This window comes from Hibiscus syriacus, unplaced genomic scaffold, assembly GCF_006381635.1.
Source record: "Hibiscus syriacus cultivar Baekdansim isolate YM2019G1 unplaced genomic scaffold, ASM638163v2 tig00116951_pilon, whole genome shotgun sequence".
Classification (NCBI taxonomy): domain Eukaryota; kingdom Viridiplantae; phylum Streptophyta; class Magnoliopsida; order Malvales; family Malvaceae; genus Hibiscus; species Hibiscus syriacus.
The window spans coordinates 4,290,121-4,411,584 of record NW_024063482.1 but is presented as its reverse complement, the minus strand read 5'-3'; the positions used below and the strand labels follow the sequence as shown (position 1 = coordinate 4,411,584).

At 33.4% G+C, this 121,464-nt stretch overlaps 14 protein-coding genes and 4 pseudogenes across 20 annotated transcripts; 8 read left to right on the top strand and 10 right to left on the bottom strand.

Moving 5' to 3' along the window:
- Positions 1-11,550: 11,550 nt before the first annotated feature.
- LOC120189029 lies at positions 11,551-12,486 on the top strand. Its single transcript, XM_039192371.1, has one exon. The coding sequence runs from the start codon at positions 11,551-11,553 to the stop codon at positions 12,484-12,486; it is 936 nt and encodes a 311-aa protein (XP_039048302.1).
- Positions 12,487-22,464: 9,978 nt separating this feature from the next.
- Positions 22,465-24,253, top strand: LOC120188741 (acyl carrier protein 1, mitochondrial-like). Its single transcript, XM_039192140.1, has 2 exons — positions 22,465-22,708; positions 23,851-24,253. The coding sequence occupies exons 1-2, from the start codon at positions 22,514-22,516 to the stop codon at positions 24,025-24,027; spliced, it is 372 nt and encodes a 123-aa protein (XP_039048071.1). The 5' UTR covers positions 22,465-22,513; the 3' UTR covers positions 24,028-24,253.
- Positions 24,254-28,127: 3,874 nt separating this feature from the next.
- On the bottom strand, positions 28,128-29,453 carry LOC120188736 (annotated as a pseudogene).
- Positions 29,454-34,700: 5,247 nt separating this feature from the next.
- On the bottom strand, positions 34,701-37,636 carry LOC120188739 (annotated as a pseudogene).
- Positions 35,412-37,401, bottom strand: LOC120188738. The gene is made up of 2 exons (XM_039192137.1): positions 37,314-37,401; positions 35,412-36,345 (listed from the first exon to the last, which is right to left on the bottom strand). Exon 2 carries the CDS (start codon positions 36,262-36,264, stop codon positions 35,428-35,430), a length of 837 nt encoding a protein of 278 aa, XP_039048068.1. The 5' UTR covers positions 36,265-36,345; positions 37,314-37,401; the 3' UTR covers positions 35,412-35,427.
- Positions 37,637-37,880: 244 nt separating the features above from the next.
- Positions 37,881-40,783, top strand: LOC120188740 (ATP synthase subunit delta', mitochondrial-like). Its single transcript, XM_039192138.1, has 2 exons — positions 37,881-38,239; positions 40,354-40,783. Exons 1-2 carry the CDS (start codon positions 37,982-37,984, stop codon positions 40,696-40,698), a joined length of 603 nt encoding a protein of 200 aa, XP_039048069.1. The 5' UTR covers positions 37,881-37,981; the 3' UTR covers positions 40,699-40,783.
- Positions 40,784-44,564: 3,781 nt separating this feature from the next.
- LOC120188742 (FCS-Like Zinc finger 3-like) lies at positions 44,565-45,321 on the top strand. Its single transcript, XM_039192141.1, has 2 exons — positions 44,565-44,771; positions 44,891-45,321. The coding sequence occupies exons 1-2, from the start codon at positions 44,662-44,664 to the stop codon at positions 45,051-45,053; spliced, it is 273 nt and encodes a 90-aa protein (XP_039048072.1). The 5' UTR covers positions 44,565-44,661; the 3' UTR covers positions 45,054-45,321.
- A 6,489-nt stretch (positions 45,322-51,810) lies between these two features.
- Positions 51,811-52,871, top strand: LOC120188638. 2 transcript variants are annotated; one of them, XM_039192049.1, is made up of 3 exons: positions 51,811-51,910; positions 52,055-52,341; positions 52,705-52,871. In XM_039192049.1, the coding sequence occupies exons 2-3, from the start codon at positions 52,065-52,067 to the stop codon at positions 52,794-52,796; spliced, it is 369 nt and encodes a 122-aa protein (XP_039047980.1). In that variant the 5' UTR covers positions 51,811-51,910; positions 52,055-52,064; the 3' UTR covers positions 52,797-52,871. The 2 variants fall into 2 exon arrangements, with proteins under 2 accessions (XP_039047980.1, XP_039047979.1); XM_039192048.1 differs by lacking the exon at positions 51,811-51,910 and having other exon boundaries at positions 51,945-52,341.
- A 152-nt stretch (positions 52,872-53,023) lies between these two features.
- Positions 53,024-56,808, top strand: LOC120188637 (RNA-binding motif protein, X chromosome-like). 2 transcript variants are annotated; one of them, XM_039192046.1, is made up of 11 exons: positions 53,024-53,178; positions 53,279-53,368; positions 53,653-53,892; positions 54,412-54,633; positions 54,717-55,011; positions 55,099-55,412; positions 55,504-55,613; positions 55,746-55,852; positions 55,974-56,053; positions 56,138-56,231; positions 56,422-56,808. In XM_039192046.1, the coding sequence occupies exons 3-10, from the start codon at positions 53,779-53,781 to the stop codon at positions 56,228-56,230; spliced, it is 1,335 nt and encodes a 444-aa protein (XP_039047977.1). In that variant the 5' UTR covers positions 53,024-53,178; positions 53,279-53,368; positions 53,653-53,778; the 3' UTR covers position 56,231; positions 56,422-56,808. The 2 variants fall into 2 exon arrangements, with proteins under 2 accessions (XP_039047977.1, XP_039047978.1); XM_039192047.1 differs by having other exon boundaries at positions 56,138-56,808.
- A 2,669-nt stretch (positions 56,809-59,477) lies between these two features.
- Positions 59,478-60,721, top strand: LOC120189027 (ankyrin repeat-containing protein BDA1-like). Its single transcript, XM_039192370.1, has 2 exons — positions 59,478-60,167; positions 60,611-60,721. Exons 1-2 carry the CDS (start codon positions 59,478-59,480, stop codon positions 60,719-60,721), a joined length of 801 nt encoding a protein of 266 aa, XP_039048301.1.
- Positions 60,722-62,951: 2,230 nt separating this feature from the next.
- On the bottom strand, positions 62,952-64,150 carry LOC120188754 (annotated as a pseudogene).
- A 447-nt stretch (positions 64,151-64,597) lies between these two features.
- LOC120188752 (pentatricopeptide repeat-containing protein At1g02150-like) lies at positions 64,598-66,839 on the bottom strand. The gene is made up of 2 exons (XM_039192147.1): positions 66,420-66,839; positions 64,598-66,027 (listed from the first exon to the last, which is right to left on the bottom strand). Exons 1-2 carry the CDS (start codon positions 66,783-66,785, stop codon positions 64,792-64,794), a joined length of 1,602 nt encoding a protein of 533 aa, XP_039048078.1. The 5' UTR covers positions 66,786-66,839; the 3' UTR covers positions 64,598-64,791.
- A 953-nt stretch (positions 66,840-67,792) lies between these two features.
- On the bottom strand, positions 67,793-68,915 carry LOC120189026 (annotated as a pseudogene).
- Positions 68,916-71,041: 2,126 nt separating this feature from the next.
- LOC120188755 (probable WRKY transcription factor 12) lies at positions 71,042-72,820 on the bottom strand. The gene is made up of 4 exons (XM_039192150.1): positions 72,567-72,820; positions 72,420-72,496; positions 72,018-72,179; positions 71,042-71,274 (listed from the first exon to the last, which is right to left on the bottom strand). Exons 1-4 carry the CDS (start codon positions 72,729-72,731, stop codon positions 71,112-71,114), a joined length of 567 nt encoding a protein of 188 aa, XP_039048081.1. The 5' UTR covers positions 72,732-72,820; the 3' UTR covers positions 71,042-71,111.
- A 1,452-nt stretch (positions 72,821-74,272) lies between these two features.
- LOC120188756 (protein mago nashi homolog 2-like) lies at positions 74,273-92,151 on the bottom strand. Of its 4 annotated transcripts, XM_039192153.1 has the most exons (5): positions 91,864-92,151; positions 91,307-91,527; positions 90,658-90,752; positions 89,455-89,461; positions 74,273-74,282 (listed from the first exon to the last, which is right to left on the bottom strand). In XM_039192153.1, exons 1-3 carry the CDS (start codon positions 92,080-92,082, stop codon positions 90,662-90,664), a joined length of 531 nt encoding a protein of 176 aa, XP_039048084.1. In that variant the 5' UTR covers positions 92,083-92,151; the 3' UTR covers positions 74,273-74,282; positions 89,455-89,461; positions 90,658-90,661. The 4 variants fall into 4 exon arrangements, with proteins under 4 accessions (XP_039048084.1, XP_039048083.1, XP_039048082.1 ...); XM_039192152.1 differs by lacking the exons at positions 74,273-74,282; positions 89,455-89,461 and adding an exon at positions 90,390-90,564 and having other exon boundaries at positions 90,621-90,752; XM_039192151.1 differs by lacking the exons at positions 74,273-74,282; positions 89,455-89,461 and having other exon boundaries at positions 90,487-90,752.
- On the top strand, positions 86,679-90,398 carry LOC120188753 (ELMO domain-containing protein A-like). Of its 2 annotated transcripts, none has more exons than XM_039192148.1 (9): positions 86,679-86,869; positions 87,936-88,045; positions 88,572-88,640; positions 88,755-88,867; positions 88,976-89,030; positions 89,369-89,489; positions 89,731-89,778; positions 89,882-89,976; positions 90,097-90,398. In XM_039192148.1, the coding sequence occupies exons 1-9, from the start codon at positions 86,785-86,787 to the stop codon at positions 90,196-90,198; spliced, it is 798 nt and encodes a 265-aa protein (XP_039048079.1). In that variant the 5' UTR covers positions 86,679-86,784; the 3' UTR covers positions 90,199-90,398. The 2 variants fall into 2 exon arrangements, with proteins under 2 accessions (XP_039048079.1, XP_039048080.1); XM_039192149.1 differs by having other exon boundaries at positions 86,683-86,869; positions 87,951-88,045.
- Positions 92,152-92,272: 121 nt separating the features above from the next.
- Positions 92,273-102,060, bottom strand: LOC120189025 (uclacyanin-3-like). The gene is made up of 3 exons (XM_039192369.1): positions 101,833-102,060; positions 101,273-101,506; positions 92,273-92,283 (listed from the first exon to the last, which is right to left on the bottom strand). The coding sequence occupies exons 1-3, from the start codon at positions 101,984-101,986 to the stop codon at positions 92,273-92,275; spliced, it is 399 nt and encodes a 132-aa protein (XP_039048300.1). The 5' UTR covers positions 101,987-102,060.
- A 2,152-nt stretch (positions 102,061-104,212) lies between these two features.
- LOC120188697 (ras-related protein RABD2a-like) lies at positions 104,213-107,275 on the bottom strand. The gene is made up of 8 exons (XM_039192109.1): positions 107,067-107,275; positions 106,270-106,342; positions 105,996-106,043; positions 105,866-105,913; positions 105,520-105,591; positions 105,232-105,387; positions 104,971-105,074; positions 104,213-104,529 (listed from the first exon to the last, which is right to left on the bottom strand). The coding sequence occupies exons 1-8, from the start codon at positions 107,078-107,080 to the stop codon at positions 104,433-104,435; spliced, it is 612 nt and encodes a 203-aa protein (XP_039048040.1). The 5' UTR covers positions 107,081-107,275; the 3' UTR covers positions 104,213-104,432.
- Positions 107,276-121,464: the final 14,189 nt, after the last annotated feature.

The following is a 121,464-nucleotide window of genomic DNA, read 5'->3' as shown; positions in this document are numbered from 1 at the left end:
TGCATATCATAGCAAACATTAAACTTCTCACTACCGATGCATACGACACTTGAGACATCTTCATCCTCTCTTCATCATTGTTAGGACTCATACTGGAGGATAATTTGAAGTTAATAGGAAGAGGGGTAGAAATTGGCTTATAATCTTGCATGTTGAATCGTGATAAGGTTTTCTTCAAGTAATTCTTTTGTGAAAGCCAAATCTTACTATTACTTCTGTCTTAGTGAATTTGCATCCTTAGAATCTTGTTTGTTGATCCCAAGTCCTTTATTTCAAATTCCCTAGCCAGTTGTACCTTTAATTCTTCAATATGATCGTTGTTGGGTCTTGCAACCAACATGTCATCCACATATAACAATAATATAACAAAATCGTTATCACCAAATCTCTTGAAATAAGCACAAGGGTCTACATTAAGTTTGTTGTATCCAACACACATAATGAAGGAAACAAATCTCTTATACCAACACCTCGGCGTCAGTTTTAGATCGTACAGAGATTTGTTCAACCTGCAAACCAAGTTATTCTTTTCTTTTTCTTCAAAACCTTCAGGCTGGAGCATGTAAATATCTTCTTCAAGATTTTTATGAAGAAAAACTGTTTTAACATCTAGCTGTTCTAGATATAAGTTCAATGTAGCACGCATTGCCAAAACTACACGAACTATTGTTAGTCGAACCACATGAGAAAAGATTTTATTGAAATCAATACATTCTTTTTGAGCATATCCTTTAAACACCAGTCTTGCACGATACCTCTCAATTTGAACATAACCATTTCACTTGATTTTAAAGACTCATTTGTTACCAATTGGATTCATTCCTTGTGGTAGTGGCATAAGGTCCCATGTATTATTTTTATGAAGGGCTTCAATTTATTCTTGCATCGCCATCATCCACAGTGAAGCATCTGAGTTGTTTATTGTCTCCTGGTATTGTGATGGCTCACCGTCCTCTGTTAAAAGACAATATGCAATATTTCCTTATATAACAAAATTTGAGTGCCAATGGGGACATCCTATCACACGATCTGATTGATGAGTTATTAGAGCTTCAGAACTCTTCGGTTCTTGTTCATCATGTGCTGGTTCTGCTTCAGAAGAATCTCCTTGTTCAAACTCCTTTTCCACATGTATCTGTGTAATCTCTGACTTTTCAACACTATCATCATCTTCTTTTCTTTATAGTGTATCTTCTATAAAGATAGCATCCCTGTTGATGATCACTTTGCGGGCAGTGGGATCCCACAAGCGATACCCCTTTATACCATCAGTATACCCCAAGAATTTGCATTTCTTGGATTTTTTCATCACATATCATTCTAGTTGTCTTCTTCTCGTTGATGCTTGACAATACTTCATCTGCTAATGCTAGATGAAAGTTTTCCATAACATTCCCGTCCATTTCGATCCATTTGTTGTCATCTTTGAAATCTGTTAGCCTTTCACTGATAGTTGTTAGGCAACCGTCTTTTCTCAGGATGACCTTCATCTTCAATTTCCACAATGAGAAATTTCTCTCATTGAACTTTTCAATATCAAATTTTGTTGCCATAGCTTCTATTACGGATAGCTCCCACTATTTCACTATCGTGAATAGTTCTCTGGAACCTTCAAAGAATGGGTAATACCTTCTTACTTTCTTATGTTGGAGGATCCACCTTTTGGTGGCAACCACAAAGACAATAAGTAGATATTACATACTCTAATCTGACTCTGATACCAACTGTTGCGGAATACGACTATCGGATAGAGCAAAATCGCAACTGATAATTTGAGAAAATAAAAATGAAGATAAAGAAGACACAAAATTTACGTGAAAAACCCCTAAATAATATAGGGTAAAAACCACGGGCAAAGGAAGAAGAATTTCAGTATAAGAAAATAAGAATTACAACTTCTCTCGATATAACAAGGAGACAACAATTATAATTTTCTCTGGATAAAAAAGAGAAAACAACTCTAAAAAAACTCTCTAAATTCTCTAGTATTGGGAGAAAGCTAGAATGTTTTGAAGCTAAATGGGTTAGGTATTTATAGTTGAAGCTTAAGGCTAATCTTGTAAATATCTTAAAGTACAGGGACTAAATTATAATTATCCCTTTAGTAAATTGTAACAAAAGCTGCCGTGAATGACCATGCACCATTCTTTTCTAAACTTTCGGTGCATCCATTTAATTCCACAATTTTGGTGGAATTATATATATATTTTCAACTTTTCACCGAAAGTTTGAAGCTTGACTTTTCAACAATCTCACACTTTAATATTTGATTGAAACAATCATATCTTCACACCATTCTTTCTACCTTGTACCTTCATGTTGCGTACATCTCGAAAAGACCACAAGAGAATCGACACTAGGTAAATTTATCAGAATTGATTGCCTTCATCATGAAATCTACGATGTTGTCTTTAGTATGGATTTTTTTTACATATCTACCGTCTTTTCTTCCACATTTTCACGAATGAAATAGTACTGAACTTGTATGTGTTTTGTTCTTGAATGAAATGACGAATTCCTTGCTAGATGCAAGGCGCTTTTACTATCACAAAACAGAGAGACATACTCTTGATTATGCCCAAGCTCCTCCAATAGCATCTTCAACCATATTGATTCTTTACTGGATTGTGTAGCTGCTACATATTCTACCTCTGTTGTGGACGTAGCTACAACTGACTGCAATTTTAAAACCCAGCTTACAGGTCCACCAACAATTTTGAACACATATCTTGTAGTAGATTTGTTTTTATCCAAATCCGCTGCATAGTCAGAATCAAAATATACATTTATAAGTAAGTTTGATCATTCGTAACATAATGCAATATTTGAGGTCCCTTTGATGTATCTCAGGATCCTCTTTAATGTATTCCAATGCTCTTTATCTGGATTCTCCATGTACCGACTAACCACTCCCACTGCTTGTGCAATATCTGGTCTTGTGCATATCATAGCGAACATTAAACTTCCCACTGCCGATGCATACGGCACTTGAGACATCTTCATCCTCTCTTCTTCATTGCTAGAACTCATACTAGAGGATAATTTGAAGTTAATAGGAAGAGGGGTATAAATTTGCTTATAAACTTGCAAGTTGAATCGTGACAAGATTTTCTTCAAGTAATTCTTTTGTGAAAGCCAAATCTTCCTATTACTTCTATCTCAGTGAATTTGCATCCTAAGAATCTTGTTTGTTGATCCTAAGTCCTTCATTTCAAATTCCCTAGCCAGTTGTGCCTTTAATTCTTCAATATGATCGTTGTTGGGTCCTGCAACCAACATATCATCCACATACAACAATAATATAACAAAATCGTTATCACCAAACCTCTTGAAATAAGCACAAGGGTCTACGTTAAGTCTGTTGTATCCAAGACACATAATGAAGGAATTAAATCTCTTATACCAACACCTCGGCGTCTGCTTTAGATCGTACAAAGATTTGTTCAACCTGCAAACCAAGTTCTTCTTTTCTTTTTCTTCAAAACCTTCAGGCTGGAGCATGTAAATCTTTTCTTCAAGATTTCCATGAAGAAAAACTGTTTTAACATCTAGTTCTGCTTCAGAAGAATCTGATTGATGAGTTGTTGGAGCTTCATAACTCTTCGGTTCTTGTTCATCATGTGCTAGTTCTGCTTCAGAAGAATCTCCTTGTTCAAACTCCTTTTCCACATATATCTGTGTAGTCTCTGACTTTTCAGCACCATCATCATCTTCTTTTCTTTGTAGTTTATTTTCTATAAATATAGCATCCCTGTTGATGATCACTTTGCGGGTAATGGGATCCCACAAGCGATACCCCTTTATACCATCAGCATACCCCAAGAATTTGCATTTCTTGGATTTTTTTTTGATCACATATCATTCTAGTTGTCTTATTCTCCTCGATGCTTGACAATACTTCATATGCTAATGCTAGATGAAAGTTTTCCATAGTATTCCCGTCCATTTCGATCCATTTGTTGTCATCTTTGAAATATGTCAGTTTTTCGCTGATAGCAGCTAGACAACCATCTTTCCTCATGATGACCTTCATCTTTAATTTTCACAATGAGAAATTTCTCTCATTGAACTTTTCAATATCAAATTCCGTTGTTATAGCTTTTATTACGAATAGCTCTCACTATTTCACTATCGTGAATATTTCTCTGGAACCTTCAAAGAATGGGTAATACCTTCTTACTTTCTTATGTTGGAGGATCCACCTTTTTGTGGCAACCACAAAGACAATAAGTGTAACACCCCAACCCGAATCCGACCTGGATACGAGTCTGAGGTGTCACATTGACTTTTTAAAACATTTACTTGTATAAAATAGTGAGTAATTTAAAAACTTTTATAACATATAACATATTCAAAACGTTTACAGAACTATTCAGAGCTTATACAATTCAAATCTTTTAAATACATGTCAACTAGACTTTTATACCATAAAATACATTTAAATCATCTATTTTCTGATCTGAAACTTTGTAAGGAAAAATGCTGACCTTACTTGTACCTCAACAATCCATAAGCTTGTAAGAACCTGCGTGTGAAACACTGACACGCTAAGTCTATGACTTAGTGAGGCGAATAAATATATAATGTAAACTCTAACTTGTAATCATGCAGGAAAAACTTTTATTATCACATCATACACATCATATCAAATCATCTCACTCATATGCTTTTCATATAACAATTACATACATATCATCATTTATGTTTTTATCCTACTCATATACTATTATACTTCATATCTCTTATTTCTTATTTATATGATCTCTTACATTCATATTCTGTAACTTATAACATATTCTTATATCATCATATATAAGTCATTTATACACTCACATATACATCAACATATATTCATGTAACAGATACAATAACCCATATCACACATATATCATATCATGCAATTCATATACATATATCACATACATTGATTTCACAATTATCTCTTTATTAACCCATGTACACATGTGAGAACTATAGATATGTGAGTCTATAGAGGTTGTGCACTAATACTGTCACCACAGCTCATATAAATCCCTCTAGGGGCGCATAGAATTTGTCCCGAATGACCACGTGGATGTCCCGAAGGACCACATATAACACATATATCTCGAAGGACCACTATGTCCCGAAGGACCGCGTAGACCCTCGACTCTTGGCATGCCAACTATACCCTAGCTCTCATGACACATAACATGGGCATCATCATTTATGTCATTTCACATTTTCATATAAACACGTAGTTCACTTTCACATAGCACGTAGATTATGTCACATAAGTTGAATCACATGTACGTATAAACACGTAGATCACTTTCACATATCACGTAGCACATACCCACTTTTCATACTATTTCACATTTCTTGTCACATTACTTATATCTTATTTTTATGTCTTATCATATATATATATATATATATCATCTTTCCTATACTTGTATTCACATCATTTATATTCTCATAGATCATATCATCTCTGTCATACTCATAAATATATAACCCAAACACTCATAACAAACACATGTTCATGTTCATACTTCATGCACAATACTACAGAAAATAGACTTGTCGCAAGTCTTATTTCCCATTAAACATCATATATAAAATAATGTGCACTCACCTTGTCCTCACTAAGTTCCAATCCAATTTTATAATTTCCTGTCTTGCGATCGAATCATAACTTGATAATCGTTCTGGGACTTGTTAGTGCTCGATATCTATATAATCATTCATTGATACATATTATTATCCAATTGATATACACTAATCTATCATTTCTTAGACCAAAAGAAATGTTTATTTTAATTTCCCCTTGAAGTGCATCGATGCATTCTACAGTGTATCGATGCATTCTTTGACATGTGCATCGATGACCATGTATCGATACACAAATTACCTTTGATGTTTTCATTTTAAAGGGATGCATCGATGCACCAATTGTATTCGTTGCTTCTTCTTTAAAGAGTGCATCATTGCACATTGAATGTGCATCGATACACCTTGCCTAGAATTTGCATTTTAAGCTCGAAAACCCATTTAATTCAACTCAAATGCTTCATATTTCACCCCCTTTCAAATTCCTCACTTATATATACATGTTTAAACTCATTATATTCATTTACCTCTTCTTGAACCTTAATATCCTCTCCTCGAACCTTAATATCCTCTCCTCGAACCTCAACTTCAAGAATCATACCAGATTTTCAACATGTTTTAAAACTCATTTTATCACTTCATATCTCTTAATTTAACCCTTGACAAGTCAAATTCAACTTCAAAATCTATTAACTCCTTCTATTTCACTAATTCACTTAAAAACTCTTCATATTTGATCCTCCATAACTCATCAATTTTGAAGTTTCAACATAATTTAATCTCTAAATAATCTTTCTTAGCACCCCAAGAATCAAAACTAAGCTTGAAACTTAAGAATTAACCAACTGAAATTAAGTTTACCTTTGCTTGAGCTCTCACGTGGAGGAGGAAGAAGAAGGGAGAAGAGTTTTCCAGATAACTCTCCCCACAAGCTTATCTCTTAATAAAGAGATAAAATAATTATCTTTAGATAACAAAGACCATTTTGCTCTTAATCTCCTTTAATAATTACTAATAACTTTCAAGAAATATCTCCACATAAGTCATTAAACTATTCAACTTTTCTACTTTTATCCCCAAATTCCTAAAATTTTCAATTTAGTCACTAACCCGATATTGAAGATGTTACAATAAGTAGCTATTACATACTCTAATCTGGCTCTGATACTAATTGTTTCGGAATACGACTATCGGATAAAGCAAAATCGCAACGGATAATTTGAGAAAATAAAAATGAAGATAAATAAGACACAAAATTTACGTGGAAAACCCTTAAATAATATAGGGTAAAAACCACGGGCAAAGGTAGAAGAATTTCAGTATGAGAAAATATGAATTACAACTTCTCTCGATCTAACAAGGAGAAAACAATGATAATTTTCTCTTGATAAAAAAAAAAAGAAAACAACTCTAAAGAAACTCTCTAAATTCTCTAGTATTGGGAGAAAGCTAGAATGTTTTGAAGCTAAATGGGTTAGGTATTTATAGTTGAAGCTTAAGGACTAATCTTGTAAATATCCTAGAGTGTAGGGACTAAATTACAATTATCCCTTTAGTAAATTTCAACAAAAACTGTCGTGAATGACCATGCACCATTCTTTTTTAAACTTTCGGTGCATCCATTTAATTCCACAATTTTGGTGGAATTATATATATATATATATATATATATATATATATATTCAACTTTCCACCGAAAGTTTGAAGCTTGACTTTTCAACAATCTCTCACTTTAAGATTTGATTGGAACAATCATATCTTCAAACCATTCTTTCTACATTGTACCTTCATGTTGCTTACATCTCTAACAGACCACAAGAGTATCGACACCAGGTAAATTTATCAGCATTGATTGCATTCGTCATAAAATCTGCTATGTTATCTTTGGTATGGATTTTATGCATATCTACCGTATCTTCTTCCACCTTTTCACGAATGAAATGGTACTGAACTTGTATGTGTTTTGTTTTTGAATGAAATGATGAATTCCTTGCTAGATGCAAGGTGTTTTTACTGTCACAAAACATAGAGACATGCTCTTGATTGTGCCCAAGCTCCTCCAATAGCATCTTCAACCATATTGCTTCTTTACTGGCTTGTGTAGCTACTACATATTCTGCTCTGTTGTGGACGTAGCCACAATTGACTGCAATTTTGAAACCCAACTTACAAGTCTACCAGCAAATTTGAACACATATCTTGTAGTAGATTTGCTTTTATCCAAATCCTCTGCATAGTCAGAATCAAAATATCTATTTATAAGTAAGTTTGATCCTCCGTAACATAATGCAATATTTGAGGTCCCTTTGATATATCTCAGGATCCTCTTTACTGTATTTTAATGCTCTTTGCCTGGATTCGCTATGTACCGACTAACCACTGCCACCGCTTGTGCAATATCTGGTCTTGTGCATATCATAGCGAACATTAAACTTCCCACTGTCGATGCATACGGCACTCGAGAAATCTTCATCCTCTCTTCTTCATTGCTAGGACTCATATTGGAGGATAATTTGAAGTTAATAGGATCCACCTTTTGGTGGCAACCACAAAGACAATAAGTAGATATTACATACTCTAATTTGGCTCTGATACCAATTGTTGTGGAATACGACTATCAGATAGAGCAAAATCGCAACTGATAATTTGAGAAAATAAAAATGAAGATAAAAAAGACACAAAATTTACTTGGAAAACCCCTAAATAATATAGGATAAAAACCACGAGCAAAGGTAGAAGAATTTCACTATGAGAAAATATGAAATAAAACTTCTCTCGATCTAACAAGGAAAAAACAATGATAATTCTCTCTTGATAAAAAGGAGAAAACAACTCTAAAGAAAATCTCTAAATTCTCTAGTATTGAGAGAAAACTAGAATGCTTTGGGATGATTTTGAAGCTAAATGGGTTAGGGTATTTATAGTTGAAGCTTAAGGACTAATCTTGTAAATACCCTAAAGTGCAGAGACTAAATTGTAATTATCCCTTTAGCAAATTTCAACAAAAGCTTCCGTGAATGACCATGCATCATTCTTTTCTAAACTTTCGGAGCATGCATTTAATTCCACAATTTCGGTGGAATTATATATATATTTTCAACTTTCCACCGAAAGTTTGAAGCTTGACTTTTCAACAATTACGATCTTCATCTCATCTCCTTTTTAAACAAAAAGAATAACTTAACAGTGGATGAACAAAATCGAATCAAAATGTAACATTAAACATGATTTTTTTAAAAATAATTGAATGATCAAAAAGAAATTGATAAAATAGGTAGGTTACTAAATACATAGTTTATCCTTTAATAAAAATACAATCATGGAGTGTCACTTGTAGTGGTGACAGAGCGAAAACACCATTAATAAATATAGGATATGAGCATATATATCTATTTATATATGTACTTATAATTTTTGCAATCTGTAATATGAAGATTCTACGATTATAATAAAAAAATAATTCTTTATTAGTGAATTTTTCTTTCTATCTAAAATTATACTCGAATCTGTATATATGTGATTTTTCTTTCTATATAAAATTATACTCAAATCTGTATATATGTGAATATGTAATATGAAGATCTACATTAGTAAAGGATGTAAATTCTTTTAGTTTTGTATCTATTTAAAACTTTTGAATGAGTAAAATAAATAAATGAGATTATTTCATTACCATTTTTTATGTTGAATATTTTTCACTTCATATTGTTAATCTTAGCTATCCAATTATAACATGTATATAAAATTTTGAATTAGCTAATGATTAAGTTATATTATTATTATTATTTGACTAATCTGGAGGTAAGTACAAGACAATATATGTTTAAAGATAAATCTTAATCTCTAGACATTGAACGCTCATACCCTTGGCATCTATGACGCTCGAACCCGACTTTTCAAGGAATAACAACAATTATTTTACCACGGAAGTCACTTAATTTGTGCTATTATTATATGTGCATTATTTTTATTAAAATTTAATAAAAACTAATGTATTAATTTTATTAAAAAAATCCCTCCTTCAGATTTCAACTGTGTTTATACAGTGGTATGTGGCCTCTTTTTGAATATTGGGTCGTCTTTCACTCTCCCTTTGTTTCCTTTCCTACTAAATCTAAACAAGAAAACAAATTAAGGGGTTGTTTGTTTGCCTCTTAATGGAACCGTTCAGCGCTGAATGTTGAACGTACCTCTGAATGATTCAGTGCTGATTGATTCAACAAAACAATGTTGAATGATTCAGCACAGAAGTACATTCTGGATGATTCAGAATCATTATCAAACAACATGTCACATTTAGAGCTAATTCATATAGAGCCTCTGAATCATTCTATATTTGAATCATTCAGCGCTTAATCATTCTGAAGTAAACAAACAGCCTCTAAGTTTTGTTTGTTAGCAAACAAATTATTTTCATTTTTTTATTATTTAACAGATAATTGATTGATTAATATAAAATATTTCTTATTATTCACCCAGTTTTCCGTATTATTCATACAACTAATCGGTGCATGAAAACAAATTAACTATTATGAAAATATATTATCTATGAGTATTATCATAAAAAAATCATTTATACATTTTCTAAAAATACACAATTGACATATAATAAAACGAATCAAATTAGACATCGACGGAACACGTATATAAAAAATTATAGAAATGATAAGAAAATTAAAAAAATAAAATAAAAGCAAACTCAATAAATTAATTAGGAATATAAATCATTTTTGAACAATGATTGCTAAATTTGTCACAAATGTTTACGATTTTGATAAAATCGTTCTTTGTTAGGTAAAATTATTTTACACCCCGAAATCGTCCGTAGGTAATGATGATTGTGCTAAAGTTGTGGGCAGAAATCGACGAGTTAGGTATTGATAACCAAAATAAAAAAGAATAATAATAAATAGTGTTAATGATCAAAATAAAAGGAAAATAAAATTACACGCACTTATTTACGTTGTGCATTATGTGTTAACATAAATAGGGCGAACGATGATACATACGTAGGAAAAAGGAGATGAAATATACGCCGGTTAGATATTAACTTTTACACATATAAATATGTGTTTTTTCAATATTTTTTAAATTCTCTTTCGTTTTGATCTTTGTCGTTGTTAATTTCTGTTTTTCTTTAATTCTTGATATTAAGATCATCCATAATTATCCTCAATTATAATATTATCGTTTTTATATGGTAATGATTTTAAGATATCAAATCTATCATTAAAAATGATTTTAATTATATTCAAGCACAAATCAAATGATTTTAACTGTAAAATAATTATTTTTATTATTTGAGATATCAAATTCGAACACTATAAATGTTAAGAGTTTAAACGTTTAATAAAAAATAGTTTAGTTTTATTTTTAAAAAGATATTATCTCTTAAATAAAAAAATAACTATTACTATTCAAAAATCAAAACGACATGATTTTCTAATTAATTTCTTTATATTTTTTTAACTTTTATTTTATTATTCTAAATAAACCCGAAGCTTACGAGCATTGGGTCAAAAATAAATAAATAAAAAGATTATATGTAAAACATTAGCTGAAGCACGCAACAACAACAAAAAAAACCCCTCCAAGTCTTTCTCTCTCTCTTGTGTTTTTATTACATGAAAATCAAACCCAACAGACATCAAGATCAAGTATTGTTGTCTTTCTCTCTCATTTCCTTTTTTTTTCCCTTAACCTCAAGAAACAAGACAAACCTTCCCCTTTGATTTCTTCATCAGATCTCCCTTTGTTTTACAGCAACACAACACCCACTCATCTCTTTTTCGTAAAACAAATATTCTCTTTAATCTTTATTCAACATTCAAATTTCAAACCATTTAACCACAATACTTTTTCTAATTATATATATATATATATACACACACACGCAGCTTCACCCAGAATTTTCAGAAGCAAAACCCTGAGTTTTTTTGTCTATTGGTTTTTAAGTAAATGAGGTGTAAGAAACATCTTGCCGACCTGAGTAGCAGCGTCGGCGTCTGCTCCACTTGTCTCCGGGAGCGTCTTCTGGAGCTCATCGCCGCCCAGGCACAGGCACAGGCGCAAGCCCAAAAGGCTCTATTGGCCAGCGCCGTCGCTGACGATTGCCGGAAGCCCGACCCCCCGCCGCTTATTTTCCCTCGGTCCGTTTCTCCTTACGTCAGTCGGAGGAAATCCGACGATAAAAGTGCCACGTGGATCCAACATCAACGGGTCTACAGCACCCCTCAAGTGGGGCCCACTTACAGCGCCACCACCACCACCTATTTTGAATCCACTAGATCGTTCAAGAAGAAGAACCGGTTCTCGCTTTTTTCGAATCTGTTCAGGTCAAGATCCGAAAAGTTCAATTCGGATCCCCATAGGATTAATTACCATCGGGAATCGTGTGACGAGTCGTCCTCGTCATCGGCATCGCCATCTTGGTTCGCAACAATCTTCGCCGTTCGTCGGAAAAAGCAGCAATCATTGAAGGCGTCCCGCGTGGCAGAATTTGACCAATTCGGCGCCGGCGATCGTAGATCATGCAGAGTCCTAGATCGCGGAATGTCCCCGGCCATCGAAGTGGATTCGGGAGACGAGTGCGATCGACCGGCAACGGGTGGATCGCCGGAGGTATCTCCGCGATGGAAACGAACGCCAACGGCTGCAAGGAAATCGAGGTCCGGGACGAGGAGCATGTCGGGATTAGCGTTTTGCATGAGCCCACTCGTATGGGCGAGTCCTAACAGGCACTGGAATCAGAAGGGCGGATTGCCACCGGACATGTCGTTCACCGGAGAAATTCAACCATCGACGATGAAGCCCCACCTGGCGACCGCCGCAGGGTTCCGCGCGAACAGGTCCAGGAAGCTCGCTGATTTTGGCAGAGTCAATCATAACCGTTGAGCGGCGTTACATCGTTGACATTTGACTACAGTGATTGTGAGTGAAAACTTAAGATTTATTGATTAAAACTACGGTTTTGCCATTGCTTTTCTTCAGCTTTTATGATTCGTAAACTAATATTATTATTTTCTAAAAAAGAAAATTATATATTATCGTATATATCTTTGTTACTGTACACTTATATTACCTTATAGATCAACGAGTGAGCTGTTTCTAGTATCCTTCTCCTTTTGTCTTTTTTCTTTACATAAAAAAATAATTTTATTAAAAAAATCCAAAATTATAATGCAAGCTTATAATTATAATAATAAACTAAATATATAATTCGGATATTATTTTATAATCATTAATACAAAAAAAAATTAGTCACTTAATACCATATAGGCACCATACAATGAAAATATGAAAAAATCATTCAAAAAACCTCGAACAATAGGTAGATACGAACAGATTTGACTAATACGACAAACAAACCACAATAGGAGATTAAATTTTAAAAGGATCACCTACAAACGTAAATCAAAGCCAAACATCATACGAAAATCATCTACGAATGCATGTTACGTATTTAAATATAATTCGAGGGTCTAAAACAAGAAAAATCAACGGGATAACAAATGAGCATCATCTTGATCAGTTACAATGATGTCAAATTCAACTTTGAGAAAAATAAACGACACAATCAAACGACTAAAAATAAAATTAAAAAACGTATTATAAAGATAAAAAAATGTGTCATAAAGATAAAATTATTAAAAAAAATATGAGATAAAACTAAAGAACAAAGAAAGTACAACAACCAACACCAAAACTCATCTCGTTGTCTACTATCCAAAATTTCTTTAAAAAAACGAACAAGTGGCTTAGAGAAAGAAATTATCCTTTTGTTTTTCTATTTTAATAATTTATGCTTTCTAATATCGATCCAATTATATGTTTTAATAATTTATTCTAATTGCAATTATTCAAGCTGAATTTTATTTCACATTTAAAAGTTTTTGTTATGCAATGTACCCGGTCCAACGGGGAAATGAAAAATAATATATAGTATAAAATAAATTATTTAATTCATTTTCAAAGTAAGCATTGTTTAATAGTTTAGAAATGGAAAATATTTGTAAAGTTAGATAAATGGAAGTAGCTATCATTACAAATGAGTGAAAGATATGGATATAGTTGGGTTCAAATGTTCATCATTATAGAGTAAACAGGGGGATTGACTTTGGAAAATTTTGGTCTAAAGTTCCTTACCGTTGGATGAAAACAAAGATAATGATGATGAACCGATGATCTTTTTCTTTCTTTTCCTTTTGTTTCAAAGTTAAATCTTGAGGTACCAACGTTTAATACATCAAGGGATATAGAATTTTTAAATTATATCTTGTAAATATGTATGTGAATCATCATTAAAATATTATATACATAGGCAGATGTTAAATTTTAAATTAAATAGTGAATTTCTAAAATTTTAAGGGAAGACAAACTCATAAAATTATAGGAGATAAAAATATATCATAAATAGAAAATATAAAAAATATATAATAATTTTAAAATTTTAGAGAGAAGGATTGCACCTATCTCCTTAATCTATCCCTAATCATATGACATTCATATTTTCGATTTATATCGTAAGTTTTTATTATAACTTAATATATAAGTATGTAACAGTACATTGTGGACGGTCCCTAATAAAATGGGGGCCAAATGAGAAGGTGATGGAGTGGAGAAAACATGGTGAGGGGCTGTGATATTAATGGAGGAGAGTGGAGGAGTGAAATGGAAAAATAGAAACGGGTGTGAGCATTGTCCACAGACTGGAAGTAAGCAGAGAGAGAGAAAGAGGAAATGCGGGTGTGAGTGGAGCATCATTTAGGCTTTGGCATTGCCATACTTCGGCTGTTGGTGCTAATGGTGGGTGCACTAACCCAACAACACCGAGCCCCGAACAGGGAGTTAGGTCTTAGTTTTGGGACAATTTGATGACACCTTTTATATCTATATAATGAATGTGGTAAAATACAATATAAAAATGAAATTTTATTTTAATTAATATAAAAAAAACACAATCCCATTATTTTAATGAGTAAATGGTATTGGCATTAATCCCCTTAATCCAATGTTAAAATTATGCCCTCACCCCCCCAATTACAAGAGTGTATATATAGAAAAGTTCGATTAAATTAATCAGTAGATTGAATTTTTAAGTTATTTTAATAAGTAATATTGTTTAAATTTGAATTCAATTCAATAATTTCCTAATTAAATATCTTGAATTACTCTTATTTGTTTTATTTGATTTTAAATTTAAAATCCACGCATCATGCAGGCTCTTTCATATATATTATTTAGTTTGAATTCAAAACATATAAGATTGAATAAAAAAATAAAATAAAATGAGAATAGATTAGAAGAGGCTCGTGGCATCGCATGTGACGGTTAGTTAGTTGTAGTCGGGCAAAATTATCAGACTTTCTTATTTTAAAGTTATTTATTTTATTTAAATTTTAAATTTTAGAATTTAAAATTAAAATAAACTAATTATATAAAATAATTGTTACAAGACTATCAAGCAATATCTCTAACTAACCGGGATTAGTTCAAAGTGGTAAGCAAGTTAAGATCACTTAAGTAATGTCTCAAATCCGAGTCTTTGTGTATGTAAAACATCTTTGATGAGAGACTCACTCACCAAAGCTAACTGTACGACACAGGCCGATCCGAATTAATCAAGACAAAATCTTAGAATCATGAGGGGAAAAAATACTATCTCTGTATATAATTATTTTATTAAAATTTATTTTTCTCTGCGATATAAATGCGGCCAAATTGTGTTCACATAAGATAGCGAATCAAGCTTCACCTCCTAATTGTCAAGTTATGTGCGTGGTGATTGATATTTGAAGCACATTAATTAATTCCAATTATAAAAGTCTGTTTTCCCGTAATCACGATAAAAATCCAACCATATTCATACTTTTAATATGATTAAAATATGTTTTAAATATTTATATTCTTTATACATTTAAAATTTATTTTTCTATTTTTACTTTTAAAAATACAGTCCCACTATTATCGTATTTAAAAATTTAAATCTAATTATTAACATCATTTAAAATTTTATGTTTAATTAATTAACATGATAGTTTAATATAAAAAAATATTAACTTAGAAATCAAATAAAAATATTGCGTTATAATAAATATAAATTTAACAATATATTTTTAACAGTGTTAGTTACTTCAACTTTTACATAATGATTCGTATTATATAAAATTTATCTATTAAAAAATCCATATTATAAAATTTAAAGATTAAAAATTACTTCATTCCATTTTAAAAAAGTGCAATGTGATAGCCTGCAGAAGGTATACGGACAAAATTACAAATGTGTCTCCATTTCTTCAGAAGGTTCCAAGAAGTCTCCTTGAAGAAAACCTAGAATTCGTCAATCTAAGAGAAGATTCATTGTAAAAAATTAGATTTAGAGCATATGGAAAATTTATTGTAAAAAGTTCACCCTACAACTTCTCTTATAGATAATAAACACAACGTATATTAATACACAGTGTGTTTTAGTTTCATCTTTTTACCAAAAAAAAAAAGATTCATTGACATGTAACTTTACATGTCTTTTTAATCCTTGAATAAACGAAAATCAATAATTGCGATTAATAGTAAAAAATAAAGATTATTTTACAGGAAAAAATAAATTGTACTCAAATCCAAATATATATGTGTAATTAAAAAAGTGTAATTAAGGGGGAGAGATTTGAGCCATCAACATCAAAGTTGGGTTGAATAGAATAGGGTGAAGGTGGGACATGAAAAATCTTAACATTGATACCAAGAATTTGTTTAGATTTGAAGCAAACTTTTTGGGACAAATTATTCAACAAGAAACTATTACTAAAATAAAATAATGACATTTTATGATAATTGTGTTAGTCAGTGTTGAAGGTTAGGTCTATATCGTTGGTGCAATGATCGACAATGATGCATCACAATTAACTAGAAGTTCACGGTCCATGATTCTTTTTGAAATTATGAAGATTTTTTCATCCTTACATTTATTTATTTTTTAAAAAAATTAAAATTGATTGAATTTTACTTCCATTGATATTGTAATATATAAGAGTTTGCCGATCTGAACTTTTTTTTTTTGTTGCTCTTCCGTTTCTAAGGCCTCACATTGACTAATCCAGATCGACTCGCGTTGGTAGGTGGGTCTCCCAGTAGGGATTTTCTACATACACAATAACTCGAACTAGATACCATACTGAAATAACATCAAGCTGCTAAGCACTTGAACTAATCATTGTTGATGAATTTGAACGTGTTTAAGTGTATATTATATTTTAATTTATAGGTAGGAGTGAATCTTGATAATTTAGGCATTAAGTTTTAAAAAAAAGACGTATTTGGACATCATACTAAAATTGTATGAAAAATATAATTATGACTCTAATAATCAGTTGCAGATCCATGTTATGAATATAGTGGGCAACGGTCCACCTTCAAATTCAAATTTCTTTAATAGTATTCAATTTCTTTTGTGTTAATTATTCATTTTATTGTTTGTACACACTAAAATTTTATTTGTGTCCATTTACATACATAAAATTTATATTATTAATATATATGTGTACATTCTCAAAAAAAAAATTATAGATTCGCCATGCTAATAATTACACTCAAGTTTAATTACAAGAAATTCCAATTCTCTATGCATGCTTTATTAACAAAGTGTAAGTATATCTTAATTTCCTGTCACATTTGATTGTTCAACTTATAATGAAACAATTATATAAATTTTAATTTTCAAATGATATTAATTATAAAATTGAAGAGTGTAATTACGTACATAATTATATTAATTTTCACATATCCTATAAGAATCGAATTGAGTAGGTCTGTAAATGAACTGAACGTTCAGCGAACCGTTCATGAACCGTGCGGCGGGAAGTTCGTTTTTGTTCGTTTATTTATTAAATGAATTAACATAAACAAGATTTTGCGTTCGTTTAATTAAATGAACGAACAGGAACAAATGACTCGTTCGTTCATTTATGTTTGTGAACGTTCGATTATATGTTCGTTCGTTTATGTTCGAACAAAGGACAAGTTGAATATGTTACGAAGATTATTGAAGTTGTTTGGATTTCAAGAAGATTGTTATGTTGAACAAATTAATTTTATGTATGTTTTTGTTGTATTCGAACAAATTAACTCTAAAGTTACATGTTATATTAATGAATTTTAAGTTGTTATTATTGTTGTTTATTTTTTTTACATTCATTTTTTGTGTTCGAATAAGTTTTTTTGTGTTTGTGTTGTTCGTTTATGTTCATTTATTATGTTCGTTTATTTTCGTTCGTTTACATTTGTTTATTTTCGCTTATCATTTAAATAAACGAACATGAACAAACTATATTCCTTAATGAACGAACATGAACAAAAAAATTATTCGTTTATGTTTGTGTTCGTTTATTTATTAAATGAACGAACATGAACATACCTCCGTTCATGTGCGTTCGGCTCGTTTACAAGCCTAGAATTGAGTAATTGAAGGCCCCCTGTTACACAAAAGTCAATTAAACCTAAATCATAATAGATATGACTTTTCAAACACGTCCTTAAAATTTATATTTTTTTATTCAAAACTAATGTTACAATTTATGGTTTAGTGTTTAAGTATATAATGTTTAGGAATTATTTTATAAAAATATTAAATAAAAATTTAAATCCATATTAGGAATGAACTATATAAAATCTAAATAATAAGTTTCTTACACCATTTTAGAGTTCATAATTCAACAAATGAAAGCTTTTGTGACAAATTTAAAAGCGGTTATTGTCACGAATTGCCAATATACCCATTATTCACGGAGTCAAGTCATTGATTCTATAATAAGATTTAGACGCCTAACATGTTGATCCATGGGTTGAACAAAAGGAATTATTAAGATATGAGGTTCCAACCTTTCAAAACAATCAAACAAAGGTATAACATTTTAAAATTTACTCATAAAGGTCCATCATCATGAAAATATTTTCCAATAAGAGTTCTCATTTAAACATATTTGATAATGTTAATTTTTTATTAGATCTTGTTATATCGTCGGAGATAGCTTCCAAAAACATCATATTTGTTCACGAATAGACCTATGATAATTTCATATGATTTATAAGATTCAAACTCGCTCTAATTATTGTAAACATATTATTTAATTTAGCTTATAGATAGTAATCGTTATCATCGGTCTGATATCATTCGTCCTATGACCATAGTGTTTACACTCGAAGAAAGGTTGAAAAAAAGAGAGATTCAACCTTCTCTCCCCTAGCTTGAATCGAAATTATTCGTCTTCTCTTCCACGCTACATTTCTCCTCTCAATTCTTATAGAAAACTATTGATTAACAACTATCCCTAAATTAATCTGACTCTCCATCCAAATTAAAATGAGTGAATCGTCAACTATAGATAAATTGTTCTCATAATAACTCGTCCTTTGAAGATATAAATGATATGATGTGAGTGGAAACAAGTGTGGTCGACATCGTGTTTGATTTGCAATATTTGAGTGGACGTGTACAATGAGTTTTCCCTATCGATTTCCCTTCTCACATCATACATGTGAATACATTTAATGCACCTTCACAATTTCTAACCATGAATGACAAGTCAAATTTGCAGACCTATCATTACCATCTTAAATTACAAAAAGCTTCCAGAAGATTGCAGATTCTCTTTGTTGAATGGCCTATCTAATGAAATATATATTAAATCATGACATGCAATATGATGGTACTTCATTTTAACTTGATTAAGATTTAATTTTTAAACCCTAAACCCTAAACACAAACAGTAAGCATTGCATTTAGATACAATCTCAAAGGAAGATGGAGGCGAAAGCCTCGGATTTTCAATCCAACTCATAGCAAAAAAATTGTCTGATTCAACAAGCAATTTATGAGAATTAGATCACGTTAATGAAGAAAGAACCTGGCAAGATTCCCAAATTGCAGTCAGTTCAGCCCTTAAAGGATCCGATATTCCAATGGATTTTGAAAAACGAATGACACATAGACCATTGTGATCACGGAGAATTCCTTTGATATCTGCATGACAAAATTTTTCTCGCACAACAGCATCGACATTAAATTTAAGGATTCTGATCGGTGGAGCAACCCAAGAATCGATGTTGGACCTATGCCGATGTTAAATATGTTTTTTTGTCATTAATTAACCTCTTCAAAAAATTTCCAGTAATGAAAAGAGTTAATTTCTGCTATCAGTGATGATTTATAAAGATGTTCAAACGTTTGGTTTGACCATCGAACCGATCAAATTTCCCAAACTCAAATTGATTGAATTTTTCTTTCTTTAATCGTTAACCGGACTAATTTTTTTAAAATCATTAATCGAATCAAATAAAATTTCATTAATTCGATCGGTAGTTGAATTAACCAAAATTTTTATAATTTTTTAGTTAAGTTAGTTTGAGTTTAATAAATATATTTATTATTTTGATTAAAATTTAATTAGGTCTTGACAATTGAATAGATCTAGTGTGGTTAAAAGTTAATTGAATAAATTTCAGCCATATATTTTCATTCATCCAACGGTCCTAAATCCGTGTAAAACTAAATAGTTTTACATTATGTAAGTTGATCATAATCCTATATATAATATATAATATTTTTTTGTTATTTCGATGAATTAATCAATTTTAAACCAAATTAACCTTTAACAAAATATGTAGTGAATATTTCTCTGAACAAGATTCTTCAAAAATATAATTATTGATTGATTGGAATTAAACAAATAAATTTTCTTTTCTTTATATTTATTCTTTATTTTTTTAATATTTCTCTCTAATTGCAATGGACTCATAGCACTGCTTCGATATAACGACACTAATATTTTCAAATTATGGCCCAAGGAGCCCACAAACGCATAATTGTTCATAAGCATAATTAAACGCATAATTTTCTTTTAGAGATACATATAGGACAGATTAGGGCTACCCTAACTACCATAACAGATCTCTGCGAATAAATGTGGCAAGGCTGAGCTTAGATCAGGATGAACAGCCACATCCTCCACACTGTTGCTGCCACTGTGATGCTTTTGTTTTGCTTGACTTGAGATTGACATCCACTATGTCCTCTTGCTTTGTTCAAGAAAGTGTTTCCATTTTTATTAACTCAATTTTTACTCGATTTGATCGAATACTTATCCTAAACCTTGGCACTAGTTTCAATAAACATAACATTGAGTCCGCCAGCCTTGGCTTCTGTTTCCTCTACAGAGACGTGCCTGTAAAATTGGGAAAACTTTGTATCACTATGTTCCTTCTTCAAACAATGCCCATCTGTTAATGCCAGTGCGGATTGTAGTCCACAAGTTCTGTTTTGTTCCTGACAAGCACAATGATCAGGGATTGATTTAGAGGAGAAGTCAAGACAGTCGTCCCTAAGTTCTTTGATCTATCCTGTCCAACAGTATTCCTAAAATCAGGGATGGACTTAGAGAGAGAGAGATCGTCTTCCTCTAAAAATTACAAATTTTTATATATTTTAGATATTTTATTTGTATTTTTAATTAAAATTATGTTTTCACTACCTCTCAAATTTTACAAGTTCTTACCTATTTAAAATTTTATAAATTCACTCCTCTTAACACAAAATCATGAGTCCGTCCCTACCTAAAATAACGATCAAGCCTAAAAGGATCGAAGACGCGGATCTTGTCAAAACATTTACGAAAAAGTTATCGCATGATTATCACTGAATAGGAACAAGAAGCGTGCAAGAGAAGCTGTTCGATGATTACAGCTTACATTCACCATAGGAAATGGTATTACATTTGTGTTACACCTGTTCTAGATTTACTCCGTAAATTAAGTTGTATCTCATTGTCATTTTTTCGATCATCGAAGTTTTTAGAGCTTATAAAAGGTTTTAGAATTCAATATAATCTACTATACATTAGTCATATTTATATGTCATACCAACATACAAATAATTATCATGATCTTAGGTTTGACAAAAATACTAAAAATCGATATATAAATTATCATATAAGGTTGAAAAAAATATTTATGATCTTTTTTCATGTTATTTATTATCTTCTTCAGTTTATTAGAATTACCGACAATTATTCTCTATCTAAATAAGAAATAGTGAATCATTAAAATTTGTGACTTTCTCCCGTTAACAAGCTCCAAAAGAAATCAAAGCATACACGGTTAGTCACCCTATCACCAATCATTTATCCTTTTTTCATTTCTAATTCTATCTCATATTCCCCCTTTCTACTTCCACTCGTTTTTCTTACCCACCCAGCATCAAGTTATCCTTCATTTTTCAACCATTTATTTTTGTTCTCAAGCTAATCTTGAAGTGAATGGAAGAAGTGATAATTTAGGGACTGAAATAGAATCTTCTAAAATTTAGAGATTAATTTAAAATAAGTCAATTGAGGACCTCTTACCCAAATAACTAAATATATATATATATAAAAGATGATTTCTGAGTGATCAGTTTACTAGTGTCCGTTACTATTGAACTGGTCTCTCGCGGGTTAACTTAGCACATTAGTTTGATATCAAATTATGGTTTGATCCTTTTACTATGTCCAAATTAAAGATTTAGTCTTTATATTTAAATGTTACATAATTTAAATCTTTATTTTTATAATCTCATTAATTAATTTAAATATATAACAGAGTTAACCATTTTGATTATCATGTTGTTGTAAATACTTTTTAAAACACCACTTTCATCATAAAAAATCCATATCAACATGATGAATATTATGTTAATATTTTAACCAAATTAGTTATTGAATATTTAGACTGAAATTATATAATTGAAGGACTAAATCGTGAATTTGACATATATGATGGATAGAAGAAGCACGTGCACACCGCATGATCACCAGGTTGCCTTATTTTAACTAGCCTAAAAATCGATAAGGCTAATTCACTGTTAGTTGCTAACAACAATCGCAGCAAATAGAAAATGGCATTAAGAGCCGCCGTACTTCGCCAACTTCGGCTCCCCGTCCAAACCCTACCGGCGATCGGATCAAGGCCTCAGTCCCAATGGAGTTTCCTCCGGTTGTTCTCATCGCACGACGATCACCTTACTAAAGAAGAAGTAATCGACAGAGTCCTCGACGTTGTCAAAACCTTCCCCAAAGTCGACCCTTCCAAGGTCATCCCTTCTTTACTCACTTTCATTTTTCATAACACTTTTTTTTTCTGACCCAATCTTTGAATTTTATGTTTCGTTAGTTGAATGCTTAGAAAGAAATGATTTTGCACTTACTTGATATTTGACCCGATTTATAATTGGTGTATCAGATTTGGTTTTATTTCCCTCCGTTGTATATTTGAGATCGATTAGGTACCCTTTTCATTGGTTGATCTGATGTCTTTGTTTGGTTTTCTTGGAAAAAAAGTGGGTAATGAAAATCGGTTTAAAATTCGAAGATTGCTTTATATAATACATTGATTGCATTTGTTTTGTGGATTGTTTAAGTGAAACTTCAGATTCATTGTCTCAATAGGATGCAATTTCAGTAATAGTATTAACTTGAAGCTTGCATTTGGAGCTGATTCTGCATTCTAGATTCGGTCAAAATTGTAGGGTTGTACAAGTGTTAACTGCTAAATTCGAGTGGGGTCTTGATGGATCATTTTCATTTTATGATTGTCATAACTTGGAGATAAACTACTCAATGGAGGTAACAACATTTTACTTGTTTTCTGGTTTTATAGATGAATGTACTTATTTTAGGGTAGATGGTAACGATTTCTGTGAAAGATGTTAGCTTTTGTTGAACCAAGTTCTCTTACAGCCATGTGCATAACATCGAATATGTGGGCATAATTCGTTACTAAGAGTAGGAAGCGAGTGCATTCTTGGTGACATTGAGTTTATCAATTCTTGTCTTGTCTATATAAAGATGGGTTTTAAATCTTTATTCTTCTTTTATTGATTATGTGATATCTTGACATTGTAATGCTATAATTATATTCTAGGAGTAAAGGGTGCAAAACACCATTGACTATCTTGTCACTTCTATTTTTCATTTTCCTTTTGAATATCACGAGTAACGTAAAAGGTATTGATCTAGGGGGTTATCTTATGCCTCTATATATGTTCCACTGTTATCCTTTGTCTTTTGTTTCCCATCGTTATGCTAGTTTCTTGTATTTATTTCCACACAAAAAAAAAACTTAACTGTTGTGGTCCAAATGCATGGAAAATGTCATTCCTTATGCTAGGAGTTAAAACGAATACTTGAAAAAAGACTTACTGGGAACTGAATCATCTTTATCGATCACTTGCAGGTGACACCTGATGTTCATTTCCAGAAAGATTTGGGGTTAGATAGCTTGGACAATGTGGAGATTGTCATGGCTTTAGAGGAAGAGTTCAAGCTGGAAATTCCAGATAAGGAGGCCGACAAAATTGACTCTTGCAACCTTGCTATCGAGTACATATATAATCATCCAATGGCTGGTTAATAGTAATGATGTTTGTTTCTTGTTTGAATTTTATTTCGGACGAAGGATGACATCTCCTGCTCTGTTTTTGTTCAACATTTAGGCGTTTGTACGAGTTTACCGTCATAACGAGGTTAAGACCAATGATCTGAATCTGTGTTTGGTGCAGTACTACCTAAACTTGTTTATACACCAAACAACAACAGATTTCAGTTTGCAATAAACATCTTGCATTGCATGGATGTTATCTTACCTTTCAAAATTACTCCTATATTTTCTTTTTCTATTGTCATGATATATTGTTTGCACTTGTCTTAAACTTCTTCCCTTTGCCAATGCATTATTCGTCAATATTTATGAAATTATGGAAGTTACTCCTTCCACAGAGGGATTGACGAAGTGATTGTCCTAGCTTGCATCCTTTTTTTTTCTATTGAAATAAGAAATGTCCATTCCAGTAGCATAAATGGAGTAATACTTCTTTCAAGCATTGGATTTCTAGATTCAACAAGTGATTGGTTCAGATATTACTGTTAAACATTGGATTCCAAGCATTGTCTGTGATCAGAGAGAGTATCTATTATGTTGTATGTGCCATCATTGCTTTCCCACACTATTGGAAGGGAAGGGGAAAATTTATGGGTTTTCAGCCTGATTTTGAAGCTTAATATTAAAATCAACAGGTTTGGACTCTAGGGTGGATCTAGAATTTTATGTTAAGGATGAACATATAGAAATTTAAGTTAAGGATGAACATATAAAATTTTAGGAGGAGAAAATATATTATCGATAGAAAATCAACTTTTTGAAGATGATTTGATCCATCTTGAATTAGGGCACTTGATCCATCTCGAATTAGGGCACTTGATCCATCTCGAATTAGGGCACTAGGTTATGAGTATATACTATAAAATGTTAAATTATTCACACATATATGTAGTAATATATCTATTTTTCAATATTATCGCCCTTTTAAAAACCATTCTCATATAATGAGCGCAATACATAAAATGAGATAACATTAAATATATTAAAATGTTTAATATTTTTAAGTTAATAAGAAGAGAAAAGTTTAGAGTATAAATTAAGTATATTTAGATATTCAATATTTCTTCAAATTAACTAATAAAATAAAATTTAAATAATCCAGACATTACATAAAAAATTCACTTTCATATATGTTCAACCTTTGTCCCATCCAAATATTCGTTAAAAACCCTAAAAATCTTAATATATCATATTTAAAAAAAAGTAATTATGAAAATTTTCCTGTGTGGATAATTTAGAATAACACGTACACAACCTTAAAAGTCATCATGTCTCATGCAATTTGCTAGTATAAATTCTGTGTGGGTTTAATAAAAAGAAACTATTTGATATGATGTTAATATTTTAAAATTTTATAATATAATTTAAGAATATCGATTTTTAAAAACCAACTTCAATTTGAAAATTACATTTTTAAAAAATATTGATGCCTGGATGAAAGATTCAAATTAAAACCAATAAAACATGTAAGAAGCATATTTAATATATTTTTAAAAGTAGAAGATGGATACTAAAAACAGATAAATAAATAAAATAATGTAAATCACAGTCATTTACGTTGAACAAACAGGAGCAGAAGAACTTGAGATATAAACAACAGAAGGAACTGAACAATAATTAAAAGCTGAAAGCAAAAGGTCACCTATGCAATAATAATCCTCATCAATCATGTGTCTTCCCTTTGGTTTTATTACACTTTTGTGTTCAAACTTTATTTCCTTGGGTTGTCACATTCCTTGTCTAAACTCAATTGAAAATGAATCCATAGATGGTCCATCTCTTCTTTTAATTATTCTATTAGGTAAACTGTGGGTTAACTTATATAGTATTTCTATCATTTTAATCTTGGTATAATTTTAAAATCTAAATATTTATATAAAATCAATTCCAGTTATAAGTAATTGTTCAATATTTTGAACTACAATAGATCATATAAACATTCCATATCATCTTTAAATTAGTGACAAATCGTTTAATTAAATTCATTAAAATTAACATATGTTTTCAATTGTTTACTTTATAAGGCAAAAAAAAAAAAAATATAATCTAATACTCTGCTAAATTTGAAACAAACTCCCAACCTAATACTTAGCTAAGCTAACTACTAATTTATTGCTTCAAGTATGTCTTGCCTTTCCCAATGACATCTAAATGGGGAGAGTGACCGGATTAAATTATCCATCTACCCGTCCCGTACCCAATAAGCAAATAAATAAAATAAAGGGTAAATTACAAATTTGATAACTAAATTTTACTATATCTCTTATTTCACTCATTGTATTTTAAATCTTTTTAATTTTCTCACTTAACTTAATACATTAGATTCTTTTGTCACTCAGCCGCTTTCTCACTGACAACGTTATAAATCTTTCTATTTTTTCAATTATGTCTCTATTTTACCTAATAAAATCACATATGTGTGTGTGTGTCAGATTAGATTAAATCCAGATTACCCTAGAAAATTAGACTAAATTTTAAGTCAGGTAAAACCTTTATAAATTCAAATTGAAAAAGGTTACGAGTGAAATGAAATAATGCTCAAATTAAATTCATGATAATTGAAAATTCGACCCGACCATGCACATCCCTAATACTACATGTATCATTATTAAATAAAATCACTATCAAAAAATATAAATCAAATAATTGATTAATAAATCAAATATAAATAATTATATTACAAATGTGTAAATCAAATAAGCAAAAGAATATCAAATCCATTCAAATGTTTTACATCCAATCAAATGCTTATTATTGTAATTTTCTCCCTCTCTTAACCATATAATCAATAAGATATTTATATAGTTTGATGTGAACTATATATGTCACTTATCTATCCGTTTCAATGATGTAAATAAAAATTATTCTCGTCAAATTATATATAACCACAAAAATAAAGAATTTTTTATCAAATATTTAACGTTATTATGTTCTTAAAATCTCAAACTAATATGAAATAATTTTATACCAATCGGTTCAAGCGATTAATGACATCGACCCCGAATTCACAAATATTTTATAGATACTCTATATTTGGAGTGTAACCATTTAGTATAAAAAAAATGTTATATTCCATTACTTAGTAGCGTTAGATTTTTAGGGGTGTTTGGTTCAAGGATTGTGAGATTCCACATTCTCATGTTTGGTTGGCTGAGAATCTCATTCCCGGTAATGTTTTATTACCAATAGTAGATTTTTTTTGGTATATTACCGAGAATGTCATTGCCTCCCTTCCCTTAGGTATTGTAACATTACCGGCGTTTTAGACTAAATAAAGTTCAGGGGTTAAAATTTTTTTACCCTTTCATTAAATCTTTTTTATATTTTTAATTTTGTAAAAAAATTATATAAATATTATGAATTTAATTTTTTTAAAGAAAATATATAAATATTTTACAATTTGTAATATTATACAAATATATAATAAGGACAATTTGGTCAAATATACATTCCAATAATATTTTATTCCTTTAACCAAACACGATAATATTACATTCCTGCTAAACCAACCAAACACAAAATACAACATTCTCAGTAATCCTATTCCCTGGTAATCTTTTATTCCCACTGGTAATCTTACATTCCGTGAACTAAACGCACCTTTAAGGTCTAATGTGAGCCATTGATGGTTAAATTTTATGATCATAGATCCGCTCCGCCTCTCTCTACCCTATTAACAAATAAAAATAATAAATACACCCTTATTCTTTCTAGTGCTATCAAATTGACCAAATTACATATCAAAATCAAAGTTAAGGAAAAATACATTAATTCAACATCGAGATTATGTGTTTTAAGTTAAAATTAAGATTAAAATTTATAAATACTATCAAAATATAAAATGATAAAACAACTTTTAACACTCTCGCTATATAAAAAATTAACGTGAGATATCCAAGGTTAAATGTGGGCCATTTAAACCAATTTTAACTCGCTACATAAAAAATTTATGGGGAATGGGTTGTAAATACTATCTCTTCCCTGAATTCTACGTGCTTTATCTACAGAGGGTAAAAGCAAAATCACCTGCACTGAGGAATTTTGCTATGTCCACTCCATTTCTTTTAACTTTCTGAGCACTATCTCACGTACGAATTACGATATTCCCGATCCGGAAAAGAGTGGAATGAGCAAAAGGTAGAGTAAGGTAAACTAATCAATACGAAAACCAGAAAACGGCGGACATGTCCCTACGTCAAAGTTCAAATTCGATTTTTACCATTATACCCCTGAGAACCACCGGAACATTTCGCTGATTTCCTCGCCGATGCGATTGGCTTCCACGTCATACTCTCCGACGGTGCCTGCGATATCGCTTCGGCGACTGCTCCCGGTAAAGAACCTGCCAGAACTACGAAAAGATAACGCACGAGACGATAACGAAGAAGAGAGCCTATCGACGTATTCCTTAAGCCAACTCCTTCCGGTAGCTACCTCGGCGGCCAGGCTTGCTTCCGAAGCTGCCTCAGCTCCGGCGAGCTCTTCTTTATCGGACACGTTTCTTTGATGCGTTTCATTCCTGGTCACCTCTGTTTCTTCCTCTATTATGTAATCAAATGAGCCGATGGAGTAAGACCTTCTTTGCTCACCCGATTCAGAGCCTGGTTGTCGTCGGAGACTTACCGAGCCGATCTCGAGATGGAAACTATCGGTGCGGCCACTTGCGATCGGTTCAGCCGCATTAGAGGATTGAAGCAAGGACTTGATGAGATCCGACTCGGAAGCAAACAGAGGCGAGCGGCATAGAGGACAAGTCTGATTCCAACTAAGCCACGTATCAATGCAATGAGCATGGAACGCGTGGCAACAGAAAGGGAGCAGCCTCAGTTGATCCTCCGGTTCAAACTTCGACAAACAAACAGCACAATCTCCGGTCTTCGAATCATTATTGGAGCGGCGAGTAATGGAAGAGAGAGTGAAAAGAGGAAGAGAGAGTGAAAAGAGGAAGAGAATCAAGAAACAAAGCCGTCCGCGATTGCTCCGGACTGACACGGTGGTTGTGGTGGCTGGAAGCAGAGGTAATGATAGTAGAAGTCGACGAACGAGATAAGTGACGCAAGCAACGCTGATTCAGATGCCACAAAAAAAGACAAAGAGAAACCGAAACAAGCAGCGTAACGGAAAGGATCAAAATTATTATTATTATTATACTCGGCTTCGCACCTTCAAATGAAGAAGACGAGGCATGCGACCGTTCACTTCCACTATTTTCTCCGGCGGTTCCAGGTACTCCGATTACGCCGTATAACAGAGGCGGCGGCGACGACGACATTGACGCCATAGAACTGTATGGGCTATGGAATGAGAGATATTTGAGAAGGAGAAGGTGGTTTTGTTGGGTTAATTTTGAGACAGCATTTAATTAAAATAAAGTACAAAGGAGAGGGGCAGTAAATGGGGTGTCGCAGAATTTAAAGACGCCGCACAGAGCGAGTTAACTCAACTGAAGCTCCACCAAACTAAACTTGCTTCATCGAACCAACAGCTGGCCAATTCAATATCGAATGCGGTATAGGTAAGGTATAGATTTATTTTGAGTTACTTGCACATGATGTACCCTATGATTTCATCCTAAATTGTTTTCTCAATTTTAAAATGTTCTATATTAGTGCTTAAATTATGATATCATTTTAAATTAGTCTCTAAACTTTAAGAAATTCTTTATCAACTTTCAAATTATCATCGTCATAGTATTATGATCATTCTGTTAACATGCTATTAACTCTTCTTGCTTTTTAAGGTCTTGAGAATTTTTTAGAAAGTAACAGGTTCCATTCTCTAGACCTTCAAAAAATAAATTAATGTAACACATGATAACAAAATGATTGAAATAAAATGATACTAATGGTTTGAGGGTTGAAAATTATTTTAAATTTGAAGGACTAGTTAAAAATAAGGTCATAACTTAGGGATTGATATAAAATATTTTAAAACTTAAAGATTATTTTAAAATAGATCCATAATTTGGAGACCGTACATGCAATTATCTCATTTAAATTTTTGTATTCTAATAATATCGTTTAAAAAAAAATTGCTAACTCAAAAGATTACCATTTTCCTTTTGTTTTGTTAAAGTATAATATAATTTTCTATGAGAAAATTTAACTTAAAATATCAATGTAACAAATAATAATACGTGTTTAGTTTTCCAAACATCTTACCTTATATATTATATATTCTAATATTTTAGTATCAACCATGTGACTTTAGTGGTAAATGAATTGTTATTATTCTTTGAAGTTCTGGGTTTGAGCACCGACAATGCAAGTGATACGAGCAATGAATGTCAAATGGTTGAGTGTTATCTTTAAACATATACTATCTTGTACTTATCCTAGATTAATAAAAAAAAAATAGAGTAACTACTTATACGTTAACAACATAATTTTTTTTAAAGGGATAATCACGAATAAAATTTCAGAGTAAACACTGTTAATTATATAAATAACCAACCGGATAAAAAATCAAATTTCAAGATAAGCATATTCTCACACTTAAAAATCTGTAAATCCATCATTGTGTAACAATCCTGTTGATTGAAAATGGAATGTCAATTGTTACAATTATATCTTTGTTTAGGAATGAATTAAATGGAGGTTGAAAACTATTGCCCTCCTGAAAATGTTAAATTTTCATTTAATTCAAGTATTATTTTTTATATTTTTATTAATAATTTAATTTTATATCTATAAAAAATTATACCTTTAAATTTATAATAAATTTTCTTGAAAGTTTACCCCTAAAAATAAAATTTTGAGTATGCGTTATGGTACTAATAAATTCAAAGGAAAGAAGTTGTAAGCATAAGATATGGGATGGGTAGAGGATTTGATTTTGGCATGTGATCATTCTCATGAGCCGTTTGTTTAGTTGAATTATCATTCTTTTTATCATGTGCTTATTCAATTAGTTGACGTTGGATGATACCCAAATGAATTATTATTGAATATTATGCACAAAAGTTGCATACTAAAGCAGGGTATAGCATCAGATTGAAGGAATAATAGATACCTATGTGGCTACACATACAATACAGGCTACACATTAAAAAAATTTAGTGAATGAACCATTATTCCAAAACTATTATAAACACAACGTGCTTTTTTTTCCCTTCCGGTTCTCAAAGTTTCGTTTTGACTAATTCGGAACGATCCAGGTCGCACACTTGACTGTGATGGGTGAGTCTCCCAACAGAGAATTTCTGCACACACAAGGACTCAAACTCAAACTGCTTAACACTTAAATCAACCCCTGTTAGTAACACAACGTGCTTTCGGGCATGTGATATGGGGATTTTTTAATAGTATAAATTGATTATAAGATAGTATTTATTTAAAAAAATTTGTTAGTTATTGATAGCATATGTTATGTAGACGCAGTTGTTCAAACTCATAACCTTAAAATTAAATAACACTCCCTTTAATTACCACTAACACCACTCAATAAGTAATGTATTATTAGGATTTGAATTTTCATCTTTGATAATATAAATTTATTTTAGAATAAAATATATTTCAAATTATTTGATTATATATTTAATTAAAAATAATTACTTTTTAAAAATATAATCTAATTACTCAATTAAAATATTATTATAGATATATCTTTGGACATTAAAATTAAAATTAAAATTTAATATCACTTAATATAATTATAATTATAATTTTTAAAATTTATATATTTTTATTAATTTTATCTTAATTTAAAATAATTTAATAAATTTAATTTTTTATTTTAAAATTGTATTAACGATACCATAAACCAAACGAGTCCATATCAAAGCAATAGTTACATAAATATTTTTTTTGTATAAAACAACAATCAATTATTGTTAAATTGTTATTATATAAAATAATAATATAAAATAATATAAAATTTTATGAAAGAAGAACAAACAATTCATGATAAGAACAAAAACTAAATTATCAGAATTTTTAAATATGGAGGGTTAAATTTTTTGAATTGTTAAGATTTAGAATCAAATAATCAATTTGATTTAATGTACAAATTTTTTAGACTAAAATTATTATTATATCAGGACACACTATTATTTCGTCTAATATTTAATTTATATGTAATAATATTTTAATTAAGTTACTATATTATTATTTTTTTGATTAATTTGGGATAAGTACAATGTAGTATCTGTTCAAAGATAACTCTCAACCATTCAACATTGATCACTCATACTCTTGGCATTTCCAGTGCTCAAACCCGAGACTTCAAGGAATATCAACAATTCATTTACCACAAAGGTCACAGGGTCCGTGCAAGTTACTATATTATAATGTTTTAAAAAAAGTACTCATTTATTATAGAACATATAATTAAGTGACATGAAATGTATTTTTTTGAATAGTCTGGGGTAATTATTAGTATATGTTAAAAAAATTAACCAAATGATAATGTATACGCACCCTGCAGACGGAGTTGTTTGAGTTCAATACCTCTAAAGATAACAACATTCCGACTATAATTGTGCCGACGGTTTTATAACTAAGGTTGAGATGTAACTAAATATATTATTTCCCCGTTTCTTGCCTAATAAACAGGGTGAGTTGATTTTAGTTCACCTACACCGGCGGGACTGTCCTGCCGGATCTAACAAGTAACAACCATCTCTTTCGACTAATGATATTTAACCAAATAGGCTGTTTTTTTTATTCTTGTAAAAGAGGTAAATATAAAACACGACAAGGAGATGGTGGATTCATGGAAGAACATGTACAAATGGTGTTGTGTACGAGCAGCATGTTTTGCATCAGAAAACATTAAACCTTTGGATCCACAAACCCTGAATGGCACCCATCTCATTTAAAGCTCTCAGAGTTTTTATTGCTTGACCACCCAATGTTGAAAATTAAGCCCCCAACAAAAGAAAGGGGAAAAAGGGAAGATTTTAGCCTTCTCATTCTCTTCTTACTTTGCTTGCACTCGTGGAATGTCCTCTTGGGATCCTTAATGTTTGCTCCCTTTGTGTTTTGATTTACACTTCTAACTCTCTTTGGATTTCTTTTAGGTTAATTCTTATATGTCCCCTTGGGGGAATGACACTAACAAGATGTCGGTTCTACAGTTGAAAGTAGATTTTTGTAACTAACGCATGTTATGTCGAATAATAAATAATTTGATGTTTTTTTTAAATAAGATCTCCGATTCAAATATTATAAATGAAAAAAAAATCATCATAGAAAGTTTTGTTCCTCGTTTAAAAATTTGAGCCAACTCAATTCATTGTGCATGTAATAATAATATATCACCCTATGCTTATGGTTACTGCTCTAAAGATAAAACTAATTTTTCATCTTTCACTATAATAAAAGGTGGGGGTTTTTTCTTCATTCTCCAAGACCACACATCAAAGGATCCATTTGTTCTAAAAACTCTGGTCATGGTTATCAAATTTGATATAAATGTGGATTATTTGCGACTCTCTATTTAAATTAAAAAGGATAAATCGTATTAGAAGATTAATATTCACGTTATCTATTAACACGGTTTTAAATAAACATAAAGTGTAGGTAAGCATGAGACAAAAGAAGAATTGTATGGATTTGGATTATTGTGAGGAATGGTAGATACTTTTGTGGGTTGATTGGGACTTTGGACCAAACAATCAAGTTGATAAGGCAATGTGGGGGATATGTTGTAATTTGGTTGGGCGTGAAAGAAATGTCAAGAAAGGAAATGAATTTGAATCACTCACGCTTTGTTCAGAGCAAGTAATATATATTTGTAATTACTTTGGCAATCCTTGGAACCAATAAATTTTTGGTTGTGGAATCATTTCTCTGAGGACGAGACTCCATTTATGAAGACTTTGTCATTTTATAATGCACATATCCCTTCCTTCTTGTCTTTGCATCTCCCTTTCTCATTTTATTATTTTTTCCATTTCACTATTCTTCTTCATTGATTTATTTAAATCTAATCGTCTGTGGGAGTTTTAAATGAAAATATTTACTTATACTTTCAAGAGGTGGTTGTTGGATATAAGAAGCTTATACTCTAATCCCACGTTGACTGAAAATTATAGTCAACGAGTTAAGGAATTTTTACAAAAATACTATAGACTTAATTGCATAAGAGGTTTTCAATTTATGACTACACTCTAAATCGATACAATTTTCAATCATTTTTATATAACTTCCTAAACTATGGTCTTATTCTAAGCTAATCTCTAATTTTTAAACCGTTTCGTACCAAACCTCAAACAATGAATATCATTCTATTTTAATCATTTTTATTAATGGAATAAAAAATTATATATTTTTAAAGGTACTGAAAATTAAGCTAATAAAAAATTAATATATCTTTAGAACTAATAAAATACTTAGGTCACATATACAATTCCTAGGACCTTGAATGATGAAAATGAAATAATATTGAGAGTTTGAAGATTAACATAGAATATTTTAAAATTTAAAGAACAATTTAGAATGGTATTATAGTTTGTGGGTTAATATATAATGTTTTAAAATTTAGAGACTAATTTAGAATAAGGATCATAGTTTAAAGACCACGTATACAATTATCTCAAAAATAGACCGCAAAATTAAACACATGCGTATACGCGTGGTTTCTGACTTGTGGATTAGTTCCTCTAAATTGTAACAATGGGATTTCCATAAAAATACATAAATTAAAAACCAAAACCAACAGAAACTTCATATAGGGAATACACCCTCAACACTGTGACACTACAATTTCTCCATTCCAAAAGCTATCCTCTCACATGGCGGAAAAAGCCTTCTTCCCACCACCAGATGACCCGGCTGGAATGACCTTTGAGACATTGAACCTCACCGTCTTCGACAACGGCCTGCAAAGTTTATTGATAAATTAATATAGCGGTTAGTAACGATCCCTTTGTGTGGGTGGAAGCAGTGGTGGTGGGGAGGTCAGGGGAACAACGGATACGATAAATATGCAAAGGATAAGATGAAATCAAACAATGAACCTGCATTGTCCAATTATAACGTGGTCTCCTTCTTTAACACAAAAGCATGGGTATATATGAGCTGGGATATTAGAGTGGCGCTTTTCGTATCTGGAAAAAGTTTGTGAAACCACATTTGATGACATGCATGAGAGTTTTTCATACAAGTGCATCACAGTCTTCTGCAAAATATATACCAATATATCTAGCAAGTTAATGAAGACGTTGAAATAAAAAGGATATCTTGCCTTTGGGTATTTCTTGATGAAGTGAAGGCAGTTCCTTCGGACGATAATGGTCCTCACCATTTTCGCACTATGGCAAGTGCCAGCGAGGATACGACCTCTGATAGAAACAGTTCCGGTAAATGGGCATTTCTTGTCAATATATGATCCTTTTTTTTTAATATCAGAATACGTTGCAAATGGAAAATTTCATTCATCCTTATCAGAGTCCACATCAAAGAGATACAAGTATGGAACTACTTGTTGTAGAGGGTTACTGCCTGTGGTTCCTCCTGAGCTAATAGAACTTGAACTCGAACTCGAAGTGTTCCAACCTAAGCGCTGCATGTACACCGCATCATAGGCTTCAATGTTCAAGCCTGAAGCAAGAAATAACTCAAGCTCAGTCACAAACCGATCGGTTCTTGCAAGTAGAAATGGCTTTGCTGCATCAGAAAGAGCAATCCTGAAGTCGTCTTGCCTAGCTTCAGCATTTTTCTTTAATGCACGTGTCTCCTCAATTCTTCTCCAGAATGATTCAATCACACCATATATGTGATGCAAGACAATGTCGACATCTTCCTCCTGCATTAAGGCCTGAAGTTCCCTTTTCAACCAATTCTGAAGCCGCATATTTGATTGAAGATACTTTCGAGATTTCCAGAACCGCAATACATCAAATATGTCATTTAAGATGCCTGGTTCACTGTAATAGCATTGTAATCTATACTTGTGTGATTTTGAGAAGGTGAATCTGTTCTCAAAATCTTGACCTACAAAATGTCGTTGAGAACAGGCTCCATCAAATCCACTGATTATTGAAAAGTTCTCTCTCATGCATAGAGGACATTTTACAGAGGCTGATTGGTCAGAGCTCTTGCCAGTAACCACCCTACTCCAACGTACAATACAGCTGTAACAAAATTTATGGAAACATGCATCGAGATAGGACTCCTCAACCAAGGGCGCAAGGCAGATTGGACATGGATTTGAGTGTTGGTGTGAAGGATCAGACCCGGTTTTCTCAGCTTCTTTCCAGTTGTTCATTGAGATCCTCGGCCGTGATCTCCTCCCCTCAGGCTTCGTGTTTTAGAGCAGAAGGTAATGGATTGAACCCAATATATGTTCCTGACCAACAGTGAAACCTACAACGTAAGTGTCCACAAATCCAAAAAAGTTACGGATACCGCATGGTTCTACAATGAATGAGAGAAATGGACGTGATAGTTAGTAATTAGAGCAGTGTTATATTTCCAGACAAAGACACTGTTTATGCAAAAGCCAAATAAACAGAAACATGTTAACCAAAGACATGGTAACCAAATTGTATCATACGAATGCTAGCCAAATCGAATAAAGGCCAAATGCTCAATTTGGGCCTAAATGTTCTAAGCCCTGAGTGAACAAACCTTTCAAAGTTCTCTATCAAGGACCAAACTTTTTCAAAGCTGCAGAAACAAAGACTTTTATGAATCAAAATGGCCCACTAAGGACCAAACCTTAGTTAATTAAGGACAACTTTTGCAGCCCAAGAAGTCCTTAAATTGAGGATATCTGAAAAGGTTTGGTAACCTGATTCATTTAGGAACTTAAAGTTTGTCTCAAAATGAGAATTTGGCCTAAATTGACAAAATCATTATATCAACAGGGACAAATTATCAGTTTAAATTACTCTTTTAAGCCCCTATTAGTTTTGAAATCAATAATATGAAGCCAGGTCGCCAACTTCTCTGGTTTAATTACTTTTTAAGTCCCTATCAAATTTGATATTAGACAAATTAAACCCTATTCCCCATTCTTTATTTAAATACTTCGCAATTTTGAAGTTAAGCAATATGCCCCCATGGTTTAATCCCAGTTTCATCTCTATATATCAATAAAAGCAACATACCCTAAAACAAATTCCATCTAAAAACTAGTAAAATGGTAATGCCATTCCGAAATTTCAAAAACAAATTAAAAAACCTAATGATAACATACTATTTCGTTTAGTATTCAAAGTCGTAGCAGAGAACAGATAACTCTCATTTCACATTATTCAGTGATGAATACAAGGAGCATACAAGAGGGAAGAAAGAGGAACAAAGCAAGCAAACCTTCGATTGCCTCTCTGGGCGTCTTAAACCCTAACCCAATGCTTTTCCAGAACCGATTCCCGCCCTTCCCCGGCCTCTTTCCTTTCCCAGATTTCTTAGAACTGATAGAAGAATGGTATAATACGGGAATGGTCTCAAAATGATAATTAGCAGTAAGGAATAAACTTCAAAAGAGGCTAGTTTTACCTTAAAAAGACCTTTGGCTGTGGAAAGCCTTCTCCGTCTAATGTACTAAATGGAAAAGAAAGATATAAAATTTGTATCAACATATGAATATCTTAGAGAGGAAAAGGGGAGAGGGAAATGTACACCTGTTCCGCCATGACTGAGGAATGAGGGATTACTCGTTACTGCAAAGACAGCAAAAACCCTAAAAGCAAGCGGCAAGGCTAAGCAGGGAAATGTTACCGCCCTTTATATATATATATATAGCCGTTCATTTGTAAATTCTGTTTTCTGTTTACGGGCTATTAATGGACCGAGTTACAATGAGTCATCGGTGAGTTGCCCATTTTCAGCCCATTTTGGCAATTTCCTCTCCATTTTTCACTTCACAAACACTATTTATCCAGATAAAACGAGTGAGGGAAAAGTGAGTCAAAGAACCCCACATTCCCCGTCTCCGACCTTGCGAGAGCCGAGCGAACCACCCCGAAATCGTTTCGAGAATGTTGCGTCGAGCAATGGGGCTATTGGCCCGACCCATAGCAGCCTCAGGGGCTCGATCTTTCTCCACTGATCTGCCGGCGGCTCAGACCGCCGATGCCATGTTCGTGGAGGCGTGGAACAAAGTGATACCCAACATGGATCCTCCCAAAACTCCTCTCTCTTTCATGCAGCCTCGACCCGCTACCCCTTCCTCCATTCCCTCCAAGCTCACCGTCAATTTCGTTCTCCCTTATGCTTCTGAGTTAGCTACCAGAGAGGTAACATTTGGTTTTCTTTTTCTTTTTGTTTTCATTGCTGATGGTTAAGTAAGGTTGGAGACAGAAAATGGTGGCAAAGGTCAACCCCTTTTTTATGTGAAATTATATTAGTAAGTTCAGTTTGTATTTTGTAATGGTGATTACTTGAATAGGTCTCTAATTGTTCCACAATAATTCCAATTTTGAATATTTGACTTATAAAACTCATATTGGTAAATATTATTGAGATACCGTGCAATGTATCTCTATACTTTACATCGGGTTAGTATTACCAGGACTGCGGATCAGTATGGTAGGCAGGGGCAGGGATGGATAGAGGGGGATGGTGGGGCGGTCACCCCTGAAAATTTCAAATTCTCGTTTATTTTATTTGGATTTTTTATTGATAATCTGAATTGGTAGGAGAAAGAAAAATTGTAGTGTTGCTCTGCAATTTAGAAAACGTTTGAGAAATATCAATTTCTGCTAACAGAGAATTGGGTTACAGATTCTGAACCAAAAGTTGTAGTGGTGCTCTGCAATTTAGAGTTTCTTCTCTAACTTTGTAACTTCAGGGGCTTCTTCACATTGCCTTAGCTGATGACGTGCTTATTTGGTTGTGACTTCTTTCCAAATGGTCATTAAAAATGCAGTGACATTGATAATGGTCACTGCAAAGAGAGTGGGGTTTTGTATTTTGATTAACATTTGCTTCATACTTTACCATCTGCATTTCTCGTTGTTAAGTACTTTCTTGGCATTCTCTGGTTTAAACTTTAAACAGCGTATGTTGTTGGAAAGCTGAATTTACTTTAGCTGGATACTTGTAACTAATTTCATCTCAAGTGACTTTCTAGTATTTGTTGTTTCTTGCTTGTCCATCTTAATCTGGGTACTCGTTTTAGAGCTAGGAGTTAAAGTCATATGACATGCTTGGTTGGTTGTGACTTCTTTACAAATGGTCACTAGAATTGCGGTGACATTGATAAGGGTCATTACAAAGAGAGTGAAGAGTTGTATTTAGTATGAAGAAGCCTATCTGTTCGCATATTAGCTCCTTAATATTCCTGATTATGTTAAGAACTTTTTGTTTTTAGTTTATTTTGTTTTCAAAATTATTGAATGGAACCCCACATAAGTATCACAAAGACTATTATTTTCAGATTTTATGATTATAAATTGCTTTTGTGATATGGAGGTGTGCAACTCAAAATAATTGCGCCCTAACTATCAAACCAGTTGTGAATCTATCACTTATTTATGTCCATAAAAAATGGTGACAATGCTGATATTTGATCAAGTTTGCTAATCTTTTCTGTGACTGAAGTTACTGTTTTTCAAACATTCTTTTTCCATTTCAATCTCTATTTTTCTCTAAAGGTTCCTACATAAAGGCCATTAAGGAATCTCCTGGATTTTCATCTAAATCTGACCTTACATCATTCTTTCTCGATTCGCCACGCACCCAACCATTCCGTGAAGAGTGAGGTGATTAGTTTTTCATGCTCTTTAGCTAAGTTTGAGCAATGTTCAAAATAATGAAGTAAAGCTACAGTCAGGGACGGAGCCACTTGGAGGGTGGGAGGGGCCTTCCCTTGTAGTTTTGAAGCTAAATAAATTAAACCTTGACCCCAATTTTTCAGTTTAAATATTTGTTAGGTCCCTGTCAATCTCAAATATAAGACAAATTAAGTCTTGGTCTCCCATTTTTTTGGTTTAAATAGTTAGGTCCTCATCACTATCAAATTAGGCAAATTAGACCCTTAACCCTAGTTTTTAAATTTTAAATTGGTGGCTTAACAATTAGACCATGACACCCCATTTTATTACTATTTATACCCTTCCCCCCCCCCCCAAACAAAAAAAAGGTTTCATCCTGGTTTTGTCCCTGGCTAAAATATTGTACTATCCCTGCCCTAGAGACCCTTTTGATGGAAACAATGAGGGAGATGTATGAGTTGTCCCACGAATGTCGAGCCTGTGTAACTTGAAACAGGAATGCAACTTTTCACGGTGTTGCTGCGATTATGTTCCAATAAAGGAAGTGAATAAAGAGAAAATAATGATGTCTAAAATCATATACTATATGTTATGATTTATATGGATCACTTGAATCCTGAACTCTCTGTTTCCAGGTTGACATGGTTATTGTACCAGCCACAACCGGACAGATGGGTGTTCTTCCAGGACATGTAGCAACAATTGCGGAACTGAAGCCTGGTGTGCTGTCGGTGCATGAAGGAAACGAAACTACAAAGTATTTCGTCAGCAGCGGTTTTGTTTTCATCCATGCCAACTCATTCGCAGATATAATTGCTGTCGAGGCTGCCCCACTCAATCAAATCGATGCTAATCTTGTTCAGAAAGGACTTTCGGAGTTCACCCAGAAGCTGAGCTCAGCCACAACTGATTTGGAGAAAGCTGAAGCACAGATCGGAATCGATGTTCATAGTGCACTCAACTCAGCTCTCACAGGCTAAAAGTGCCTGTTGCAATTATTTTCATTGGTTAGTGCTCTTCCTTTACATCTATCTCATGGATGCTGATGCTATTCTGAAGAGATATTGTTCTATTTATTTCTATATTGAAAGCTGAACCAATATCTAAATAGATTCTCCTTGGTTAATAAAGAGGAAACTGGATAACTTTATTTGATATATAAATCAAAATACACTAGGACTAGTCGACCAAGTTAGCAGTGTAGTGGTGAAGAGTTGCATTATTTTCGAATCTCGATTGATATCGGGTCGAAGATTCGAATCTCGATAACCCATGGTAGCATAAAAGCAGCAAAGGGAATTAGATATCAGCACTGATATATATATACTTATATAAAATTTAGGTGGTGGAGTATTTGACATGCTGGTTATTGTAGTCCACAGATCACAGGTAAGTTAACATAAAATATGTAAGCTTGGGACTTGAAAATGTACTTACCTTGTCAAACTTTTATATTTCATAATATATAAGAATCATCGTCACTTCAACAACCAAAGGAGAAAGGTATTTTTATTTATTTATTTCTAATATATGATTAAACAAATTCCTCTGCTTGCTTTGCATCTACTCAGACTGCTTATTCCTTTTATATTTTTTTCTTTATAAAAAGACTACTTGGTGAGAAAATTACTAATTCTTTAGGTTTAGTATAAGCCACCATGTTAGGTCTAAACTTTCTCCATGCAACTTTGATTCATTTGTTTTAAATATGTTCATGAATATTTTTTTAAATTATTAAATTAGAATGTTTTAAAGTTAGAGGATATCTGTTACAATTCAACCTACTATTTCATAGTGAAAAAGGTAAAAAAAAAAAAATTACGCTAATTTGGTAAATGGGACTTGTATATGTAAAAGCATAGATAATTGATAGTCGATCAATACATGGACTTTTGTTCTAAAAAATTTGGAGACAATGTCTAATGTTTTTAGACCAAATCAATTATTGTTGGTCAACTGCTATATATATTATTAAAGTGGTTTTTTCATAGTTATCCACAACATTAAAGTTTATATGATAGGAAAAGGATACCTATTTGAGATTAATTCAGGGGTCATCCGCCCACAGAAAAAAATTGGATTGATTTGATTTGATTTCATGTTAAATTGATTTTAAATATATACTTTTATAAGGATAATTGTTCTTTACAAATGGTAAAATTTGAATTTTATTAAAAGAAAGCTGTGTCCTTGTTAAAATTAGTGATAAAAAAACTAGTTTTTTTTATATTTATAATTATTTTATTTTAAAAAAAATAATAAATTTGAATATTCTAATGATAACTTACACGGCCGAGTTCCAACAATAGGGGGGAATAAGCACGTGCTAGCGGTCCACACCTCAATAATTGATTCCCCCTATAGCGGACGAATCCGACCCACACCCATCCAACTCAGTGATTTGAACAAAATTCGTGTACCCTCCAATAACTCGGTATCGTTTTCCCGTTTAGCTGCCACGTGGAATAATAATTCCATCGTGATGCGCTGGCGATCCCATCGGGCCGCACGTACCCGGGGACAAGTGAAAAAGGTAAATACCTTCGGGAATTTGGATGTTGCTGCTGCCCGTACTACCCGGGTTTTACGGGCAGCATCAACGGACAAGGACCCTATGGCCAGCGCAGTGATGAGTCAGGTGGGCCCTGATTCTTCGATGGTTTTTTGTTGGGTTGTGTTCCACTGAGTGGGGCCTACGTCTAGTCAGCTCCAAGTGTTTTTTGTTTCCCTTGATCTCAATCTCAGTTGGGAAAATTTGTATTAAAAATATAAATAAAACAACAAGCGGTCCTTAACTTCCGGAAAATCCAGGGGCCGCACACAAAAAATTCCCTTTGTTCATTATTTTATATGCCGTTATTTTTCCATAAAAAAAATCATTTAAAATTGAATTCGAATTCTAATGAAAGATTTAATAGGTTTTTAATATATTATTTTAAAAAGGAAAATGGAAGAAAAAATATTGTTTTGTTCGGTCATTATCCCATGTATCCTCTGTAATTATTAAATAAACACTCAATCGTTTATATAATTAAACATGCTTTTCTATTTTTCTAATACTAATATTTATATTAAAATATAATATAAGATATATAAAACTTTAAAAGCCAAATTAAATTCAAATCTCGAAAATCAAATGTCAACATAATGAAATACAATATTTTTCTACATTCTCGTTGATCGTAACACGTGTTTTCTCTATACACATTGAGATCTCAAAGAGCAAAAACAAGTGTAAGTGTGTAACTCAACTCGAAGATCCAACGCAGAGCTGAGTTCATTGAACCACAAGAAATAATTAATTACACGAAGAATCTCTCGGTGACGTAGAAACGCTAAAATAATATTAATCGGAAACGTAATCACCAATTAATTAAACTCTAAACTCCATAATTAATCAATAAACAATTCGGCTAAAGGAACACTTGTTAAATTTAAAACCGACAATTGAAAAATATTTCATCGATGTACAATAAAAACCCAACAGTATAGGACTGACCTTATAAAATATAAAAAAGGGAATTATTCGATTACTTTGAATTAAAAAATAAATATGATTTTAAATTTGGGAGAAAGTAGAAGATATGGCGAATCGATTATCAGCCAATGGATTTAAACAGCTTTTGATCTCGAATCCGCCCTTGGATTTGCAAGCGTTGCTCGTATCGGAAAACCACTTACTTTCGCAGCAGAACCAATCAGAGTCCGAAACCTGTTGTTGTCAGATTTGACTGGTACAAGTACAGCACATGTCCCTATATTATACCAAAATTTTCATTTTGATGTTTGTATTTGTTAAAACGAATTTGCAGCAGTTAAGAGAATAATCGTTAATTTTATGAGGTAGAATTGATTAAAAGATATGAAATTAGTTTGAAACAGTGTGTGTGTATATATGTTATTGTATTTACCTTTGGCTTTGAAATTTAATTTAGTGCTTCAACTTTCTTTTGGTTCTAAGATTAAACTTTGGGGTCAAGTTTAGTATCTAATTGGATATGAAAAATAGTTTGGGTATTAAATTAAATTTTAGAGTCAAATTAAGATTTTAAAATACAATGTGATATTTATTGGATCTAATGTAAATTTAGGATATGGAGATATTGTATGTAATAAGTGAATATGATAAGAGATTATGTATGTTTTTCGTAACACATTATTTGTTTAGTATTGTAGCATCGTTATTCTTTTCTTATGATTAAATTTGATGTCGTATTTATAATTAATATTTATTTGATTATATTTTTTATCTATAATTGGTTTGGATCTTTGGATTGAACCTCTTTTATTGATACAATCACTAATAATAGGTCGCACTTAGTTGTGATAAAGACGACTTATCAATGTGATATCATTGTTATATGCATTTTTATGTTATTGTTGGTGATGTTTATCTTTCATTGTCAATATCAATATTTATTTGTATTTATTATTTTCTCCAAGTTATTTGGTTGGCTTTTTAACCCCTTATTTACATGATGTTATTTTATTTTTTTAGTGATTAATTTATGCACTTTGATGATTTTAGGAAGAGTGGTCTATTAATATGATTTAATATAAATTATTTTTATAATTTTGTTATATTTCTTATCTATTCAATAAAACTAATGGTTATACTTACTTAAAGAAATTATTTAGGGATCATAATATAAGTTGTGATATAGTAGGAGGGCTTGTATAATACTTTTACCTAATAGTCTTAAGTCTTTACAATAGGCCGTGCTTCACTTGATTGCACAAAGTGAAAGCTTTTTCCTTTTTCTTTTCTTTCTAAAAGCGCTAAGCTTTAAGCTCTAATTTGTAAGCACCATTTGCTTTATAAATACCTTCCAAGCTTTAACCTTTTCGCTCCCCCCCCCCCTTTCAGCAAGAACAAAACTCACCCTTTTGGCCATCCTCCTGCTCAATTCTCTTTTACTTTTATACTTTTCCAGTAGCAAATCATGTCGGGTTATTATTACTCCGGTTGCCTAGATAACTACGAGGCCCATTACCTCGATTCCTGCTCCGTTTGCGGCAAATCGCTTCGCAATTCCGATATCTTCATGTACAGGTCAGTTGTTTGTTCATGTTGCAGTTTCGATCTCAACTTTTTTGATTTCTCGTGTACAAATCACGAAAGGTTTTGATTCTTTTTTCTGATGGGTATCGTTGTTTTTCTTCTTTCTGCAGAGGGAACACACCGTTTTGCAGCAAAGAATGCAGGCAAGAGCAGATGGAGCTCGATGAAGCGAGGGAAAAGAAGTTGAAATCAGGTAGATCTATAAGGAAATCGGATTCCAAGAGCTCCACACCCAACAAAACTGTACGGACGGGAATTGTTACGGTGTCGTAATGTTTACTTTGTAGAGTGAGTGATATGGTATAAAAAAACAATTTTGGGTGGATCAAGAGAGCAAAAGATGATCGTAAAGAAGAAGAAACTTCGATGGGATTCTGGGTTTTCGTTTTTTCTGTTAATTATCCTTATCCTTCTTTTTTCTGGGGTTTGATGGTTGATAGGCGTGGATGTTTATAAGGAGAGTGGAGGAATTGGGTTGTGCAGTTCTTCGTTAATGAGAAATGTTCAAACGATTTCTATAATTTTCGTATCTTTCTGGGGATTTTGAGGATTCATGTTTAATTTATTGTTCGATTAATTCAAATTCGAATACGATGATTATATAGAGGAGATCCATCTTTTAATCACCTTGGTTTTCTGTTTTCGTCGACCAAATGAATGAGCTAAAGATCCATCTTTTAATCACCTCTCGGTATTCTGTTCCTGCCAATCAAATGATTCAAACTATATACAAAAAGGTATAATACCGGTTTTAGTCCTTTTAACTATACTGAAATTATGATTTAATCATTTTAAATTAATTTGTTTTTTTTATGTTTTTTTTACATAAAAGTTTAAGTCAGGTGACTCTTAATCCAATATCATAACATATTTAAGATTCAATTAGGATTTACATAAGAATTTACAGATTACACACCAAGAGTATCGGTAATAAGATTAGTTGGTAGAATTCGAACTTAACCTTATAAGTTTAAATTCTTAAATTTTAACTATTTGTAGTAACACTCGTTGACTACTTATGTTTATGTTATTGATGAATGGTTAATGGTGTTAAAAGATATACATTTGGACTGATCATATCAAATATTGAAATTTTTGCATGTTATAAATTACTAAAAAGTGCAATTATACCATGGGAAAAAGGTAGATGGAAACAAGTAATTAGAGCAAGGAAAAAAGCACCGATTTATCTGTGTTTGGTAAATGAAATGAACGTGGACATGAATGAAACAGCATATTGATTGTTGAAAACAATGTCACCATTTTGCCCTAAATTCGGGACCAGGGTTAAAACTTTGAAAGCACTTATTATTTGTCGGTTGGGATGGACTCCCCTCGTACGTTGTGTTTTGTCCGATTGAAACATTTATTTTCACGGATTGTTTTGTTATGCAGTAATCTAATTTAAAATGAATCTAAGATGAATTTTAATTTAAACTATTATCATTTTCAATTTAAAACTAGGTTTACAATTGAAAATGTTACTAATAACGTAATATCTTCGGTTGTATTAATTGAAAATATTACTTTTAATAATAATTACTGTTGTAACTGATTCCTGCCACTTTTTAACTTTATATTAACTGATTTATGGTTATGGCTTATAGACATTACTTGGGACTTTTCATTGTTTTTGAAGTTTCAATGTTAAAACATTTATATCTGATTTATTGATAATATAGATATGATCGTTTAGATTCATTAAATACTTCCATTCATCTCGAATGAAATCTTACCCTAATCAAAGAGTAATAGAAATACAAGGTAAGTTTTCATTTTTTTTTGAATTAATCACTGGTATCCGATCTATTGACCGACTAATCCAGATCGGGTACTATAGAGGCGAGGGCGCAAACGTCAGGATTCGAATCTCTAACATTGCTTAAGAGACCTAGTGTTTTATCTCACTAGACCAACTGGTTGTTGGTACTTTCATTTATTAGTAGCTGTAGAGGAGAGAGATCTAGCGACATACTTGGTGCTTGCCATGGATGAATAGAGAGAAAACGATCGGGCAATCATCTTCCTTGGAAGTTTGAAGTTATCATATTTTTTAGATATTTTTTTATATTTTATATTGATAATATATTTTCGTCATTTAAATTTTAAAAGTTTATAATTTCTAAAAAACTATAAAATTTCACTTTTTAACAAAATTTTGCACCCGTTCCTGGATTGTTGTTGTATGAAACACCCATGCATGCGTTCAAGCTGAGAACAATATTCCCTTTGTTTCTTGGATTTCAGTTTTGTAAACTACGTTTCTGTGATTCCTTGCGTGCTCCGAGGCACAGCCTCATTAATGTACTTCATGGCATTGTCCCATAGAAATTGGAATCCGAACACAGGAAACAAGGGCACCAGGAGGAATCATCTCCTTGATAGAGGCATTGGTTCAAATTTTGATACATGTAGGTATTATCAGGCTTGGCATGACCCTTTATGAGACCGCAAATAGTGTTGAACTGTTCACGAACTAAGGTTGACAATATTATATGGATTAAACTAGTTTTAATTTGACCCGATCTTATAAAGATATTTTTTTTAAATTTGAGTTCAGAAAAGATAGAATTTGAAAAGAATAGAATAAAGGACGAAAGGAGTTTAAGTTTAGAATAAAAAAAATTGACCCATCCACCCGGATAATTACAATCTTACCGTTATATATATTAGGTTTTAGATTTTTTCCCCATTTTTTGGTATTTATTTTCAAGATGCTCACTCATATTTCCATATTGCAAATCCCGTTTCTTCTCTCTGACTTTCTCCTTTTGCTTCTTTGCAGGGCGTCGTCGTTGTCCTTAGGGCTTGAGTGGCCGCCACCCATCGTCGTATTTTCCTGTAAAACTCATTATGAATTTTGTGTTTAAAATTTTAAAGTTGATTGTAGTGAGTTTAAAGAGATATTTTTCTGTAACTTTTTTACTTGCATTTCTGGATTAACAAAAAATGGAAGTAAAGTTCATCAGATTTAATTCCCTTTTCTGCTGGATTAACCAAAGATGGAAGATTTTTCTTCTTTAATTTCATCCAAGAAGCTTCAAATTCACAATCAGCCTCTCTAAGTGATGGAAGCTTCAAATTCCCTGTAAAAGACGAGCTGGATTTGGCATTAGAGGAAGCTTCCATGCCGAACAAGACGGTGATCATCGCTGTTGTCAACGGAGCTTACGTCGAGCAAAGTGTCGATGCCTAGACGACAATGCTGGACCTCTTCTTGGAGAGCTTTTGGCTCGGAGAAGGTACGATGCCATCGGTCGACCATCTGCTCCTCGTCACCGTGGATCAGACGGCTCACGAGCGGTGTGTGTTCAAGCGGTTGCACTGTTACCGGCTTGTGACGGACGGTGTCGATTTTCGGGAGGAGAAGGTTTTCTTGTCGCCGGATTTTATCAAGGTGATGTGGAGAAGAACGTTTTTCCTCCTGGATGTCTTGAAGCGTAGATACAATTTTGTTTTCACGGTATGCACATATCTTCTATGCTCGTACTTGGGACTTAAGTCTTATAGTTTTGTTTATTTTTTAGGGTAAAGTACAAAAATGGTCCCCTAACTATAGGGTGTTACTTTGTTAAGTTCATTGACTATTAAAAATTACAAAATGATTTCTCGACTATAGGACATTGCTTTTGAGTATTCCGACTATTAAAAGTTATAAAATGTCCCCTGACTATTTATTTGTTACAAACTCGTCATTTTCCGTTAAAAAAATTAGTGTTTGTCTGAGGTGGTCGTTAACTCGTTGACTGAGATATGATAAAATATGATCATTTAATCGTTTTAGTTGTATTTTATGGATCAAATCTCAATTAGAAAATTAACGTCCACCTCATACAAGCGTCCATTTTTTAATGGATAAGGTTGATTTTGAAACTTATGAATAGTTAGGTGACTCAACAAAATAGCATCTTATATTTGAGGGACAAATTTGTAACTTTTAATCATTAGACTCAATAAAACAACAATCTATAGTCGATGGATCATTTGTGTATTTTGTCTCTTTTTCAAATATTTAATTTATTGATTAATTAATTCAGATTAAATACTATCGAAATTTATTATGGAGCAATTCATCAAGCTTAGTTTGCTCTATTCATAATATCATGATTCAGACACTTTACCTTACTTGAAAGATATAATATATTGTCCTGCTAGACCAACGAATTGTTGGTAGTCTTAAAGTTCTTTTGATATAATACCCAGACAATTCATACCATTCACAATCTTTAAATCAATGATATTGACGTTTATCGGTCACAATCCGGATCAAACTAAACTTCATTAACATTATACTTTAGTTTAACACTGAATGATCTCTTTATATTTATAATTATTAATATCTAACGTTTGATTAAATAATTATTTTGGCCTCTACTATTATTTTAGAGTATTTTGGCTCATAACATTTTATTTTAAGATAAAAAATATTCAATATTTGATTAAGTAGTCACTTTAGCTCTATTTGTTTAGTATTTTGGTCCCTAATATTTTATTTTAGGATAGAAATACTCCAAAAAAATAATATAAATTAAATTAATATTATTAATCGTAAAAGTTTTTTAAAATTATTGTTTATCATTAGAACACCAACTATGTCTTATTTTAATTACATAAATGTTTATAATTTTATTTTTATTTTTATCAAGACACATGTGTAATGTGGTTGCGGAATCCATTTACGAAGCTAGGCCAAAAGAAAACTGATCTCCAAATTAGTATTGACATGTTCAACGGCGATCAACGACCCAATCATAATTTGATCAACACCGGCTTCTGCCACATAAGATCAAACAACAATACGATCACTCTCTCAAGGACAATTCCACGGGAAAAAAAGAACAAGATGTGTTGTTAGACCTGCTGCCACACGGGGTTATAGTCGACTTGGATCTCCGAGTAAGGTACTCGGAGACGAGGTAATTCAGTGGGTTTTGTGAAGATTGTCGAGATGTTAGTGTCGTAATGACGGTTCATGCGAATTGTTGCCGCCATATAGATGCAAAGTTTATGGATTTGAAGGTCGTCCTCCGCGATTGGAAGAGGTTTAAGGCGGCTGTGACCAAGGAACCTGAGGCTGCGCGTAATATAACTAGTAGTTTTAGTTGGTCACCACATAATGGATGTCGAAATTCATGGAAACCTCATCATTAACTTAAACATCTTAGAATTCGATTTTTATGGTAAATTACAAATTTCATCATTCAATTTTATATTTGCTTAAATTTTGGTCATTTAAGTTTAAAATATTTTAATTTAATCTTTAAACTTTAAATATTAATTTTTTTATCACTCAATCGCTATCTCTTTAACTATGTGACCTAACATGCTTTTTTTAAAATTAATTTTTTGTTATATAGAAATCATCTTAGATTTTGTCGATCACTTATTATGGCGACCAATTACATCAACCATCGACGTTGGTGATCGTTAAACTTAAAATTTTTAAATCATCTTATTCCGATCCTCTAAATCTAAATTTATACTCTATTAAATATTGTATAATAAACGAACAAAATGTCTTAAAAATTCAACATAAAAATGGTGATGGTAAGGAAAACCTGACAAGCCTATAACACTGATTCCATGAACATCAATATATGCTTTCGCACCTAGCAACATGCATTTCATTGGCCCCTTTTCACCTTTAGATTGGCCAATTGTTCATGTTTCTTCATGATATATACATACAAGGGTGGCTATACTCCATATGGTCCGTTTTGGATAGTAAGATCTAGAATAGGGGGAAGGGGGAAGGGGGAAGCAAAGGCTTGAAGGAGTCAAATCGTGTAAGAATATCAATAATATTATAATAAAATATAATGTTGTGATTGAAGTTTTCGTTTAAAGATCTCAATGATAGAGAAGTTTCCCTTAAGACGGGAGTAATATATATTCATTCGAGTTTCATCCAATGATAGGCAATAAAGATTATAGAATAAAAAATCGAAATGTTCAACGCTAAATTTATGAAGTTTGAAATATTTTTCAATTAAACGAACATTAAATTTGTTCAAGAGGATGAAACGAATTTAGTGAGAACTTTTGAGATGCATTCTACAACGATCGACGGTGATTGACACGATGTTTGATTCCGATGAGTAATAGGCGAGATATGGAAAGATGAAGATAAAATGAAAGGAAGGAAAAAAGAAAGAAAAAAAGAGTAAAAATGATGAAAGAAAAAAATAAAAAAAAGTTTAACAAAAATTTAATGATTAAATATAATGTTTTTAAAATTTAATGACCAAAATAAGAGTGAAAGTATAAAGTCTTTAATTATATCATTAGATCGTTAATCCATTAACAACCATATGTCATGACAATTTGGTGTTGAAATTAAAGTTAAAATTAATTTTTTAATGTATCCCATTATCTTCTTCAATAAAGTTATGATTTTCCCCATTCATTTTCAATCGTCAGAAACCATAGTTTTCGAAAGTGTTCTTAGGAGGACCTAAGGCTCCGGATGCATGTGGGCATCAGAAAAACCGTCTTCGGAGATACAAACGCAATGTAAAATAGTAGATACACATTTCTTCTGCTTCTACGCAGGCACAAACGATGCGCTTCTTGCACCTTTTGGGTGAGAAATTAATAGAAAAATATTGATTGTAAAATTGAATTCACAAATTAAAGTTTACGAGAAGAAAACAACCACATCATCATCTTGTTGACGATTGAATGGCTCAATGTTTACACAAAACTAAAATTTAATGTTAAAATTGAAACGTTTCAAAATTAAAGGGTGAAATCGATGCAAAGACTAAAGTTTCGTGAATATGAAATAGTTTATCATATAAACTTATGTATGATTTTGAAAAAAATAATTTACTATTCAAACCAAAATCACGGAAATAATTGGATGATTAAATATTTATATATTTTTAGAAAGGCCATTGACCAATAGAAACCATTCCACTCAGACCTATAATCTACCCCTCCCCTCATAGTAACAATACCCAATAATCCCTAGCTTATATAAGCCCAGCTCGTATAAAATTTTCTCGTTTGAGTTCCAGAAATTCAGGCCCAAATTTCCAGAATTCTTCATTTTCTTCTTTATATTATTAAGTATAATTTTTGTTATTATTATTCTCACTCTCCTCTCGATTTTCTCTCTCATAGTTAAGGTTAGGGTTTTAACTGTAACTTTATATTTTCTAATCTTCAATTCGGAATCTGTTTCGACCAATCTAGGGTTTTATCAGATTTGGGATTTCCTATTCGGTTAGCGCTTTCTTAGTCATCAATTTCTGATATTTCAATCGTTGTAGGTTTTTAAACATGCCTCCGAGATTAGCGAAGAGAGGGTCTGCGTCAGCTGGCCCTAAGAGAACGTTGAGGTCAAATAGAGGGGCGTCGAAATCCGACAATCCTCCACCGGAGTCCGTAGTGGAGGCCGATGCTCCGGTTTCCGAAACGAGGGAAGAAGAGGTACCGGAGGAGATCGTGGATGATAAGGCTGACGAGAAGCTGTTCGTGGACGAAAAAGTGGTGGCCGATGAGAAGGAGACTGACGTGAAGGAAAACGACGGATTAGATTTGAATTCCGTCGAGAAGGGTAAGCCTTTTGGTTTTATCTGATCTAATTCCAATTTGATGGGATGGGATTGGGTTATTTGCAATTTTAAAATTTATATGGCGTTCTTCTGTTGTTTGCACACGTCGATATTATGAAAATTTCTAGCTTTTATTTGTAATTTTGAGTTTTTTTTTTGGAATTTCGCATGTTATAATTCTATGCTTTATGTTGCGTCAGAGGCGAGGATTTACAAAGGGTTATATTTACAAGAGTTGATAATTATTTTCCTTCGGGGATTTGGGTTGTTTAGGGATCTTTGTTTATATTAGAAATTAGTTTGAATTGTTTTAAAGTGATTGATTCTTGACTAGCTGGACTACTCTACCTTTTTTTTCATTGTAGAGAATGAGGTGAAGGAGTCTATTCAGGAGTATGAAAAAGATGAACAGTTAGAATTGGATGATAATGAACTTGAATATGACCCTGAAGAATAGAAGAAGAAGAGAAGAGCATGAGGACAGGATGGTGAGGAGAGAGGGTGATCTGTTTGATGATGAAGATGTTCAAGAAAGAAAAATAGAAGGCGATGAGATGATGAGCATGTTGGGAGGAAGTGAGCATGCTGATGGCTTTTGAAGCTGACATGACGAGAGACATCAAGTTGTTCAAGAAAGACGGAAACGTAAGGATTTGAAGTGTTTGTGGGGGTTTAGAGGATGCCACTGAGAATGACATTAGGAAAGTCTTTACCAAGTTGGTGAAATGTTGAAGTTAGGCTGAGACCCTCAAACAAAGAAGAACAAGGGGTTTGCATTCTTGCGTTTTGCAACTGTAGAACAAGCAAAACGAGCATTTACTGAACTTAAGCATCCTGTGGTATTGTTGAATCTTCAATATATACTTTTTTTTGTCAAAGTGATAATTCAACAATTGACTGACCTCCCACCTTGAATATGTTTTTTTTATGAATTTCTAGATTAACGGGAAACAATGTGGTGTTACCCCAAGTCAAGACAGCGATACCCTTTTCCTGGGTAACATATGCAGGACATGGACCAAGGAAGCAGTAAGTACATTGGCTCATTTAAGGCCAGGATAATTATTTGACTGCTGGTGGAAAAAATTAATTCCACAAGCACTCTTAAGATTATAAATGTATTTAAAGCTTAAAAAGTAAATGAATAAGACACTTATCAGCATCTTAAGGGTGCTTGTGGAATTATTTGTTTTCCACTGGCAGTGTACTAAATGATTGTCCTTTAAGGCCATTAACAATTGTGAGTCATGTTTCTAACATGTTATAAGCAGATAATATGTTCCTAACATTTTTTCGTTTGTTTGTTTTTCCAGTTGAAAGAAAAGTTGAAACATTATGGAGTTGAAAATGTTGAGGATTTAACATTGGTAGAAGATACCAACAATGAAGGAAAGAATCGAGGTTTTGCATTCTTGGAATTTGCTTCTCGTTCAGAGGCCATGGATGCTTTTAAGCACCTTCAACGAAGAGATGTTTTATTTGGGGTTGATAGGCCTGCAAAGGTTTCATTTGCAGATTCGTTCATTGACCCTGGTGATGAAATCATGGCACAGGTAACTTGTAACAGTTCTCTTTCTACTTAGGTTGTATGGATTACCAAGAGTATTTTAACATTCAGGGTGTGTTTGGAAATCATTGAGTAATTACAAGGAAGTGTAATTATTAGGAAAGTAATCACAAACTCCTGTAAGTACTAGGATTTCTAATTTTTTAGACTTTTTTGGCTGGCAAAGTATAATTACATACAATTTAGTAAGAACCATGAATTAAAAAAATGAATAAAAAACGCTTGAAAGCTATTATGGCCATTTATGTGTGTAATTCACTCAGTTCTCAATTCTTGTTGAGATCTATAGTGTAAATGCGGTGTCCCAGTTGTACTCAATTTAGTGGGATCCATTGAATACATTGGTTATCGAAATATGCAACATGTGTAACTAGAAGCAATTACACCTAAACCCAGTTACTATGTGGCTTTCTAAACACACCCTCAGGTGCCTATGCGTTAGGCATGTTGGAAACGTGAAGACCTTTTATCCTATAAGGTTGACTATTCTACATTCTAATTTCAGGTTAGGGCCATATTTATTGATTGCCTACCTCCTTCTTGGGATGAGGATCGCGTCAGAGAGCTGCTGAAAAAATATGGGGAAATTGAAAAGATTGAACTTGCCCGAAATATGCCATCAGCTGAGAGGAAGGATTATGGCTTTGTTACGTTTGATTCTCATGATGCTGCTGTCACATGTGCTAAGAGCATTAACAATACCGAGTTGGGTGAAGGCGACAACAAGGTTAGTCAAAATTTTTGGTATATTTGTGTTCACATGAGTTGCATATCATCTTGTTTAATGGTTAGCACATTTTTCTTTTTCAGGCTAAAGTCAGAGCAAGGTTGTCAAGACCACATCAGAGAGGCAGAGGTAAGCATCATGGCCGTGATAGTTTCAGGTCTGGGCATGGATCTGGACGAGTTATGAGGGGTTCATGGAGTAATCCTGCTCCTCGTGGTCCCCATCCTCGCGGTATAAGAGGATTTAGTAGTCGTGCACCACCACCTAGTCTGAAGAGGCCTGTTGGATTAAGAGATAGACGCCCTATTATGTCTGCAGCAGCTAGAAGCAGGCCTTTGGCTCCACCTCCTCCTAGATCTTATGATAGAAGAGCACCGGGTATGCCTCAATTATTGAATTGTCTGTCTAGATTTAAAAATTCCAACTTTGATTTAGTTTTACTTATTTGCTCTTTTATTTTTGTAGTCCCACCATATCCAAAGAGTACTTTGAAGAGGGAATACAGTCGACGTAATGAGCTTCCTCCTCCAAGAAGCCGAGATGTGGTGGATTATGCTTCTAGGATTGCCCCTGAGAGACGATCATCATATAGAGATGAGTATTCTTCTCGCAGTTCTGGCTACGCTGATTATCCTAGAAGCACTGCTCGTCCTGCTGCAAGGAGACCCTATATGGATGATGCATATGCTCAAAGGTTTGAAAGGCCTCCTAGTTATCATGAGGGGCGTGGCCATGATTATGACTCTATGTCTGGTTCAAAGAGAACATATTCGGCAATGGTTGGTCTTTTTCTTAATGTTATTTTGTTTTAATTAGCTTGATTCAACCATTTCCTAGCTGATTATGCTGCGTATTTCCTTGTTGAATCAGGACGATGTTCCTCCACGATATTCTGATGCAGGTGTCAGGCATTCAAGGGCTCGTCTAGACTATGAACTTGCTGCTGGAGCTCCACCGTATGTAGATGCATATGATGATAGGTTTGTTATTATCTCTTGGAAATATAAGTAGTCCTCTTGTTTATTTTCGTCTTTCAGGAGTCATCTTCTGTTTCATTTTGATAGGCTTGGGCTGTCTCATTTTGATAGGTTTGGGCTGTCTCATTTTGATAGGTTTGGGAGATCCAGTCTGGGATATGGTGGTGGCAGGAGTTCAATATCAGGCAGTCAGGATTCACATGGGCTATATGGCAGTCGTCAGGGAATGAGCTATGGCGGAGGTGAAATTTACGTTGCTGTTGACTTGTTAAAGGAAGAGAAAAAAAGTCTCCCGTGAATGGGTGGTGGTCTAGTTTTGATTTTTTATTTGTGGTATAATTATTTACTCTACTTTGGTTTCAGGTTCTTTCAGTGGCAGTGATACTGTAGGAATGTACGCATCCTCTGGTTATGGTGGTGATTACATGCGGAGGGGATCTGATGTATGTCTTATTCCACTTTTTCTTTTTTAAAATGTGAAAAAGATACACAGGCTTAAAGGTATTCTCTTTTTGCTTCCATGACAGGTTGGTGGTAGTTCTTACTCGTCTATGTATTCTAGCCGTGGTATGGGTGGCAGCAGTTACATGGGTGGTGGTGGTTCTGGATCATACTACTGATGTAAGTATGTTAAATTTTCCCCATTCCTCTTCATGTTGTACTCCTGGAAGTGCAATATTCTTTAGGATTAGTGTATTTTTAATGGATATTAGGGCTTCCCGAAGAAGTTGCTTTCTATGTTCTTCTGAAAGATGTGTTGCCAAGGAGATAGATAGCCATATCGTTACTACTGAATTTGTCTATGGAACAGATTTCAAAGACAACGAGGCTGCTGTAGGACGTGGAAAATTTGAAGCTCGTATTTTATACTCATGGTATTGGATAGAAGCATGCCAAATGCTGTAGCCTCCATACAATGAAGGAAAAAGTTTTGGGGATGAAGTTTCATGTGAGAGGCTCTGTGCTCATTCAAGCTGTTTCTAGTTTATCAAAGAGGTTATTTGCGAGTATTCATGTTTATGCTGTAAGGAAAAAGTACTCTCATTTAGAGATTAATACAGCTAGTGCTTAGAGTATGCTCTGTATGAACAGCAGTGTTTGTATTTTAAGAACTCCTCCCAAAGGATAATTTGGAAGCATTTATCACAAGTATTAGAGGAGAGAATAAAGTTTTTATTTAAGTTTGGTTGGATTTTGGATACTTTTTCACATTGAACTCATTTGTTCAAGTGCTGATTAAGTTTGAAACAAGGCATTTAACATGCTATTTTCTTGTGTGAAAAGCATGAAGAGTTTTATTGGCTCCTAACTGAATGCTAAAAAGAAATCAGTGGAGGATGTTCTTGCTGAAGTATATTGCCATTTCTGAGTTGGTACTTGTGAAGCCCTATACAAGCCTGGAGGAATTAATGGTTATGCTTGACCTTGTCTCATAAACCTGCCGTATGCAACTTCTAACTTTTGGTTTTACTTTGTTTTTCTTTGGGATCTCCAGACTAAGATGCAATGTGAAGTTGATCTTAACAATGGAAAGGGCATGGTTTCTTGAATACCGATAACTGATTTGTTTAAGTGTGCATTGCATTTTAACACTTCTTGGTTGATATTTTCTAGAGAAATATTTCATGTTTATTTGGTTTCTGGTTTTGAAGTTGCCTGGTATAGTATACTAGGCAAAGATTTGAACTTTCCTTTTGACCAGCAGAAAATCGCTACACGTCTGACTGAGGAACTGCCTCCATATCTTTCAATACTTATTATTTCTTTTGTGCCAGGTTGTTCTTTGTTATGAAGCTATTCTTCACCTTTAGTTGTTATATGGATCTCAGGGAATATATTAATTTATTAAGATGAATGCCTTATTGCTTCATCAAATACTTGGGAGGTTGTTGGTGGATGGAACCCCTTTAATTTACATTTTTTGACCTCTGAGCTTCTTGAGTTGGATATCTATTTGTTGTTTCTTAAGTTCTACTTTGTGGGATATCAGTCATTGCTTTAGAAATGGGGTTTAGCAGAGCAATGATTTTGGAAAAGTTCAGTCCTAATTGACTCAGCAATCAACAAAGCTGTGGACATGTTGGTACTTTTAGAGTTTGTTGATTTAAGGAAACATACCGAATCTAACCTCTTAGTTAGAGTTGCTATGTACACAAATTATTGAATTTTACCAACTACAATTGTGTGCGACTGACATTCTTTCTCACCCCCATGTGTTTAAGAACATATAACATCACAAGATGATGGTCCATGCAAAGTTGGCTTGTCTCATTTAGTGTACTGTCGACTGTGGAGAGGACCTTAATCCCTTCCGTATCTGGTTTAGTCTTCATTCCATATGAATATTTGAAAATTCTTGGGGTATTATTGTTGTTACCTACCTAGGGGTTGCGGTCAGTACAAAATTCTTACCGGTGGCAATTAGTGGTTTGTGTCTGCCATTTTGTTTTCTGATTGCAGCTTTCTCCGTTTTTCTTGATGCCTAAGAGGTAACAAACTTTAGCATTTAAGTTATGTTTAATGAGTCTGTTAGACAATAATGCGAGTCTTCTATTGTTGGGAGGTGAATTATTTGCTTAAAAATGTTTTATGCTTTATACAAAGACTACTGTGTGTCTTGTTGTGTTGTTTTATCTCGACAGGTTATTAGCAGGAGCGGTCGTATTTGTTTACCCGCATGATAACTGCTGTAGTTTATCACACTTGATTTGACACAACGTAGGTGCTAGTCGCTTGCTGTATTTTGGCTCTATAAAACTATCCTGTATTATTGTCATTGTACAGTTCAGGTGAAGATTTAATAAAAATATCCCTTTTGCCCGGGTTTTGTTTTAAGTATTCATCTCATGCATGTATATTGTTACCAGACTTGAATGAATCGGATCAATCTCTCCAAGGGCAATCGAATTTCCCATCACAATCAAATTTCCTGACACAATTACCCTGATAAACAACGTATTCAACATCAAAGCAGGACTATGTGAAGATTACAATAACAGACGCTATAAATTGGTTCGGAAATAAAGACACCTATATTATACTTGCTATCGTGAGGACTGGCATTAGAATTGGGATTTGCACCATATAATCTTGGCACTTCTCTCCCGATCTTAATGGCACCCATTTCTCCATCATTAGTTCAGAAACAAACCAATCAACCCCAATGCTCATGCTTTTTGTAGGCATTGGCGTAACCCCACCGCATAGGGCGGGGCTTGCGGTGGGGTGTTTAAAATGCTATTGTAGACCATTTTCAAGGATGTCTTGGGTGATGGGACTTTTAAGGTCCAATAAAAACTGAACAGTAGAATGAGATTGGAGCCTATTTTGTTTCACAAATCCATCTTATTACTGTCTTATGTTAGAGTTCGGGTTTATTATTTTAAGAATTAGGTCGGATTTTTTGACTTGATATATTATTATAGTTATTTTTTATATATTTAGAGATAATTATAATAATGTGTATTTATATATTGTTTTTTAAATTAAGTTCTTATTTTATCTAATAAAAATGAGTTATATATATCGGGTTGGATGCGGGTTTTGATTTAAAAGATCAGGTTGAATGAAATTCTTCTAAATTTGAATTATATTTTGAATTAGATTAGAATAGATTAAAAGTTCAATCTGACTCAACCCAACAGTATCTCAGGCCGGTTGAGTAGATTTATGTTGAAAAACTTTAATGAAAAATTGTAAAAGTAGAACTTTTACAATGGGGAAGATTTGCTCTTTATTTTACACAAAATACAGTGAGGATTCAAATCTTTAGAATTTTCTGGTGTGGCTTTCCAGTTATCAAAAGTGGAGCGATTGTAGAAAAGAAACCATAGTGGGGACAATTCCTTGCTTGCTCACAAGCAAAATATGGCCATGCTTCAAAATTCCATTCCCAGTTCACGTTTCCCATCAATCTTCATCACCACGAATTCAGCAATCATCTATAAACATACACAGTTGTCTTTGCCAGATTGTCAAGTGATAGATATGGAATCGAGATTGTTCGAAGCAGTTCGTGTCGGAGACGTATCCGCGTTCCACTCGTTACTCAAGGAAGATCCGTTTCTGCTCGATCGGGTCGCCTTGAACTCCGTCTGCAACCCTCTGCATGTTTCCGCTTTATCGGGACAAGTGGAGGTCACAAAGGAAGTATTGATCAGGAAGCCGGAATTCGCTCGGGAGATAGACGAGAACGGTTTGGTCCGTTGCATGTTGCCTCAGCACGGGCACATTGAAATAGTAAGAGAGCTTGTGAGAGTTGGATATGATATATGCCTTCAGAAGGGAGCATATGGTAAGGTTCCGCTTCATTGCGCGGCATTGAAAGGGCGGGTCGAAGTTGTTAAGGAACTGGTGCACGCTTGTCCCGAGTCGATTAAACAAGTGACTGTTCGGGGCGAGACCGTACTCCAGTTGGCTGTAACAAGCAACCAGATAGATGTTGCGAGGGTATTGATCGAGGAGACGAAGAGATTGCAGATGATGGAGGTTTTGAATTGGGAAGACATAGATGGGAACACCGTATTACATCAGGCAACCTTCAACAGACAGCACGAGGCAAGTGTTGATTTCTCTTCTTTTAGACCTATCACATTAATTTATTATCTTACGTAGAGTAGAATTAAAAAAATTTAAGTTAGTTGAGTTGATAAATCTTATTTTATAACTCAAATTCTATTTGAATTTTTTTAATCAAGTTGAGTTATTCATGTATCTATTTAAATTAAGAGTATATTATATTTTTAACCACTCAATTATTATTTTAGCTTCGTTTTAATTAGTAAGTATTTTTTAAAATTATTACTAATGTTATATTTTGATTCCGTTATCATCTACACGGTCTACATATTGTAAGTCTATTAATTGGTGGAGAAGCAGTTGCTTGTGGGATTAACATAAACGCCATAAACTCGGGTGGATTCACCCCGAAGGATGTACTAGATCTTTTGCTTCAGAATGGTAATGATTCCCAAGATATTCATATATACCATTGGTTTCAGCAAGTCGGAACCATGAAAGCCCGAGAAATATCAACCAACCCTACTTATATCCCATCTCAAACCGCAACGCAGTGTGATCTTCGTGTTCATGGAACCTATGGAAGGAGCTAATGAGAGAGGTTTCGGAATCATCCACCGATACCCAGAACGCGCTGATGGTGGTGGCGGTCCTTATAGCGACCGTCACGTACTAAGCCATTCTCAGCCCACCGAGCGGCTTTTGGGAAGCGGATAAACGGAAGATTTCGCAGACCAACACGGTTCAGAAGCGGACCATGATGCCCGGAGAGGCCGTGATGGCGAGTGACCCAGAGATCTTTGAGGTGTTCACGGTGTTCAACGCAATCGGTTTCTTCGCATCGCTGGCGAGGATATCTCCACTGACCAGTGGGTTCCCTCTGAGAGCTTGCTTGAAGTGGCGATTATTTCGATGGCCGGAACTTATGTGGTAGCTGTGATCTATATGGGTCCGACGAAGATAAAGGAAGTGTATGTGGTGGTGATATTGATGGGGCTTCTATTTGCGGCGGATTGGGTACGTTTCAGTATATGGTTGCTTAAGAAATGGGGTCTGATAAAAGGAGCCGATGGGTTTAGTCGAATCAATTGAAGACTTTAGAATATTTGGATTTAGTATTTGATCTACTTATATCTTTAATTTGATGATAAATTCTATATTTATTTATTCAGTTATCATTCTAATTTTATTTTGATAGTTTAACTATTATTTTTTAAAATAATCACTAACGTTATTTTTTTTAATTTTGATCATTTATCGTTAAAATATTAATAGAACTACTGATATGATATATTTTATTTTTAATAATAACGTGACATTATTTTATAGTGATATATTAATATAATCATTAAAATTTTAATGACGGATGACCAAAATGAAAGTAAAACGTAAAATTAGTGATAGTTTTGAAAAAATAATTAAATGATTAAAATGATAATTAGATGATTGAATTTGTAGTTTAGCCTTAATTTTATATGAAATAATATAAAATTCAATCATTTTGTGGTTGTTAACCTTCTATTTTATGTTGAGGTCTATTTTATAAAATTACTTAAACTTAATCAATTATCGATTTACAGATTCTGAAGTAACTTAATTAGTTAGTTTTACTTGCGTAAATCAATGGTTCGAATTGTATTAAAGATAGAGATTAATCAAATTATATTTTGATTACAAAATGTCAAAATTTACTCTTTTTTAATCTAAATTTTCTCTTAATATTTTTATGTCTCTTTATTTTTATGTTTAATTTTTGTTTAATCGACGACGACATCAATTTTAATATTAATTACAGACCGTCAGCAATTTTTTTTTTTAATATGATGTCCTTCGTCAATATACTACACACGTGTTTGTCAAACACAAAGCGAATATGATATAATAAATGAATTATTTCTAAAGTTAATCGACCCTAATTTTATTAATTAGGTTTTATGTCTCTTGTATGTTAGTTAATTGGCTTAATAAAAAGATAGATGTTCAAACTATATCGGTTTTTTATTTATGTCCGTATACTATTTTTTTGTTAATCCAGATGTCTAGCATTATAAACTTTATCATTTTAGTTGCCCCAACCATAACGGTCATTAGAAAATTCCGTTAAGTAATATGTGTCATGTTCTAGTAATTTTAAAATAAATTTAAAATAAAAACTTTAATATATATATATATATATATTTAAAAAAAAATAAAAAAAATTTGGAAATTAAAAAAAAACAAAACTTTGAAAACATTTATTCTAATTCATCTATCCACACCTGTCATTGTCGTTATCGTTGACTGAATTTTTACTAGATCGAACCTTCATCGATGGCACAACTACCGTCACTAGTTATTCCGGTCGCCGCCACCAAATACTATATTAGGTAAAAGGTGGAGGAGGGGAAGGGAAGGAGGAGAGACGGGAGGGGGCTGGGGAGAAGGGGACGATTAGGGGGAAGAAGAAGGGAACAGGGGAGACAGGAGGGGGGCGGTTGGGACGGGAGAGAAATTGAGAGAGGGGGCGGTGAGGGGCTGAATTTTTTGTTTTAAATATAAAAGTTTGTTTATAATATATATTTTTTAAAAATAAAAATTTTAAAATTATCAGAATACAACACTTGTTATTTAATGAAAATTTTTAACAAATATTATAATCGGACACTTAAAGTAATAACGATTGTAATATTATACACTTGAAATCTGGAATAATCGAAAAATAGTTTAAGACCTAAATAGAAAAATTGATATAATTTAAATATTTACTTTTATATTAAGCCTAGTTAGTTCCCTATAATGCTTATCATTAAGTTACCATTAATTTGTTCTTTAAAAACACAAAAGGAGGACTTAAACAGCAAGTTGTTCCTTCTGATGAGAGGTGGTGGCGGATTCCTCATCACTGAAACACAAATGGACTTTCAATGTCGTCGTCGTCCTCGCGAGTCCAACGCTCATGGAGGATTCTACAGCACTTGGCGGTGGAGGCTGCAACACCATCATCTCCCGTTGAAGGTAAGAGTAGCAGGTCTGAAAAGTTTTGGGGTTTACGTTCAAGTGGAAGCCTAACCCTAATAGGAAATCTACTTCCAGCAAGTTCATTTGACGGTTTTTGATGGTTTACTTTTTTTAAAAAAATGTAGATATCAAGTTGAACATCAAGATCAAATTCATGCATTTATCTTGATAATCAGATGACGGTTTTTGATGGTTTACTTTTTTTAAAATTTAGACAGTCGCCACAGGTTTTTTGATGGGAAAATAGAAAGTAAACATGCTAAAGATGCTGATGAAGAATTGTTGAGAGAGAGAAAGTTCTGGGGAGAAAAAAGTTTCATTTGTAAACTTAATAGGGTGACTTATATATTGACCCTTAGTACTAGTGTTAGCGTAAGTTATCCATAAGTTGTAAGTTGGCATGACAAATAGTTATAACTATCGTATAGTAAATTTTGTCGATATGTGATCTGTTAGAGATTACGTAAAACGTATGTTAATACTAAAAAGAGGTGAAATTTCAAAGACTTTGAATAACTCCAAAAGATATGAATATGTGAAAGATATGAAATTTTAGAGGCTTTAATGCTCGACAAACGAAGGAATAACAACAAAAAATTTACTTTTGAGGAAGACCCAGATGAGGTATAACAAGTATCATGAAGATGGCATAATTCTGTATAATTTGATTCAAGTAGAGATCAGAAACTTACATGTCATCCATGAACTTGGTAGCAACCATGACACTCGTGATAAGCAGCCTATGAATGTTGAAAGAATCGATGGGCCAAGAGGGCTGCCTTTGAGCAAACCGATCGAGATAAACATAAGCAAAGATAAAGCAAGAGGGGCTACAATTTGCGTACTTGTAAATCCTGTTGAGGTAGCTCTGGATCGAGATGGTTGGCCTCGTTAGGCCATGAAAGACCGAAATCGTCTGCGGCTGAAACCCGGTGTCTACATCGTTATATTCAGCCACCTTTTGGATGAGAGATGACAAGAAAGTTGAGATTTCGCATCACTTTTGGGTTTTCTAGCTCTCCCATGGCTGACAAGGTTTTTGGAGCTGAAGAACCGATTTGTGCTGTGTCGTCGAGGTATATATTTATAGAACAGGTTTATAAAGACGGTCGTTAAAGGGCAGGCATCTTCAATTAAAGGACTAATCCCAATGAATTTAAATTATGATTTGGTGAAGAAAAAGATTGAAACTTTGCGTGATTGAAGCTCGATGCCAATGTTGTTATGCTCATGGCCAACACCCATCATGTGATAACTGACGTAAAAAATGCATGAAATGTGATAAAAACTAAACAACTTTAGAATTTCAAAGCGTTATATATAGGTTCAATGAAAATTCCTAAAGTCCTAGAAGATTTGATCAATGAGTCATGAGAACGGTAAATTATCCATATCCCTTTCACCAACGGAAGAAAACTCTGCCACTTGAGTGGCTACACGGACTTAAATTGCAAATTTATACGTCTTGAACATGGTTAAAACGAGCACCCGCAAGACTTCATTTAGGTGGGGTTTTCAGCTGCTGAGTTAAGCTTTCATCGGCACAAATGAATGGAGAAATAGCTATAAGTTCGTCCTTGCCAACATCAACGGATATGCTAACTCACGACTTCAATGAAACGATAGATAAAGACTTTCCCTGCACCTAAGATTTACATAACGGTTATCATGTACTGACCTGCAGTTGGTTGAGAAGCACCTCAGAATCATCATCCTCATTCTCATCGTTGGAACTATAACGGTTATTTAGATCTTCAACAGCATCTTCGGATAATCCAATTAGTGATGCATAAGCTACATTTTTTAGATATCCTGCTTGCTGTATTAATCCCATCAAAACATCCCTACTTTCTGTGTCTGCTTTTTCTTCACATAGATTAAAGAATGCAGAAATATTGGAGGGCTTTGGCTTCCAACTTGTCGAGCCTTCGGTTGCAAAAGCTTCCTTTAGGCAAGATAAAGCCTCATCGATTCTGGCGACTCCAATATGCCCTTCAGCAAGAGTCTCCCATGAGCTTGAATTAGGCTTCCCTCCCACATCAGCCATGTGATTGAAAAAGCTCTCAGCTTTATCCATGTTTCCTTCTTTGACATACCACCCCATGAGAAGATTTGCTATTCTAGGGTCATAAGATGTTCTAACTGATAGCCACTCTTCGTAAATCCTTTCTGCCCCTTCGATATCATTGGCCCGAACCAGAGATGAGACCATGGAATGATAACCCAAATTCGGAATACTGGGAAAAATAGATTTGTAAACCTTCCATATCCGATAAACCTCCTCTTTATTACCAATATTACCATATAGAGTAATAAGATACTGATATGGTATACGATCCCGGCCAGTGATCCTACTCTCTACATTTCTCAAGCATTCTTCGGCCTTTTCAGGCAGTCCCATCTTGATATACATAGTTGCCATTGTGCTAAATGTAGTCCAGTTCGGATTGATGCTTCGATCTTCTTTCATCTGTTTATGTACTTGTTCCATTTTTTCTACGGATCCTTGTGACCCACAAGATGACAACCAGATGTTGTAGGAATATATATCTAGACGAATGTTTTTGGCCAACATTTCTGAAACCATGGACTCAACTTTATCGTACTCCCTAAGGTTCATATATAGAGTCATCATCACATTATACGGAAGTGGATGCAAGGCATAACCTTTATTCCTCATATTATCGATTAAAGACTCTGCCTTTTCTTGCATTCTTGCCCGCACATAGGCGTTCAGAAGGGATCCGTAGATCCTTTTGTCCTTCAAAGTATCGGAGAGTTGAAGGAAGTAATCTTCGGCACTTGAAACTCCGTGCACCTTAGAAATAAGGTCCAATTGAATAGCGGCATCGCTAGCAGAAAATCTAAACCTCTCTCCTCTGTTGTTCATCCACTCGTAAACCTGTACAATGTCGGAAAAGTTTTAAAAAGATGTCCTATACAAGAACATCAACAACAATACCGAACAAAGGTTCTAAACAGGTGTTAATTTCCCCGGAAATTTTGACAATTTTACAAGGCCATCAACTATACTGAGCAACAACAACAACAGCAACTAAACATTTTCCCATTAAGTAGGCTCTGCCAAATGAATAACAACACACCCACAATATGCAAATATATTCATGGGGCAACCAATAAAGAAATCAAATGTAAATTCAAAACAACAAAGCACCAAAATCTGGGGAAAGAACTCGACTGCCCAGTAATTATTAAGTAATTTCTAGAATCTACAACAGATAGCAAAGCAACCAGAAATTGAGAACACAAAATTCATTTTTTGGGAGGGTATACCTCAAGGGCTTGCTTGTAACGCTTATACTTCCTTAACTCTTTGACGACCCTACAAAGTTCCCACTTGGTGAGCTTCCTGCCGCCTTTTTCCCAGTCATTCAACACAGAGGCGGAACCCAATTCAGGGTTTTCCATGAGAGATATTTTCCTGTACAAAGCGTTCCATTTGACCATGGGTCTTCTCTCAAAGTCCACTGTTCCATAGCTATGGACTTGTGAGATGGAACATTTGATTGGGAGGTTCGGGAGAGTTCGGGTTTTCGAAAGGATGAACCGGGGAATATGGCATGGTGGCCGCCGGGAGAAAGAAGAGGTTGACGAGATCGAAACGCGGTTGTTGTACAACGATGAAGGCTGGAGAAGCATATCTCTTTTTTGGTTTTGCTAAGGGTTCAAGGGATTACGCACAAAGGAGAGAGCTTCTGCCTTGAAGATAGAGTTGATAATGAAATTATCTACATGTCTCTTTTACATGGACCGTACGGTTCATAAGTCCGGCCCAAAATATTGGAGTTGGACGAAATTTCATATCCGTCTCGTCCGGTCTGATCCAAACGATAAAAATATTTTAAATTTATTTGGATTTTAACTTAAATTATTTGTAGTAAAAAGATATTTAAGATATTTATTTTTCTATCATTTTAAAATCAAATTGTAATATAAAATTATTTTTATTACGTAATACATGCATGGATAAATAATATAGATTATGGATTCAAATAGATTCACTTTGAATTTAAATTTAAATGTCTTTTTGTATCAAATCTATTCTTGTTTGGTGAGTAGGCTGTAGGAGCATATTCCTAAAATCCGTTGGATTATTTGGTACGTTTGGCGAATGCATATATTTTGGCCAAAAGGGGCTAAGAATTTGGTTTGCTATGATAATCGAATTGAATCAATCTGGATGTTTCTTTTATTGTACAACCTAGGAGATTTGAGTTTTGTAGTAGGTTCTGCTCCCTAACGCTTGAGCGTGGAGGTTCGTTTTTAACCTTAATGTTATATTGTATTTGTCACCTTTTTATGCTGTTATGGGATCGGGAAAGCTGGAAGAAGATGTGTACTTTGTGTGGGTTTCTCTTTATACTTGGACTCTTTTAATAATACATTTTGGACATTTGTTCTCTCCTCTTATGTCTTAATATCCATGGAGTTTGTAATGAGATCCTTCTTCTTTATAGAATGTCTTAATTTTGATTTATTAATTATATTATATTTTTTAAAATTGGACTCCTGGTTCTGTCACTATATGAAGATTACAGTCACAGACACTACGAATTCTGCAAAGTAAGAAGAATGAAAAGAGATGAACAAAAAAGAAACATATGAAATGAGAATTGAAGTCCCTAATCTTATTATCTTCAACCTTATCAACACTTTGGTGATCCATCAAGAATCCTCTGTTGCGACTCTAATATCATCTCACTTCTCTTCATCTCCATCTCCATTCTCATCGTCTCTATCTCCTTTTCCATCTCCATCTTCATCTGCTCCATCCTTACGAACTCGCCTCCCAATATATTTATTGCCAAAACCATCTCTGCAACCGCGTCTCTCTCCATCTTCTCCGATACCGTTGCTGCCGTTTTCCCCGGTGTTTCCTCAAACCCTTTAAGAACCCTAGCCCCATAAGTTGACCCAGATCCCGATTCTCCTATATTATACTTGATATCCTGAGGACTGGCATTAGAACTGGGACTTGCAGCATATAATCTTGTCCCTGGTTGAGCTATACTAACTCCAGTGGGGATTCTAACCCGAACCCCTCCACTTCGTCACTGTTTCCCATCCAATTTTGATTCAATTTGTGCACACTTTTCATATTAGCACCTCCGTTTTTGTATCTATAATCGTAAAACTCGTGATAGTCATCATCATCGTTTTCATCGGTCTCATCATCCGGGGTATCCGAATTGTGATCGGGTTTCACATCAGGCACTTTTCCCATAGCGTCCATCTGCTTAAAATGGACCCAAGAAGAAACAAATCTCGAAACGGGCATCGATCTAGCCCGCTGGATCTCTGTCCGGTACCGCTTTCGGAGCTTCTCCATCTTATGACGGCACTGCACGGCCGTTTTAGGAGGCGTAGCCATGGGACAACGTTTAGCCACCGCATCCGCCACTTCTTGCCAATGGTCTCATCATGCGACCAACAAGGCAGTAGCCGCCTTGGGTTAGGCGTGACGGTGGCTTTTCCCAGTGGCATGGGAGTGGATAAAGGAGGCGCCGGAAAGGCGAGAAGGTGTTCTGTCGGAGGTGGTGGGTCGTGTTCGGATAGGTTCGACATGTCAGATCAGATAGATGTTAGTAACATGGGTTTAAAAACACGGGAGGCGGTGGAAGCGTATGTTAGCAAAGTGGGAGATGGGCAATTGGCGGTGAGAGGAGAGGAAAAGGAAAAGGAAAAGAAAGTGAAGGTGGATGGGGCCACCGCAGAGGATAATTGATAGGGTGGGCGTGCGGCTGATTTTGAGATGTATGTGGATGAGGCCACCGCCTAGGTGTGCGTAAGGTGGGGTTAGGCGATTCAAATAGTGGAACAAGATTGCTATTTCGCTGTAGTATCGTCGTCGTAAACTTATATTCGAAAAAATCATGGTGAATAGTAAAATCACGATAATAGCAATCTATCGGGACCGTAATTTAGCGTTTAACGGTAAATAACGTCGGTAACGAGACGCTATCCCCATTATTCAACTGTGACTTCAAAAAAAAAAAAAGAACAAACATAAGCAAGGGAGGCCAAAGAAAAAAAGATGTGCTTAATTAACCAAACTTCAGTCGTGGCTCGTGAGAAAATAAACTATTAAAGAGTGGAGGCTAAAGAGGAAACAGAGAAGGAGATGAGGAGTCAAAAATTGGAGAAAAATGAAAGTATGAAATCAATGCATTGGAGCGGTTGCTTCCACCCTTTTTACGTGGATTGAAAAAATCATAGAATAAAAGAGAATTTTGATTTAATATAACGATATGATGAAACCCATTTGATCCATTTGTTTGGGAGAAAGAAAATAATATGGTGAGATGAAGTAGTGGGAGAAGGAAATAGGAGATGGCTAAAGAAGGCAGAGGACTGAATTGCGGTGGTTCGAGTCACTTAACTTTCTATTCTTTTTAATTAGGGTAACTTACATAAATCATCATTAACTTTAAAAAATTTCAATTTACTCATTAAACTTTCAAATTGTTACTATTTTAGTCACTCCTTAATATTATAATTATAATTATTATGTTTTAGGGTAAATTGTGTGAAATTTAAAAAAATTCACGACCGTGATACCCGCAATGACCGCGATGGTATCCGTTATATCCGCAACCGCGATAAACGCGACGCGACCGAAAATACGACCGTAAATGCTATTTAAATACATGGGACTAACGTGCGCGGAGGGGAGTGTTGGATAAGTTGCGTACTAACCTATACCACAAAAGGGAAAAATCCGCCTCTCTCCCGATTTTAATGACACTCATTTCTCCACCATTGGTTCGGAAACCAACCAATCAACCCCATTGCTCATGTTTTTTGTGGGCATTGGCGTAACACCACCGTCGGTGGACTGTTAATGCTTGACCTTGTCTCATAAGCCTGCCTAATGCTACTTCTTTCGGTTCTATTTGTTTTTCTTTGGGATATCCAGACTAAGATGCAATGTGAAGTTGATCTTTAACAATGGAAAGGGCATGGTATCTTGAAGACCAGTAACTGATTTGCTTGATTTAAGTATGCATTGCATTTTAACTCTTCTTGATTGATATTATTGTAGAGAAATATTTCATGTTTATTTGGTTTCTGGTTTTGAAATTGCCTGGTGGAGTATATTAGGCAAAGATTTGAACTTTCCTTTCGACCAGCAGAAAATCGCAGCACGTCTGACTGAGGAACTGCTTTCATATCTTTCGACATTTGTTACTAAAGATTTCGATTCGAGCAACTGCATCTGTAAAATATGTATATTATTAATAGATGAATTTTTTTTAAAAAAAATATTACTCATAATCAATTCATTTTATTATTAAAAAATATTTTTAATCAAAATTTATTTTATAATTTTCTGATCATTTTAAAATCAAGTTGTTAAAATAAAATTATCAATTCAAATAGATTCATTGCAAATTTAACAATTATATAATTAAAAAGAATATCGTTCTCTTTTGAGATCATGGGTTCGAACAATTGTATCTTTAAGATATTATTATCAATAATTAAAAAAAATTATAACATATATTACTTTACAATCATCTATAATTATTAAGAAAAACAATTACATAATTAACTCCTCTCAGACAAAAAACATATATCATTCATGAAACATTTATACATTATCTAGAATGTTGTTCTCACATGTAAGAGAAGACTGTTATTTAATTATTGACATAAAAATTGTTGGAAGCGTAGATGAACACACAGTAATTTATATAACTCAAAATATTATAGATACGAGATAAAATACACTACAACGACATTATCCCAATATTACAATATTACAACACTACAACACTATAACACTAGCTGTGGCTAGTTTACAAGCACAATTTCTAACAAAAACACCTTATAAATATTAAGATTCAAATTACAAATTTATTATTATATAAATAAATTGAGTTAAACTGTAATAAGTCAAAATCTAACGTTTGATAACATTGCTATTTAAATAAAGATATCGAAAAATAAGCATCGGAAGTTTATTTAGAAGTAGGTGAAACCTTCGTGCTCCGATGAATTAGAGTCATCGGAGGGGGAGTGATTGTGTCTGCCTTCATAAGTTGTAATCACCATTCGACGATCCTCAGATAATCGCTCAACCCTCTTTTTCACTCTGCAATTACTGTGCGTACAACGATAATAACTTCTGCCAACTCAAATATAAACCCTAATTAGATACATAAGAGATGGGCTATGATGCACCATATAAGTTCTCATTACTTATATATTTATATTTTATAATACGATTATGATCCACTTATATAATGTAAATATTTTTAAGTTTTACGTAAATTTAGGACTGTTAGATAAATAAAAGGAAAATATCAATATTAACTTTTTGTTTTTTAACGAATATCTTATCATTTTATACTGTTAGTTTCAACTAGCTATTTTCACTCACCTAGTTGTTCTAAATATGTGTAAAACTAAAAATATTTTCACTCACCTAGTTGTTCAATTAGATCGTATCCCTTTATAACATAAGATCTTATGTTTAATTGACAGTGCAAGCGACTTGAGCACTACATCAAATATTATCTCCTACTTATATTAAGTAAAAAATCTCGCAAAATAATAAATTTTTGGTGATCAAGTTTTGGAGAAATGATAGAATAAAACATGATGTTAATAGAATAAAAGGTATTCCATGTGGGATTAATTTGAGACTCAGGTTTAGTGTTGTTATTATTAAACCTAGTATGTTAAACTTAACTTAAATGCATCCATGAATCATTCTTAAACTTACACATGAATTATAAATCCAACCATATACAGTACTGAAGCTGGAATTATCTCCGCTGTTAACATCAGACTTACTCTTCAATAAATCTTCGTTAAAAAGATTTAGATTGTACTAATTTCAATATTGTTATTTACGGTAAAGTATACCTCGGATGAAGACTGTTTTTGACAACCTTCTGGCCATATTTTCTCCACTTATAACCATCGTCTAGTACATCAACCTCGCTTCTCGTCTGGAAACAAAACCTCGGTTCTCTAAGCTTTCTCCTATCCTTCACTCTTGCCTTCTCCGAAGCCGAGCTCCTCCACCTGGAAACCCCCCCCCCCCAAATTTTCTTAACTTTTTTGTAATGGAAATCAGTACGAAACCGAAATATGTCCACTAAGAAGAAAGAGAAAGTTAGAGCAATATAGATGGATGCGTGGTGTCATTCCATTAGCAAGTGAAGCAAGAAATAACCTTCCCTAGTCTTCCATCTAAGGATTACGGAGAGACTTTAAAGAAGATATGAACCATATAAATAAATAGTGCAAAGATATGAATAATACCATGAATTATTGTTTCCGTTGTTGATGTTACTGACGCAGTTCTGGTCCTCTACAGCTTTGGGTTCCAAGGTCCCTACCTAAATTGTTTTCAAGAACCGATGTCAGATACAAAAATCACCAGAAAAGGTATACAAAAATCCCATATACCTGGTTGTTATGACCGGTAAACGCCGCCATGGTGGCGAGAGGCTGAGAAGTTTGTGCGGGGGACAAGAAACTCATCATCTGGTTTTCTTCATATTGTGGAAACCCCATTTCGTTCATGGCCTGTGGAATTTGTATCTTATAATTTGGGACTCCTCCTCCTTCCATTATTTCTTCCCAAAAAAACCCTAAAGAAAGGTAACAGGAAGCGATCCTCCTTCAAACTTATACTTTTCTGCAGGTTTTGGAATTTGTGCTCCACACTTCCACACGAGAGTCGACTCAGTCTTCGAGTCAACTAGTAATGGCTAGATATATCTTAGACAATGGTAGCAATATTAATGGAAGTCTTTTGATCCATGTGTAGGGGATAGCTGTTTCAAGGGGACATGTATCATTCTCGTATTGACTATCATGTTTTTCTTATACATATATCTTGTCTCAACGCATGATGTTTTCTAGCTAGGTCTACATAGGATCTATGTATGATCAACCAATTAGAATCGAATTGATAAATTAAATTCTACCCCTTCTAATTTCAAAATTTTAGATGTACGACAGTGGCGATTCCAAAAAATTAAAAAACAAGGCTTTAAATTTTAATATTCATTTTCCTTAATAAAATGAATATGCAAGTTTCCTTACTTTTTCTCTCTCTTTCCATTAGCATATTAAACTAAATTTAATAGCTTTTTTTCTCTAGGGGTCAAGTGCATCCGTCCCTTATGTATGATGTGTGTCTTTCACAAGATCATGTTCCATTATAATGTATTTGTTATTATAATATTGTTGGGTAGATTTTCAACTTCTTCAAAAGAGAAATTATAAAGTGTTATAACTCATCAAATGAACTCAATGATTAAAGGGAGTGTTATTTTATCTAAAAGTCTTAGGTTCAAATAGCTACGTCTCCCGGGTTTATATGTGATTGTCAATCTTTCAAAAAGATTTTAAATAGATATTTAATTATATTATAAAAATGAAAGAGTGGAATAGTAAGGGAAAGAGAGCTGATTGTTGAGTCTTGAAGGCAACAAGTGGTGGGTTATGTCAAAGTTTCCATCCATGTCCAAGTATTGCTGTTGAAAGATGGAAAATGATAGAGCCTTTCAAATCCTGCAAAACCACATTTACACTATGATCACCATTGCCTGCAAAAAAAAGACTGTAAAAAGGGGGAAAAATGATCACTCATGCACTCCCATCCCCACATTTTCCTTTCCATTTCTTCCCCTTTTCCCTTTCTTTGTTATTTTTATGTAGTGTGTACTTAATTCATCGATCCATTAATTTGAGCCATATATTAAAGATATAGATAAAGTTAGGATTAAATAGTGAGGGAAGTTAAATCGTCTCACTTCAAAGTTAATAGAGACTTAAAGTATTTAATCTAAAGTTTACAATATTTAATTTGAAGAGTATTTAAATTGACAAAAACTATAATTGTTATCAGGCAAAAGAATTTAGGATGTATGAGCCCCTTCCATATCCTTAATACCTTATTTTCTAATGATAAAAAAATAATTATAGGTCGATCCTCTCAGTTGGGATATATTTAATACTTTCTCATTTTAATATTCCAATGAAAATTGATTGCTAAGAGAGAAACATTACAACTTTAGATATACTTATTAAGTATAAATTCTTCATAGATATTCGGATGTGCATATGATTGTTTCCAGAATTCCTAAAACTCTGAATCCACGCCATGAAAACATCCTCTCAACTCTCTCCACAATACCACCACCAACTTCTTGTCTTTCCCTCTTACATCACACAGCTACTTTAAGAAAGTAATTTTCTAAGGATTTTTGGTCACTTTCTCACCTAGCTTCCTCTCCCCCATTCAACTGTTTGGATTCTGAAGGAAAATGAAAACCTGGTTAAACACTTTCAATATAGAGGAAGCATTGTTCTTTAAAGTGAAGTTGTGTGATCTGCAAAAGATACGGTGTTGGTCCAACCGGGAAGTGGTTCAGATGGCGGCCGTGGTATAGTGGAGCTACTGGTTCGTCGGCAATCCAACAAAAAAAAAAACACAGTTTTCTTGCTTTCAAGCAAAAGTCTGTGCTTTGAAAAATGGTGTATTCGTGTGTCATGCGTAGCGCAGCATTCTTGGACTGCTATATACATTTCTTATAACCTAAGTGACGGTTTACACCAACATTCATACTTAATTATCATTGATAGTAGAATTTATTGAGTTGTGTTAGTGGTGAAAAAGAATATTCTGAATCCGAATAATTGTACCTATAAAATGTGTAACGTATCCATTTATATGTAAAATGTATACGATTAAAACAAGAAGTTTCTTCTAGGAATTGATATATAAATAAATATTTTCCTGGAACCTTTTTGCTTTTGATGGTAAAAGGAAGTAATATGCGAGTGGAATGAAGCCATAATGCTTTACAATTTATCATCATACATGCTGCTGACAAATTTATATGGTCATGTTGAAATAGAGATCCTTCGAATCCTCCAGCGGCCAGTAGCAAACAACAACAGAAGCAATTACTGTAGATGGTGCCTATGAGTATGATTGCTAAATTTGTCATATATGTTTCAGCTATATCTACTATACTCATTCTACTGCAGATTCTTCATCCTATTAGGGTTTTTTCATTCATATATGACAGGACTCATTCTACACAACATTAATATAGAATAAAATATGTACAAAAAAATTATTTAATGTGATTCAATCTTATTTATCTTCATAGATGACAAAAATAATAATTTACTATAAACATTGAGATAAAAAAATAATAATATATAATATTTCTTATATCTCAAAAGTCATGTGTATAACAAAAATTTATAATATCTCAAAACACTCTCTCAACATCTCTACACAAAATTTATGTCTAAAATATATAAAATTTGTCTAAAATTGATCAATATATTTTACATAAGATCTAAGTTAATATGTAATTTAAATTTATAAGAAAACTAAATTGATATATATATATATATATAATCCAAAAGGAATATTTTCAAAAGAAGAAAAATAAAGAGTGGATACCAAGAGAACCGACATTTTCATAATTTATAAATTGAAGATTGAAAAGTGTAATAAAGAAGAAGATTAGATTTGGAAGCAATGAGCAATAAGAGGACAGACGGTGTACATACTGAATTCCATGCAACAATCATGGCATTTCAATCAAATTTCTAAAGTCTTTACAAATTTCATGATGCATTATATATTTGGTGGGTCCTATTTATGTCTCATAACTTGTCCATATCCCCTTGTATGTTTTTGTCCAATTCTATTGTTTCTTTATGGGTTTTGAAGGGTATGTTGATGTCCCCTCCAGGTAAACTGACCCATTCTTACCAACTTTGAAACCCAACATTGTCCCCACATTTATGAATTCTGGTAATAAATTTCATAGATGACATACTTTTATGAATTGTTTTTTTTTTTTACATATTCTTTATATTTTTATGGATTATTTATAGGATTATTACATATATATTTGCGATAGAAAATAAAATTTGAGTTGTATAGATATTATTATTTGTTTTATTAGAGTTTAGTGTTATAAATATTAGAATTTAAAATTTTGTGCTTAGAGTTTAGGATTTACGACTATTGAAAAATATTAATTGATATTTAATAAATATGTTTGTAAAGTATAATTTCTATACAGTTTTGTTTATAAAATATTTTTCATTGTTTATTTTTATAAGATAGACAAAGTACAAGAAGTACTAAAAATAGAGAAAGAAATATGTATTATTTTTTCAATGTAAATATATATTCACTTTTTTTTCTTCAAATTTTATATTTATAGATATTAATATGGATGATAATTTGATCCAAACTTGGTGAATTTTTGATATAATCTTATAGGATTGTGTATTTCCTAAAATTTGAGTTTAGTTGGGTTGAATTTTGTGAGAGATGAGATCAATAGGTTGCAAGGTGAAAAATTACCCAATTCGATTTGATCAAAGAATAATGGTATAATAGATCTTTATATATTTATCTATTGTCTCTTTCTATATATATATTTTTTAATTTAGTCCTTATTTTGTTGAATAAAAAGAAATTTTTTTATATTTAGGTTGGGCCGGATGCGGTTTTTATCATAAAAATCAAGATGAGTTTCAAGTCAGGTGAAATTTCTCTAAACTGAAGTCCGATCAAGTTCGAGTGAGGATATAATACTCGAGTCAGGTTTGGGTTAACTAAAAATTCTAACCCAACTCAACTCGTTGTCATCTTTAGACATAAAGAGCAAATAATATAACACTACTCTAATAAAAATAAAATTCTTGATAATAAAATATATCAAAATCATATTTAATAGATAGAGTTCTAAAAATAATCGACATCCACGAGTAACAAGTATTCATAACATGTATATTTAAAGAAAGCAACAAAACTTTAGAGTGTTTTTTGAGCAATTATGAGGCCCAGCAGCTAAACAACGTGGGCTTAAGTAACCTCTAAACTATATAAATCATCTTATTTTCTGGCCCAAACCTGTTAAAACTTGGAGAAAATTAAAGTTAGGGGCTGTTTGATAAAATAAAATGATTAAAGTTTGAATGATTCAATGGCCTGAATGATTCAAAGGTTCTGTATGAATTGACTCTGAATGTGACATGATGTTTGATAATGGTTCTGAATGTACAATCTGAATTATGAATATTTTCATTTTTACCTTCATAATGATTTATTATATTATAAGATATGATTGTTTAATAAGACAACATGTGAAAAATATGTATTATGGTAAAATACTGAGTGCTTAATGATTCAGAATGTACTTTAATGTTGAATCATTCAGCAGTGTTTTGCTGTTTCATTCAGCATAGTCTTCATTCAGAGGTGAGAATCAAACACGTTCAACATTCAGCGCTGAATAGTTCCATTCACTAGTAAACAAACGACCCTTTAATAGGACATTAATTTGATGGAATTAGCCCATTAATCTAAGCGGATCAATTAATTAACTCATTAGGATTAATTTTTTTATTTATTTTGCAATCTACAACAAATGCTATAATGACGAAGAAATTTGTCGCACGGACATTACGAGTTAAATAAAATATTATTATTATATGGTACCAATACACGAACCGATTGACAAAACCTTTTTTTTTCAGTCCAGTAATCCAATCGATCCCTTTAACACACAGTATTAGGTTGCTGACCATAACATTTGACCACCAAAACTTTATTTGTGCAATAAGATAAACGAAAGGTAGTTTCTAGGGACGACATCCCAATTCCATCCTCCATGATTAAGGCTTCAATTGTTACCTAAAAAGTGAGACATCTTCTCCTCCACCACACAAACTGTTTCCCCCCCCCCCAAGCTTTTTTAGTTCAAAAATTCTTACAAAACAGACCCCATGCCATGCCATGTGGTTCTGTTGCCTTTCTCTCTCTTTATCTGTCTCTTCCTATATATATTTCACCGGTCCTTCACTATTTACTTTTCTCTCAATTTACATAAAGTTCAGTTTCCTTAAAGGAAAGGTACATTGTACTCATGATCTTAGACCCATTCATATGGTTTTTTCACCCTTAAAAAAATACTAAAGTAGTAAAATTAATGAGTCAAAATAATTGTTTTATCTAAAAATAAACTATGTCAAATGATTTGATAAAATTAACAGAAAAATGACAATCTCAAAATGAAAATTAAACATGTCAAAAGGAAAAAGTATTTATAATAAAGGGACTAAATATGCAAAAAATGCAAAATACATTGTTCCTTTATACAAATTGACCCAATTTTTTTAGGGTAAAGTATAGTAATGGTCACTGAACTTTTCTAAAGCTTTCATTTAGGTCCCCCAACTTTTAAAACTTGCAATACAATCCCCCAACATTTAGTCCGTTTGCAATATGGTCCCTCAATATTTAGTCTATTTGCAATATGGTCCCCGACATAACTGTTGGGGGACCATATTGCAAACGGACTAAATCTTGGGGGACTGTATTGCAAGTTTTAAAGTTGAGAGACCTAAATGAAATCTTTAGAAAAGTTCAATGACCATTACTATACTTTACCCTACTATTAATTAGTAAACCAACGACAATTTATCATTAACTTTCTTTTCTTCAATTTTCATTTAGGCTTTTTATTTTCTTTGTAGAACAAAGTCAACCAGTTTAGTAATTTAAAAAAATCATTTAATTTATCTTTTTTTAATTATTTATTTTGTCTATAATTTAAATTTATTTTTTAAAATTTAAAGTAATTCATTCGATTAACTTTATTTTTTCTTTTTTCATGTTGATCTTATATTATTTTTTAAATTTTAAACAAACCATAAAATGTAAACTCCAAAATCATAAATCTTAAACCCCAAATTCCACCCCTAAACTCAAAATTACAAACCCTAAACTCTACTCTATAAATCACAAACCCTAAAATCCTAAACACTAAATTTTAACCCTAAACTCTAATCCATAAACCTTGTACCCTAAACCTCAAACACAAACACTTATTTTATTCAAATAAAAATAAAAAAAATAAAAAATCTAAATTCAACATGAAAAAAATATAGTTATCCGAATGAATTATTTTAAACTTTAAAAATATAAATTTAGTTATACACAAAAAAATAATTTAGAAAAAATAAATTAAATGACTTTTTTTAAACTTAATAAACTGGTTGATTTTGTTTTACTAAGGAAATAAAAAACATTAAATGAAAAGTAAAGAAAAAAAAGTAATAAACTGTAGTTAATTTACTAATTAATATTAGGGTAAAGTATAGTAATGGTCACTGAACTTTTCTAAAACTTTCATTTAGGTCCCCCAACTTTTAAAAGTTACAATACAATCCCCCAACATTTAGTTCTTTTACAATATGGTCCCCCAACAGTTACGTCGGGGATAATATTGCAATTGGACTAAATGTTGAGGGACCATATTGCAAATGGACTAAATGTTGGGGGACTGTATTGTAAGTTTTAAAAGTCGGGGGACCTAAATGAAAGCTTTAGAAAAGTTCAGTGACCATTACTATACTTTACCTTTTTTTTATGACAAATTTGCTTATTTGATTGCTTAATAAATAGGAATCCTGGGTACATCTCATGAGATAGAGGGGAGCGAAAGGGATTGATCCAACAATGATCTTGATTGAAGAGAGGTTTCCCACGTTGGGTTTGAACGGGTGGCCAGATAATATAATTTAATATATTCTTTTGAGAATATAAATCTTAAAAAGAGTTGTCGTGCATAACATGACATCCATGTCTAAATTTCACTCAACTTTAATCACAAATTGCCACCTTATGTCCATTAATAAATTTGACATAATAAAGTGTAAGAGTTGTTATTATGCAATATTTATTAATAATTACATATAATTAATTTTTTAAATTGATTATTTTGTAATTTTTAATAATATAGAGAATAGAAGAAAAAAAATACATCCTATAGTTATTTTCGTATTTTACCCTAGCTTATATTTTAAAACACAATATATTGTTTCAAGTACCAATACAAACGATAAAATTCATACAATATCCTCTTATTTTTATTGGCGTTGGCGAGATCCGATCCTCTAATTTATTGCTTTTGCACCGGTCTTGTGCCAAATATTATAGGGTTTTATACAATATTATTTTTGTATTATAAATTAATTTCCACTTAATTTTTTATATAATTGATTTTAGACAATAAGATAATATTTACATCAATATCAATGATAATTGTTTTTGGGGTAAAGTACAAAAATGGTCCCTCGACTATAGAGCACTACTTTGTTGAGTCCTATGAATATTAAAAGTTATAAAATTATCCATCGACTATATAAGATATAGCTTTGTTGAGTCTCTCAACTATAAAAAGTTACAAAATGATCACTCAACTATTCATGTATTCTAAATTTGTCATTTTTCTGTTAAAAAATTTATAGTTGTTTGAGTTGGACGTTAACCTACTAGTTGAATATGATAAAATTATATTTTAATGATGAAAACCGACATCGTCGTTACTTTTCAGCACTCGCTTGATGACATAACGTAAACAAAGACTCGATCCACAAAATACATCTCAAACGATTTTGAGATAAGATTTTGTCGTATCTCAGTCAATATGTTAACGTCCACCTCAAAAGGTCGTCAAAATTTTAATGGAAAATAATGAATTTGGAACATATGAGTAGTCGGATGACCATTTTGTAACTTTTAATAGTCAGTGGACTCAACAAAGCAACGCCATGTAGTCGGGTGACCATTTTGTAACTTTTAATAGCCGATGGACTCAATAAAGTAATGTCTTATAGTCCAAGGACCGTTTGTGTACTTTACCCTTATTTTTGTTGTGGATGGATAATAAACTTAGAACAATATTTGATGGTTGAAAGGCCTAATTATTCACCCAAAGAATATCCCATAACTAGAAACGTGGTTGAGTTCCAAAATTTTTTTATCTATCTTTTGAAATGCTTGTGTGAGAAGGCATGGGGCAAATTGGTAAGACCCCAAAGGCTCATCTACAAGATTGGTCGTTGTGACCACCATTGTTTTGTCCACTTGCCTCCTGTCCGGCCATACGTCTCACCCATTATAGTGATATGCTTAGTTGGAAAAAGAGGAATTTTTTTTACTTTTGGATAGCTTTACCTAACAATGTTCTTTGGAAAATCATTTTTTGCCAATCAAGATTTCAATTCCTTGTTTCCACTCAATTTGGTAACTTTTGCTTATAATATACAATGGTCGACCTCACTAAATCACATGCATTTGAAGATGGTGTTTGCATTGGTTACTTCCGGTATGGTGGAAAACTTAAACCTCAATCTAAAGGGTGGAGTTAGGATCAAATATTGAGCGAGACAAGTTATCTAAGTTTAAAATAATAGAGACTTATTATAAATTTAATCTAAAGAGTTAGAGGGGGACAAAAGTCTGATTTCACTTAAGTTTAAACCGATAAAGACCTAAAATTCTATAAGACCAAAAGTTTTGTGAGGGTCAAGAACCCCTCCCGCTCTCCATGTACCTTTGTCTATTCCTATTTATAAATAAGGCTTAACAAAAAGATCGGGACAATTGCAAACTAATTCGAATCCTAATGTTTGGTTAGGTTTTGATTATTGGTTGAATATATTTAATAGTGTTTTGATTTGATCCTCGTTACATTTGCTATCAATTATAAAGATTCAACGCATCTATCATGATTGTTCATCCATACATTTCACTCATAAATCACTCGATTTGATATCCGCAAATCAAGTCCATCATAGAAAAGCAATGAAATTTGATTATTACTAGTGGATGAAAAACATGTTAAAAGAGGAGCTCTCAAATGTTGGGACGTTTAATTCATTATTTTAATAAAATTCACTATTATATATTAGAGGATTAATTACAACTTAAATGTAGGATTCTTTTTATCATAAAGAGCTTATTATCATACTTTAGGATAGACACGCACAAAGGTCGGGCTATGTTTTTAAATTTAAAGTTCTATTTAAAATTATTTGAAATGATTTTACGCGTAAATATTATATTTGAAAAATGAGTTTGAACAAAAATATTAAACATATATAAAATATGGGTCCAATCTAAGGAGCCGACCTAGTCCAGCTTAGTTTCTAAATTTATAATATATTGTATAAACTTATATCATATAAAAATTGAATCTATAATAATATGATATTAAAAATATTAAGTTGTGCATGTTTAAAAAGGTAAAAAAAAAGGGGTTAAATTTATTAAAAGTGAAAAAAATAACATAAAAAAATAAACTATACAAAAATGAGATTGATTTAATCATTTACTAATAATGGTAGGTTTGAAGAAAAATCTAAATCTCATAGTTTATGTCGAACTAGACTCACACTAACATCAAATGTATTAATATGATAAAATAAACTTGATTCGAACCTGATCAGCCCATGAATATTTTTAGTTCAAATTCACAAGATCAAAACATGTTAATGATCTCAAAGGTTAAAATAAATACTTGCATATCAACTAAGAAAAATGAGACTACTAGTAAGATTTTTCTTTTGAACAATTTGATACAATATTAAAGTTACTTAAATCTCTTCCCATCTATAAATTGAAGGATATTAAGAGTTTTGACATATTCAATCTAAATTCTCTTATGTATTATGCAAATAATAATATCAACGGAACTAAATTTAGAATAAACTACACTTTTAATATTTAAACTATTAGTTTCGTTTTGTTTCAGTACCTAAATTTTTATTTATTTCAAAATTATACCTAACATTTACAGTTTGTTTCATTTTTAATGTCTGACCGGACCCATGTATTTCCATATTCGCGAGCCTTTTATTCTTAAATGTTATTAGAATGTAAAGTTCTTCAAGTATAAAAGGAGAAAATGGCTTCCCCAAAAAGCTTGCCTCTTTATTGTTCTTTGGACATGGAAAAGGTACATTCATGCAAATTTGAGAGCCACGTAAAGGTACACAACTTTGTTGGGAGAGGGGGTTGAGCCATGCATGTGGACCATGACCATAATTTGGAGCTAGTATTTATCATAAAGTACAAATGATGTTATTGTGGGATCCTACCTAAAAAAATGAACTATGCGGCCATCATGCCTTGGTTCCATCTCACACCCACAAACATACCATGTGACATTTCTCTCTTTTTTATTTCACTCGGTAATTTCCTTCCCTTTCCCTCGGTCACCTCTAATCAGATTTCATTTCGCTCATAAATCAAAAGACAATATGTGTTTAAGTACAATTAGATTTTAATCTTTAGAAATATTTAATTATAATTATATTAATTGGATTAAGATTTCATTATTCATACTTTTGAGATTTAAATATAACTTTTTGAATAAAAAATATTAAGTTGAGAGGCCGCCACAGCCCACATGCATAATAACTTCTATAATACTCGGATCTAAATTAATCAATCAAGATATCGAAAAAAATATTAATAAAAATAGAGAAATTATAAAATGCAGCTTTAGTTTGGTTTAAGAAAATATTTATTATATAATTTTTGAAATGTGAAAAATTATTTACAAAAGTGAATAAAAAACTAAATGCTTTTGAATAACCTGGAATGGTTCTTGCAAATATAGATGCTTGAATCTGAAGCCTTTTAAGGAGAACACATTCCTTTTTACCAACCACTTGATGAGTTCAAATCAATGAATAATATAAGGTAGTATTTGTTCAAAAACTTCTAACCCTTTGACAATAAACGTTTATATTCATGCATATGCAGTGCTCGAACCCGATATTTCAAAAAATAATAATAAATTCCTTAACCACTGAAGCCATTTAATTTCGTGCGTAAAATAATTATTTTTAAATAAAGAACAATGTTACCGATATTTAAAGATAAAATTAATTTAAATAAGCATAAGTTATGGGTAAAAGTAGAATAATTTTTATTTTAATAAAAACCTAAAAATGAGTTGATTTTTTATTTCAATAATTTTAATTTGAATGATCAAAAATTTTTAATCAAAAGAAAAATCCAGTGACAAGTTGTTTCAATACAAAAGGCGAAAGTACCTACTTGGTTTGCCACTGGTACATTTTCCGTTAGAATCAATTTTAACTGTTCTAAAACCGCAACCCAGGACAATCAATCATTCCACCATTTGTCATATACATTAAAAATATAATTTTCATATTTTAATTTAATATGATTTGATCTCTCTATTTTTATAATATCATCATTCATTTCAAACAGTAACAACGTTAAGTATTCAAGTTGAAATATTTATGTGGACCAACAAGTATGGAGTGCAGTAACGGAAAGAATTTAGCTTCGAATTTTGAAGTAGATATTATTAAGAAAAACAACTTTAAATCTTAAACATAGATAATAAAATAAATATTAAAGATAGAGAAAATGTTAGTGTGATTTTTTTTGTAAAAATTATAATTTCATAATTTTTTTATATAATCACGTAATAATATAAACATGATAACAATGAATGTAAATAATCATAAATTATTAAGAAAAACAACTTTAAATCTTAAACATAGATAATAAAATAAATATTAAAGATAGAGAAAATGTTAGTGTGATTTTTTTTGTAAAAATTATAATTTCATAATTTTTTTATATAATCACGTAATAATATAAACATGATAACAATGAATGTAAAATAATCATAAAATAAAGAATATCAATATTTAATATGGAAAGATCTTTTCGGAAAAAACCACGAACAGAAGAAAAAATTCAAATAATTTACGTTTAAACTTTATTTAGGATTTAATCAACTTAAATCCAAATCATAATCCTTAATATCTAGCAATAGTGATAGGTTTCTCGCTTACAAAGAAAACTTGTATAGAAATAAACTTACTTAATATCAGAATTGATGTGTTAATCATAATCCTTAATATCTAGCAATAGTGATAGGTTTCTCATTTTTACATTTACTTTAAGTAAGTTTCTTCTTAATCATCTCGGATTCAATAAAAAAGAATTTAGGTCACACATTTTTAACACATCATAATGAGTTGAAAGGCTATTTTAAAACAAATTTTTATATCAATATTTTAATTGAAGTGGCTAACAATATTATCTAAATTGGACTAACTAATGACAACATAAAAGGAAAGAAACAAAGTAGAGAGTTTTTTTTAAGAAATCACTAATTTTATTCAAAATAATAAATATCTTAAATTTTAATAAAAAATTATAATTATAATCGTAAATTAAACACATAATTAGGACACTTTTATATAATCATTGAAACATAACTAGCAACTTAATATCACATAAGGACCATACAAAGAAAGATTAAAATATAACCAAGAAAACTTAAACAAAGATAGATACAAACATATCTGATTGCATCAACAAACGAACTACAAAAGGGGATCAAACTACTGAAAGACTATCGACAAACCGCAAATCAGATTCGAGTGAGGTGAAAAACTATCAACGAACACGTAATAGGTATTCAAATATAATTTGAAGATACAAAGTAGTAAAGATCAATAATATAACATATAAATATCATCTTGATTAGTTGTAACGATGTCTAATATACCTTTAGAAAAATATATGTGAAAATAACGGCTAAAAGACCGAAAAACGTGCCAAAAAACAGAAGTAAACATGCCATACAGACAAAGGAAAACGTGTCATACAAACATACTTATTGAAATTAAAAAAAATAAGAAAAAATAAAAGGACAATAAAGAATAACGTCAATCGACCACCAACATTAAAGTTGATGTCCTCCCATATCAATAAATATATATAAAAAATATGAACAATTTACCAATAAGAGAAAACTAGATATATGGTATTTTATTTCTTTAATTTTTTTTAATATAGAAACAAACTAAAACTAAATTAAAGCTATGGGGATAAAATGCCAAATTCGAATATAGTATATGTATCAAAAATCAAATTCGACGTAAAGAAAATAAAATACAATTATGAAATTAATCAATTTATAGATCGTGTAATTAAACCCTCTGCCTCTCACCGACTTGGCCAACAAAATATATATCCGTACCTCACCCACTACCGCCCCACAAAAGGAAAACTAACAGATGCAAGGGAAAGATGAAAAAAATAAGGGGAGACAGAGCTCTGCGTCCCTGGCTTGCAATGGCTACCATCGATTCTTAGATCTCTAAACCCCATCAATTTTTGTTTGTTGTTTGCATTTAAAGGTTCTCTGGATTTATTTCTCAAGATTCCTTCTTATTTTCTTTTTCAAGAATCTAAGGTAACTGCTGATCGGAGCTTCACTGTACTTCTTTTGGAAACTTTTTTGCCTTTCCTTTTTATTGTTTGCTGCAGCTTCATTGAGCTTTGTTTCTGACGAGGATTCAACATTTCGGTTCTGTTTGATTTCAGTTCCGGCTGGTTTCGATTCGGTTTCCTTCTGATTTTGCCTGCATTTGACGTTCTAGTTCATCTCCGTTGTTTTGCTGATTGTTTCGGTACTGTTATCCTTTGATTCTTTCACGTCCTTGACATCTTGAGTAAAATTCGAATGCATTTTCTTTTCTCATTTAAAGATTCTCTAGATTTTTCTCTCAAGAACGGATACCGTCGATTTTTAGATCTTAATACCGTAGCGTTTTTTCTTTAATGATCATTTAATGTTTCTCTAGATTTTTTTCTCGAGATTCTTTCCGACTTTCTTTTTCAAGAAGCTAGGTAGCTGCTGCTCGGAGCTTCACCGTACTTTACTTTTGGAAGGTCTATTGCCTTAATTTTTACGGGAAGAAAGATAGGAAGATAGGAGAGACTTTTGATAAAATGGACAATAGGGGAGGTTCTTTTGTCGCTGTTAGGAGGATTTCTCAAGGCCTCGAGCGAGGCAATACCTGCCATTCTACTTCTGGTAACTAACCTTTTAGTTCCTTTTTATTTTTATTTTTTAATTTTCGGCGATTCACTTTTTTTCCCCCTTTTTTGTTCTATGAAAATATTTTTCTTCTCTATCTTCCTCACTGTACAAGTCTCACCGATCTGCTGTGTCTGAAGCTAGAAGACATCCTTTCTTTTAAAAACCTCTTTTTCTTTCTAGGCGAGTGAACTTTGGCTGTTGCCGGAAACGTACCCTGACTTATGTGTGCTATGCTCAAATTTATCTTGGTGCGTTTTTTATGGTTAATATAACGATTATTTTGCTGAGGTTTTCTTTGATTTTTTGGATTTTTTTGTAAAGGATTTTTGGAAATTTTGATTCTGATATTGAATCAATAATTCGGGTATTCTTTTTTATGTTTTATCTTTAATACTGTTTTTTTTTCCTCTAGAGGTTGGTTGGCAATTTATGAGATAATTTATCCAATTTTATAGTAAGAGCTTTCAGGCAAACCTAAGATTAGCGGGCATAATTGCATGACTTAATGTTATTCCGATGTTCAAGCATTTTGCGTGAAACAGAAAAAATAAAAATAAAGATAAAATAAATAAAAAGAAACTGTGTTTTATTCTATTTATGTTCTAAGATCTACGAAATTAAACTTAATTTTCACTCATTCATTAGTACGTTTTGAAGGCTGCTAGATTCATTCCAAGTTTTCATGAAGCAAATTCCTATATCTACCCATACATTGTATACTGTCCACTTTTTGTTCACGACTCAAAACTTTCTTAGTATTTCAGTTCGTAGGACGCAAAATCTGTCACTCATGGAAAAAGTCTGGGCCTCATTTAACATTATTTCATTCCATCATATGTACATCTCTTGTTTAATGACTTTGGCGTATTGTTGCTTTCACTGTTCTTATCTTTGTTGGAGATAGTCGACTAGCATTTTTTACTGCTTTCTTTTGCTTTTGCCGTTATTAGCCACTGTAGTGAACCATTTGAATCCGTGGTTGTCTTAGGTACAAATTTCTAAGGCAGTTAAAATGAAGACTTAGGAATCCAATTTCATAGAGTTCTTTATTTTGTTACAGCTGAGGCTGTGGCAGGATCAACGGCATGGTTGGGTCGTGGTCTTTCTTGTGTATGTGTACAGAGCAGAGAGAGTGATGCTCGTCCATCATTTGATTTAACCCCTGCCCAGGTAATGTTTATGATCTGGTCAACCCGTTGATCTCTACCAGTGTCAACTATGATGGTTATTTGCTCATTTCATGTGTTCATGCTACTTGGTATTCCATTGATTGCTTTAACTAATGATACCTCTCCTGTTGTATAATGCTGTCATCCGAACCCTAATTTTGTGTTTAAACCCTACTATTTCTGTAGATGTCATATACATACTGTGTTGATATCGTTTTTGTGGCTTTACACACTGACCATTTTCATGCAACATGATTACCCGTATAGCAGACCAATCTCTTGACTCTTGCGGTTGCTTAGCAACATTATTGAACCATGGAAAAGTGGCATACTTTTAGGCTTTTGCTGTATTAGTTTATTTGGTTAGTTACTTTTGTAGTATCATTGTCCTTGTATTTGCCTATTTCTGCTAAATCTCACATATCTTTCTAGCATCATTTTGATTGATTTTCATAGAATGTTTCAAATTTTCTCTGCTATTTTACTTTGCTGGAATAAAAATGTAATATTGGCTTTCATGCTGTCAGGAGGAATGCTTGCAGAGGCTGCAGAACCGTATAGATATTTCTTATGATAGTTCAATTCCTGAGCATCAGGTGCCCGTTCTAAATGATGCCATTTGCACTTGGGTGCAATTCTGGATTCTGTAATCACCAATCCTGGCTTACTAGTGTTATTCTCTAACTCCTTATTGCTGTTTTATTTTACAGGAAGCATTAAGGGCGTTATGGAATGCTGCATTTCCAGAAGAACTACGAGGTTTAATATCTGAGCAATGGAAGGAAATGGGGTGGCAAGGAAAGGACCCATCTACAGATTTTAGGTAGTGTAGTTCCCTCCTACTTCCATTTGCCTTTTCATTAGTGCATTTTCTCTTTCCTTGAATGACTATTTGTTTCGTAAGCACTTGAAACTTGGATTTATCTCACAGGGGTGGTGGTTTTATATCCTTGGAGAACCTATTATTCTTTGCTAGGAATTTTCCGGTATGTGCATTTAGTTATCTTGTGTTGCTTGACCCATAATGCCTTTCTTTCCTTAATTTTCTCCACTATTTTGCATGCTACTTTGTGAATGGAAAATTTAGAAGGGTACTTGGAACTAAGTATACATGCTATATTCATAAAGATAAAAGAACTACAGGAATACATGCAATGATGAAGGTAAAAGGAAAGGGGGTGGGTGGGGGCAGGGGGATGATCCACATGAGACTAAAACAGCTCTTTCAATCCACAATTTTGTTCCTTAAAATCTAGATTTGGTTTATCTTTCGATCTTTCTCTGTTCATCCGATCCTAAGGTGCTTCTGAACATCTCCACACAGAAATCCTTCAAGGATCTTCTTTGGAAGCAGGTAGGTGATCGGTCTGTGTGGGAATATCCGTTTGCTGTTGCTGGTGTGAACATCACCTTTATGCTCAGTCAGATGCTTGATCTTGAAGCAGGTATGTATCCTTAAAACTAGGAGGTGATATGCTTGAATTAAACCAATACTCTTTTCTGAATGATGGACATAATGGATAATTATATTCCACTGGCACAATCTTTACTTGTTTAATTACGAGTGTACTATTGGTGTGTAGACATGCACCAATTTAAGCAATTCTCATTTTCTTTTATGAGCATTCTCGTGAAGATTGCTATTTGATGCCTTTTATCAGTTAACAATGTGCTTCAATTCTACAGTCAAACCAAGGACAATTGTAGGAGCAATTTTCTTAAAGTTCCTTTCAGGTAATGTCAGTGTTCTTCAATCCAACTCTACAGTTTATATAAAAGTTAGCTGTTAAAAATGAAAACCATGATTGTGCATTTTTTTTCCTTTTGGTCTGGATAGAAAATGAATCGGCGTTTGACCTTCTCTATTGCATCACATTCAAGCTAATGGACCATCAGTGGCTTGCTATGCGTGCATCCTACATGGACTTCAATGTATTTATTCTTCAACCGGAAAAGGCGTCGGTTATTTTATACCTTGTGTCGTGGTCCTTTCATTACCCTTTTTTTGCTGAAAAGTATGCTCTTATTCCGAATAATTGTTATGCTTTACAGACAGTGATGAAGGCCACACGTCGACAACTGGAAAGGGAGCTTCTACTTGAAGATATAACACGACTGGAGGATCTGCCCTCGCATAGTCTCCTTACACGATGATGAGAGGATGGATTGACAAACACTGGTGGTCCGGTCCTTTTACAAACATGTCTTTTAAGCTTTTGACTAGATAAAATGTATATGTGCTTTACTTCAAACAAGTGGTAATGGTGTTCAGATTTGATTTTTCAGAAATTGAGGATTTCAGATTTTTGTCTCTATAAGCTACATACGAAGAAAAGATGCGACTATCGAGAATTCTTGGATCGTGTTTCTCATATTGTTATCAATGGTTCAATACATTTGACGTAATGGAATGGAAAGAACTACAAGAAAACAAGTGCAATATTAGACTGATGGCATCTCATTCTCATCCAAAGTTCAAAATCATTGTAACTACTACTACAAACATAGCCTTAGCTCAACCATTTAAATTGAACAAAAACAAAAGGGGATAAAGAAAAAGGAAATGAAAGCTATTTTGAGGACAGAACAAGTGAAATCACCACTCCACATGACACACCTAGTACGGAAGTGGATTATCGGTCTTCAAATAGGCTTGATCTTGAAGTGGAGTGAGATGAGAGAGAATACGAAGCACTTCAAGTCCTGCAGTACATAAAACGCCAATCAGGTCAGAGACAGATAAGCAGAAGTTACGAAAACCAAAATTCGGGTGTCGGTGTACGCAAATGAGCATAGGAATCAGATAAACTATTGGAGATAACATTTAAAGCTCTTCCACCACCTAAAAAAGTCGGGTCAAATTCCAACCATGTCAAGGCATCTAATTTTCTTTAATCTCCAATGTTGGATAATAGGATTGGTAAGCTACACACACTATTCCCCAACCTTAAGTTTGATTCACTAACGATCCCAACTATTTCAGTAATTCGTTTCAAATAGACATCTGAAAGAGGAGTTACGCTAGCCTTTCAGCATTGTATCTAAAGGCAAGAAAGAAATCGAGTGCAAAAGCAGAAGTAAATTAGCAAAAATCAATAGCCGAGTGTCCATCCATGAAAACAAAATCATCTTTGTTTCAAATTACCATGTTAGAGAACTAAAACCATCTCTCTAAACTCATTGAATCAAAACCAAAAGGCCGAAAGGCGATCACAACACAAATGATACAAATAGAAATGCAGAAGGCAATCACAACACAAATGCAGAGAATAAAATAGCAGATTGACAATGTACATTAGCCGACCTGAACCAGATAATAAAATATATGCGAAGCCCTTCAGGATCCTTACTGCTCTGAACATCAACAAGGGACCCAATCTTTGAAGTAGTGAAAGAGATATGCTCATTCCCCATCACAATCTCGAGCTCCTGCCGTCCAACACGGTCAGGTTCCGGCCAGTTGTTATCATCTTCCCTCATGATCTACATTGACAAAACAATAGAATTGAACAATACCAGAAACCATAATCAATAAAAACTGCAACTTTATACCATAAGACACATAAATCACCATTAATCACAGAAATAATCACTTATCAACTAAAAAAATCCTTTAACCTATCAAAGAAAACATAAACCAGCCGCGCAATTCGATAACAAAAGATAGCAAAGACTAACTCATTATTTGTACAGAACATAGATAAAACAAGGGGAAAGAATCTAATCTTTTTCCACTACAAATAAGATGAATAATCCCAAACCCTAGGCAAATTTGAATTAAAGAAAAAGTTGTAAGGAAAGGGTTTAAAACGAGGGGACCTCGCTCTCGGTGATGATGCGGCGGCATTCCTTGAGAACGGCAGGGGTTAAGAAGACCTCTTTGCGGATCATGGTGTCGTTTTTGTAGTTGGAATTGTTAGCATATCGGAGCTTCCCGTCCGGCCTGAACTCGAACTCCAAAAACTCGTGCCCGAACTTCCCTTTATGCCCTACATAGTAACGGAGGTAAAACTCTCCGGTGTCCACTTCGGCCGCCATTGTTTTTCCCTCAATTTTTAGCTCTCAGTTGCTCGAGTAAACAATGAAGAAAACAAAGAACACTTGCCGATTACCGAAGTAGTAGAAGAGATTTTAATGGATATCTAGAAGGGTCTAAGTACATAGATTGGGCCTTCAAAGTTTAGTTTGGTTTGGGCTTTCTGTCATCTCCTTCCTTAATCTGACTTGACTAACGATGCCCTAATAATCATAATTCGAAAGAAATGATAATGGATGGTGCATATTCGAATATTTTAGATTATTAAATCTTTGGATAATATATATTTTAGATTATTGTATTAATTGGTTATGAATATTTTAAGGTTAAACTATATCCATGTCTACTTAATAATAAGAGATATTAATGTGATCATCAATCTTTGATTTTATCGATTAAATCACTTCATTATTCAAATAATGTCAATCAAATTATATGTCTTTAATATTTGGTAGAGGAACTGACGTGATAGTTAAATTAAATATAATTATACATTTGATCTATTGACACATGTCATCATATGATTAGAGGATTAAATTTATTAAATTAAATTAAAATTAAGATAAAATTGATAGAACATATAAAGAATGAGGACCAAATGTATAATTATAGCATTTTTAACTACCTGTCTTCCATCAAATATTAATATTAGGGTCTGGATCCAATTACATAGAGCAAAACTTTTTAGTTTTACACCATTATAGGATCGTTGGAAGGGAGAAATCAAATGTTGAGATTAACAGTAGGAAATAATAATATATTTTTCCTTCATTCAATGATCCTAAAAGGGTACAAAACTAAAATTTATACACTATGTGTAAGTGAATCCTAACCCTTAATATCAAATGAATTGATTGACATCATTTAAATAATATGATTAACATCATTTAAATAATATGATTAACAAATTAAAAATCGATGAAAAAAATTAAATCTTCTCGTAATTAAGTGACATTGGGTGTAGTTTATCCAAAATATAGATATTAACCCGTTATTATCCAACATGATATTCACGCCAGTGGTAGATTCGGAAATTTAAGGATGAGGTCAGAGGCGGATTCAGGATAAAAATTCAGGGATTACATAAAAATTCGGGCGTATCCCAATTCCCACAAAATTAAAAATAGGTGTTTGATTCATGGGCTTAAGGTTTGTGTTTTGGGTTTGATCTCTTTTTTTAATTTTAAATAGGATATTAATTTTTTCCTATAATAAAAAACAACAGTTACACTTGTATTAATTAAAAAAATTAACATTAAGTAGACAATTTTGAGTGATTGCCTGGGATACCTAAGGCAACTATAAGGTCTGCTCTTGGATGATGTCCAAAATTTTAATTTTCTTTTTATTAAAATAATAGGTATACAAAAATTATAATTTTTTTTCTTAATTTATTAAACTAAATTTAACTACATTTTTTAAATAATAGAATGCACGCTTAGTGCATCTGCCACTGATTGACGCTGTGTAGCCTCGGGGGAAAAAACGTGCTTCTATTGTCTGGTAATTAATAATCTTTTGGACTTTATTTGATGTATGATTGACTAACAAAAGATACCCATATTTGATAATGATGTTAACTGAACTATTCGAAATACATTAAGGTGAAATTACCGTTTTACATTTAAATTTTATATAGTTTAATCATTTTACTTTTTATAATATTATTAGTTAATTTAAGCAATTAATACCCTAATTATTTTGATTAAAAGGATGACATTATTTTTTTAGAAACAAAATATATTATTAGATAATTTTAAACTTCTTATAATATTCGGTAGGTATAATTTATATAAAATATAACGATCTAATTATTAAAATATTAATCATTATAAGAATTAGAGAAGTGAATAAAACTAAATAAGTAAACTATTTAGAAGGTTATAAGAACATAAATCAACATCTCTTGTTCATAAAAGGAAAAGTAGAGTAAAATTCACACGAATTTGAATCGAAAACAAAAGCAAATAATCCAATAATCGAACTGCACTGTCTGTCCCCTAGCTCATAATCGCAAGAACGGCTCCCAACATGGGCCAAAAGGCCAACATAAAACCATAGTTCATGATGCTAGGAGCAACGCTAGGCCGAGGCGATGGCCGTGATGGTGTCGAGTCACTCGGCGTTGTTCCGGGGGTAGTAGGTGAACCAGATGGAGTCGTGTTGGTAATGCTCAATCCCACATAGTGTTGGAAACACTATTGGGAATGGTATTTAAGGCTTGACATTCCACTTCCTTGTTGAGTGATAGAGAACAAGGGGGGCTCTCGCGCACCGCCGCCGCCGTCGTCCGTCGTCTCGTCTCGGCTCGGCTCGGCTCGGCTCGGCACGGCACGCTCTCGGCTCGGCTCGGCTCGGCTCGGCTCGTGGTCGTGGTCGTGGTCGTGGTCGTGGGTCGTGGTCGTGGTCGTGGTCGTGGTCGTGGTCGTGGTCGTGGTCGTGGTAATACGTGTCTTCGACACGTCCGCACGGATACTATCTTTAGAGAAAATTCTTGAGGAATTTCTCTTTGAAAGAAACAAATGGAAAATGTGAAAGATATCAACTGATATTTATAGGCTGCTGAGGACTGTTTGAATTTCAAATAATAACGCTGAATTATTATTTTTTATCAGAAATTAAACAGTTTATTCCTAAATTAAATCAGAAACGTTAAGATGTACCTGGACTGATTTACAGCTTTGTACAGAGGAGACAAGCTGTTAATATCAGGAGTTACAGGAGTTATTTGATTTAATTCCAGGGGTTACATGATATAATTTCGGGAGTTATAACGCTGAATAATGATACAATGAACCTGGACTATTTCTGAGTCAGGTTCTCTAGACGTTTCAGCTGTTACAAATAAAGGTTTAATCCTGAATTTTATGGACGATTTTAACCCTATTTCTAGCCTATAAATAGAGAGCTATATTCAGCTTCTCAACTCACTCCAAAACTTTTTTTACAATTCACTTACAAATGTTTTCTAAAGTTCTCTCCGTGAGTTTCTCTCTGAGTGCTTTCCGATCAGAAGTACAATACCACCCAGCAGTCCACTCCGGTTTCGGGTGTACGGAATTTGGAGCGACCGTGTTAACCTCGGGGGACGGTCCGCCTACTGCAGCGATTACACACATCGAGGCAATTCGTTTCTAAGGCAGTGGTTCTTACCACGACACGGTTTACGAATCTGTTCTTCTTAATTACTGTTTATATTTTCAGTCAGTGCTAACGGTGTAGTTTTGCAGTTCATATATCCAACAATTTAGAAACGAATTTCCATAAACTGCAATCATGTCGACACCTTTGAGCAAACTCATTCCCGATCTTTCCAAGCTCGATGCACTTGATGGAAAGAACTATAGAAGGTGGTCCCAAAGAATTCTGATATTCTTCGAGCAACTTGATCTGATTACGTGTTGCTCAAGCCACCACCTACCATGCCACCAACCCAGCTGTCGGTAATGATGCGGATACGATCCTCAATGATGATGCCTTAGCAACTGCCGCCGCGTTCTCGCTACCTACGAGAAATACGAGAAGGATAACAAGACGGTACGAGGACATTTGCTCAGCCACATGTCAAATAAACTATTGATATGTTCCTTAGAGAAAGGAGTGCCAAGACAATATGGGACACTAGAGAAAGGAGTGCCAAGACAATATGGGACACTCTCGACAGAAGTATGGTGCGGATGATGCGGGGATAAAGAAGTACGTTGTCGGTGAATGGCTCAAATTCCAGATGACAGACGACAAACCAATATGGATCAAGTCCATGACTATATGAACTTAGTCGCTGACATCGCTGAAGGGATGCAAATGTGTGAGGTGCTGCAAGCCCATGTACTCATTGAGAAGCTGCCCAAGTCCTGGTCCGATTACCGCAACTCTCTTAAGCATAAGAAGAGAGACATTCGCTTGAAGAACTTGTGGGCCATATGAAGATTGAAGAAGCCAACCGTTTAAAAGATAAGCTTACTAATTCTATGAGTAATTTATCTTTTAGAGCTAACTTGGTTGAGTCTAAATTTAAGAAGATCATGAAACGTGGGAATCAAGACAAAAAGACGAAACCACAGAAGGCTACCAACTTCAAGAAGTCAGGAAAGGCCAACCGTAAGGAAACGTTCAAGTGTTATGTCTGCGGTTTACCTGGCCACAAAGCTTACCAATGCCAACACGCTCAGACCGCCAAAATGACAACAAGCCACAGATGCACGTGTAGAAGAAGATGATGATATCATTGCTGCGGTGGTCTCAGAAGTTAATCTGGTGGAGAACAGTTCAGAATGGTAGTTGACACTGGCGCTTCGAAGCATTTCTGCGCAAGGAAGGAGTTTTTCACCGAGTTCGAGGATGGAAACACGGTGAACGTGTGTACATGGGGAACTCTAGCAGCTCTGAAGTGTTAGGCAAAGGCAAGGTTTTACTCAGCTGACTTCTGGTAAACTCTGGCTTTAAATAATGTTCTGTATGTACCTGCCTTGCGTAGAAATTTGATAAGTGGGGGCTTCTGAATAAGGCAGGCATTAAGTTAGTTTTTGAGGCAGATAAACTTGTACTTCCCGAAATGGTGATTATGTGGGGAAAGGGTTTTTAAGCAATGGTTTATTTGTCATAGAAACTCAATTTAATGAAAATAAAGCTACCACTTCTGCTTATATTGTTGAATCCATTGATATGTGGCATGCTAGATTAGGACACGTGAAATTCATGCTTTAAAGAAATTATGAATATGAATGTTCTGCCTAACTAGACACAACTAGCTTTAACAAATGTGAGATTTGTGTAGAAGCTAAACATACTAGACCTCACTTAAGACTGTTTCTAATAGAAAGACTGAACTGTTAGAACTTATTCATACTGATCTAGCAGATTTTAGAAACACTGAAAGTAAAGGAGGAAAACACTACTACATAACTTTTGTAGATGATTATTCAAGATATACAAAAGTTATCTCCTAAGAACTAAAGATGAAGCTGAAAACTTCTTTCTTATTTATAAGGCAGAAGTTGAAATCAGTTAGAAAGGAGAATCAAACGGGTTAGATCTGATAGAGGTGGTGAATATGGATCTAATTTCTTAAAAGATATTTGTGAAAAAATGGCATAATTCATGAAACATCAGCCCCCTATTTTCCTCAACAGAATGGTATAGCCGAAAGGAAAAATAGAACTTTAAAAGAGATGATGAATTCTTTACTAATAAGTTCCGGGTTATCTGAAACATATGGGGGGAGGCCATTCTATCAGCAACTCATATCTTGAACCGAGTTCCTCATAAGAAATTAGATTCTACCCATATGAATTGTGGAAAGGATACGCTCCTAATTACAATACCTGAAAGTGTGGGGGTGTCTGGCTAAAGTGGGCTTGCCAGATTTTAAGAAGTCCACCATCGGACCTAAAACCGTTGATGCAGTGTTATAGGGTATGCTACGAATAGTGCTGCATACAGATTCATGCTTTTACAAGATTATTCTATTTGTGAATCAAGAGATGCTGTTTCTTTGAAAATACTTTCCTTTAAAGGAACCGAGAATAAATATTGGAACACAAATAGAATATATTCCATCAACTTCTAGTAATCCTGCTAGGTCTTTTGAACAAATTGATTTTGAGCCTAGAAGAAGTAAAAGGCAAAGAGTTGAAACCTCTTTTGGACCAGACTTTATTACTTCCTTATTTCTGAGATAAATGATTTAGACTTCATTTCAGATCCTATAGCTCAAATTTTTCTATTAGATGAGGATCCTAAACTTTGAAGAAGCTATAAGATCTATCGATGCTAGTTTTTGGAAAAGCGCTGTTAATGATGAACTAGAATCGATAATGTCTAATCATACTTGGGAATTAGTTGACTTGCCTAAGGGATTCAAACCAATCTCCAACAAATGGGTCTTCCGGAAGAAACTAAGGCCAGATGGTTCGATTCAGCGGTACAAGGCAAGGTTAGTCGTCAAAGGGTTCACTCAAAGGTTTGGTTTAGACTACTTTGATACATACTCTCCCGTTACAAAAATCTCAACGATTCGTGCATTATTTGCACTAGCCTCTATTCATAAGTTGCAGGTACATCAAATGGATGTTAAGACTGCTTTCTTGAATGGGGATCTAGATGAGGAGATTTACATGGAGCAACCACTAGGTTTGAAGCACCTGGTATGGAAGGCAAAGTTTGTAGACTCAAAAAGTCACTCTATGGACTTAAGCAGGCTCCTAAACAGTGGTATGAGAAATTTCATAAAACTATTCTTAGTTTTGGTTTTGTTGTGAATGGTTTCGGATGCTTGTGTGTATTCGAAGATGTTTGAAACTGAATGTGTTATCATAAGTCTTTATGTTGATGACATGTTGATTTTCAGTTCTAACATTGAGTCCATTAACAAAGTTAAAAATTTCTTGTCCACTAAGTTGAGATGACAAATTTGGGAGAAGTAGATGTAATCTTAGGAGTCAAAGTTACCAAAACTGAGAAGGGATTTCTTTATGTCAAGCACATTATATAGAGAAAGTGCTAAAGAAATTTGACAGTTTTGATGTCGTCCCTGTTCGAACTCCTTATGACCCTAGCATACATCTAGTTAAGAATAAGGAAGTAGTGTTTCCCAAACTGAATATGCTAAATTAATCGGAAGTTTAATGTTCTTAATGAACTATACTCGGCCTGATATTGCTTATGCCGTGAGTAGACTAAGTAGATATATCATAATCCGAGTGGTGAGCACTGGATTGCGCTTAAACGCTTACTAAAGTATCTTAAGGGTACTGTGAATTGGAAACTTGAGTTTGTTGGCTTTCCTGCGGTATTGGAAGGATATTGTGATGCCACTGGGTTTCTGATAATGATGAGGTAAGCTCTACAAGCGGGTATGTTTTACTTTGGGTGGAGCAGCGATCTCGTGGAAATCATCAAAGCAGACTTGTATTGCTCGTTCTACCATGGAGTCAGAGTTTATAGCTCTTGACCTAGCTGGGCAAGAAGCCGAGTGGCTCAGAAGCTTGTTAGCAGATATTCCGTTGTGGGGAAGACCGACTCCTCCAGTTTCATTGTTGTGTGATTCACAAGCTGCAATATGTGTGGCTAAGAACCAAGCTTACAATGGTAAGAAAAGACACATTAGCATAAGACATGAATCAGTTAGACACTTGATAAAGAATGGAGTGCTCTTTAGAGTATGTGAAGTCGGAAAGGAACCTAGCAGATCCACTTACCAAGGGTTAAGTCGGAAGCTGGTCCTAGATTCATCGAGGGGGATGGGTCTAAAGCCCATTGGTTGAGGAATTCATGGTGGATACCCAACTTAGTTATCTAAGTTCCATGTGGTCAAACGAAACCATGGAAAGACTCATAGTGCACATTCTACTGCCTATCCCTATGATGAATAATGTGCATGCCCAGGATGAGCTTAATTGCTCTTAATAAATTCATAGCCCAGGCTTTGGGTGGTCTTAGTGAGAAAGACTTGATGAATTTACCGATTTTGGCTGAATATCTATTCTTAATAAGTTCATAACCCAGACCGAGTGGGTAGGAATGATGAACTTACCGACAGAAAGGTTGAGTTTGTTAAACTCTTAATAAATTCAAATCCAAGTATTTGGATGGTTCTAGTGAGAAGGAATTATTGAATTTACCGATAAATGAGGTTGAATATTTATTCTTAATGACTTCTTAGCCCAGAGTTTGGGTGGTTCATTTATAATGAACTTGAAAAAAGTCACCAAACCCTTTGTGAGGTTGAGCTATTATAAAAGCTCTTAATTATTTCATATTCCTTTTTAAAGGGTGGTTTATGTTGAGATAAACTTGATGAAATAACCTATGTAAGTGAGAAGGGTTAGCCGCCTTCTATGAAAAATGGGACTGTTTTTCTAGCACACTTACTAGAATCCTGAGGTAAGATGGCCAAATATATACGTTTGTATATATATATCTTACACATCGAGGACTCAGGTGGATGAAGGGGTTAGTTGTGTTATGAGTTTACCCTGATCTTAGAAAGTTCCAGACTAGTTTCACTTATCTAAGAGAAGGATTGTCATCATCACTATGTACTAGTTCCAGATATGTTCACTAGTGCTTAAGCAACTAATCTCGCTATTACTCTTCTGGAAAGCTTGTTTTCGAGTTTCAGAAGATTTCTTTCGCATTAGTGGGGGAATGTTGGTAATGCTCAATCCCACATAGTGTTGGAAACTATTGGGAATGGTATTTAAGGCTTGACATTCCACTTCCTTGTTGAGTGATAGAGAACAAGGGGGGCTCTCGCGCACCGCCGCCGCCGTCCGTCCGTCTCGTCTCGTCTCGGCTCGGCACGGCTCGGCTCGTGGTCGTGGTCGTGGTCGTGGTCGGTCGAGGTCGAGGTCGTGGTCGTGGTCGTGGTCGTGGTCGTGGTCGTGGTAATACGTGTCTTCGACACGTCCGCGCGGATACTATTTTTAGAGAAAATTCTTGAGGAATTTCTCTTTGAAAGAAACAAATGGAAAATGTGAAAGATATCAACTGATATTTATAGGCTGCTGAGGACTGTTTGAATTTCAAATAATAACAGCTGAATTATTATTTTTTATCAGAAATTAAACAGTTTATTCCTAAATTAAATCAGAAACGTTAAGATGTACCTGGACTGATTTACAGCTTTGTACAGAGGAGACAAGCTGTTAATATCAGGAGTTACAGGAGTTATTTGATTTAATTCCAGGGGTTACATGATATAATTTCGGGAGTTATAACAGCTGAATAATGATACAATGAACCTGGACTATTTCTGAGTCAGGTTCATCTAGACGTTTCAGCTGTTACAAATAAGAGGTTTAATCCTGAAATTTTATGGACGATTTTAACCCTATTTCTAGCCTATAAATAGAGAGCTATATTCAGCTTCTCAACTCACTCCAAAACATTTTACAATTCACTTACAAAGTGTTTTCTAAAGTTCTCTCCGTGAGTTCTCTCTGAGTGCTTTCCGATCAGAAGTACAATACCACCAGCAGTCCACTCCGGTTTCGGGTGTACGGAATTTGGAGCGACCGTGTTAACCTCGGGGGACGGTCCGCCTACTGCAGCGATTACACACATCGAGGCGAATTCGTTTCTAAGGCAGTGGTTCTTACCACGACACGGTTTACGAATCTGTTCTTCTTAATTACTGTTTATATTTTCAGTCAGTGCTAACGGTGTAGTTTTGCAGTTCATATATCCAACAAGTCGATGGGGTGGACGGTGAGCTGCCACCAGCTGCTACGACATTGACTGCAAGCTTCATGCCGCCTGCACAATGTCCTATGGTTGGGCATATAAAATACATCGATCCCGGACTTGACAGTGTGATGACCGTGCTTCCGTCGTTATGAGTTCTTAGAGCATTGCCGGTATTGCAATTGTCGTAGTCGTCTTTGGATACTTCATCCACCGAGTGACTACCATCATAATTAAACACTACAATATAAAAAGGATTACATAAACATAGTCATATGAAAATTCAGTCAATCATATTTAATCAATAATAAATTTATATGCCATTCAAATGTTTAACTAACACACTCAAAGTATGGTAAAAATCATCTTTATCACTTAAATAACTACAAATAATGGTGTTATCAATTTAGAAATAAACTATAAAAATGACCAAATTATGTCAAATTAAATAGAGGGATTAAACCCTAACATTTTTTCATAGTAAAGGGACTGAAACCATAATTAGACCAATCAATTAAATCCTACTGCATGTTTTGATGAAATGAAACCATATTTAAGCAACTTACAAAGCGTGTCGCCAACGGTGAATGTTTTCCCTTGAACCCAACTCTCGTAATCTCCGCCACTGGTCCAACCGTTGCTGTCTCCGACGATATATTGCACGGCAAGAGCTGCCGGAGCCGCCAGGAGAAGGAGGAGGAGAGCTGCTGCTAAACCCATGTTTTAAGTTCAATGCCTAATTACTTGGAGAAGGAACAAAGACAGCGAAGGGCCTATTAGCACTTTACATTGTTTATATAGAAGGCTCAAGGAAATTTTGGACAATAATTTATAGAAGCAAAAGTCGAGCACTTTCTCTCATCTTCCTAGTAAGACCAACAATTAGTGTTAGTTTAATTTAAAATTAATTGATCGATTTAATTAATCATTTTTAATTATTTGAGGTGATTACAATGTAGTATATGTTCAGAACTTTCTTACTCAACTGATAAATTACACCCTGTAGAGGTAACAATTCGAACTCATGACCTCTAAGAAGAAGAACATTGACTTTTACCGTGAAACTTATGAATTAATTAGATTCTAACAACACTGAACTGGTGTAATATTTATGCGGCAATTTTATGTCTTAAACAAGGTCTTAATCAAAACCTAACCCGTCGGCCGTTACATCACAGACCTAATGGGGCGAATCAAGTCAAACAATTAATATTTGTATATACATTCATCATGGCTTTCCTGTATGGTTTGGTTATGCAATAGCATGATGAACTCACCATATCTGCAATATCATATTGTGAAGATTTTGGAGTGTTAGTATTGAAAATGAAGCAGTTGGTAGAACATGGCCTGTCAGTTGACCTCATCAAAGCCACCTAATAGAAGGTTCCAAACTTAATATAAAACGCAATGTGGATAATATGGATGAGTTGAAGCCAATTTCTTCAACCCTTTAGCGTAACGAATATGGAATTTGAGATACAGACGTAATCGGTTTGGTAGTGGTCACAATGGTTGAATACAAGTCAAACGGTAATTTGTATTTTGGGCCATACTTACAATTAATCTTTTAGATAGATGAATCATCAAACAATTTTAGTGATAAATATGAGTCTTATTCTCTTTAAATATTTCAGATTCGAACAATTATGTGTACATTATTAATGATTATGAAATATTATGAACAAATAAACTGTCACAATCATTAATAGGAAGATTACAACTCCCAGACACCGAACAAATTCCCTAGGACTGCTATAACTAGCATGATATAGACGACGAAAAATATGACATTAGGCACTACGTTCCAGGTTGGCTCAGAAATTCCTGGTGAGATAGAACAGGTTGCAACAGTAGAAGATGGGCAATGGACCTTATACTTTTATGAATCATCCACAGCCAAGGAAGAAGGTGGTGTAGGAATAGTTTTGAAATCAACAAGTAGATGTCTAGAACTGCTCTTAGAAAGAGAGTCAACCGATTTGCTACCTCACATCTTCACACGAGGAGCAGCTTCCTAATCGACATCGGTCAGCACCTTGCCCCCTTCCATGACAGAACTAGAGAGCCGGTCTTTTTCCCGCCCCGACAGAGAAGGTAGCAGCAAGCCTTACGTTAAGCAAGAAGGAACAAGAAGTCTCATATGTGCGATGACCAATTCCATTTCATTAATAAAGAGGCAATGCACTAGTTGGAAAAACATCAATTCACCAATTATAGTGTATAGACGAATGGTCTCTCTCACTGGACGATCTCAAATCGGCTTTTTTCTTTAGCATTCGGAGCGTGGATATCGTTAATTTAATAATGGATTTCAGAGTTTATATATATATATATATATTGATAATTCAAATAAATAATTTCAAAAAGAAAAGTATACATAGATTGTATATACATAATTTATTTTTGAAGTATAATTAATTTAAAGTTTATGTTAAGTCGCATATATATCATGTTTCAGAGAAGAACGAGAGTATTAATTTTACATAAAAAGGAAAGAAGAGATTTTAAAATTTAAAAAAACGTGACGTTGAACATCCTATTAAACAAGAGATTCTTTATTCAATAAAAGTTGGTATCAGAACGACCCTTTAAATGTTTGATTTTATGTTAAATGTCTCGATAAATAAAGTATCACATTATTAAATGTGATAGAATGTTGTGCTTCAGAGAGAGGAGCTATTAAAAAGAGAACTATTTAGATGACCAAAACAAATACTCAATTATAGTTTAATATTTTTCTTAAATTAAAAATGGGTGGCTTACATAGTACTTGTAACCAGGAATACAAATCACACTTACGGGTGATTGGGACACTTATAGTGTATCCATGGCCTGGTCAACAAGAAGCAAATTATAAGCACGAGGAAAAAGGCAATTGGAATTGGACCATAAGGGAAATTTTACCATAATATTTATTTAATTAAGTGGTTTAAAAAACATAGCTTGAGAATAAACACTAGTTGTTATTTAATCAACAAACAAACAATCATACATTGTACAAACCCTTCACATTAATAAGTGAGCGGAAATGAGAGAAATCATTATGTCCCCTACTTATGAAGTCTTGTCCAACATGAAATAAGGTTTTGCAACGGACGAGTTAAGAACCACTTGAATCTTACACACCGTGCCGCCACCGGTTGCACCATACTGAAGAGGCTCTTTATGAAGAGCAGCAGCCACTCTTCTGTTCAACTGGCTGTCCTTGGATCTGCACCGTCGGAGGCCTTGCATTGTTCATGGCTGGTTGGCTAGCCATTCTGCATTTAAAGGCAAATTTAATGAGCAACTAAAACACACTAAGTATCCGACAATCGATAGGAATCACGACTTTGTGGTAAAAGTTCAAAGAACAGTTCAATGATCTGAACTTTCTTGTATAAGAGTGAATGATAAACCTAGACAACCTGAAAATGCCATTCATCAGCGCATTGTTCTACAAACCACAATAACTTATTTTAGCCTAATTGTATTAGTAGCAACTAATATTACTAAACCTCCCAATTGAGTGGTACAGTATGGTAAGATTCGGGTCAGGTCAATTGGAGTTTTAAAATTTTTGGGTTATTTCATGTCGCTGACTTCTTATAGTCAAATCAGGATAGATTGGGTTCAGCTTAATAGATAAGGATTTTCAGGGTCAGGTCAAAAATGACATTTCAGATATTACTAAAACTATTTCGGGAAAAGAATATGGGTACCTGTCCTTGATGGAAACAGCCATGGCCATGAAAGCCTGTTCCACATTACTGGCATCTTTTGCACTAGTTTCCATAAAAGGTATGCCAACTTCATCTGCAAGTGCCTGCAAGAAGAAAAGAATCAATATGGTGAAAGGGATGGAGTAATGAACAAAACACACCAATAATTACCAATTTATAATCATACAGCTTTTCCTAGGAATAAAACCGCAATAAAGGTAAAGAAGAAAATTTATGCTTTGCATGTGAACTAGCAAATACCTTGCCTGCTTCGTATGACACAACTTTATTTGCTGTAAGATCACACTTGTTTCCAACCAGTAGTTTGTTAACATTGTCACTAGCATAGCGATCAATTTCACTCAGCCATTGCTTGACATTATTGAAGCTTTCTTGGTCTGTCACATCATAAACAATCTAATACAGGAGCCACAGGTAAAATGGGGAAAGATATTAAAACTTTTAAATAAATAAATGAGAATCATAAATAAGAAGTGGAGAAATAAAAGAAACGAAATGAGAAACTCTAGAAAGGAATAGATCACCCACTATTATGCCATGAGCCCCACGGTAGTAGCTGCTAGTGATTGTCCTAAATCGTTCTTGTCCAGCAGTGTCCCACTGAACATTGAATCAAGGGAAAATTGACTAGTTAACCATCAAGAAGCTAAAAAGCCGAGATTGCTAAGCGTCAAGGTTTATGAGTAACTTTGAAGGACTATATTAATAAAATTACGATATACAAATGGGAAAATAGCAGCCAGAGAACAGTAGCAGTAGGGAAGACAACTCATTCTCCTACAAGGAATATTACCTGGATGAACCTAGGATAGAAAATATTCATAGAAATGAATAAAATAAAAAATAAAAAGCAGTACAGCATGCAAAAACATACAATTTGAAGTTTAATAGTCTTCCCATCCTGCTCCACAGTGCGTATTTTCTACCAAAAGAGAACAAGAGGAGACAAAAAGTTAGAATAATTGCTATAAATTTTGGCACTTAAAAGTGGACTGTTTTCTCACAAAATCAACCCCAATGGTGCTTATGTAACTTTCTACGTATGAATCATCCTGCATTAAAGAAATTACACAATGATCAGTACCAAGGTTCAATCAAATCATAAAAATAGTTCACCACATGAAGTTCAAATTCTCTCACCATTCATGGTAAATGCAATGTAACTTTTTTAAAGTGAATATAACAATTAAAGGTAATCATATAAACATCTAGAATGTGCAACAGAACTCCAAGAAGCAAAGAGAAATACTTTATGTCAGTTTAAGTAAAGAAACTTACAGCAAATCTCAAAAGCAGACAAGATTTTCCAACACCTGAATCTCCAATAAGCAGTAGCTTGAACAGATAGTCACTGAAAAAATGTGCAACAAGGTAATATTAACATAATTCTTGATGTTGTAAGCACATGACATCTCCAAATATTGCATAGCAATGAAGTCGATTTCTATAAGTGAGGCTTAATCCCCCAAAGTCAACAGAGACTTTGTCAGAAATCAAAACTAAAGTTGATATCGTCGGCACTAAAAACTCAGAACACCAAATTGCTTCCCAAAGATGGAAGAACCCATAAATTTCCAAGTGATTATCAGTTGAATTCTTAATTTTGGTTGGTGCATCAAATTAAAATGCATTTCAATTACATTCAAATTAGAGCAAGTGAGCACATGTTTCACATATAGATTATTTTGGGAAAGATAAAAGACATCAAACCTTAATATATTTTTATATGATTAAGAGTTCCAGCCAAAATGAATTCAAGTTTTTACATCAAGCACAGACCATAAAGGGCGTGAATAATTGAAGAACACATCAAAGCTCGCACCCTCTTTTCACTAAAATCCACAGATAAATTCCAGAGAGAGAAAAGAAAAAGAAAAACATCTAATTATCATCAACAGATCCAAAACAAAATATCGAGAATTTTGACAATTAAGGGTTCAAATATTTTTTTTATGAAATTTTCGAAACTAAATCACCAAATCAGGAAAAAAGAGGGAGGGAAAAGGATTATTAGGACAACATAGCAACAAAAGTAAAAAAATGCCATTAAATACGAAATAAAAGAGAAAACATACTACTCGGGATTCATTGTAGGTGAAGAAAGCAGAGAGATCGAAGGCTAGGGTGGCCGAAATCCAAATGAAACTTCCCGGAGACAGATCACAAGGATCTCAGACTGATTCGCCGTAAAGTTCCGACTGACGTAAGATGAAGAAAGACGGGAAAAAGGGGGGAAAGGCAGAGATGAAACGACACGCAACGCAAGTCTCCACTCCCAAACTTTGAACCAGAGTATAATAGAACTGAAGTAAACGGCAATTCTTAGCTGGGAAAATACACTGGAGGTCACTTGCTTATGAACACATGACCATTTTGGTCACTACCTTTCCAAATATCACAAAGTATATAATTAACCGTTAACAACATCAGACAGTATCGTCAATACTAGAAGGTCAACTATAAGCAAAATATAAAGGCGACAAAAGTGATAAAGTAAATTGAGCCAAATTGTGCATAGCATTATTATCAGATCTGTGAATACCTCGAACGTGAATATGACTGAGCCTGGAACAAACTACCAGCATTGATCAAGTGGAATCCAACGCTATATTTATCAAGCTGGACGATGATAGTTGACGCACAATGTTGACAACGTCACTCTCCACCTGCACATGAGGGTGTTGCAGAGCAATGGCCAGACGAATTCCAGACGTAATCATAGCAGCCTCGGCAACTCCAGCGTCGTAGTCGTAGGGACCGATAGAGGAATGTCTTGAGACTCCACCACCAGACCATGATGACCATTATGACAGTACAATAATTATAAATTTTATATTAATTTAATAATCAGTTTATAGTAATTTGATACAATTTAATAAATATTTTATAATAGTACAATAATTTTATGAATTTTAAAAATTCAGTGACCAAAACAATTATTTTAATATAATTTAATAACCTATAGTATATTTTACTTTTCTTAGTTTGGTTTTGAGAAATTTCAATCTGGGGGGTAGGCAACAAAAACAAAACGATTTTGGAAATACGAGTATTGGATCTGATCAAACTCCGGTTTGGGGCTTGGGTTTTGGAGTTTCTTTGTTAATGGTCCAATTATGATTTAATCCCTCTATTATATTACAATTTATCTAACAAAAAGAATCAATTAATTGTTTCATCAACAGAAGGGTTTGATTGATAAAAAAAATCTGTGTAAAAATTTATATAAAATATTTAAAATAAATTTTATACAAATTTAAAAGAATATTAATACTGTTTTACAAACAAACTTTAAATTCTCTAACTCCGTCATTATTTATAAGTACTCAATTAAAGATATTTTTTTTATAAAATTTCAATTGAGTTTTTACTTTTTTTTTACTAAGGACCTTTATTTTTCTTTCAACTTTTAACTTTTGCATATTGAAGCCGTGCAAAACGTGTTTCTTTGTCTTTCGACATAGCAAGTCATTTAGTATTATATATATTTTGAAAAAAAATTAAATCTATTCTTATTTAGAGGGGAAAGGAAGGGGAATTCTAAAGAAGAGTGCTTCTAGTGGGTCTAGGATCCATGACTAAAAAAATATGATAGAATAAAGATGAGCAGCTTGACCAACTAATCAAATGGTATTACTCTTATTCCGTACTATTTTAATACCTTGTACATTTTAAAAGGTAAATAATTATTCTTTTAACAAAGTAGTATTTAAGGTACATTTCATATCTATGCTTATTAGTCACCTAGATGCATGAACATCTCTCCCTGCCGCGTGACCCAATTCAATGAAAATGTAATATTAAACATTGCTCAAAGATGTGATGCTGATGGATTAATTTATCCCATGTTAATTTCGTTTCATTTAAAATAGATAATGTCTAGTTTGTGTTGTCGTAATCTATCCAATCTTCAATAACAGAAATTAAGTAATTAATTATTTTGGCAACCAACGTTGTATTGTATTGTATGCATATCAACGCTTTGTAAAGAAAATAATGTAATCAATAGAAAATTAATTTATTCCTTCATCATTTCCGCCTATAGGATTGTTGATGGGAATAAATTTAGTTTGTCGGATGCAAGCGATTTATTCTTTATGTTTTAGATATCGAGTCATCGGTAAAAAGACGATTGTTGACCAGTACGTGGATGAAAGGAAGAATGTATTGTAATGATTAAGGAGGAGGATTGGTCGGTTATGGGCAATTCGTCCCCTTTTTCGGTCTTGATTGGAGATATTTGTAGTGGTCTTTGGTGCATGTGTTAGTCGCAAGATTATCAAGTCTATATGTAGGTTGATAGACTAGACGTATTTGGTCATCAGCCTTAGATTTCACTTTAGTAAGTCACGTGGACTCGTCAGATGTATTATCTATGTATTGTGCATGGTGGACGCGAGCTTTTAGAGACTCTAGTAAGCAAAGAGGTCTATGTAAAGACCAATTGTTGATGAAATGCCACTAGATCCGATATGTCAGAGAGAGGAGGTTTTCGAATAACATATCTGAAGGTATAACGAGTATGTTAGGATAAAGTACACAAAATTCACTAAATTATACAAAAATATTTTTTAAATTATAAAAAAATGTATATGGTATTTTGTAAATAATTATTCTATACATAATGATGAAATTAGAAGCATATTTTGCATGCATGTAATTTGACGTTTGAAATGTTCAACATGCTTTTTTCACCTAATTAGAAACTTTTCTTATAGGGATGGGGAAGTGAGAATGACACACCACTAGTAGTATATCGACTTTTACGGAAAAATGATTGCTTTTGGTTGAATGGATCGGCCCCGTTATGATTAGTTCATTCACCAATACCCACCACGCGTACTAATAGGCTTCCCGTATTATTGGCCGGAAATATTTCAAGTGATGCTATAAGCTAATTTTGCATTTTCGACCGTCATTATTTCACATGGATCACATCCCTTTTCATGCCATACCTTAAATTAAACATCTTTTTAATTACATCACCTCCGTCCACGCTTCATTGTTAATTTCCGGTTTATTTCTTTTAAAGTAAGTTTAGTTGTTATATCTAATATAATAAATATATCTTAACTAAATGTATATATATTTTTAAGGACGGATATAAAATTTTATGATATAGCATAATATTATAAATTTTTAGGAGAAGTAACGTATTATTAATAAAAAGTAGTAATAAAACATATATAAAATATACATGAATTCGAAATTTTCAAAAAATGATTATTCTCACCTGCCATTTTCTCAACCCATTCGTATATATTTTTTATGTTTAATATCGCGAGAATAACTGAAATTAATGTAAACATCATCTAAATATTTTGATTATTTCAAATAACCTTTTGAAAGTGTTGTACTTATAACTATAAAATGTGAAATTATTAAAAAAAAAACTATATAATGTGAGTTTCAAATTGAAAATTATAAAGACATGCTATTCCGAAAATTTAGTGAACATTTGGATTACTATCTTTGAAGATATGCGTTAGTAATCTATTGAATTATAAATAATCAAGCATATTGTTAATCATATGGCCATTTTTACTGCCTACTATAATAAATGAAATTATTTTTTAATAGTTTAGAGTAATTATAAAGTAATATTTTTTTATAATTTTTTTAACTAAATGACAATGTATATATATTTTACAGATATAATTGCTCGATTTAAGATATCTAGAAAGAATTATATTTCCTTTCGCTACTAAAATCACTTTATGAATTTTAAATTAAATGAAATTTAAGTGGTAAATTATAATAGCTTGGTCATGGGCGAGTCATTACCCTTTTATTTTATTTATTTTTTGTGCTGGTGACGGCTTGCTCAATTCGTTGCATGTAACGTAAGTACATAAATTAGAAATGATGAATGATAATCTTTTCCTTTTTATTAGCTTTAATTTGGATGACGATGTACAAAAATAGGGAAGATAAGCCTTTTTTTCTTATATGTTGTTGCAACCATATCCATTATCCAAATCAATTTTTATTAGATACTCTAGGTTTTATGTTATTCTAGTTTGATAATTGTTTTTTTATTTAATTATCAATATTTAATTTATTAATTGATTAATGTAAAAATCTATTATAAGAGTATTTTTCTTGAATTTATTTTATTCACAATGTCTGAATTTAAAATACTATTAAAACATTATCATATCTCAACCAATTATTTTAAATATTGAGTTAAAACACGTGATAATTTTCTTTTTAAATAATTTGATGTGATTACAACGAAATATATTTTCAATTTTTTTTGTGTTGATGATAATACACTCTACGGATGCAACTATTCGAACCGAAGTCCTCTAGAAATAATAATATTATCTTTTACCTATTAAAGTCATTCAATAAATTCGACACATGATATTTTTTAATCTTACTTATAGAATAAAAATGTAATACTCCAAACATCGGGTCAATGACTAAAATGTAAGGATTTAAAATTTAGTGGTTAAATTTAACAAATTGAAAAGTTCAAGGATTAATTTTTGTAAATTTGTGTCTAGGACTTATTAGCAAAGATGGAAGAGAGGAAGGACATTATGGTCTTTTGTCAAGAAATGAATTTAAAATTCATTTTAAAGGATTTAAGGCATGTGGGAAATAGAGATAAGGAAGACAAGTATGGAAACTGAGATATTTTCTCTTCTTCACTATTCCACCGTAAACTCCATTGTTAAGGTAAGTTGATTTCAAGTTGGTTGTTTCTTTAAATTTTGGTTTGGTTTTGAAGCCTTGAGTGGTATAGAAGCTTAAGGAAAGCTTAAGAATGAATAAAGCTAAGAGTTTGGTGAATTAATGATAAATTGGTGAAATGGGTTTTTAAGGGATTTGATGAGATGGATTAATATTTGGATTTCTAATGATATATTTGACTTGTCAAGGGTCTAATTAAGAAGTTTGAACTATTAGAAAGAATTAAGAACATATTTGAATATTTGGTGTGATTTTTAGTTCTAAGTATTCTAGGGAAAATTTAGATGTTATAAGGGGATTTTTGGAGGTAAGTTAGCTAGGATAAGTGATAATAATTTTGAGGGTATGAATGAAGCTAAAAGCAAGAGATTTAGGTGAAGTGTGGGAAAATTTTGAAATAAAGAGGTAAAATATGGGTTCGGGTATCGGTACTGGAAGAACAGTACCGATACTATAAGGTTAAAATTGAAGGAAATAGTTTGAATACGATGAACAATATCAATACTAATTGAAGTAGTATCGATACTGATATGTAGGTATCGATACTGATATTGAGGATGAAATTCCATCGATACTGAAGTGGGTATTGGTACCATTGAAGAGAAGTATCGGTACTATAAGAGGGGTATCGATACTATTCAGCCTGAAATGTTAAATTAGGTGTTTCATTTCGTTTATGTAAGTGCTAATTGGTTATTCATTAATGGAAAGTTGGTATTGATCTTGGACATATTGATGTGTAGATTTGGATTGAAAGTATACTGATCAAAGCAATATAGCAAAGAGATTGAACGAAAGTTAAAAGGATTTCGTTTAGGACTTACGTGAGGCTAAGGTGAGTGCAATTTATATTTTTATATTAGAAATGAGAACGACTTGCGATAAGCTAACCTCGAAGGTTTTCGATCGAAAACTGTTTATGTATTTTATGCAATATTTTATTGTGTTTTATATAAATTGTATTTTCAAAGTATTGTTTTGATTTTAATTGCATGTGAATATGTTTTATATGGAAAAGTCCTATGTGAAAATGTGCTACATAAAAATGCTCTAAGTGAAAATACCCTATGTGAAAGTACTCTACTTGGATAAGACACACTTTGAATAATAAATTGAAAACTAATTATATGGTGAAAACTCAAGGTATATGTATGAGAATTAGAAGTATAGTTGGCTTGCCAAGAGTCGAGGGTTCTACGCAGTCCTTCGGGAAAAATCTATATGGTCCTTCGGGACAATTCTACGTGGTCTTCGGGACAAATTCTACGCGGTTCTTCGAGACAAATTCTATGTGACACTTCGGTGCAAATTATATGAGCAGTGGTGACTGCATTAGTGTACAACCTCATTGTACTCAAATACCTTGAGTTCTCAGTAATATGCATTAGGCTAAAATAATAAAGTGATATAAATTGAATAATGAGTAACAATATATATGTATTGTTATGAAAAGAAGCTTGATTTCAGTATGAAGTATTTTAATATGGATTGATTAAGAAAATGTTTTTAAATGCTTTACTACTCTCATTATTGCCTCACTAAATCAACGACTTAGCGTGTTTTTATTTAATACATATGTTCAAAAGAGATCAGGAGATTAAGGCTAAGAAGGGACATCATACGCATGAAGAAGATCAGATCAAAACAATTTAAACTGTAGGTTTTCTTGTTATTATGTAAATTGTTGGCATGTATCACAAAGTTTTAAATTGTAATGCTTTGATCCGTTTTGCAATCATACTATTTTATATATTTATATAAATTATTAAGTATTTATTTTCAATGTAAGTTTAAATTTTTAATAGTAACTTTGATTTAAGGATTTCACCACTTGAATACAAATAAAAGTTTAAATTTTCAACAAGTCAAAGTTTTTGAAAAGTCAAAGTGACACATCAGATTCGTATCTGGGTCGAATAAGGATTGAGGTGTTATAAAAAAGAGGTCATCAGATTACCCATAATAATCATAGATACTAATATTCCAAAGATAACTTTTTGAGTTCTAATAAATATTAAATAATAAGCTTGATTGGTTCACATTTTAGAAGCAAAGGTTTTCCTAAGCAAATTACTAATTGGATTAGGCACAATCTTTGAATAGATCTTATCCAACTATAAGACAATTAGTTCACTTTTTATGAACTTTTGATAGGTGTTCCCTTTCTCCTACTTTACAATATTAATGGAAATACAATATTCCAAAGACCACTATGTGCCTTAATTGACTATAAAGTTCAAATAATGCTAGCAACTAGTTCCATATTTGTGATTATAGATGGATTATAAACATATATATTATATTATAAGTAATAATTACATATTGTCTGTCTATTTAATAATCTGACATAACAAATCTCAATAGATTAATACATATTTGGACAAAATACACCTAATATCACTGAGTTATGCATTTAGTAACAAATGTATTATGTTTCTTAAAAAAAATAAAATTTAATCACTCAATTAAAATGTTATTACAAACAAATCACTGATCGTTAAATATTAGATGGAATAGTGACGTGACCCTACATTGTAACACCCTTAACCCATATCCGACCCGAATATGAGTCCGAGGTGTCACATTGACTTTTCAAACTTTGACACTTAAAGAAAAACAAGGAAATTTTAAACTTTCATTAAAACCAAATACATTAATTTACATAAAAGAGACCACAAAATACAAAATCGATCAGAGCATTTATAATTAACCACTTATTACATGCTAACACTCTATACACAACCAAAATACCTACTTTGTCAATTACTTCTGATCTGATCTTTTAGTAGTGATGATGTCATTGCCGCCTCTATTACTGCTCCTCTTGATTCTTGGTACCTACGTGTAAATCACTTACACGCTAAGTCATAGACTTAGTGAGGCATAATATAAATATATACATATATATATAACAATGCATTCATGAACATGCATTCTTACCATCTGATCATGGCATCTTTATTTGTATGCATCTATTTCACTATAACATATATGATGGTAACATGCACATATAAAACATATATTCTTATGCTAATTCCACTTTAACTTATCTTTGAATTACCCATGTACATTATGGAGAACAAATGTATGTGACTACATAGAGGTTGTGCACTATGCTGTCACCACAGCTCGTATAGTTCCCTCAAGGGGCACTGAATATTTATCTCGAATGACCACTATGTCCCGAATGACCACAGATAATCACTCGACTCTTGGCATGCCAATTATACCTATAGCTCTCATATTAAATAACATGGGCTTAATTATAAATGCATTTCTCATTTCATATCTCTTTCACCACTGTCCATGTAAACACGTAAGTCACTTTATATGATCATTTTCATTATTTCACATATCTGGAAGAATTCTATGATAATGGCATTCATTCATATAATACCATGTTAATCATGAATGAAAAATGCATGAAATCACTATAACGTTAACACATATATATGTATACATGTGCATGAATATAAAATCATAAATTCAATGATAAGAGATAGACTTATCGCAAGTCTTGTCTCAATTCCATTTCATCTAGGATATGCAATCACCTTGGCCTTGCTTATTTTGACTTGATCATAATCCTTTGTTTGTTTCGGAACGAAATTACGTTTTATATCTACATAGTAATACATTGATACTAATCACTATACTAATTAATATATTATAAACTATCACTCCTTAGGCTAAAAAGAAAGTTATTTTCATCTTTTAATGAAGGTATGCATTAATGCACTACACCATGTATCGATGCATCCTTTGACGGGTGCATCGATGCACAATCTATGCATCGGTACATAAATCCCATTCGATGTTTGTATTTTAAGGGGGTGCATCGATGTACTACTTATGCATCGATACTCTAATGGCATTCGATGTTTTTATTTTAAAGAAGTGCATTGATACACTTCATGTGCATCGATGCACATTGAACAATTTCTGGGTTTTTACCCTTGATGCATCGATACACATTGATTGTGCATCGATGCACATAGCCCAGAAATGTTATTTTAGCACGAAAATCTCTTCATAATCTTCTCAACACTTCATATTTCCCCTCTTTTTATATCCTTAACTTGCATATACCTACTTAAACTAATTAATACCCATTAAATACCTCTTAAACTTAAAAATCCAATCCTCCACATAGATTTTAAGAATCTCCCTCAATTTCCAACACGTTCTAAATCTAATTTTAACACTTCGTATGTCTTAATTAAGTCGATGACAAGTCAAATTCAACCTCCGATTTCAAATATGAACTCTATTTCAAAATTCCATTCAAGAACTCCTTATCTTCAATTCTTCCTACACCCTTCATCTTGTTGTTTTAAAGCAAATTAAGCTTTCCTTAAGCTTAATTAGCATCTAATGATCAAAACAAAACTTAAATTTCAGCAAACAATTAACTCATGAAAAATCTCACATTTGTTTTGACCTCTTCACGTTTAGGAGAAAAGTAGAGAAGAAGTGAACTCTGGAACCTTGTTTTTCTTTCTTCTCTTCCACGTGGAGCTAATATATAAATCCATGCTTTAATTATTTTTCCTTGCAAAAGACCATTCTATCATTCTATTCTTTCTTATTTGCAATTTAACCCTATACCAAATTACAATATTATTCAATTATTCTATTTTAGTCATCAAATTCTGAATTTTTACAATTTAGTCACTAACACGGTATTGATGATGTTACAAATCTATTCCCTAAAGAAAATTCGTCCTCAAATTTTCATTGCACGAAAAGATAGGGGTATTGATTCCTCATATCCTCTTCACGCTCCCATGTTGCTTCCTCTACTTTGTGATTTCTCCACAATACTTTGACTAATGGAATAGTCTTGTTCCTTAATTGCTTAATCTCATGAGTTAAAATTTGAATCGGTTCTTCCTCATATGTTAAATCTGGTTGAATCTCGATCTCTTCTGGAGTCACAATGTGGGAAGGATCAGATCTATACTTTCGAAGCATTGAGACATGGAAGACATCATGAATCTTTTCCATTTCAGGTGGTAATTCCAATTGATATGCCACTGGTCCAACTCTCTTTACAATCTTATAAGGTCCAATGAATCTAGGACTTAACTTTTCTCTTCGACCAAATCTCAAAACCTTCTTCCAATTAGACACTTTGAGAAACACTTTATCTCCTATTTGATATTTGATCTCCTTTTTCTTTAGATCCGCGTATGATTTCTGTGTATCAGCTGCTGCTTTGAGATTACTTTGAATTACTTGAACCTTTTCTTCCACTTCCTAGATAAAATTCAGACCAAGAATTTCTTTGTCTTTAAGCTCGAACCAATTTAGAGGTGTACGACATCTTCTTCCATAAAGAGCTTCATAAGGTGTCATTTTGATGCTTGATTGATAACTATTGTTATACGCTAATTCTGCAAGAGGCAAGTACCTTTCCCATGATCATTTGAACTCGATAACACAAGCTCTCAGGATATCCTCCAAAATTTGGATTGTTCTCTCGGATTGCCCATCGATTTGTGGATGAAACAATGTACTAAAGTTCAACCGAGTTCTCAATGCTTTATGTAATGATTTCCAAAATCGTGAAGTAAATCTATGATATAGATCCGAAACAATAGAAACAGGTACACCATGTAGACGTATAATCTCCCTGATATATAACTCATCATACTTATCCATGGAAAACTCAACTCGTACTGAAATAAAATGAGTTGACTTAGTCAATCTGTCTACAATCACCCAAATGGAATCTCTTTTATTTGGGGTCAAAGGTAACCCCGTTACAAAATTCATTGTTACATTCTCCTATTTCTACTGAGGAATAAACATAGGTTGCAACAGTCCTGACGGAACCTGATGTTCAACTTTGACTTGCTGACACGTCAAACATTTGAATACGAATTTCGTAATGTCTCTCTTTATTCCAGGCCACCAATATCGACTCTTGAGATCCATATACATTTTATTTCCTCCCGGATGTATATTCAATGGACTACAATGAGCTTTCGATCTTTCTTCCACTCATCATCATCTGGAATCACTAGCTTCCCTTGATAATATAGGTTCCCATAAGCTTTCACTTCATAATCCGTAACCTCTCCATTCCTTATCTGCTGTAACTTCTTTAAACATTTTTCATCTCTAGCTTGCAATTCTTTAATTCAATCTAGCCATGATGGCTTGAGAGTCAATTCTGCATATATGACACCGTCTTCTCTTAATGATAGTCTGGCATCCAAAGCTCTTAAGGCTGCAAACGTCTTTCGACTTAAGGCATCCGCTACCACATTCGCTTTCCCCGGATGAAAATCGATCACTACATCATAATCCTTTAAGAATTCCACATATCTTCGTTTTTTTAAATTAACTCCTACTGAGTCATCAAATATTTCAAACTCTTATGATCTGTATACAAGTAGCATCGCTCACCATACAAATAGTGATACTAGATCTTAAGAGCGAACACTACTACCACCATCTCCAGATCATGTGTTGGATAATTCTTCTCATGTGGTTTTAATTGCCTCGAAGCATAGGCCACCACTTTGCCTTCTTGCATTAACACACATCCCAACCTGTTTTGAGACGCATCATTGTACACTACAAAGTTCTTGTCAGACTCGGGTTGAACCAAGACTGGAGCTTCTGTCAAAATCTTCTTTAACTTTTTAAAACTCTCTTGGCACTCTGGAGTCCAAGCAAATTTTACCTCTTTCCTCAATAACTTGGTTAGGGGTAATGTTATTATCGAAAAGTTTTTAACGAACCTTCAGTAATAGCCAGCTAACCCTAGAAAACTCCGAACTTCTGACACATTCTTTGGAACTTCCCACTCTAAAATAACTTTAATCTTTTGGGGATCTACTTGAATCCCTCCTGCAGAAATTACCTATCCAAGAAATTTCACTTCCTTCAACCAGAATTCACATTTGGAGAGTTTAGCATAAAGCTTCTTTTTTCTCAAAGTCTGTAGAACGATCTTCAAATACTGACTATGCTCTTCTTCTGACTTTGAATACACTAAAATATCGTCAATGAATACCACAACGAATCGATCCAAATAGGGTTAAAATATTCAGTTCATAAGATCCATGAAAGCAGTTGGAGTATTTGTAACTCCAAACGGCATTACGATAAACTCATAGTGACCATATCTCGTTCTGAATGTTGTCTTTGGAATATCTTTATCTTGAATCTTCAATTGATGGTACTCATAACGTAAATCAATCTTCGAAAACACTGAAGCTCCCTTTAACTGATCAAACAAATCATCAATTCGGGGGAGGGGATACTTATTCTTGATGGTCACTTTATTGAGTTGCCTATAATCAATGCAAAGACACATGGATCCATCCTTCTTTTTTACGAACAAAACTGGAGCTCCCCATGGTGAGACACTCGGTTTGATAAATCCTTTGTCCAGTAATTCTTATAATTGAATCTTTAATTCTTGTAACTCTTTTGGGGCCATTCTGTATGGTGACATGGCAATAGGTACAGTTCCCGACATTACTTCAATATGAAATTCTACCTCTCTGTCTGGAGGCAAACCCGGTAACTCTGCAGGAAAAACGTCAGAAAACTCTCTGACTATAGGAATTTCTTCAATCCCCTTCTCTTTTGCTCTCACATCCAGCACATTTGCAATAAACCCTTGACATCCCTGTAGCAATAACTTCTTTGCCTACATCACTGATATTACATTAGCCAATGGGTTACATCCTTCACTAAATACAATAACTTCTATATCTTCTGAACTTCTCAACGTTACTCTTTTCAGTCTACAGTCAATATTAGCGTAATAACGATATAACCAGTCCATTCCCAATATCAACTCAAATTCGTTAAAAGGTAATTCCATCAGATTAGCAGGGAATTTAATTCCCTGAATCCGTATGGGACACCCTCGATACACCATATTGACTCGAGCACTGCGTCCTAACGGATTAGTCATTATTACCTCACTGCTAGTAGATTCTAACGGAATATTCAATTCTTTCACTAACTTACTACAAATATAAGAATATGTAGACTCTGAATCAATCAATACAAACACATTCTTGTCATACAATCTATTATTTATGGGTCATCTCTATCCTCGCTAGTCTTGAGATTATACACCCGAGCTGTGGAGCGTATCTCTTGTGGAGTCGAGGATTCTGGCTGACTTGTTCCTCTACCTCTTCCTCTATGTGTAGCCGAGGCAGACCTCTCTGGCTGAGCAGATTCACGTGCTAACATGGGACAATCCCGAACAAAATGTCTGGTGTCCCCACATTTAAAATAGGCTCCAGAAATCATTCTACATATCCCCGAATGATTCCTTCCATAATGTGGACATTGTCTGACTTGGCTCGGGTTAGATCTCCCAGCTCCAGATCCCACTGACTGTGTCTGTCGACCGCTCATCTGATTTGATCCCCTTACAGAAGATGCAATTGATTCTGATCTCGCTTGGGGTCGAGAACTCACATCACTACCTCTTTATGATGGTGCATCACTCGATGATGCGCCCGATCTTTTTAAAGTCTGAACTCGAGAATCCCTGAACCTCTCATTTTGAACTCTTCCCAGAGCTTTAGCACAGTTCACTACTTCTTGAAATAAAGATAAATTCAATCCAATAAGCATCTCTTTCAGACGAGGACACAATCCCTCAACAAACCAATCCCAAACATCCTTCTCTGTAGGAATTAACTCCATAGCGAAACGGCTCAACTTGTTGAATTCACATTCGTACTCATACACTGTACGATTCCATTGCTTCAAATTCATGAACTATTGCTTCATCTGTCGGATGAACTAATCTCCAATATATTTATGCTTGAACGCTTCTAAGAATAAAGATCAAGTTACTTGATCACCGGGCATTCTCAATATAACTTTGGTCCACCAAATCCTTGCTTGCCCTCGGAGCAATGAGACTATTCCATCCAGCTTCTCTGGATCAGAATAATGAAGTCCCTCAAGCATGATTTTTACATCATTAGGCTAAAGGTCTACAACAACAGGACCTTCTTCGGCTTCACCTCTAAACTCTGGTATTCATAAAACCCTTCAACTTCTTTGCAACATTCATTCTTGGAGTTGAAGTAGTAGAAGGTTGAAAACGCGCCAATACCGCGTCTAGTGTTCTGAAGAACACATCTTGATCACTTACAGGCACTCCAGAGGGTGCCTGATCTTCACTCTGCCTGGCTAGGGCAAGTGAATTACTGCTTTTAGCGGGCCTATCATCTCCCGCTTCACTTTTAGAGCTACCATGTCCAGACATCTATAAAAACATATCCATATCATTTTATCAGCAAAACAACATACTTACTATTATATCTGATCAGAAGCTTTCACAATTTTGTTGGTATGTATACTTTATAGGACACTCTAGACTTCAGTTTATGCCGAGAATCGACTAAACCATAGCTCTGATACCATTAAATGTAACACTCTTAACCCATATCCAACCCGAATATGAGTCCGAGGTGCCACATTGACTTTTCAAACTTTGACACTTAAAGAAAAACAGGGAAATTTTAAACTTTCATTAAAACCAAATACATTAATTTACATAAAAGAGACCACAAAATACAAAATCGATCAAAGCATTCGTAATTAACCACTTATTACATGCCAACACTCTATACACAACCAAAATACCTACTTTGTCAATTACTTCTGATCTGATCTTTTAGTAGTGATGATGTCCTTGCCGCCTCTATTACTGCTCCTCTTGATTCTTGGTACTTACGTGTAAATCACTTACATGCTAAGTCATAGACTTAGTGAGGCATA

Coding starts and splice junctions, on each gene's coding strand:
- LOC120188752 (XM_039192147.1), bottom strand. CDS start 66,785: ATGCTTCTCCAGCCTTCATCGTTGTACAACAACCGCGTTTCGATCTCG. Junction 66,028..66,419: donor GTTACAAGCAAGCCCTTGAG/GTATACCCTCCC, acceptor GACATTGTACAG/GTTTACGAGTGGATGAACAA.
- LOC120188756 (XM_039192153.1), bottom strand. CDS start 92,082: ATGGCGGCCGAAGTGGACACCGGAGAGTTTTACCTCCGTTACTATGTA. Junction 91,528..91,863: donor GCATCATCACCGAGAGCGAG/GTCCCCTCGTTT, acceptor TTGTCAATGTAG/ATCATGAGGGAAGATGATAA. Junction 90,753..91,306: donor TCTGCTATTTTATTCTCTGC/ATTTGTGTTGTG, acceptor CGTTTTATGTAC/TGCAGGACTTGAAGTGCTTC.
- LOC120189027 (XM_039192370.1), top strand. CDS start 59,478: ATGGCCATGCTTCAAAATTCCATTCCCAGTTCACGTTTCCCATCAATC. Junction 60,168..60,610: donor CCTTCAACAGACAGCACGAG/GCAAGTGTTGAT, acceptor CATTGGTTTCAG/CAAGTCGGAACCATGAAAGC.
- LOC120188753 (XM_039192148.1), top strand. CDS start 86,785: ATGGACAATAGGGGAGGTTCTTTTGTCGCTGTTAGGAGGATTTCTCAA. Junction 89,490..89,730: donor GATGCTTGATCTTGAAGCAG/GTATGTATCCTT, acceptor TCAATTCTACAG/TCAAACCAAGGACAATTGTA. Junction 89,779..89,881: donor TTTCTTAAAGTTCCTTTCAG/GTAATGTCAGTG, acceptor TGGTCTGGATAG/AAAATGAATCGGCGTTTGAC.
- LOC120188755 (XM_039192150.1), bottom strand. CDS start 72,731: ATGGAAGGAGGAGGAGTCCCAAATTATAAGATACAAATTCCACAGGCC. Junction 72,497..72,566: donor TTACCGGTCATAACAACCAG/GTATATGGGATT, acceptor AAAACAATTTAG/GTAGGGACCTTGGAACCCAA. Junction 71,275..72,017: donor AAAAACAGTCTTCATCCGAG/GTATACTTTACC, acceptor TTGAGTTGGCAG/AAGTTATTATCGTTGTACGC.
- LOC120188740 (XM_039192138.1), top strand. CDS start 37,982: ATGTTGCGTCGAGCAATGGGGCTATTGGCCCGACCCATAGCAGCCTCA. Junction 38,240..40,353: donor CTGAGTTAGCTACCAGAGAG/GTAACATTTGGT, acceptor CTCTGTTTCCAG/GTTGACATGGTTATTGTACC.
- LOC120189025 (XM_039192369.1), bottom strand. CDS start 101,986: ATGGGTTTAGCAGCAGCTCTCCTCCTCCTTCTCCTGGCGGCTCCGGCA. Junction 101,507..101,832: donor CACCGTTGGCGACACGCTTT/GTAAGTTGCTTA, acceptor TTTATATTGTAG/TGTTTAATTATGATGGTAGT.
- LOC120188742 (XM_039192141.1), top strand. CDS start 44,662: ATGTCGGGTTATTATTACTCCGGTTGCCTAGATAACTACGAGGCCCAT. Junction 44,772..44,890: donor TCCGATATCTTCATGTACAG/GTCAGTTGTTTG, acceptor TTCTTTCTGCAG/AGGGAACACACCGTTTTGCA.
- LOC120188738 (XM_039192137.1), bottom strand. CDS start 36,264: ATGAACAACTGGAAAGAAGCTGAGAAAACCGGGTCTGATCCTTCACAC.
- LOC120188697 (XM_039192109.1), bottom strand. Junction 105,388..105,519: donor GTGGGGCTCATGGCATAATA/GTGGGTGATCTA, acceptor CTCCTGTATTAG/ATTGTTTATGATGTGACAGA. Junction 105,075..105,231: donor TGTCATACGAAGCAGGCAAG/GTATTTGCTAGT, acceptor TTCTTCTTGCAG/GCACTTGCAGATGAAGTTGG.
- LOC120189029 (XM_039192371.1), top strand. CDS start 11,551: ATGAGGTGTAAGAAACATCTTGCCGACCTGAGTAGCAGCGTCGGCGTC.
- LOC120188637 (XM_039192046.1), top strand. CDS start 53,779: ATGGATGCTTTTAAGCACCTTCAACGAAGAGATGTTTTATTTGGGGTT. Junction 55,413..55,503: donor AGAGAACATATTCGGCAATG/GTTGGTCTTTTT, acceptor TTGTTGAATCAG/GACGATGTTCCTCCACGATA. Junction 55,614..55,745: donor GTAGATGCATATGATGATAG/GTTTGTTATTAT, acceptor TCATTTTGATAG/GTTTGGGAGATCCAGTCTGG.
- LOC120188741 (XM_039192140.1), top strand. CDS start 22,514: ATGGCATTAAGAGCCGCCGTACTTCGCCAACTTCGGCTCCCCGTCCAA. Junction 22,709..23,850: donor CCAAAGTCGACCCTTCCAAG/GTCATCCCTTCT, acceptor GATCACTTGCAG/GTGACACCTGATGTTCATTT.
- LOC120188638 (XM_039192049.1), top strand. CDS start 52,065: ATGCCTCCGAGATTAGCGAAGAGAGGGTCTGCGTCAGCTGGCCCTAAG. Junction 52,342..52,704: donor TTTGAATTCCGTCGAGAAGG/GTAAGCCTTTTG, acceptor TTTTCATTGTAG/AGAATGAGGTGAAGGAGTCT.